At 44.5% G+C, this 109,676-nt stretch overlaps 2 protein-coding genes and 1 pseudogene across 2 annotated transcripts; all 3 read left to right on the forward strand.

The window, feature by feature from the left end:
• Positions 1-1,371: 1,371 nt before the first annotated feature.
• Positions 1,372-104,682, forward strand: RASSF8 (Ras association domain family member 8). Its single transcript, XM_033161440.1, has 5 exons — positions 1,372-1,456; positions 74,081-74,279; positions 100,190-101,076; positions 103,729-103,873; positions 104,414-104,682. Exons 2-5 carry the CDS (start codon positions 74,177-74,179, stop codon positions 104,533-104,535), a joined length of 1,257 nt encoding a protein of 418 aa, XP_033017331.1. The 5' UTR covers positions 1,372-1,456; positions 74,081-74,176; the 3' UTR covers positions 104,536-104,682.
• LOC117053584 lies at positions 56,944-57,842 on the forward strand (annotated as a pseudogene).
• Positions 69,463-70,394, forward strand: LOC117053585 (histone H2A-beta, sperm-like). Its single transcript, XM_033161441.1, has one exon. It carries the CDS (start codon positions 69,866-69,868, stop codon positions 70,307-70,309), a length of 444 nt encoding a protein of 147 aa, XP_033017332.1. The 5' UTR covers positions 69,463-69,865; the 3' UTR covers positions 70,310-70,394.
• Positions 104,683-109,676: the final 4,994 nt, after the last annotated feature.

Genomic DNA, 109,676 nt, shown 5'->3' on the forward strand with positions numbered 1-109,676 from the left:
TTGTTGTTTAGTCGTTTAGTCGTGTCCGACTCCGACTGTTCGTGACCCCATGGACCAGAGCATGCCAGGCACTCCTGTCTTCCACTATCTCCTGCAATTTGGTCAGACTCATGTTGGTAGCTTCGAGAACAATGTCCAACCATCTCGTCTTCTGTCGTCCCCTTCTCCTTGTGCCATCCATCCATCTTTCCCAACATCAGGATCTTTTCCAGGGAGTCTTCTCTTCTCATGAGGTCACCAAAGTATTGGAGCCTCAGCTTCAGGATCTGTCCTTCCAGTGAGCACTCAGGGCTTATTTCCTTCAGAATGGAAAGGTTTGATCTTCTTGCAATCCATGGGACTCTCAAGAGTCTCCCCCAGCACCATAATTCAAAAGCATCAATTCTTCGGCGATCAGCCTTCTTTATGGTCCAGCTCTCACTTCCGTACATTACTACTGGGAAAACCATAGCTTCAACTATACAGACCTTTGTCGGCAAGGTGATGTCTCTGCTTTTTAAGATGCTGTCTAGGTTTGTCATTGCTTTTCTCCCAAGAAGCAGGTGTCTTCTAAAATGCAAAAATATATATAAATTTTGGGGCCCCTCCATCCCTGCAAAGCTGCTGACAGTGCTGTAAAAAGGTGAAACCGGGGAGGCGGGGCACCGGAGGCGCCGGGTATCCTTAAGACGGCCCTGCTTACCCTGAAACCCCCGTCTATGAAGGCTAACGTCCGGTCTGGCTTTACTGTGGTGAGGATGCGTGCAGCCACGCGAGGAGAAAGGGAAGCCCTGGGTTTAGGCACGCAGGGGCCTCGAGATTCCGGAGCCGCAAGAAGTTCTGCCGGCGGCGCTCCTCCGATTTCCCCTGGGAGCTGAAGGGGGCGCCCCGCGAACCAGCCCGCTCTGCGTCACGTATCCATGGCACTTGCGAAACAGCCGCCGAACCGAACCGAGGCAAGGCGTCGTGCGGATCGGGCCCTCCCCGAGCTGCTGCTTTAAGGGCTCCCACAATGCTGTGCTCGCGCCCCAGTTCCGTTACGCGGCATCTCTCCCGGAGCAGGAGCGCGCAGAGAGCGAGGGGGCGGGCAGAGCAGCGGCGGCGGCGGCGGCGGCAGCAGCTCCCGTGAGCCGGAGGAGAGCCGCGGGCAGGAGGCTGCAGAGGCGCAGAGGGGGCCGCGGGAGGGAGGAGCTCCGCCCCCAGCCGGGGGGGGGGGAGAGAGAGAGGGGCGGGGAGGGGGCGCCTTTGGTCCGCCCCGCAGCTCGGCGGCGCCTCGGGCTGCCGAAGGAAGAAGACGCGAACTTGCGCGCCGCGGGAAGCGACGGGGGCTCCGTCCTCTGCGCGCCCCGGGTCGGGAGAGGAGGCGCTCGCTCTCGGCTGGGCTTCGCCGCTTGTTGCGGAGGAGGCGACTGCTGCAGTCTTCCCGAGGGGGCCGCCGGAGATCCCCGGCTGGGCTGGATTCTGCTGCAGAAAGGCTGTAAGTCGTAACTTCGGAGTTGGGCCACTTTCCTGGCGCCCTCGTCTTCGCCCTTCCCCTCCTCCTCCTCCTCCTCCTCCTCACACGTTCCTCCCTTTTGCGCCGGCCAGGCTGGGCTTTTTCCTCGTCTCCCTGGGCTGGCCGTCCGTCCTTCCTTCCTTCCCTTTCCACCCCCTTTCCCTGCAGCGTCTCCTCTCTCCCAGAACCCGACGCCTTTCCCTTCTTCCGTTTTGCGTCCTCTTCTCTCTCCCCACCCCTCATTCCCCCCTTCTAATGCCTCTTTTACATCGGCGCCTTCTCACGTTCCCTACCATTTAAATACTGTAAAAAAAAAAAAATTGAAATGGGCAGCCCGCTTCTGTTCAAGTTAAGTGCCACGGAGTTCAGTGGGACGTACTCCCATGTACGTGCGCATGGGGTTGGACTCGTGATGCGTCGAAACGTCAGGCTGATCTCTCGGTACTGGTGCGTAAAGAGGGTCGCTTCTCTGTAGGGTAAAAAATAAATCTCCCCTCAAGTATAAGAAAACTACACACATTCCCCTTTCCTCTCCTCTGCGAAGTGCACAGCTTGTTCATCTGCCCCTGTGCAGTGACAAAAGATTAGCCCAGGAAGCATCCCTAGGATCCCGCCGAGGGGAATAAATCAACTTTGCCGCTGCAGGAGTGGCTCAGGGTTGGTTTGTTTTTTAATAGGAAGGTTTGAATAAGTCTAGTTTAGTCTCACAGTAGAAAGGGTTGAACGGATGGGTTTTGGTTTGTTGGTCCATGCAGCAGCAAGTTCCTTTCTAAAGGTCTGTGGTGACTGTTCCTATGAGTCACTGATAATGGTACACAGTTGGGTTATGTGTGTTTCAAAACTCCTAATCCTGTGCTGTGCAGTTAAGCGTTTCCATGTCATTTTGATAACCTCAGCAGAGCTTTTGCTAAATTGCAAGTTACTAGTGCTTATGGGTTTGAGTAATGTTTATAAATGAAAATGCAATATTGGAAAAGGCACTTTTGAAAGATTTAACACCTGTCACACCCTGCATTGGATGGCAGAAGAGATAACATGCCTGTGCGAAAATGGGAGGGTTGAGGGCAGGAATGTTGAAGGAAAATAAATGAATGCATCCCAGACCAAACCATGCTGTCTGCCTGAGCTTCAGAGTTACAAAGTCTGACTTGTGGTTTTACCCAGTTCTGCATCACGCTTTGGCAGCATCACTGCTAGTTAGAATTGAATGCTTACTGGACTGTGAAGAGACAGTAAATAAATCTCTGTCCATTGAGTTGGGCACCAGAGTTTTCAGATGATTGCAATAGAATCCTTTTGCTCGTTCTATCAAGGGTTGAAGCTTTCTAATCAGGCCAATTTATGCCAGATCCCAATTTATGCAGAAAATGTGTATGTTTTTGGACTTGAATTGGGCTAGCAATGGAATAGCTTGCTCTCTTTCAGTATTTAATCTGCAAAAATCTGGTTTCGTTTTGGGTAGTGCTGCTGTCTGTTTTGCAGATTGATCTGAGGTTGCAGTTTTTGCCATTTACACCCACATTTGTAGGGCAAATGGATGTTTTCTGGAGTTCATTTAAATAAGATTGTGAAACTGAAAGTTTTTCTGGCCCATTTCCAGACTGAGGTAATATTTGTGCCCAATAATATCCACATGAGATATTGATTGGGTATGCACACTCCCATTTGTAGACTAGCCTACAAATGTTCATTTCGTTTATGCCACACAGTAGCGTACGTCTGACATCTTGTTTATCCTCACTCTTGAGTGGACATGGCAGCCATCGAGTGGGAGAGGGAGGGTGGTGCTTACAGTATTCTTTTAATGTTTTGAGAGATTCTCAAATTCTAGATATTAAAAGGAAGGTCTCCAAAATGCATTAACATTTACATAGTTAGTTTGCCATGGTAAATGTGGCACCCTAGAACCTTTCATGTAACAGGATTGTGAAGGCTCAGCTGTACAGGCAGTCCTGCAAAAAATGTCATCTTGCGAATGGAGTGTTCATAAGCATGCTGCTGGAGAGGTACTGCTAAAAAATAATGAATTAGGTTGCGATCCCAATCCCATTTGCCTGGCAGCAAGTCCTTTTGAATTCAGTAGGATCTATTTCTATGTAGAAATGGTTAGGATTGTGCTGTTAGGTCTGTTCTTCCTAGAATTTTGATATAATAATAGACATGTTTAACTGTGACTGCAGTTGCTGAAGTGGCAACATAATATATTGTGTTAAGAGTATATATATATACTGGTATTTATAAATATTATATTTTCAACTGACTTCTAATTGGCCACTACTGCTGAGGCTGAGCCCCATTTATGTTTGTAATGTACATTAACAATTGCCAATTCCAGGCCTGTCTTAGAGGGATCAGCCGCCCTGGCGCAGCGATCCCTCGGCGCCCCCAGCCTGCCGCCTCTCCACCCGCCTCCCTCCCGCACTGGCCGCCCCTCGGGAGGGGGGGTGGGCGAGCGGGGATGAGAGGCGTGGCGTTGGAGCGGGCGCCCGCGCTCCGGCGGGCGGAGGATGAGGGGCGGGCGGGCGGGCGCTCGCGCACCGGCGGGAGGGCGGGCGGGCTGCAAGCCGGCCGCCCTTGCCTCCCAGAGCCCCAGCTGGAGTGCTGGAAGGTCGCGCAAAGCCCGTGCCGCTTCAGCGCTCCAGCTGGGGCTCCGGGAGGCGAGGGCGGGCGGCTTACAGCCCGCCCGCCCGCCGGCGCGCGAGTGCCCGCCTGCCCGTGGGGGCGGGGGCGGGTTGGGGAGGGGGAGCCCAGTATGCCGGTGGGCTCGCGGGGGCGCCCCTGGGGTGCCCTGCGCCCTGGCGCGCCGCGCCACCGGCCTCTATGGATGAGACGGCTCTGGCCAATTCCCTCGCAGCAGCACGAGACGCCAAGCTGCTGCTGAGGGCACGGAGCAGAAATTCCTCCCCGCCCGACTCCAAAGTTGCTGCCTTCCAACGCTTAAGTGCTGTTTTGTCCCGTCCCCCCCGCCATGAGATTGCTGCTAGATTGCTGGCTGCTGCCTTCTGTGTGCCGCTTTGCCTCCCCTCCCTACCCGAAACATGTAACTTCAAATCTAGCACAATACATTCGTAACATATATGGTATACCAACACACTCACACCCTGGTATTTGTAAATATTAATTATTCAAATGACTTATGGTTTTGGCTGATATTGCAGGGGCAGAGCCCCATTTATGTTTGTGGCGTCCAATTAAGAATTACTATTAAAAATGTGATATTAACAATGTGTCACTGATGTGAATTAAGAATGACTTCCTGCGTTTCAGAAAAAAAGAAATAGAAAGTGCCGCTGAACTGGGGGTGGGGGGTGCGAAATGGCGACTAGCCATTATGTTTTTGCGCCCATAACCTACGTTCCAGGAGCCATGTGGCAAATGACTTTTCTATCCAGTTTCTAACACTGGTTAGATGGCCTTAGGAAACCCTCTGTTCTTTTAGTCTCAGCAATCCTCCCCCCCTTCCCCGATTGCAATATGAGGGTGCATCATGCAGACCTTCATTATTATATGGCCTGGTAAAGACTGCTGATATGAAGGACTCTGAACACTTATGCACTAAAAATGTTTGTCTGTAGGGCCTAAACCTTGAGAACCATAGTGTGGAATGGATTGGTGTATTAAACAAGGTACTTAGTAATTCTAATCTTAACATAGTTTTCAAAATTAGTTTTCCTGTTTACTCCAATAAGGTACTCAAAAACAGGATTGGCTTCAACAAAAGAAACTGTAATGCTTTCTATAATCTGGGATTACTGAACAAAGCACCATGCTGTGCAATATTGTCGTTGTATTCAGAGTTGTATGATAGCACGTGTTCTTCAGCTGTTGATTTTTCAGTAGTATGGACTTCAAAGGAAGACACTGTGGCAAGAGAAAAAGAGGTTTTAGTTTCATTGATCTGTGCCATCCAGCTGTTGAAGTACTTTGCCTGAACAGCACCTGATAGTTCAGGCATCCAGATAAGGCTAAAAAGCCCTATCTGGAGATGGATCATTGGTTTGAGGACCACCTAAGTTCGTTTTACTTTCTGGTGAGAGCTGTTGTGAAGTAAATGAGAGAAATTATATTTTGCTAAGAGTTCATTCTGCATCCTGGGATGTTATGATTCATCTAACTCAGGGGTCGGCAAACTAAGGCCTGTGGGCTGGGTCAGGCCCAATTGCCCTCTGGATCCAGCCCGCGGACGATTCTGGAGTCACTGCTTGGATCAGTGCAATTGCCATTAAAAAAAAAAATCCAGGTGCCATCCCCCCCCCCATGATTTTCCCCCTCCCTCCCTCCCTCCCTCACACACACACGGCGGTGGCACCTCCTCCCTCCCTCTTCTTGGCTTCTCCCCACCCTGCGGAGGAAGGGGGCTGGGCTTTAATAGGAAGCCTCACCTCCCACCCGGGGAAAGCTGGCACGGAAAGGAGAGGCGGCGCCACCGCAGGCAGAGCAGCGGAGAAGGTGGGGAGGGGGAGGGGAGGGCTGAGGCAGAGAGGGGGAGAGAGAGAAGCCCCTTCCACCATGTGCGCGCACACGCAGTCTGGCCCGCCAAAAGGACTGGGGGTGGTGGTGGTGGTGAACTAACTCAAGCCTGCATGTAGCTGCTTCTTCTGCTTCTTTAAAAAAGGAAAGTGTGTTTTGGTTCCAAGGGCCATATCCTTATCAGGGTCAGCATTATGGGCCAAATTTGACAGGTGGGCATCAAATTCCTGGCAAAGGAGAAAAAGACAGCCCCCCTCCCAGAGGAAGGAAAAGGAGAAAAAGCTTTTCTAAGTCACCCCCTTCCTCTATAATATTCCCTGATATCAGGAATTTGAGGGGGAAACTTAATGGGGAATTAGGGAAACTTGAAAAGGGGTTTAAGATAGCTTTTTGCAAGAGCCTCTGTGCAAGGTGCTTCAAAGTGTGCTTCTCCCCATGCTCAGCTGATGAGCAGGGATTGAATCCTGCTGCCTTGGCCACACAATCTTGTTGCCTCCTGGGAACAGGATCAAGCAGCCAGTGCCAAATTAGTAGTGTCAACTGATAGGCAAGAGAACATGGTTTGGGGGAAACTGCCTTGCAGGCCAAATTGGGACTCCTGCTTGGCCATGATTGGCCAGCAAGGCAGAGGTTCCGCACCCTAAGAAGAAGAGTTTGGATTTGATATCCCGCTTTTCACTACCCGAAGGAGTCTCAAAGCGGCTAACATTCTCCTTTCCCTTCCTCCCCCACAACAAACACTCTGTGGGGTGAGTGGGGCTGAGAGACTTCAGAGAAGTGTGACTAGCCCAAGGTCACCCAGCAGCTGCATGTGGAGGAGTGGAGACACGAACCCGGTTCCCCAGATAACGAGTCTACCGCTCTTAACCACTACACCACACTGGCTCTCACACCACACTGGCTCTCAGATTTAGCCTGTATGCTGCACTTAGTCTCTTGAGGAATAGTGCAAAAATACTTTGTTTAATGTTGGAACTCTCCACCTGTGTCATAGTTGGCTTTTGTTTTGAACATAACCCGCTTCTGCTTATATTCAGTGGAAGTATTTTCTTTTTGCTAAAAATGTTGCCTGGCTTTTTATGAATTTGCAGCTTTCTTTAGGTACTGTAGGATTGCCACATTGGGCTTGACATGAATTCCGGGGGGGGGGGGGGTGAACAAATGATGAGAAGTGACATGCCTGCTTCACATGTTACACTAAGCCAGGGTTTGTTTTACTAAACATAGGTTTTGGCAACATGCTAAGCAAGGCCATGGTTTAGCTCAACATGATGCAGAAGAAAAACTACTGGGGCAAAGTGAAGCAGTTGCAATCTCCTCCCTGAGAGTGCATGCATTTGCTTGAAGCCATGGTCTGCCTTCGTTCTAAACAGGCTACTACAGTAGGAGGATTGTCAGTTGAGGACTGTTAGAATCTACCTTCAGATCATCATGTTGAGCATGCAAAGATGGAAGAGGAGCCAGTGTGTACAGGAGTATTGGGGTTGAGTGTTTGCTGCTGCCTCTTTCTCTATTTAGAGTCCAAACACACCTAATTCAATAAGGCAAATTAAAGATACAGGTCGAAACAAAATAGAAAATTCTTTCCAGTAGCACCTTAGAGACCAACTGAGTTTGTTCTTGGTATGAACTTTCGTGTGCATGCACACTTCTTCAGATACACTGAAACAGAAGTCACCAGATAGTGAGGGAGTGGGGAGGGGTATTACTTAGAAGGGTGGTGGGAATGGGTGATCAGCTGATAGGTGTGGAAAACCTGTTGACGACTCTTAACGGCTGCAATTAGTTTTGCAGGGAAAGGCAAGGGGTGAGATGGCTAAAGATAGCTTTGTTATGTATAATGAGATAAGAATCCAATGTCTTTGTTCAGACCAGGTTTCTCCATGGTTTTAAGTTTGGTGATTAGTTGCAATTCAGCCACTTCTCTTTCCAGTCTATTTCTGAAATTTCTTTGTATTAAGACAGCTACTTTGAGATCTTTTATAGAATGTCCTGGGAGATTGAAGTGTTCTCCTACTGGTTTCTCTGTCTTGTGATTCCTGATATCAGATGTACCGGTATGTCCATTTATCCTTTGGCGTAGGGTTTGGCCTGTTTGTCCAATATAGAGAGCTGAAGGGCACTGTTGGCATTTGATTGCATACACAATGTTGGAAGATGAACAATTAAATAGTCCTGAGATGGTATGTTTGATGTTGTTGGGACCAGTAATGGTGTTGTCCGGGTTTATGTGTCAGCAAAGTTGGCATCTGGGTTTATTGCAGGCTCTGGTACCAGTGTCCATGTTGAGTCCTGTTGTTGTATTATTGTGGGTGAGGAGCTGTTTGAGATTGGGTGGCTGTCTGTAGGCGATGAAGGGTCTTCCTCCCAGAGCTTGAGAAAGAGAACTGTCATTGTCTAGGAGAGGTTGTAGATCTCTGATGATGCGTTGTACTGTTTTAATTTGGGAGTTGTATGTGATTACTAGTGGTGTTCTGTTATTTTCTTTTTTGGGTCTGTCTTGCAGCAAGTTCTCTCTGGGTATCAGTCTGGCTCTGTTCATCTGTTGTTTAACTTCACCAGGTGGATATTTTAGTTCTAAAAAGGTTTGCTGAAAATCTCTTAGGTGAGAGTCTCTGTCTGTAGAGTTGGAACAGATGCAGCTGTAACGTAGGGCCTGGCTATATACAATGGATTGTTTGGTATGTTTGGGATGGTAGCTAGAAGCATGTAGATATGTTTGTCGGTCAGTTGGTTTACGGTATAAGGTGGTGTCTATGTGTCCATCCTGTATTTTTATAGTAGTGTCCAAAAAGTGTATTTCTTGCATAAATTGTTTCATTGTTAGGTTGATGGTGGGACCACTGAACAACAGACCAGTTCTTTTTTTATGTAGCCCAGGTAAGACGCTTCTGACATTGTTTCTTGTTCAGGAGTGGCTTGACAAGAGGAATACGACATCTGAAGCCCCTCTCCAGGATCCATCTGTGTGTGGCGGCTCTGGATGCACTAACTCCAGCCTCAGTCCACTCCTTGTGAAAGTCCCCAACACCTTTGAATGGTCCTTTCCTGACAATCCTCTCCAGGCTGCGGTCATCCCTGCTGCTTGTGCCCCTTTTTCTTCCACATTTTCTCCTTCCACATAACGTCCCATTAATGTGCTTTGATACAGCACTTTGGGAACATCCAACTTCTTCCGCAATTACCTTTTGAGGCTTTTCCTCCTTATGGAGGGTTTCAGTGATGGTTTTCTGCACAGCTGTCAGGTCAGCAGCCATCCCCATGATTGTGATTCCTACTGACCCAGACTGGGAGACCATTTAAAGGCTCAGGAACCCTTTGCAGGTGTTATGGATTGAGTAGCTACTGCACCTTTTCACAATATTCTAATTTTCTGAGATTGTGAATTTGGGGTTTTCATCAGCTGTACGTCACAATCATCACAGTTATAAAGGCTTGACATCTCTTGCTGTGCATGTCATGAGCAGGGGCGTCGCAGAGGGGTGGAGGGGGCGGGGGGCCCTGGGCAGCGCCCCTGCTGGGGGTGACACATCGGGGGCGGCCCCGCCCACTGGGCTTTTAAAAAAACTTTTTTTAAAAATTATTTTTAGGCTATTTTCGGCACTGCCGGGGTGGAGCCGCAGGGGCCGCCAGCGAGTCGGGGTGTCACCCCCCTCGCTGGCCGCCCCTGCGGCTCTGCCCCGGCAGTGCCGGAAATAGCCCCCGCCCTCCAGCGGCTTTCCGCGCCGCTGGCTGGCTTGCGGAGCCGGGGCAAGGAGAGGGGTGGGCCAGCGAAGCTTCGGGACTCTTTGCAGCCCGCAGAGGCCCCCAAAGCCCCCGCCCGGCATCCCCCGGGGGCGGGGCGTCGCCGTGTGTGCGTGCGTCATGACGCACACACTGCGATGCTCCGCCCCTGGGGATGCCGGGCTGCCACTTCGGGAGTCTCTGCGGGCTGCAGATAGTCCCAAAGCCCCCGCCCGGCATCCCCCGGGGCGCCCAGGGCGTCGCAGCGTGTACGTGCGTCATGACGTCATGATGCACGCACGCGCCGCGATGCCCCCGCCCCCAGGGGTGCCTCTTGGCTTCCCGCCCCGGGCAGCCAAGGGGCTAGGAACGCCCCTGGTCATGAGTCTATCTCATATGTTAGTTTCACCTTTTAAGTTGAATTCCTGAAATAAATGAACTTTTCCACGATATTCTAATTTTTTGAGTATCACCTGTATGCACTTACTGAGTTTGCTCTGAGCACAGTTGAAACTGCTGACATTAGCCTATAAAACCCTAACTGGCATGGGGCCTTCATCCATTTAGATCCACCTGTTTGCTGAGGTTTTCATTGGAAGCCCTACTCAGGATGTTTCAACCATTGGAGGAGGGTTGCTGTATTTACTCAAGTCCAATGCGCCATCAAATCTAATGTGCACCTCAATTTTTAGAACCTTGAAACAAAACAAAACAAAAAGTATTTGCTGCTTAGTGTAATGTGCATTGGCAAAAAGTGCACTCTTTACAAAAATGAGTTAAAGGTGAGAGGTAAATTTGTACATGCCCGTTTTTGAAGCTGATACTCAGCCAGCTCTTCAGCTGGTTAACCTTTAGACTTGCTGTGACATTATCCTCGTGTTTGCATTTTCAAATAGTCAGTTGCATGGTGGGGTGAGTGGGGTTGCACACATATCACAGAAGCATGTGCTTAGGGAAGGGAGTTTTGCTGCTGAGTCTGTGAGGGGTAAGTATATATATATTATTTGGTCCATTCAGATGTACTCAGCAGTATGAAAATGCTACATCTAAAATTTGCTACACATTGTATCACATTTATCAAAGATGATGAAGAAAACTATTAAGGAAAATAAATCCACATTGGAGGAAGGAAGGAATACAAGTGTGGGTGTGTTAAAAATTTGTGTATGGCAAGATTTAGAAATGTACAGGTCTAGATCAGGAGGGGGAACCTCTGGCTTGTGTGTCAAACATGAGTTCAAATTTGGCTCATGAGATGCTAGGTAAGATTCTGCTTACGAAGTTCAAACTTAAGGGCTGTCACTAATCTTGAGAAACCCTGAGAATGTATTTTTAAAAATTATACACTACCCCAACACATTATACGTTTGAAAAGGAAATATGAAATTGCACATAGAACTGTGTGTGTTACTTTATCTATGCTGGGGGAAAAATAGTGTTACATTTGATTCATGGAAAACTTGAGTAGCAAATACCTTTCATTTGATAATCCCTGTGCCATTCTCCCAAGCTTTTGTGTTTTCTAGCAAACTGCTAATGCTTTTATTCTCTGGCCCTCCTCAGACTGGTAGTATACCTTGGCATCTTTATTATTATTATTATTAACATGATGGCAGCTCTCTTGCCTTTCCTTCCCCACACAATCCTCACATCAGCCATTTATTTAAAATTGCTTTCAGGTAAGTACCAGTGAGCCCCCCCCCATCTCATTTAAAAACCATAAAGGTATTTAAAGTGAAGGGTTGGGGAGAGTACATTAAGTAGCTAAATGAAAGTAAAAGGTAATCTGGTATGTAATGTAAAAGCTTTGAAATTCAAAGTAAAAATTTGGGATGCATGAGCCACTGTTTGTTGAGTGACCTACAGGTGTTCTAAAATTAAGAGAGTAGAGTTTCAATGATTTGGAAATGCATGTGCTATCTGTGCCATCTCTAGCGGCTCTCTTGTTGCTCTGACAGAACCTGATGGTGATTGTTGTTGTTCACTCATGTCCGACTCTTCATGACCCCATGGACCAGAGCACGCCAGGCACGCCTATCCTTCACTGCCTCCCGCAGTTTGGTCAGACTCATGCTGGTAGCTTTGAGAACACTGTCCAACCATCTTGTCCTCTGTCGTCCCCTTCTCCTTGTGCCCTCAATCTTTCCCAACATCAGGGTCTTTTCCAGGGAGTCTTCTCTTCTCATGAGGTGGCCAAAGTATTGGAGCCTCAGCTTCAGGATCTGTTCTTCCAGTGAGCACTCAGGCCTGGTTTCCTTAAGAATGGATAGGTTTGATCTTCTTGCAGTCCATGGGACTCTCAAGAGTCTCCTCCAGCACCAGAATTCAAAAGCATCAATTCTTCGGCGATCAGCCTTCTTGATGGTCCAGCTCTCACTTCCGTACATTACTACTGGGAAAACCATAGCTTTAACTATACTTCTCCCAACTTTTGAGCAAGCATGAAATATTTACCTTAGAAGTGCATAAGGGAGTGATGACGATGACTGGATTTTATTTTTGGTGCCCATGTTATGAATACTTAAATATGTATGATGAAAAAGTACTTAGTTAGCATGGGCAATGCTTATTCAATTTTCTCAATGGGGTTTTCCCAGCCATGGCAGATTTAAATATGTTCTTCAGGCCACATACTCAATACAGTCCTCTTGAAGTCAGTGAAGGTTAATAGCAATAAATGGTTTTTGAGTTTTATTTATTTGTTTTACCCAGATATACTTTTCCTCCGTACAATTCTGTACATAATTATACCATCAAGGGCTGAACCGGAGTTGAAATTTACAACCAGTGGTATAGCGTGGGCGGGGCAGGGGGTCTGTGGCCCTGGGCACAAAATTTGGGTGTGTGTGTGTGTGGGTATGTGCAACCTGGCACCCCCATGCGGGCACCGGCTTTCTTGGGGTTCCCCGCCCCAGCGAAGGCAGCAAAGCAGCCCAGGCCTACAGTGAGCAGGCACAGACGGAGGCAGGTGGGCAAGGGGCGACCCGAGTGCAGCCCAGCCTGGTGCTCTTCTCCATGGGCCTCAGCAACAGAGGGAGTGGGGGGCACTGGGTGCCACACCATGGGGGGTGGCACTTTGCGCGGGGCCTGCAGTGCACCCGAGCCACACATCTCTCCCGGGAGTGATACAGTGGCTCAGGCACCTGCAGGCTCTGCACTGCCTAAAATGGCAGCATGGGGCTGGCGTCTGCCCGCTGCCTCCCCCTCAAGCTCCCACCCTACGCAGCATGGCCCCGCTGGGCTCCGGTGGGGGTGCACTCCGGCAGTACCAGCGGCTTGCCCACACCAGGTGCCAGCAACTCACACTACCCTGTTGCTTACAACCAGTCCAGGGTGGGGATGGGGTAGCTCTGGTTCTAAGCTTCCTCATCCTCAGTGTCTACTGTATGTTCTCTTTGCAGAATTCAGGAAGGAGGAGAATGTGGCAAAACCAGGACTAGTTGGTTCCACCTGCAGCTGAATCTGCTTTCACCTGTTGCCTTCTGTCCCAATGGGCGCTAGTCTTGGCTGCTCTTGTGAGTCTAGACTCAATTCTGGGTCAAAACAAAACAAAACAAAATAAAAATTCCTTCCAGTAGCACCTTAGAGACCAACTATGTTTGTTCTTGGTATGAGCTTTCGTGTGCATGCACACTTCTTCAGATACACTGAAATGGAAGTCACCAGACCCTTAAATATAGTGAGGGAGTGGGGAGGGGTATTACTCAGAAGGGTGGTGGGAATGGGAGATTGGCTGATAGGTGTGGAAGACACTGTCAATTCTGGGTGACAGTGTTGATCTACATTTTATTATTCTTGTAGGATGGCTGCTCTTTCTTTCTTTTTTAAGATTGCTTAAGACAGCAATGAGTCACTAATGAATTATTTTGCTTTTATGACAAAACTAGTGTCTGGTGCAGTGTTTCCTAGCTGCAAATGTACCATAAACTTCAGTGTACTTAGCCACCCCACTCCTCCTCCTGGGTGTGTTCACCTAATATCCAGCCTGAAGAACAAATAGCTTTACTCAGCTTGAAAGCTTGCTCAGAATTTTGACTATTTTGACTATTTAGCTGGTTGTATGATAAAGGCTACTATTTATGTTTGATTCCGCCCCCCCCCCCGGTCCAAGATAGACAGTTGTGTATATGAACAAGCATCTTACCAATGACTGAATAGTCCTGGGTGCTGGTTAATTTCATCTTGCGAGGCACCACTGTAATCTGTGTACTTGGTAGTTGGCAGAAGGGATTTGTAAGGTCCGTTGGGTGGTTGCTCATGAGTAAACAGCCAAAACTCTGTCCTGTCTTTTAGCAGTTTTATTGTGCATACTATTTACAGTGCAGAGCTACAAGTTCATGTCTGTATCAGTCACTCGCAAAATCCGGGAGAGGCCCCTTCCGGCTGTGACCCCAACATAAGAGTTTTGGTATACGAAATCTCCGCCTCCCCTCCTTACGTTTCACTCCTCTGCGCACTTGGGGCGATGGAAATGGCGTGTCTCCACCCAGGGGCGTTCTTAGCCCCTTGGCTGCGGGGGACGGGAAGCCAAGAGACACCCCTGGGGGCGGGGCATCGCGGGGCGTGCATGCGTCATGACGTCATGATGCACGCGACGCCCCGCCCCCGGGGGTGCCGGGTGGCGGATTTGGGAGACTCCCGGAGCCACTGCCCCGCGGCGGCACCCCTTCGTGCCATGGTTGCTCGTGCCTGTGTGAGCAGCCGCTGCACGAAGGGGTGCTGGGCGGCGGATTCAGGAGTCTTTGTGGGCTGCAAAGGCTCCCGAATCCGCCGCCCAGGCTCCCTTGGCGGAGTGCAAATCGGGCAGGGAGAGGGACGGGCCAGCAAAGAGGGGTGTCCCTCCTCGCTGGCCCACCCCTCTCCATGCCCTGGCTCCGCAAGCCAGCCAGCAGCGGAGCTCGGCAAAGAAGCAAGGGGCGGGCCAGCGAGGAGGGGGTGGCACCCCACCTCGCTGGCCCGCCCCTTGCCTCCATGCCGAGCTCCGCCGCTGGAAGGGTGGGGGCTATTTTCGGCGCTGCCAGGGCGGAGCCGCAGGGGCGGCCAGCGAGGGGGGGGTGACACCCCTCCTCGCCGGCCGCCCCTGCGGCTCCACCCCGGCAGTGCCGAAAATAGCCTAAAAAGATTTTTTTTTAAAAAAATTTTAAGTAAAAAAAAGCCCAGGGGCGGGGCCGCCCCCCGATGTGTTACCCCCAGCAGAGGCGCTGCCCGGGGACCCCTCTGCCCCCCTTGCTACGCCCCTGTCTCCACCATCCCCAGAGCCTCTGCTCTCCAGCCTCTGAGCCGCCTGTCCCTCCCCACTGGAGACATTGCTGCTTCCTCTACTGGAGGAGGAGGTGCTGCTGTTCAGGTGGGGTCGGGGCTCTCTGTAACATCCCGAAAGCCCTTCCACCACCCTGCGCTGAGCCGGGGACAGTTTCCTGACAGGATTGTACAGAGGCAGCTCACCTGTGTAAACCAACCCTGATTTTCCTAATGAGAAAATCCTTTAAAGCATTGAGGCAAATGCACAATAATAAAGAAATTCTCAATTCCTGTTAGTTTTGGAGGATGGAAGTTCATGTTGTGAAGGTGGGATGCCATATCATTTATATAAAAATTGAATAAGAATGGTGCCAATATGTACCTTGCTTGACACCTTTCTGTTTCAGTTGCATTGGATAGATGACCCCGAGGGGTACATCTCACTTTAAGCGAGGTCCCTTCATGTAGCGAGCATATTAAGTATAACAGACGCCTGTCAAGTGTGGAGGTCTCCAATTTTCCCCATGGCTTTATTTTGGATATTGGGTCAAAGGCTGCTCTGAAGTCAGTGAAGGCCGCATAGAGAGGAAAATATTACTAGATGAGTACTTCTCTGTTAGATGTTGAAGAACTAAGCTTTGGTCAATGATCGAGTGGCCTTCTCTGAATTCCACTTGTTCCTCTGGAAGTATATTTTCTAGTTCCAGCCAATCTTGGAATTTCAGTTGCAGGTGTCTTGCATACAGTTTGCTTACTATGTTAAGGAGATTGATTGGTCTATACCGTGTTTCTCCTAAAATAAGACACCGTCTTATATTTTTTTTCGCCCAACAAAACACAGTATGGCTTATTTTCAGGGGATGTCTTATTTTAACTGCGTCACATCGGTACGCTGCATAGCCACACCTCTCCAGGCTGTTTTAATGGGAGGTACCACGTCACTATGGCTTATTTTCGGGGTATGGCTTATTTTTGGGGAACGGCTTATATTTCGCAAATGCATAGAAATCCTGCTATGGCTTATTTTATGGTTGTGTCTTATTTTAGGAGAAACAGGGTAGTTGGTGGGATCATCTTTCTTACCTTTTTTGTATATCAGGACAATGATTGAGAGTCCCCAGTCTTTGGGAATAAATCCATAGGTATCAATACATGTGAAAAGTGATACCAAGGTAGGGGCCCAAAAATCCAGGTTGTTTTGGATGGCCTCTGTGGGTATTAAGTCTTCTCCTGGGGCTTTCCTCTATTTCAATTGAGCTACCAAGCTCTCGATCTCAGGCCCACCTTGGGATATTTTGAGGGATCTGAGCAATATTTTGAGGGATTTGGCCTCTCTCACCATGACTGTCCTTGTAAAGGTCCTGAAAATATGTCTTCCAGATTGGCAGGATATGACATTGGTGGTCTGTTAGTTTGGGGGGGGGGGTCTTACGTTATTCCAAAAGAGAGTGGGATTAGTGGATTTGCCTGCCTGGATAACCCCTGTCCAGTCATTTCTTGCTGCTTCCTTTTTCTTTTAAGCCAACAATTGCTTTTAGTCAAAACAAAATAAAAAATTAAAAAAATTCCTTCCAGTAGCACCTTAGAGACCAACTAAGTTTGTTCTTGGTGTGAGCTTTCATACCAAGAACAAACTTAGTTGGTCTCTAAGGTGCCACTGGAAGGAATTTTTTTATTTTTTATTTTGTTTTGACTATGGCAGACCAACACGGCTACCTACCTGTAATTGCTTTTAGTGCCTTTTGTGATTGAGGAGGGTCTAATGGAGCAGTTGGAGTTGCACTGGAGTCAAATACTTGATTTGAGTTTATGAGATCTTTTTTTTTTTTTTTAGCACTGATGCAGTCCTTGTTGAACCATGGTTTGGAGTGGTGCTGATGGTGTTATTATTAGGCCTATTGTCAGGTCCTTGTAGGCCAACAAAAGGGCTTCTGGGGATTATGCTTGTCATATGTTTGTCATATTATATGCAGGTTTTCCTGCACAGATCTAGGGGGTGAAATATTGTGCAAGGTGACCATAACGTGAACTGTAGAGAGAAAATGTAGGAAAACAAAGAATCAGTCCCGTGTAGTTTTAAGACAAAATTGTGAAGTTGACTTGTTTAAGTTAAAGTGATTTATTGTGCCCTTTTCCCAAGAAAGTCTGGTTTGATTGCTGATAGTTAAATTATTGTGTCTGACAGACAACTACCAGTAAATTTGCATAGTGACCTAATGGCATGTTTCTCTGAACCAGATTACATGATTAAAAGTATTTATTAAGACAGGCTATATAATTACTGTTGCTATAAATACTGGCTGATCTTTGATTGCTCCTTCCTCTTCAAACTGAGAATCAATGTTTTCAGGCTCTTAAGTATTTTGAAGTTTTTTATTGCATTTCTTGTACCTCATGCTATCTTTCCTTCATGTGTAATTTTTGTAATCTAAAATGTGTATCTCTCCCTTTACAGTGGCAGTTGCATTAAAACGGTGGTACAGGTTGTATTATTTTTTGAAATCTTCTTAAAACTGAAGCTAGATTAACATCTTTAAATCTTTCCCACAGCTGTTCCATTGGGATTTTTGTAGGACAAGAAAAAGCCCCATCAAACGTCTGTGCCATCTTGAGTCTTATAGATTTTTGTTTATATGGATGTTTCTTTTGCTAGGTCGTTTCCATCTCCATGAACTGACTTTTTAAAAAGTAAGCAACGGGCAAGGAAACCATTATTTTCTCCTCATTGTGCTTATCAGATAAAATTAAACTGCTGTTAAAACCTTACATTTCTTTTCTCTGCTCATTGAGAATGTTTTATATGAAAAGAAAATACTTTGCATGGGGAGGGTTTTTATTCATCTTAGTCTGGCTTTCTAATGTTGTTGAACAGATGGTTAATTCATAAAGGTATTAAAGCACTGTAACAAAGTCTGATCATCTGAAGATGGGGCCATAAGAACACTCTGCTGCACTGGGGAATCTTGCTGAGTTTGTTGTTCTCTCGCATTGTCATCAATCTTAGAGTAATACATAACTTGCATGTGGTTCAGCATTCTTCTTCATGGTATTTGTTTCCTTGATATCATAACTTGTTCTAAGTTTCAACTTTGGCAAGTATTTGTAAAACGGTTTTTGTGACGTATCTGTTCCTACTCAGCAGTTGAAACTCTGTTGATACCTCTGTCTTCCAGGGCACAGAGTGAACTTACTTTTCCTTGGGGTCAAAAATTTTGACCAGAGGCAAGGCGGAGTTGTATCAAACCAGACAACAAGCATTTTAAATGGAGTGGCCAATGACATACACAAGTACATGTCTCTAACTGCTCAAACAAAAATAGCTTGCCTCAAGTCAGGAACGCCTAGGTTGACATGGTGGGGAATGGGGCAGAATTGAATATCCCTAGAGCAGTGGTTTCCCAACCATTTTGGTATGGTGACCCACAAGCCCAAATTTATCTGGTATGGTGACCCATTGATTTATTGTCACCTTAATTTTGGACCGTAGGTCTTCAATCCTGCCATCCTCAGAGAGCAGTTCTTGAGTATTAAAATGTAGGACTGGAGCCTTTCTGACATTTAGTTACAAGTGTTAACGCAGCATTATAGTATGCCAACAAAACAAAATGTTGTAAGAGGATCATGCCAGTTAAGGATCTCAAGCAATAATTATTTGGGATTTGCTTATAAAGGTCCTGACCTACTTGCACAGGTTTTACAACCCACTTGTCCATAAACCACAGGTTCGAAAACACTGCTTTAGAGTTAGAGCTCAGGTAGATGGGGGGGGGGCACCTAAAAGCTAGTGTCCCAAACCCCATTCATTTTGAAATTTGAGTTGGCTAGCAGTGGCACCACTTAGAATGCATGTAGTCCTTGAAATGGAAGGTATGTGTTGATAAACACTTGAGCTGTGCTTTTCAAAAAGAGAAGAGTAGCCCTGATGGAAGTGCAGATAGGAAGGAAGCATGATTTCAGGTGAGTGCACAACTCTTATGTCTCTTGAACAAATGAGTGATGCTGGAATTAGTGAGGCAATCATGTCAGGTTTTTCTTGCATGATCCTAATATTGCAGCAGTGCCATGTGATGCCCCAAAACATGTTCTGAGCAGGATAAGCACTGAATACAACTAAATATGATAGGTGTGAGTATATGCATTAATATGTTGACATTATTTCCAAAAGGATGAAAATATGGTGCTTTCAGCTGCATGCATTTTGGAAAAGACCCTTACATTGCTGATGAATAATTGCTCATATAATGGAGAGTAATAAGAGACTTTTGCCAATGGCTGCCAGAATTAAATTGACGGTTGCTACCGGTAACCATATTTGTTACTCAGTGGTTGGATTGCATGGCATATTTATTTTAAAAGTAGACTTCACTTTCAAAGCCCATTTCAATGAAATAAGTTTTTGAAACCTTTTTGCTTTGGGGCTTGAGCTGCCAGTGCTATCAAGGTCAAAGATGTATGGGGGTGGTGGAGGGAACAGTCATTTTTATTGAATGCAATATTTAGCATGTATTGCTTGTACTCTCAGGTCATGGGTCACAAATGGCTACACCATAACTTGAAGCCTCACCTCCCATCCTAAATAGTTACGTCCCTAGGTTCTGAGACACTGAAAAGCCTGGAGCCCGAGAAAACTGCCTCAGGTGTTATTAGTAGCAGCTGGGTGGTGCCCTTGCAGTGGCTCCTTGCCCGGAACAGGACAGCTGGATTTGTACCTTTAGCTGTGAGATTTTACAGGTTGCAACTTTCTCCTTGCAGTTGACAGAAGTATTTGGAGGCTGTCGGAAAGTAACTATCACACTTTCCTAAGTAAATGTTTTTAGGATTGAGGTTGTTAAACACAACTGCATTCTGATGTGCAGTTAATAGCAGAAATAAACTTACTCATGCTTACTTAAAGAGCAAAGAAAAGAGGCCATAATAAAGTATCTTCTGCAGGGAGTGACCATGGAATGACTATGGCCATGCAAACATGATTGCTAACGTAGCAAGGAAATATGTAGCAGGGCTTGTTGTTGTGACCTTGACTTTGATGCAGTGTTTGAAACTCCCATTGTTCTAGGCGCATTTTGCGACAGGGAGTTTCATTAGCGTGAGCAGTTTCCGAGCTCTGGGTACAGTACTGCGCCTAAGATTTCAGATTAAAACTGCAGAGTGGAAGGAAAGGAGGACCTTTTTCTGCCTCCCCACTTCCAGCTATTCTCTGAAGACTGGAGAAGACCCTCTTAAGAATATTAGGGGGGGGGTGGGCTGGGGAAGGACCAGACCATGTAAAAAAATGAACATAATATTTTAGTTGCAGTTCATTCAGTTTCAGCTTTGTATTCTTGTTATAGAAAGCACACCTAGACATTCCGTTGTTGTGCCCATAACCGAGGTTTAAGGTGCCATTTAGCTCCTAGCTTTCATATCTCAATTTCTAACACTGCTTTAATGATTAAACCTTTCTGTGCATGAGAGGCATTAAGTGTAGAAACTTGGCAGAACTTTGGTTTATGGGTGAATGAGTCTGTGTTGCGAGGCAGCTATTATAATCTCTCTCTAAAGGCTCATGGTTGTCATATGACAGGTTGCAGCAGTTCAGGAGGAGGAGGAGAGTTCTTGTCCTTCCCTGTTTACTAAAGTAATTAATGCTATAACACACAGATTGTGCATGTGGATAAATTACATTATATAGCACTTACACTGACCTCCTAGTACTTGAGATGTACTGTCCAAACTCTAAGGCTGTTGTGGGAGCTTGTGCAAGACGTGTCTAATTTGGACAAAATTGAGAGTGCCAGAGTAGGAAGCAGGCAGATTTGATCTGTCTGACACAATCTGCTGGAAAATTCTCCTACACAAACCCTGTGGAAACTGTACCAGTCATTGCTTACAGCTTTGATATTTCTTGAAGGCGCTTGGTTTTTTTCCCGTAGAATCAAGCAAGTGGTCTCAGGCATGTATTTAAAAGATTTTGGATTAGAATACTGTCCATCAGCCATGACTTACTTAAAAATCCTATTTCTATTTATCTTGCACTTGTGTGCTTAAAACTATGGACTTGCATTGTGATCTTGTGTTGAAAAGCAATGTTTTAAAGTTCGCTCTGTAGTGTGTTGAGCATTTTAAAAATAAATAAATAAATCTTCTTTCACAGGGCATCTCTATATCCATGAGCATAGGCAGTTGTTAGGGACTGCATGTTGGTCTCTTCTTTCCAGTGTGTCAGAATCCATTCTGCTATATTGTAGACTTCCAAAATCCTAAAGTTACAGAAATTCAATGCACTGCTGGCTCAGAGTGAGCTGTCCTAAATTGTCTTCTGTGATACGGAATGATGGGAGCAATTGAGTAGGCACAGTTACGAATTTGAATAACTTGAGTTGACACTTGTACTGTATTCAGATCGGCATGCTAGAACAATGTAGGGATAATGTGTTTTGGAAGAAGAAGCTTTGCTTGGCAATTCAGCACTTGGGTCAAGGAATCTCCTTGTTCTACCAATATGATGGCCACATACGTGTGTTTTGTGTAATAATCTTTTGTGTTTTGTGTAATAGTCTTATAGTAAATACTCACTGACACTGGGAAGAGTTGGTTGTACGCATTTCTATTTCTTTCACTAACATCTTTTAACATTTCTTCCTAACTTCTGGCCAAAGCTATGCTTACCTGATTTCCAATCACCCAGTTTTCACTTTGCAATTAAACTTACAGATTCTGCAAGATTATGGAGTACAATAAAGTGGAATGTTTCCCTTCATGTTAGTGGCTCTTCTCTGTGACAGTAGTGAAGTTTTTCTTGGGAGGGGGATAGGCTGCAATTCTACATGTTTTGAATATTACAGTGATACCTTAGTTTTCGAACATCTCAAAAGTCGAACATTTCAGTTTTCGAATGCCAAAAACCCGGAAGTAAATGCTTCTGTTTTTGAACGTGCCTCAGAAGTCGAAAGGCTTCCGCTGAGTTTTTCCCCCCAATTTTTTCTATTGAATTTGCAGACTGCCCTTTGCGCCTTGGTTTTCGAACGTTTCGGAAGTTGAACGATCTTCTGGAACAAATTACGTTTGAAAACCAAGGTACCACTGTATTTGCTATGGATAATGGTGTGTATTTGCTATGGATAATGGTGTGTTCAACCAAAGTTGTTCCTCTGCTCATGTAAGAGTAATGTATGTTGACATTATTTCCAAAAAAGTAGAACCTATTCCAATGCATGAGATTGTTTAGACACTTGAAAATAGTAATTCCTATTAAATAATCAGTTTACTAAATCCCCTTATAAATTGAGTTTTTCAATTAATTCATAGTTTCATTTTGTGTCTTTTGCTTAGACACTGGTGAACCTGGGACTGGACATACTTTCAGAGCCCATGCTGATTTACACCACTTATATGTAAATGTTTATATATACGGTAGTATTAACATGCATGCATGCACATACTACAACCATCACCTCTAGGTTTTCTGGGAGAAATTTACCGTAATTTACAAGACGCAATTTTTTCAAATGTCAACTAGAATGTTGTGAATGAAGATAGTACTAAAAACATTGTTTTTAAAGCAGAAGTTGTGACATACAGGGTTAGCAAATGTGAAATGCAGTAGCGTTGATTTGCTGGTGTTTCCTAACCACTTTATAATAAGTATTAAGATAACCGTATCTCGAGAGTGATTTTTTTGCAGTAAACCTGTTCTGTAGCAGCTACATACGATCTAGGCTTGTAGCAAGCTAGCCTTTCAGGCAGCTGGTGTAGGAAAGGGCCTACACCACCTTTATGGCTGTTGGAACTCTCCTCAGCTTTCAGTGCCAGCAGACCCAATGGCCAGGGATGATGGAAGTTCCAACATCATCTAAAAGGCACCAGGCGGGTCGGCTGGTCTGCAGTATCACAGAATCAGACTTGAGTCTTTGAAGTAAAGACAGAAATAAAAACTTACTTTTTATTGCTGGGAATAGATGAATGAGACCATATCACTAAATTTCTCTATTCCTAGAACTTTAAAATTACTGTGATTAAATTTAAGCTGTTCGTTTTAAACTTTTATTTGAGCTTTTTGTTGGATTCCTACTACAAGGGGCTTCAAACTTTGCAGAATGGGAGGCCAACATATATTTGCCTGTGTGTGTGTGTGTGCTTGCTTGCTACCTCTCTGGGACTAGTAGACCACCTGCAAAGGTAAAGGTAAAGGACCCCTGACAGTTAAGTCCAGTCGCAGACAACTCTGGGGTTGTGGCACTCATCTCGCTTTACTGGCTGAGGGAGCCGGCGTTTGTCCGCAGACAGCTTCCACGTCATGTGGCCAGCATGACTAAGCTGCTTCTTTTGAACCAGAGCAGCGCACGGAAATGCCGTTTGCCTTCCTGCCAGAGCGGTACCTATTTATCTACTTGCACTTTTTGAAGTGCATTTGAGCTGCTAGGTGGGCAGGAGCTGGGACCAAACAACGGGAGCTCACCCTATCGCGGGGATTCAAACCTCTGACCTTCTGATCAGCAAGCCGTGGGCTCTGTGGTTTAGACCACAGCGCCACCCGCATCCCCAGTAGACCACGTAGCAGACCATAATAATGTGTTGATGGGCTATAGGTTGTGCAGGCCTACTTGGGAGTAACCAGGTAGCTTTATTTGCCCAACTTTTTACAAATGGCTTAAAAAAACAGCCTTGCTGTTTCAAGCTTGTCTAAGGAGGGGATATCAATTCAGGATAACAACTTCTGTTATTTCTGATAACAAGCCAGCTCTATACTGCACTTACTACACAGTTCAAATTTCTGGTCGTATTAGGCTTGATAATGACTATCTTTTAACAAAGAGATGAATAATCTTCAGTTTAAGCAAAGCAAGGTGCTTATGTGGGCTTGTTCCCACTCATAATCTTGCAGATGGACTGCAGCAGGGCAAAGAGAAGGCTGGTGGAACGGAGAAGTGGCCTTTTGCAGGCTTTCTCTCTTTTAATCCCCCCTCTCCAGGGTTTGGGGGAAAGCACTTCCTGCTGCCAGTTCAGAGAGAGAGAGAATTACTGTTCTGTGGGGGCCCTGGCTGCTCTAGTCTGGGTTTTGGACAATGTGATCTCTCAGTTTATTCAGAGGCCCATGGTGAATATATGAAACACTTCCTTTTCATGTAAACGTAGCCAGACTCCAGGGTGACTGAGCAATCTGAATCCTTTTGTTAGCAATGTCTGATTGAAACTGGGACAGGGCATCTGGCTTGTGCCCAGACTTTGATCTGGGGAAAAGCCAGTGTAGTCTCCCTCCTTCCCCTACCCTTCTTCACCTTCTAGCATCTTAAGGATGGCATAGTGTTTAGCCTCTGCCTTGTGGGTCAGCAAAGGATAAAACAATTATCTCTCTACTACTTGCTCTTGCTGATGACTTCTTCAATAGGATTCTGAATGCTCTGTACCAGGGGTTGGCAAACTATGGCCTGGGTGCCGGATGCGGCCTGAAAGGGTCACGGATCTGGTCCGCACAACCATTTGAAAACTCGCCAAGTGTCTGAGGCCAAAAGGCCGCGTCTGCGTTTACCTCAACGTAGCGTGGGGCGGCAAACATCTCCAACGTGGCTTTTCAGCGACACGGGGACTGATTGGTCAGTCCCTGCGCCGCGCTGAGGTAAACTCTGATGTGGCCTTTCATTTGTAGAGCCACCGCTGCCACACAGCTGCCCATGGCTCCCACAGCAGTGGGGGGCTGAGCAGAGAGGAACGTGGGAGGGGGCTGGTGGATTTGGCGAGCTCATGGGGCTGGTGCTGGGGATGCAGCTGAAGCTGGGCTTCCTCTTTTGCGCGGTGCTGCTGCCGGGCTCCTTCCTGGGGCGGCTGGAGTGAAGTCTCAGACAGTTGGATTGCATCTTGTAGGCCTCACATCAGCAAGGCCAAGAGGGGGGCAGGGTCTTGACATCTGGGCAGCCCAGGACCTCAAGACACACTGTCCTGGTGAGGTCACTTCGGCACTGCTAATGCAGTGGTTTAATTTCACCCCCAGAAGCACACTCCATTGTCTTGAGACAGCCAGACAACAGCAACATTTCTACTTCCGCCACTGCTTCAGTCTAGTCTTCACTGTGAACCAGAACTCCAAGAAGTACAGGACGTATTTTTTGCCATCTAGTATTCTGCAGCTTGAACTGCAGATGGTTGTAAATTTTATCTGGAATTCCCAGAAATATTCATATATCTTCATAGAAGTTCTGCCTGACCAGTTAGTCTCTTAGCAGCTACTAGATAAATTTTTTGTCCATAAGAGGTATGATTTAAGCAGTGCTAGAACACAATACAGATTGAAATAATGTTTTGTTATGTAGAAAGGTTTTTCCTGAAAGAGTTAGCAGGTGGACTTGTCTTTAGAAAAAGTTAGTACGGTAATCCAGAAGATGGTTCTGAGGGATTGTCTTCTATAAAGAGCCCCCCCGTATTGGGCAAGTGAGACGGCATAATATGCTTCCTCTTTTTACTTTTACTTTTTAAATGTTATAGTATTTTATACTAAAGTATGTTTCAGAAAACTAGTGCATAAATGCCAAGGTACTACTTGAGGAGAATGGTGACTTATTTTGTCCCTTTCTGTGGAATGAAGAATACTCAAGCACTGCAGCTGAATTTCTTATTTCATTTGTAGCCTCCAGCTAATATGCCATAAAAAGCTATAAGCTTCATGCTCTTATTACTCTGTGGGGCTTAATAAAATTTTCATTACTGTTGAGGTATTCTGACTTTATTTAGGTAAAGGATTGTAGCTGAAATATGACCACTTCCCATGAGTAAAATAGCAACAGCCAGTAAACACTTCTATGTCTGTTGCAGTTCCTAGTTAGTTAATGCAGTGTGAGGTTATGTAACTGTTTGGAGGTGGACAACGTTTTTTTTAAAAAAATTGGAGAATATGCATGTATTACTATTTTTGGCTAATGTAGTTTTACTTAACAGCAGTACAGAGTGAATTACATTTACTTTGTACCTTCTCCACTGGAAGATCTACTTTACTCCACTTTTTGTAGTTTGGTGCTATTGTATGTATTTTGTTGATTACTTGTGGGGGGAAATGTTTCTGCAAAAAATGTGTGTGTGTAAGTGTGTAAAGAGAGAGATTGTGTATTAGGTTTGTTGCATTTAATTTTATTTATATCCCATCCCTTCCTCCCAAAGAAGCCCAGGACTTTAAAACTTCAGAAACAGTTTTGAAAATGAATCTTCAGTTGCATTCTAATGCCTTAACATTTTCCCTTGGATAATATCCCTAAAGTAAAAATGCTTTATGAATGAGGTTGGATTGGAAATGAGGTAAAAAAGTGGGTTCATTCATGTCATTAATTTGAAATAGGTTCTTACTCTGCTAAAGATAGTCTGGCATTGCTTTCATAAACCTAACCAAGATGGGGAAAGATTCTGAAGAATTTTCCTCAAATTTTGAAGAAATAAACTGTTAATAAAATATGATTTAGATGTTTTGGTATGCACTGAAATCTTCAATAATCTGAGGTCTGTGAAAGGTGGATTTTTGCACATTAATTAATTCTTAATGGGAAAATATATATACTGTACACTGTTTTTCAAATGAGGAGCTACAGGCTTGCTCTATTATATATATATTCTTAATGTTTATTTTCAGTCTGGGGCCAGCTCAAACATGCGTACTCAAATGTGCGCTACTCGTGTTCGGGGCGGCGAGCGAGGCGCTGCAGCGTGGAGCCGGCTTCTGAGGCAGCGGGCTCCAGGCGCTGGCGCATCATGCCCCCCCCCCGCCGCCGCCGCCGCCGCCGCCAGCCAATCCAAGAGGAGGCGGAGAAGCCGCGGCGGGAAGGTGGGCGGAGGAGGAGGAGTGCGTGAGGGGAGCGTTGCCCTGAGGGGAAGCAGCGCCGGGGCGCGAGGGGAGAAGAAGCCACGTCCCTGGGGGGGTGGGGGGGGGTGAAGGGCAAGTTTCTCCCAGGAGAAGCGGCGGGGAGTGGGGAGCGCTGCGCAGAGGAGAAAGAGGCAGCGGCGGCCGAGCGGGACGTTTCAGGGGGGTCGTTTCCTTGTTCGGCCGCCCCGCCGCCGGGCCACTTTCACGGGTGGTAACGCCGCTGCTGCCCTCCTCCCACCTCCTCTGAGAGAGCAATGGCAGGGTATCGGGGCTCCGTGAGGTGGCTGGAAGGCAGCAGCAACAGCGCTTCTTTAAAAGGGCTGTTGGTTTATTATTCCCCGCCTCTTTTCCCTGACAAGGCCTCAGCTGACCGCTTACCCACCACCTCCAAGCAGCTGCTTTTAAATTTTGTTGTTGTTATTTCATTAATTTATACACTGCCTTTTTTCCCCTGACCACGTGTCCTCCCGACCTGTCCAAGTGGTGTGTGTGTGTGTGTGTGTGTGGTTGGAGATGCCTGGAAAGGAGCACCGATTTTAGAGGAATTAATTATTATTACATTAATATTTATTTGTACTCTGTCTTATTCGCTGTCAGGGATGTAGTTGACCACTTCTCTGCTGCATGTGTGTGTATGTGGAGGTGGCTGGAAGGGAGCTGCTGCTGCTGCTATTTTTTTAATGACAAAATTTATTTATTTGTTTGTTTAATGAAATTCATGTACCACTTGATTTTAGGGGGGGGGACCCTTAATACTACAGTATTAAGCACATGCTAAAAACTAGAACAAAGGCAAACCAAACCAAGTCAGCAACCCCCTTCTCCCTTATTTGTGAAACAAGCCTGTTCATTGCTTATCCAACTAAAAAAAAATGGCACTGAAGGTTTTTAAGATCAATGCAAGCTGAAAAGCATTGCAGGGGGTTGGGCTAGATGACCCACAGGGTCCTTTCCTACGTTTTTCTGAAAAACACATACGCACTATGGTCCCTCTGCAGTCCTTGCCCCAAGCAACTGTGTGTGAGATTTGCTCCCCAGAAAGTGTGCCTTGTCTTGCTACCTGTGGTTTTTGGTCGCTAGTCAGCCCCCTCCCCCCAATCTATTCATATTCCTTTCTCCCTAATCTCCAATGTTACATTTTCCTCTGGTTGAGACTTAAAACAGAAAGCCCTAATTCCCAAATGTGTTTCTTGCTGCAGTCCTACTGTCTACTCAGAAGTAAGGTCCTATTAGATTCAGCAGGGTTTACTCTCAGGTAAGTGCAGTTAGGGCTGCAGCCTTTGTGATCCAAGTTTTGGGTCCTTTTTTAGGTTCAGGATGTCACTGCTTTATACCCCCACCCCCCACAATGTTTGAAAACGTCAGCTTTGTACTTAACACAAATTGGCTGGGAACCTCTTTGTGTCTTATTTAAAGAACAACAAACTGGTGATTGCTTTAACTTTTTGATATGTGGTGATTTGAATCATAAGGATGAATTAGAAGAACTTCTGAGTATTGAATGAGTCTTGCTTTGGAATTGAGGACTTCGTTAGATTTTCTTCTGCCATTTCATTTTATTTTGTTCTAAGGGCTTGTTAGAGATAATGTGTAAGCATGGTGTCAGTGCCCTAAAAAAAAGATCGACAACTCTGGGAAATGGGGGGACGGGGCCCACCGTAGGGATATGCTTCAGACGGCCCTGGTACTTGTGATGGTGGAAAGTCTTTGATACAGAAAATGCAACCCCTAGAAAAAGTATTTGATGATTGTGTCAAAAGTATGCTTCTTCCCCCAAATAGAAACTTGCTAGTTACCCTCTTGCCTCATGTACATCACAGCCTGAGGTTCTGTGTCCAGACAATTTACGTAGATTCTGAATTCTGCAGCCACACAGATAATGCTGATTGGCACAATTTTCTGCAATATTTTGTTATTTCTATCACTATGAATATAGGAGTGATGTAGGAACGGGGGGGGGGGGAGGCTTCCTGTGATATTTTTACTGGCCTTGCCAAATATTCTAGCATTAGTCACATGTAGGTTTGCCAGGGGCGTCGCTGGGGAGGGGCGGTGGGGGCGGTACGCCCCCATTGACAGGGTGAGCAGCGGCGCGTGGGGGCGACCCCTGCCGCCACTCCCACGCGCCGCTGCGCCCTCCGTCACCCCGGGAGCAGCAGCACACGGATGGGGTGCCGCCGCCGCTTTTTTCGGCGGGGGGGGGTCGACCAGCGAGGAGGGGTTGTCACGCTTGTCACCCCCTCCTCGCTGGTCACCCCCCCGCCGAAAAAACCGCGGGGGGGGGCGGGGAAAGCCTGGAAAGGAAGCAGAACAGGCGCGTTTAAGCGCCGCTCTGCTTCTTTTCCAGGCTTTCCGCCCGCTTTTTTTTGGCGGGGGGGGCCCGACCAGCGAGGGGGGGTCACGCTTGTCACCCCCTCCTTGCTGGTCACCACCCCCCGCCGGAAAAAAACCGCGGGGGGGGCGGGGAAAGCCTGGAAAGGAAGCAGAGCAGGCGCGTTTAAGCGCCGCTCTGCTTCTTTTCCAGGCTTTCCGCCCGCTTTTTTTCGGCGGGGGGGGGGCCGACCAGCGAGGGGGGGGTCACGCTTGTCACCCCCTCCTCGCTGGTCACCCCCCCTCGAAAAAAAACCGCGGGGGGGGCGGGGAAAGCCTGGAAAGGAAGCAGAGCAGGCGCGTTTAAGCGCCGCTCTGCTTCTTTTCCAGGCTTTCCGCCCGCTTTTTTTCGGCGGGGGGGGGGGGCCGACCAGCGAGGGGGGGCACTCTTGTCACCCCCTCCTCGCTGGTCACCACCCCCTGCTGAAAAAAAGCTTCGGAAAGGGGGGAATCCCCCCTTTCTGCATACACGTGCGTCGTGACGTCATGATGACGTCACGACGCACGCGTCGTGCCCCTCCCCCAGGGGGGTGCCTCTGCGCTGCCGCCGCCCCCAGCAGCGCAGAGGCTAGCGACGCCACTGAGGTTTGCCATATGTTTGAAATTTCCCGAACATATACGGAATAATGCACCCTCAAGGGCGGAAATTGATTATGTCTGGGGAAATGCATACATATGGCAGCCTATGTCGACAGTGTTGTCCAACAACTTTTCTGTCTGGATTTTCACTTTTTGAAATATGGCAGCCCTTGTCACATCTTGTGGTAAGTCATCCCACCCCTGTGGGGAGGGCAGTAAGTGTCCCAAGTGCCCTTAAACAGCGGTGCCCAGGTGAGTCTCCTCAGCCACCCCCCCCCCCCGGTTCTGGTGTAGGAAAAAAGAGCAGGTCTTTTTCCTGGTTTGACCCAACGCCCAGCCTTCCTCCCAGCTTCAGAGCTGGAGATGGAGCAGGAACGGCAGCTCAACTTACTGATACAATGTCTGCCTATTTCCTTAGTTTCAAAATAGAACATAAGACTAGTCACTCATCACATTTGCCAGAGGGTGCCACCACACTTGCCACAGCGAGTGGAATACAGTGGTACCCCGCAAGACGAATGCCTCGCTAGACGAAAAACTCGCAAAACGAAAGGGTTTTGCGAGTTTTTAGTTGACTCGCGAGACGAATTCGTCTATGCCTGTTTTTCGCAAGACGAATTCGTCTGGCGAGGTACCACTGTAAGCTGGCTTACCTTTTCGCTCCGGTCGGGAGGGGTGTTGTCCGCGTCCGCCATTTTGGATCGACTGTGCATGTCTGCGCATGTCCAGACATGCGCAGTCGATCCAAAATGGCAGACGCGGACAACATCCCTCCCGACCGCAGCGAAAAGGTAAGCCCTCCTGGAGCCGCGCGGCGCCGCGTTGCCAGTCGGGAGGGGGCCGTGGGATCGCGCCCGATGGCGGGCATGATCCCATGGCCCCCTCCCGGAGCCGCGCCGCTGCGTTTTAAGACTGCAATGATTGTTGCAGTCTTAAAACGCGGCGGCGCGGAGCTCCGATGACGGTCGGGAGGGGGCCGCGGGATCGTGCCCGATGGCGGGCATGATCCCACGGCCCCCTCCCTCCCTCCCGGAGCCACGGCGCCGTGTTTTAAGACTGAAGCGAGCGAACAGCAGCGCAGCTGTTCGCTCACTGCAGTCTTAAAACGTGGCTTGGCTTGGCTCCGGTGCCGGTCGGGAAGGGCCCCCGGACTTTCCCCCCATAGGAACGCATTAATTAAATTTTAATGCATTCCTATGGGAAAAGGTGCCTCGCAAGACGAAATTTCCGCAAGACGCAGAGTCTTGCGGAACGAATTAATTTCGTCTTGCGAGGCACCACTGTACTTGATTCCCATGAAGCGCTGTGACCTGTGGAGAACTTACTCTGCCACCTCTCTAGCACCTGAGGTTTTGAAAGGCCTTGTCTATGCACTCTCACTTGTGGGTCCATCACAATAATTCATGGAAACTTTATATAATAAAAACCAGATCTTTTCTTGGAAAGTCTGTGCTCTTGGAACCGCAGCGCACATATCTGCTCGGTATCCTCAGGATACTGGCATGAAGGGTGAAGCTCCTCCCTTCAGTTCTTCATTCTGCTTGGGTTTCCTGCCTATTGTCCAGCCATACTGTCCTTGTATATGGTACATAACTTTATGTAAACAGCTTTCTGTTTGCGGGGTTCATCTGGTAACCAGTGTTAGAAACTTAGATATATAATCTAATTGCCAAATGGCACCTTAAACCTAGGCTGTGGTTGCCACAATAGAATATCTGAGCACTGTTCCTCTCCCCCCCCCATGGGATTTTTGTTTTTATATTCCATTTCTGTTTTTATACAGCTTTATATTTTAAAGAACAAACCTCATAGTGTTTTGCAACACATTAGGACATCAAATAAAAAAAAAATTCAGAATAAAAGTAATTCATGCTTCAGTGAAAATATTTCAGATCATCTTGCTTTCCCCAGTTGCCAACCAGGCACGCAGAGATCTCCATGTGGTCGCAGTTGGACCCTGCATCAGTCGCAAAATGGGCCTGACACTTGTATGATTTTGAACACTGCTGGTAATGGTCTTTAACAGCTGTAATCCTAAGGGGTTGATATTTCTGAATAGAGAATCTTCTTAACCTTAAAGTAAGAGGATGGTCCCAACACCTTGCGCGACCAGATATTTGAGTGATCTAATTGCTGACTTTCTGTAGTTTCCACCTAGCTGGTTAGCAGTCCAGACACCTTTATGTTTGTTTGACTGGAAATAGAAGATTATTTGTGTACATTAACAAACACAATCCAGGGCTGTTTGTCTCCCCAAGGAAAGGTTAATATAAACTTTTTTTCAAGAGTTGCTGGCTCCCCCCTCTTTTCTCTTTTCAGTGAGAACAGGGGGTTGAACTAGATTACCCTTGGGGTCCCTTAAAATTCTATGATGCTATGAATGTCTCTTCCTATATTAAATATCCATGGTTTCGGTAGAAGACCAAAGAGGAGCCAATAGAAGGCCAGAAGGTTCAGTCTTTTTCATACGAAACAGATGGGAATTTAGAAGGGGATAGTTTATGGGGCCATTAATGATGGCAGTAATGTTGAAAATGCCTGTCAGCATATTGGAGCAGGAAACAGATTATCACTGCATGTTGGTGCCCATTGAAGAGTGCAATAGTTTTTTTTTCTTTGTCTTTGTTCATTGCTGCTAAGAAAAAATAAAAATGCATTTTACAGTATGCTTCAAATTGTCTTACTCATTGTCCAGCCACTTCTACAAGAAATGTGCTACTGTATGTGAGTGGTTTTGATAAGCAGAGACTTCTCTGGTACAAGTTATAATGACTCCTACTGTTCTGTGGAGGAGTGAAGGCAGGGCCACAATTTGGAAGGAAGGGGCAGTGTTGAACATAAGGACTGATCCACATGTGTGGCAGAACCAGGTAAGTTTTTTCTTGGGTTGTACAACAATTCATGATTCCGTGCGCTGCTCTGGTTCACCAGAAGCGGCTTAGTCATGCTGGCCACGTGACCTGGAAGCTGTACGCCAGCTCCTTCGGCCAGTAACACAAGATGAGCGCCGCAACCTCGGAGTCAGCCACGACTGGACCTAATGGTCAGGGGTCCCTTTACCTTTACCACAATAGGATTTCATGGTGGTGGTTTTTGTGCCAATTTATTTTTATTGATTTTCCAAATTTTAACCCAGTTATACAGATTACTTCTAAATTAATACAATTTTGTTTAAGTGGTTTCCTGTGCACCATTCTTGACACGTCCTTGTCATCTGATTTCATATTCTTATTTACTTCTAGTTATATTCCATTTTACAAAATTATCACTTAGTCAACAGCTGCACTCTTAATGATTTCGTATTATTATATTTAACCTTTCATAAAATGTCAAATGAAGAACAATAATTCTTTTCTTTTCAGACTGTGTTCTGATAAATCCAGTTGGTTTTTTAAAAAAATTATTAAAGATTTCTTTGTTTACAAAAATACGTGCATTGTCTCCTTTTTCAAATTGTGTTTTCTACACATCAGTTTCATTTGTTGTGAGACATTAGTGTTGCATACAGTATAAGGTTGGGAAGAAAAGGGAATTGTAAATGCTTCAATTTTTCTACTCAGTGTATGTGTGGGGTTTTGTGTCAGCGTATTTGCTTGTTATATTTCCTTGGTGGTGAGAGAGGTTGGGTGTGGTTGGTTGTCTTTGGTTGGGTGTAGTGAGATCTGTTTATGTGTGTGAGGGGGGGAGTTTTGGGGTCAGGTTAGCCATATTGATTTGCATGCATTCAGTGGATTCTTGTTGTTTTCTTGTTAGGCTATATATGTGATAAAGGGGAGCCATACCGGCGTGAAGGCGTCTTCTTTTCTTTGTCCCCGTGTCAGTTTCAGTTTATTGGTTAGCTTTTCTAGTGAGGCTTTTTTTTCATACTATTTGATACCATTGGTCCATGTTTACTCCTGGCAGGTCTCTCCAGTGTCTGGCTATGATGCTTCTGGCTGCTTGAGAGTAGGTGGGTTATGAGCTTTTTATAATGTGAGTGGGCATTACTAACTTGGAAGATGTTGAGTAGGACCCAGAAGTCATCTGGGATGACTTCTAATACTTATTTAGTTATTTTGCCTATTTCTTGTATGACTGATGTCCAGAAGAGTTGGATTTTGGGACATTCTTGTTGGCATATTTAAGCTGAGCAACTGCGCAACAAAAAGCTTGAGGAGACTGTAAAGCATAACTAGGAGTTGATTTAATTAAAGGAAAAATAACAGAAACTACATTAGCTATAAGAACATTACAGAAACATGACCCATTCAGTGACCCACCACCTAGGGTGCTGAGAGAGGTACGCAGACCTCCTTATATACTATATCTGATTGCTGATACGCCTTAAATCAATACAAACTTAACACCACCTGTTGTACTGCCCCACAGCTGCAAAACTAGGTCAGTTCATTTCCTTCTTTGTTTTAAAGAGATATTTCTGTGGAACAGTAATGAACCTTAAACTGTAACATTCAACAATTCTCACCACATGTGGAGGTATGTGCCTGTGGAGGTGCATCCTCCCCAGCATTTTGGTAAGGCTCCTGGGCATGTCGGCACTAGTTTCCGTTGTGTTAGGTACCATCTGTAAGTGAGTTTCAGAGTGAGTTCTTTTCTTTAAGCTGAGATGGATTCGAAGGGAGGTTTAGACCACATTCTAGTCCATTGGGTGGGGTTTATTTCATAGCCTATGTCATCCTCCCATTGTTTTTTATTATGTCTAGGAGGTTTGTGGGGTTTTGGAGCAGTATTTTGTATATTGTGGATGCCACCCCCTTGCTGTGTCCCTCTGTGGTTAGGAGGAGGTTTCTGAAGGTTGTCAAGGGCCTAGTTGCTGTTGGTTTTACTGCTGGATTGTTTAAGAAGGCATGTAATTGGCGGTGTGTTAGCCAGGGCATTTGGGTGTCCCCTTGTTCGTCTTGTATTTCATGTGTCAATGTGGGTTTGTTATTTTTGTAGAAGTCTGCTAGGTGGGATAAGCCTTTGGCTTGCCAGGTTTTTATCTGGAAGTTTTGTGCTGCGTGGTGGAATAGTGGGTGGTGAGCCAGGGGGTTAAGTGGGGATGGGGTTGGGGACAGTTTGCCTGCTTCTTTCTTCCATTCTTTAAGCTGTGTTAACCTGTTTAGTGTTGTGGGGATTTTCCTTAGTTTGTTTGGGAGGAATGGGTATGCCGTGGTGGGGGTATTTTCAATTGTGTCTCTCTCCCAAGTGTGCCTATTGTTTTGTCTCATCTTCTAGAACGGGGGTCAGCAACCTGCGGCTCCGGAGCCGCATGCGGCTCTTTTACACGGCTGCCGCAGCTCCGGGACGGATACGCCCGCCCACTTCTCCAGCTGGCAGCGACCGCCCTCCAGCTGGCCGGCGGCCCGCCCTCCAGAGGCTGAGGGCGCTGCTCAGGGATGTACCCAGGATCACCTGGCCTTGAACAGTGGGGCAGCGGGGCTTGGAGGCGGTGGGGACGCAGTAGAGGTGGCGCAGCTCAGCCGAGGGCTCTGGCGGGGAGCGCGCCTGAGGCGCGCACGCTCCTTCGGGAAGAGATGGAGCTGGGCGAGCGGGAGGGGGAACTTTGAAGACCCCGCCTCCGCCTCCGAAGCAGGCGCCCATGGGAGAGGCCGCCCCCCGAGCCTGCCTGGCGGGACCAACCCTGCCCAGCTCCGGGAGTCTTCCTAGCGTGGGAGGTGGCCTTGGGGCGGACAGGGGAGCTCCGGGGTCGGCAGGTATGTGGGACCCCGCGGCATCCAGAGGCAGCTGGGAGGCGGGACGGGATGGGGGCAGGAAGGGGGCCTTCAGACGCGTCCCTGCATGGGCACTGGAGGCCAGGACTCCTCGGCTGGGTCGTGGGACCGCGGGGGAGGGCTGGCCGCGGTTCCTCTCGGAAGGCTGCTGGCTGCTGCGTCGAGGCGACGACGAGGTAGGCAGCTGCGGGCTGGGCCAGGGGCGGCGGGTGGCGGGCGAGGGGGAAAGCCCTCTTTTTAAAAATGGTCGAGGAAGCGGCGCCTGTTTTCCTGCCGCTGCCTCCTTCGCTCCTGGTTCCGCTCGCAGCCTCAGACCGCGCTCTCGTGGGCGCGCATCTCTCTCCGCCCCGGAGCAAGGCCGGGACGTTTTGCAGTTTTTCCTCTGTCCTGAGTGTGTGTTAGGGGAGCCTTGACAAAGTACCTGTTGGCGTGGAAGAGAGGAGTCCTAACTTGGATCTGTGTTCATGTGCAAAATCTATCGCCATTGTCATTAAGGGGGCAGGGAACTCCCCTAAAAAGGTTTGAACACTACGAACTACTACAGCCACCTGTATGCAAGTCAGCACAAACATCACAGGCTTCTCTGGTGCAATTCTGTGCTTTATTTAGCAAGAGAGGAGGTTGGAAGAGGTGAACATAGCCTCTGGTCTGGAATATTAAGGGTAAAAGACACTAAGATTATTGTAAAAGCCAGCAGTCTTCAATAAGACATGGGACAAACATTTAACACAAGTGTGCAGTTGAGGACTCATTTTTTTTAAAAACCAACAACAAATCAAATATTTGTATGCTGTTGCAACCCACCTTGGATCAGGCTGTGACCTGGTAGTGGTCCCCAGGGTGGATAAAAATGAATGATTTTTTTAAAATTTAAATCGGATTTTTTTTTATTTAAATCAGATTTTTTTAAATTTAAATCGGATTTTTAAAAATAAAATGCAGTGTTATATTTGTTTTAAATGTCGCAATGGTTTTGCGGCTCCCAGATTTTTTTCCCCCCTTCGGAAACGGGTCCAAGTGGCTCTTTTGGTCTTAAAGGTTGCAGACCCCTGTTCTAGAACATATGGGATTATGTGGCGCACTTGGTTGGTGATATTGGGGATTCTGAGGAGGGGGGGTGTAGTTATTTGGGACTTATTCTTGGTTTTTTGTGTGAGAAGATAAACAAGTGTAATTTTTTCTGCCCTTTGCATAGTTGGGTGAGGGAATCCATATTGGGAGGGTTTGGAATAGGTAGGTTAATTTTGGGTGGGTTATCATTTTGATCATAGCTATTTTGTCTGAGAGTGTGAAGTTGGTGTTGTTCCATATCCTCAAGTCTTTGTTGATTTGTCACCACAAGGGGTTGTAATTGTGGAGGTATAGTTTGATGAGGTTTGTGGTTATTTGTACCCATAGGTATCTGAACTTGGTGTGAATAAATCCAATTGTTTACTTCTTTGGCCTTATATATCTGCCACTGATTTTTTTTTCCTATGGCGACATTGGGCTACATTCTTGTCACAATGTTGTTCCAGTGTGCTTTGGGGCAGAACAGAAGTCTCAAGGTTAACTCCCTCCTCAGCTCAGCTCATCCCTTTCATCCTATAATACTCAGGACATTCCAGATAAACAACATTTCTCCCCTTTCCTTTGGTTGACTAGATCAACAAGTTTCAAAGATTCACCATTTTCTTCCTCGGTCTGGGAAGGAAAGGTATTTCTCTCCAAGCATAGCCACTGACAGTTGGAGACTGCCTTCCCTTCCAGATTCATCCAAAGCATCACCACAGATCTTGTGCCACTTTCCCCAAACCATTATGAAATGCCTCTTGCCTCCATGGCAGCATTTTACTTTTTGGCATCTCCAAGTACATACTCTCTCTTTGGGGGGGGGGGTCTCCAGCAACATCCATCAAAATAGCAAAACAAAACATCATTCTTATATTTGGAGAGGTTTGCCGAATCATAAACGTAGGGACTTGCATAATATAAAATATAGCAGAGCGCCCCCCTCTCCTCCATCCACCACTACCAGCACAGAATAAAATCTTCTACTGATTTCAAACCTCACTTCCATGCAGCTGAATAGTCCTCCTCCGGCAGGAACCTTTTCTCAATGCCAATTGCGATTGAATTGTTAGAACATCTGCTTTCAATGGTGGTCCAGGGGGGTTGCATCATGGCAAAGGTGCTTGGGACTTAGCAGCTCTGTGTGCCCCCGTGCTGATCCGCACAGGAGCGAGCCCTTGAGGCAACTGCGGGTCAGCCTACACTCCTGTACCCTGAGAGGTTTAAAGGGATGACTTAACCCCCTTTCATTCTCTTCCCCATTGCCTCTCTCCAATGTTGAGAGAGCCGCCATCGCTCAGGGCAGGAACCAGAAGCTAGGATTTCTTTTTTTAGTGGCAGAGGAAGCTGCCACAACAGTAAGCCAACATTGTCTACACTGACTGGTAGCAGCTTTCCTGGCCCCAAAGGTTTTCTCAGTCCCACCAGGAGATGCCAGGGATTGAACCTGGGACCTCTTGCATGCAAACCATGTGCTCTACTAATGAGTTATGGCCTTCCTATAATTTAAATCCTCCCACATCAGAAAGGCTTCATCACTGAACTTAGGGAACCTAGTATGTCAAGATAGAGATCCAGGCTAGCCATCTCCCCAATACAGTATGCTAGTTTGCTGTATGAATGAAGAATTTTTCTCTCATAAGAATGAGGAGCATTCAAACCTACTTCATACCTACATGCAAGCTGATTACGTATATTTCACAAAGATCTCTGTGTATGGTTCTGTTAACTAGGTATGTGGAAGCAACAGGTAGTGAGATGAATGAAAGGGGGGAATTAAGATTAATAGAGAAAGAGAGGTAGGTGTGTGTGTGTGTGTGTTTATAGATTTCCCCTCATCTAGTTAAATTGACAGTGGTTTCATTCAGGGTGGATTTGATTTAAATCACTAGTCAATAAAGCTTGATTTAAATCACAGTTTTCTACATAAAGAATAATTTTTGCTGGTATAACTTGAATATGCAAGTGGATGAAGATTTTTAGAATAACAACTTTTCATATTTTTTAATCCCCAGTTTAATAGGTTAATCATTCATATTTGGACAACTTTTCTGTTGTACTTAGGAAGGAGAAAAATAATCATTACCTTAATAACAATTTAAATAGATTTATTAGATCCATTCCACTCCAAACAATCAGAAAAATATTGTTTCTATTCTGTTCACTGAACTTCTTGAAACTTAACACTGAAGGGGTTGATTCTGTATTCATAGGTTTGTAGAACAATAGGATTAAGGTCTTTTTCTCAACTCTGTTCATGTTATAACATTTTTGCTGTGAAGAAGAGGCATGTGATCTCTGCTGAGTCAAATTCAGTTTTGAGAACTGCAAAAGTAAACCAAGCATCTGTGATAATATCTTGTAGGCAGAGAAACTGCCCAATAATCTTACAAAAACCTCTGGAAGAGCATAAATGACATTGTGAATAATAGATTTATCTGATATTACAAATTCCAATCCAAGTCTTTTATTTATCCAGAGTCTTGCAACATATGTCTCCTGTGTATATTATATCTAAATTCTGTTTTTGTATCATGTGTTCTATCTTATTTCTTTTTACCTTTTTGTTAAGGCCATTTACATTCCAGGTTAATATTCTTAAGTTCATCATTCTAATTTAATTTTAATTTTTTTTATTTCTAATTAGTTACCGGTAATTATGAGTCTTATTGCTTTTCTACTTCTTTCTTGTCTTTCAGCTATATCCTCAGTTGTTCCCTCCCCTTCATTCTTCCTTGAATTCTGAACATTTAATCTGTGTTTTTAAAACTTGAGTGACTGTTCAAGTTGCTATTTCTTTAAAATATTTTATGGATAAGCCCTCTTCAGACTTCCAGAGTTGGCTCTGTTGTCAGCTGATTGTTCACATGCTGGTGCATATAAAGGATTGAAGCTTAAATATTTTAAACACTGAGGTGCATTGGCTGGAGAGTGATGGTCCTGAACCACTCACTTTTATTTAAATTATTGTGTTCCAGGGACTCATTATTAATGTCTCAGTATTGGTGGGCGCATACAGGAAGCTAAATGAGCACTCATTGGGGTCTGTTGCTGTTCCTAAAGCATTGTTTTCAATGGGAACATAGTGTTTTAAAAATGTGACTTTAGAGTCAAGAGCAGCGTTTGAAATTACCCATTCATCAGGCGCATTCCACACCTGGGAACTGCTCAGACGGGACCAAGCCAAGATTTCCGGTCGCTTGCTTTGTGCCTGAGCCAGTCTTTGAGAAGTGGAGGAACTTCCTTCTTTTCCTGAACTCAGCGCCGCCTGAGCCCTGCCTTGATTGCTTTGGAAAGACTGCTTGGGTGTTGAGCAAGAAGAAAGGGGGGAGGGTGTGGAACTCCAAGCAGAGGCGCCTCCCACCCCCCACCCCACCCCACCCATCCACCCAACAGAGCTGCATGGTCTTTGGGAGCTGCCTGGTGGGAGCTAGGGCTGTGCGATAAATCACCATATCAATACTGGTATTGAAATAACAAAGTGATAAATGTTTCAACAAGGCAACATACAGTGAGCAAAAGGTGGAGACATGACAGCTTCCCAGGGGGTAGCTCAGCTGCACTGATAATTTGCAGGCAGGTGTCTCCAGCTTTGTTTGCTCTCTTCCTCCTCCCTCATAACCAATAAGAAATGATAAGCCATCACACAAACCAACAAACTCTTTCAGCTTCACCAGTATATTTCCACTTAGAGCTCAGCTAATTATGCAGAGCCTGCTGACAATCCAGGAGGAACTCCCAGGAATAAACAATCAAAGATCCAGAAGCAAAGTAAACAAAGACTGTAAACAAAGGGACCCCCCCCCCCTGAAAAGAGGGGGAAGAGTTTTTGTTCTTGTTTTCTGGTGGTGTTTATGTTGTTGGTTTCCCCTAAATTGCTTTTCTCCATATCAAAAAGGAAACTTTTTTTAAAATGAAATTATCTTTTTGTTTGCCCTCGCTCCCTCCCTTTGATAAAAAGGGGGAGATTGGTGGAATGAAGGTTTTGAGGGGGGCTTCTGTGGGGGGGGGGAATGGAGGAGAGATTTGCTGGCTGCCTTCTGCTGAAATGGGAGGTTGGATACTGTGTGAAAACGATGGGGCGGGTGTTTTTCAATAAGTGCAAGCAAATGTGTGTCTACTCACAAGTAAGCCCTACTGAATTCAATGAGGTTTACTCTCAGGAAAGTAGCAGTAAGTTTAGTTGGGCTTATGCATGCACAGATTCCACGTAGACCTCCAAGTGGCGAAGCAGATGCAACTTGAATAGTAAAGCACTTAAACTACAGACATGTGGGAGGTGCTGCAAGGCCCTCTGCTGCTGCAGATATATATCGTGATATTGAAAACCAGATGTTGCCCAGCCCTAGTGGGAGCGAAGAGTTGCTGCAGCGTTTATGATTATTAGGGCGGGGAAGAGCAAGCCCCAGCTCTGGCTGTGAGGGCGGTGCTTCCATGCAGGGCTAGGAATGCAGCCACCTTTTCCCTCCCTGTCTCCCCTCGCTCTGTCCCTTTGGCTTGGTGGGTCTCGCCTCACTCACATCCACTGAGAGGGGTAGACTGTGGGGAAACGCTTTCCTCCAGAGTTGTGAAACTGCCCCCACCCCTGCCCTCCTCCCCACAGCCTGTCTTCACGGAACCTGCCAGAGGAACGGGCAACAGCTGCACGTCTGCTTTGCAGAGGTGTCAAGTGTCCCGTTTTCCCCAGGATTATCACGTTTTTAATTGCTTTTCACGCCTTTATCCCGTTTGTTTGATAATCCCGTTTAATCCCATATTTAAAAGCAAGTTCTGAATGCTTTTTTTTCTGCCCGGCTCACAAGTCACGGGCAATGAAGGGTTAAAGGCTGCAGCGAAGAAATCCCGCCTCCTGCCTTTAGGGATTGGATGCTGCAAGGCAGGGGAGCTGAGCCTTCATTGGCCGCCTCGGCTGCCACTTGCTGGTCCCTCCTAGAGCTCCTAGTTTTGAAGCCGTGTGGAGCTTTGAATCTGCTCCAGAGCTTCTACGAAGAGGACATCCCTGGACTTCGTCGTCAATGGACAGAGTAGGCCTGGGGCCTTTGGCCTTAAACCCCCCCCCCCCCGCCAACATGGGGGAGGAATGCTTCGGGATCCTTTCCTTTTAAGAGAGGGACCCCTTTAAGAGATGGTGTTGTGAACCCAGGCAGGCCTGTCTGCTCCTGGGGAGATGGCGGGGGGGAGGGGGGGCCTGCAGAACCTTTCCTTTTAAAAGAGGCCTGGGGCCTTTTATTTAAAATGCATCTCTGGGTTATTTGTGGAGCATAGAAATTTTGAAATGTCTTTATAAGAGCATGACAGCCTGCTTTGTTCTGGGTCTCCCCCCCCCCCCCCACTGAAAATCACAGCTGTTGCAACAGCTTCAATAAAGATCAATGCTTTGCTTCTCAATCTTCTCTGGTTGGCCTCCTGTTTTTTACTCCTACCAATGGAGAACCTGCAAAGGACTTTGCAAGGGCTCTTGTGTACCCCATAAGGGAATAAGGGCAGATTTTTTCTTATTACAGCCGCCTTGTGCAGCCTGGCTCCTTTCGCAGGGGGGGAGGCTTATTCAGCTGCTGGCAGAGAATAAGCAGCCTCCCCCCCCCCAAAGAAAAAGCACCCACCACACTCTTGGTAAAATAAAAATCTGGTCTGGATCACTGAGCAGCATTGGATGCCAAGGGTCATCTAGTCCAACCCTCTGCAATGCCGGAATCTCAAATTAGTTCATACATCCATGACACCCAACATCTGTGTAAAAATCTCCCAATGAAGGAGAATCCTTAACCATTTTTATTTTGCATGTGTGGCTGATGTGCTCCGCCCACTTTTGCTTCAGGCTCCGCCCACCACTGCCATGTGACTGTCATAGGTGAGGCTGCTGATCCCTTATTTTCAAATCCGAAAGTTGACAGCTATGCTGCTTTGCTTGTTGTGTTTGTGAGGGAGAGCAGTGGCCAGTAGCAGCAGCAGCGCCTGCCTGTTTGGTTTTGCATTTTGAACCCTCGCCCTGACTGGCAGGCATTTGCATCTTATTTACCCATTCTTTCCTGGGGCTGGGGGGAATAAATTATATATCCATAAGTATAAAGTCTCAATCAAGTGAAAATTAAAAGGCTGCCAAATAAGAACACTCAACAAATCTTCACAAAAGCAATTTGGGTACATTGGGGGGAAATAGTTGTTTCCAATCCTCATCTGGATGCTGTCTTTTACTTGGAAGTAAATCCCAACAGTTCAGTAGGGTTTTGGTTTGCCATATTTTGAAGAGCGAAAAAGAGGATACATAGACAACTTCTACTTTTAACTATGGATCGCTATGACGAGAGAGAGAATGAATGCAAGGATGAAATGGCACTTCCTTGCTTTTGTTATAAAAGTACTTTTTAAAGCAAGTTCAAATGTAGCACAATACTTTACATAACACATATAATTTGTGTATCACACACACACACATGCTGGTATTTGTAAATATTAATAACTGGGCTGCTATTGCAGGGGCTGAGCCCCATTTATTTTTGTGGTGTCCAATTAAGAATTACTATTTAAAAAGTGATATTAATAATGTGTCACTGATATGAATTGCATTTTAGTTCATGCTTTTTGAAAAAATAAAAAGTGCTGCATTTATTTATTTATTTATTTGGGGGGGGGGGGTTGGCGACTAGCCATTCTGTTTTTGCAGCTGTAACCCAGGTTCCAGGAGCCATTTTGCTCCCAGCTTTTATATCTCAGTTAAGAGGGTGTGGGCCACAGGGATGCCTGCAATGCTATTGGGTTTACATTGGTACCTTAGTTTAAGAACAGCTTAGTTTATGAACTACTTGGATTAAGAACGCTGCAAACTTGGAAGCAGAACATGTTTCGCTTCCTGTTGAATCTGTTCCGTTTGTAAATTGAGTCCCCCACTGCTATGGGAAAGCATGCCTTGGTTTAGAATCACAGAGTCCTAGAGTTGGAAGAGACCACAAGGGCCATCCAGTGCCAAGCAGGAAACACCATCAAAGCATTCCTGACAGATGGTTGTCAAGCCTCTGCTTAAAGACCTCCAAAGAAGGAGACTCCCACCACGCCCCTTGGCAGCAAATTCCACTGTCCAACAGCTCTTATTGTCAGGAAGTTCTTCCTAATGTTTAGGTGGAATCTTCTTTGTAGTTTGAATCCATTGCCCCGTGTCCGCTTCTCTGGAGCAGCAGAAAACAACCTTTCACCCTCCTCTATATGACATCCTTTTATATATTTGAACATGGCTATCATATCACTCCTTAACCTTCTCTTCTCCAGGCTAAACATACCCAGCTCCCTAAACCGTTCCTCCTAAGGCATCGTTTCCAGGCCTTTGACCATTTTGGTTGCCCTCCTCTGGACACATTCCAGCAAAGCGTTTAAGAACGCTTTGGTTTAAGAATGGACTTCTGGAACGGATTAAGTTCGTAAACCAAGGTACCACTGTACCTGCTTCTAGAACAGATTTCAGCCAAGGGAGTAAGGTAGTAAGCAACAGGAAGGGAAGAGTGAAAGTGAGCACTTTGGGGAGAGGCTAGATTGGCACTAGTGCCCTGCTTGTCCTTATCTATGGGCATTCCCTTCCTACATGCATGCTACCATTTACAGGGTTCCTAGCTGCATAGAGAAGCGCCTACATTTGTGCACATGGCAGACATGTGGAGTGAAACAACCCACCTGAGGGGTTATGCAAACATTAACTGGATGTGTGGAAGAGATGTGTGGAAGGATATGTGTGGAAGGATGGCTGTTCAGTATTTTTGTTGTTAATTACTGTATACCACTTTTGGCTTGGTAACACTTAAAAGGCAGTATAGAAAACTGAAATACTTATTTTAAAAATCCTGTTGTCTCTACATCCAGTTCTAAAAGAACTTGTCCTTCATATCTTTTATAATTTTCTGCTGTGTTTCTGAATTGCTTCCACTTCTCTTCAGCAGTGGTGTGTCCTGCTGCCCCTTCACATTCTCCCAACAGTTGCTTAAATGTATGCCACTTTTCCCTATTCCAACCTGCCTTGACCAACTTCACAGTCCTTATTTTTCATCTGCTTTGGTGAAAAGCCTGCTACTCCTTTTTGTTCCTTCAACACAGTGAGCATTTCTTCCATTTCAGTATTTGTGGCTGGAAGTTTGAGTGAAGGATACAGTAGCTGTGTGTCTCTAGTATGGATATAGCCAGTGTGGTATTCTCCCTGCTAGGGTGGCTAGTGGCCAAAGAATCAAAGAATTGGAAGGGACCCAAAGGGTCATCTAGTCCAAACCCCTGCAATGCAGGAATCACAGCTAAAGATCCCTGGGACCACAGATGACTGTCCAACATGTTTGAAAATCTCTAATGAAGGAGAGTCCATTACCTTCTGAGGTAGTCCATTCCACTGTCAAACCACTCTTAACGTTCCAAAGTTCTTCCTAATGGGTTAGTAGGAATCTCCTTTCTTGTCATTTATTCCATTGGTTTGGGTCCTCCCCTCCAGAGCAGCAGAAAACAAGCTTCCTCCATCATCCATATGACAGCTTCTTTAAATTTTTGAAGATGGCTAACATATCCAGCTCATTCAATCGTTCCTCATAAGGCTTGGTTTCCGGACCCTTGAGCATCTTGGTTGTCCTCCTCTGCACACATTCCAGTTTGTCAATATCCTTCTTAAACTGTGTTGCCCAAAACTGGACGTAGTACTCAAGGTGGAGTTTGACCAAAGCAGAATAGAACAATATTATCACTTCCTGGAGCTGGACACGACACTTCTGTTGATGCAACTTAGAATTTCATTAGCTTTTTTTGCTGCTGCATCACCCTGTTGACTCATGTTAAGCTTGTGCTCTACTAAGATTATGTTCACATGTCCAGCTGTCAAGCCAAGTGTCACCCACCCTTTAATTGTGCATCTGATGATTCCTGCCTTACATTTGTTCTTATTAAAATTCATTCACTATGGTTGTCTTTGCTATAATACATAGAGAAACAGTAGGTGCACCTGGTCAGGCCTCCAGGTCCTACAGCTGGTTGGGGTCTAGTCCCCATGGCAGGTGAGAGAGAGCAGGTTTCTTGGGTAGCAGGCAGGATGGAAGTCCAGAGGGATGGCCTGGTCATTGGCACAAGTTTTTTTCTATAGCATCACTTGATTGCCAATAGGAGACTCCTGTATTGCCTGGCATTCCCTGCATTTCTTAGTATGGAAAGTATTGTTCTGATGTGTAGAGATCTTTCCTATTCTGATTTGTTCAAGAGGGCTATATCTTCTCTTTGTGAAAGGTTTCTTTCTATGCGCAATAAACAGGAAGAAAGTTCTTGATTTTGGGGTTATTTCTCTGGGAAGCTGAGTACAGCTGGTTTAAACTGTTTCTGTTATGTTTCTGTCAAGGTTGTACTGACTATAATAGTAAGGCTAGGAGGAGCCTGGATTTCACTCACTTTTTGTTACTATCTCTTTGTTCTAGTTTTCTGTATGCTATAGTGTTATGGTTTAGACTTAGTATAAGTTTTGTAAGTTTCATTGCAAGTGCTGCAACATGGTTTTTAGGACTGTGCCAATCCTAAATGTATTGCATTTGTGACCATTATGCTCATTTGCCTTCAGCACCAGTAAAGCTCTGCTGGATGAAGTACAATTGCCTCTGGTCTATTTTTTTGGAAACTCTGCTACGTGTTTAAGTTTTTCCCTCCTTCAGCGCTGGTGCGACATTCCCGTCTCCAACAAGTGGCTCGTTGCATTATTACACAAAGCATTAACATCCAGAGGTGAAGATTGTGTGTCTCTAAAATGTGCCGTTTCCAACAGTTGTTGCCACATAAGTCTTCACCAATTTCTTACAGGTCACTTGGTCTGCATGGGTCAGAAATCTTCCCATTGGAAATGCTCTGGGTAACCTTGACATTTCAGAGGTTGTACTTGGGCAAACCAGGCATAGGTTTTCATAGAACATGGAAATATCATGAGGCCCAATGAAGGCCCATATTGTAGCTTGCAATATGTAGGCTACTGGGTCTTTTGCTGTTTTACTTGTAAACTTAATGGACTGTTGGGAGTACAAATGGTGCTTTCTTCTTGGACACGGCTGGCCATTAAGTGATGGGGCAAGAATACTGTAGACACAACACGGTGTCTATGGCAACATAGTCAGGCTTTCAAGCACATAAAAATTAAATAATTTTACCTTTCTAAACTAATGTCAAAGATTTTAAATAGCAGTCATCTTACATGTTGGACCCTTTCTGCAGACTGATGAGTTGGACCTCAGCTCCACCAGATAGACATTTTATTGCTGGGAAAAGTTAAATTTGTTGTTGTTGTTGTTCAGTCGTGTCCGACTCTTCGTGACCCCATGGACCAGAGCACGCCAGGCACGCCTATCCTTCACTGCCTCCCGCAGTTTGGCCAAACTCATGCTAGTAGCTTCGAGAATACTGTCCAACCATCTCATCCTCTGTCGCCCCCTTCTCCTTGTGCCCTCCATCTTTCCCAACATCAGGGTCTTTTCCAGGGAGTCTTCTCTTCTCATGAGGTGGCCAAAGTACTGGAGCCTCAACTTCAGGATCTGTCCTTCTAGTGAGCACTCAGGGCCGATTTCCTTGAGAATGGATAAGTTTGATCTTCTTGCAGTCCATGGGACTCTCAAGAGTCTCCTCCAGCACCATAATTCAAGAGCATCAATTCTTCGGCGATCAGCCTTCTTGATGGTCCAGCTCTCACTTCCGTACATTACTACTGGGAAAACCATAGCTTTAACTATACGGACCTTTGTCGGCAAGGTGATGTCTTTGCTTTTTAAGATGCTGTCTAGGTTTGTCATTGCTTTTCTCCCAAGAAGCAGGCGTCTTCTAATTTCGTGACTGCTGTCACCATCTGCAGTGATCATGGAACCCAAGAAAGTGAAATCTCTCACTGCCTCCATTTCTTCCCCTTCTATTTGTTAAATTAGAGGTCATTATTACGGAAAGCCATCCAGTGCTGAAGAAGCATAGCTCCATACTGTGCTGTTGTTGGGACCTGGTGAACAAAATTTATTCCAATATTTGTGTGTTGCTTGTGTGTGAAACAGCTAAAATTAGAATATTTCATTTTTTTTAAATGTGTTTTGCTTTCCCTGCAAATGCTTTTTATTTATGTTTTTGTATAAATATAACTATAGCAGATATTTATACTGTATCCACATTAAACAACTCAGGCTTCCAACTATTATACATTTTGTATACAACAGCTAACAAAGAGTCAATTACCGGAAAGTGTAGGGTCAGGGAGGAGGAAGAGAAGAACAAAAGGGGAGAAGAATTTATGTGGTAAAAAAGTCTGAAAAGCATTGCAGGCCCCCCTGCTCCTAGATTTTACTACCTTGCTTTTAAAGGCAAATGACTGGCCTGGCTAGTGAAGATTCATTATCACTGAAAAACCTGCAGCTGACCTTGTTTCTCCCTGAATTTCGGTTCTTTCGTTTCTTCCTGGCCTGTATAATTCAGCGCATTGTTCAAGGGCAGGGGCTAATCTTTTAATACACAGCGGCTGTTACCTGTTACAATCCCATTAGGTTTAGGTGAACTGTAAATCTTGAGTAAATGCTTACGTTATAAAAGCTGCATTGAACCTAAATAATTCTTTTCTATTTTGTTGTTGTTGTTCAGTCGTGTCTGACTCTTCGTGACCCCATGGACCAGAGCACGCCAGGCACGCCTATCCTTCACTGCCTCCCGCAGTTTGGCCAAACTCATGCTAGTAGCTTCGAGAATACTGTCCAACCATCTCATCCTCTGTCGTCCCCTCCTCCTTGTGCCCTCCATCTTTCCCAACATCAGGGTCTTTTCTAGGGAGTCTTCTCTTCTCATGAGGTGGCCAAAGTACTGGAGCCTCAGCTTCAGGATCTGTCCTTCCAGTGAGCACTCAGGGCTGATTTCTTTGCTTTCATAGGTTTTGGGTTGCATTTGAATCACTCTTCCTCCAAAAATTAGATAGTGTGTTGCAACAAGTAGGGCTGGGCAATATTTGGTTTCCAATATCATGATATATCACCAGCTAAACATTGCAATATAGCAAGATATCACAATGTCTGAAACATGGAACTATGTAGGGTTTGTGTGAAGATCGGGTGACGGAGCAGCCGTGGAGATCTGTGGGTGGGGGAGATGGGGTGAGTGGGTGAAGGAGCAGGGGCGGCCAGTGTGAGAATGGGAGCTCTGAGGAGGAGGAAGCAGCCTGTCAAGCAAGGAAAGGGGGGCTGGCAGAGGAAAAGGAGGCGCTGGGCATTTCTGTGCCTGACAACTGGCTGAGGTGAACTGCGACAAAGCAGCCAGAGTGCAGAGAGGAAACACAGCAGTTATGGCGAAGTGCCGAGCCTGGAACTGTTCTGCCATCGGCTGACAGGAACCCCGAGGAAGGCACAGCAGGGACACTAGTCTGCCATCAATGGGAGTAGGGAGGGGAAAGGGAAGGCAGGCAGCCAGCCAGAGGGAACCAGCTCCAACGGAGCCCAGTTGGTCTGGCTCCTGCTGCTCTCCTCACCTTCCTGCCCCTTGGAAGGCAGCAGCCAGCAATCGCCATATACAGGGACAGGACCACTCAAATTGCCCACAATTATACGGCCCCCTGGAATTTTGAACGCAGTTCGCAATATGTTGCCAGGTCAAACTAAATGAAATGCTTACCACAATGCAGACTTCATACTGGTACAGTGGTACCTCTGGTTGCGAACGGCATCCGTTCCAGAGCCCCATTCTCGACCTGAAAGGTCCACAACCTGAAGTGCCACATGTGCACGATTCGGCGCATGTGTGTGACGTCATTTTGTGCATCTGCGCATGCGCGAATTGCCGAACCCGGAAGTAACCCGTTCCGGCACGTTCGTATCCCATGAGGAATGCAATCTGAAGCAATCGTAACCAGAGGTACGACTGTATTCAACCATGTAGCAATACATCGCACAGGCCGAGTAGCAAACGTGTTTCATGTAAGTGAAGCTGAGATAGAGCAACTTGCCAAAGGCCCCATCCCATGTGCTTCCTAGCCAAAGAGAGTTTTAAACTGGAGTCTTCCATGTTTCTGTTAAAGCCTAATATCCCAGGTGCTGCACCATGCAAGAAAAGTAAAAACTTAGGTGCAGGATTCATGTAGGGTTGTGTAAAATAGTAGCATATTCAGATGATATTTTCAAGGAACTGTCACCAATTGGTGAGAACTATTATCCCATGCAAACATCTTAATTTGCCTTCATCTGTAGTTCTCAATGTAGTCACTAATGTTTCTCAGCTCCAGCTTTCCCGAAGGACCCCCAGTCACAGCAAAGAGGTAACAACATTTCTAGATATCCTGACAGAGCAACCCAATCTCTGTTACACTACACTGAGTACATTGGATTGAGTGGAGTTGTCCCTCTGCCCCCAGCTGAGCCAGCCTTCCACTGGTGCTCCTTGACATTTGCTGGGTGAAATGGGGACTGCCACGGTGAGTGATGCATCACACAGTCTGGCACCCCCCTCCCACCCAGCAAATGGGGGGGGGGTGGCCCACCAGCAGGAGACCTCCAGCAGCTTGTTCCAATTTTATTTTAGTTTTTAGTTTTTATTTATACTTTTCAAGTTCATACATTCCAGCAGATTTACAATAAGTTTAACACTTCAAAGTTTGACTTCCTTCCCCCTCTTTCTGCGGTTCCTTAAATTAATTTTTATTATCTTCTGCATATCCAATTTCATTTTTTGCTCATTTAATTATCTACTTTAAATATATACTCTTATGAAACTGCAGGTTATTACAATAATCCCGCCAATGTTTTTATCAGTTTGCAATTCATCTGTAAATATTCAATAAACCATTTCCATTCTTTTATAAAAGGTTGTTACCTTGATTTCTTATTCTTCCAGTAAGTTTTGCCATTTCTGCATATTCCATAAGTTTTTGTATTCATTCTTCCTTTGCTGGGACTTCTGCTTCTTTCCACTTTGGAGCAAACTCTGGTTTCTCTTCATATCATATACAGTCGTACTTTGGTTCTCAAACAGAATCTGTTCCAGAAGTCTGTTTGACTTCTGAAAACGTTCGAAAACCAAGGCGTGGCTTCTGATTGGCTGCAGGAGCTTCCTGCACTCAATCAGAAGCCGCGTCGGACTTTCGGCTTCCCCAAAAAAAGTTTGCAAACCGGAACACTTTCGGGTTTGTTAGATAATGGCATAAAATATGAAGTCTTAAAATGTCAGATATAATGTTTTAAGCAAGTACCTAAAAGATAATATAGCGGGGAGGGTGCTCCACAGTGAGGCCAGTTAGAAACTCAGGATATTGGGTGTCCAGAATTCTATTTTTTTTAAAATAATAATAATAATAATAATAATAATAATAATAATAATAGGGACGGCATTCCTTGATAGTCTGTGAAAAGAGTGTTGGCATAGTAATGCTGAATCGTCAACTTCTTCAATGTGCTAAAAAATGGGAAAATCCAGTACCTGTTTTTTTGGTTTTAAAAATACTATTAGCCCCAAGGGTACTCTGGGTTAAATAATGCTTGGGGAATTTTGATAGGCTTCGCTGACTCTACTTGCTCTCTGCAATATAATTGCAGTTTTACCCAATGAATGTTGTTTTGTGGTAGTTTTAAGGTTCAGGTCTCTATTTGGATGTTAAGCTTAAAGCAATTGTGTTGATTGAAAAATAACACAAAGGATTTTTGAGTGATTATGCTAGAACTTTGCTACTTTAGACTCCCCATTTATGTTAGGAATAGGAGAATGCTTGTCTATTGTCACTGGAAGAATCTAGAGATGTTTTGTTCAATTCCTTTTGGGCATGTTTCTGAGTTCCAGGAAACAACACTAATTATATCCACTTCTCAGAAAATCAGGACAATAGAATATCCTGGAAACTAGCCCACAATCATTACTGAATTTGTAAATGGACAAACTGTTTCTTGGACCCTTTCTCTATGGGATCATTTGGGGTATACTTTGCCCTTCAACTTAAAATTTATCTATCCCAATGTGTATATACTATTTTTCTTCAGTGGAATGAATACTACGTTCACACATAATTTTCACTTTTATGTGTTTAGCTAGCACATCACCACTGTTATCATAAGCTTGACACTAAGGCTGCAGAGTCTTCACATTTTGTGAGCGAAAGAAGCCCTGTGTGTGCACAGATGTTGCATGCATTTGATATTTCATGTGCTGCAGTTCCACTTTCCACTAATCCAATTAAGGAGCAATAAAACACTTGCATTGCCATAGACTCCATAGACCTCAACAAATCATCAGCATAGCTGGACCACCTTTCTGGGGAAAACCTGGATGAACTATTATTGTTAGTCCATATTACTTTTTTTTTTTAGAAGAATTTATTAGCGTTTTTATAATACAACACAAACCCAGACCCACACCTACAAATACAAAACAATTACAAATACACATAATGCCAGGATTCTTCTTCTTGTTTATATGCCTAGCAAAAAAAAAATTTCTATTTCCGAATCTTGACGTTTGACTTCCCCTGCCTCTTCACCTTCGGTTTTAAATCCATATTTTACTTTCTTAACACCTTTTCTCAATAAAAAAGCATTTAACTTAGATTAAAGATAACACAATTATCTTCATCATCCTATTATATCGTAAATCTTGACAAAATATTCTTATAAAAACTAAACTTATTTCTTCTGTCCATTATCATGCTGCTTTAACTTAAAGTCCAATATCCCCTTACTTATTCAAAATAAACTTATAATTAACAAGCTTCACTCTCCGATTTCAGATACCATAGCAGACCAGTTGCATTTTACATTTAGTACTTCATCCCACCCCCCCTCTATCCATTGTCTTTCTCTGTCTTTCGCCGGGACCAATCCTTGAGATGTCTTCTTTTACCAATTGTCCACAGATCCAGGCAGTATTCACAACAGACCTTGCATCAAGTTTCAGGGTACACATCACACCATTTCTAGGCTCCTCCGTTTCTTTGTACCATACTTCTTCTTCATGTATATATCTTAATTCCATGTCCCATGCCCCCGAGCTCCCACCTCGGGGTCTGGATATTATAAATTTTCCCGTTCCGGGGCTGCCACCCCCAGAAAACGGTTCCTTTTCCCGGAGTCGCCCAGCCATTTCAGACCATCCTTCAAGTACCCCTCCTAACTCTCTGCCAAGGTTTTCTTCCATTGTGTAAAACTTTTGAAAAGCCTCCTCTGTGGAGAGTAAGTTCTTTTTATTTATAATTCCACTCAAAACTTGCAATTTCCGATTAATCAGTTCCAGCCTCAAGACAGCAAACATTTCTTCCTCCTTTAGACCAGAGTTCAAAACAAGTCCAAACACAAAGTCCAGCATTCTGGAGGAGAGGGTGGGTATCAAATTTCAATTCCTGTCTCTTCCTTCCTTTGTTTCAATTGTTTCCCACGTTTCCCACGTCAGTCCAAATTTCCCATCGCCATTTTTTCTGAAGCCAGAGTGTAAAGATCAAAACTTTAAAAGGAGATATTTTCTGCCCACTTAATCCCCAACGGGAAATCTCAGCAGTCTCAGTTTTCAAATTCCAAACACTTTGTATCCATTGTTGTAGCAGCAGTCACTTAAACTGGTTATTTTCTTTCTCTCCCGAAGGGAGGGGGGCAGGCTCCTTTTCCTCTTCCCCCCGGATCGTTCCAAAAATATAAAAGTCAATCAAAGTCAATCAAATACTCACAACCACCGGGTTCTTTCAATTCACAAAAGACAGGTAGAACTTAGACGCTCATCACAGGCTTTGCCGCCGCATTTACATCCCGGTTGGGGCATGTCCCCTATAGCCCGGCTCCGGCGTCCCTTCACCCCCACTCCCCCTTTACAGGGGGAGCGAGGGAAGGGTTCGGAGCCACAACGGGCACAGCCGGGGAGCCCAGGGTGCGGGACGCTCTTCCCGCACCCCACCGGAGCCCCGCTTTGCGGTAGCGGGGCTCCAAACCCCCGGGATGGACTGGGCGCTTCGCAGCCGAAGCAGCCCACGACCACCCGCAATGGCGTCGCCGCCGGAAGTCCTGTTAGTCCATATTACGTCTGTTTTATCAGTGCCGGTGGCTTGCAATTTTGGGGGGCCCAATTGAAAGTGCTGGCTTAAACCTTTTAAAGGCTTGTGACCAGACTACCAAAAGACAATCCTATCTCACGAGTAGCAACTCAAGCCTTAACACCCTCTTTGAAGGTCCTGCTCTGGGTGCCCTTGCCAGATAGTCACTCTCAAGTACCACGAGAAGGATTTTTCAGTAGTGGCATTCAAGGAGGCTCACTTGCTGCTATCTTTGTGGACTTTCCAGCTCCAGGTAAAGACCTTTCTGTTCACCCAGGCCTTTTAAGTAACTTGAGTAAATGTCGGTCTATGTGTCTTTTAAAAATCTTTTTTAGATTTTTTGGGTGTGTGTATAGAGTTCTTTCATTGTGTCTATCTAGTCCCCCTCTTTAATCGTTGTTTATGTTACTTTGTTTTTATTATTTTCAGTCAGTCAGAGAACGTTGTTTATGAGGCAGTGTGCATAGAAAAAAGGTAAAGGAGTGGGGGAGGCGCTGTGGTCTAAACCACTGAGCCTCTGGGGCTTGCCAATTGGAAGTCAGCAGTTTGAATCTGCGTGACGGGGTGAGCTCCCATTGCTCTGTCCCAGGTTCTGCCAACCTAGCAGTTTGAAAACATGCTAGTGCAAGTAGATAAATAGGTACCGCTGCGGCGGGAAGGTAAACGGCATTTCTGTGCGCTCTGGTTTCCGTCACAGTGTCCTGTTGCACCAGAAGCAGTTTAGTCATGCTGGCCACATGACCCGGAAAAGCTTTCTGCAGACAAACGCCAGTACCCTCGGTCTGAAGCGAGATGAGTGTCATACCCCATAATCTCCTTTGACTGGACCTAACCATCCAGGGGTTCTTTACGTTTTACCTTTTATGCGTAGATCATAAAATCTCCAGTATATGTCTCATCGGGAAAAGTAGGTAATTGGCTTTCCGCCTTGATTCCTAGCCCATGATTCACTAATTTGCAGCTGCTGCAGTTATTTGACATTGGGGCTTTGTTGTTGTTAGCAAAAACCTTGAGTAGATCCCACATAGTTCATATTGGACACTGACCAGGCCATTGGGCTTCACTTTTTAAGGTCTCACTAACTGAATGTGCAACCTGGAATATAGGTACCTTAACACTGTCTCCTGCAACTGCACACAATACAGGGAAATACTGGCAGTGGTGGACAATCTGTTGTTCGGAGAAGCTATTCACTGTTTCCGATATTCACCTTGAGAAACTGCAGAGAACCTTCTGAGCTGCACAATATGATTCTCTGGAAGACAGTTTTCTCCAGCTAGTCAGTAGCTTAATATACAGCAGTGCACTCTGTGGTGGAGAGAAGCATCATGTTTGGTACTGTCTCAGCATGATAGCAGCCTTCTGTTGAATCACCAATACTTCCTGCAGTCGCTGCATTTGGATGGGAGAACCAGGTCCTGTCCTACTTAAGTGGTTGGAAAGCTGACAAGATCACAGTCCAGGAAATTGGATATTAAGTTACCTCAGGGGCTAAAGAAAGAATGGGGAATTAGAATTATGGGATTAATGACACATTTTTTGCACTCAGTTTTGGCACCAGCAGTTGGCTTTTACCCTTCACTGTCAGTAAGCAGAGAGAATGTAGTTGAAGAGAAGAGTTTGGATTTGATATCCCGCTTTTCACTACCCGAAGGAGTCTCAAAGCGGCTCACATTCTCCTTTCCCTTCCTCCCCCACAACAAACACTCTGTGAGGTGAGTGGGGCTGAGAGACTTCAGAGAAGTGTGACTAGCCCAAGGTCACCCAGCAGCTGCATGTGGAGGAGCGGGGAAGTGAACCTGGTTCCCCAGATTACGAGTCTACCACTCTTAACCACTACACCACACTGGCTCTCTGGTTTAACAATTTTCATGTGTGATCTTTCTTACTATCACGAGGTTGCTTGTCTATGTTAAAACAATACTTTGAAAGCTCTATGTGCAGTTTTCAGCCATCAGATCAGTTATTCTTCGTGTTTCTTTTTGGAACTGTTACTATCTGTCCAGTTTGACTTGGAGCTGAGCTGCAAACTAAGTAAAATCAGGTAGTAGAGTGATTCTTGGTCTGTACTACTTTATAAAATGTTAGTGTTTTTGTATTTGAAGGTTCCTTAATGTAAAAAAAAAAAACCCACGAACTTCAAGTCTGCCTGGCGTATTTAAAAAAGCTCAAGTGTATGTATAAAAGCATAAGGACGTGGGTGGTGCTGTAGTCTAAGCCACTGAGCCTCTTGGGCTTGCCAATCATAAGGTCAGCGGTTCGAATCCCCGTGACGGGGTGAGCTCCTGTTGCTCTGTCCCAGCTCCTGACAACCTAGCAGTTCGAAAGCACACCAGTGCAAGTAGATAAATAGGTACTGCTGCAACAGGAAGGTAAACAGCGTTTCTATGCACTCTGGCTTCCGTCATGGTATTCCGTTGCGCCAGAAGCGGTTTAGTCCTGCTGGCCACATGACCTGGAAAGCTGTCTGGACAAACACTGGCTCCCTTGGCCTGAAAAGTGAGACGAGCACATCACCTCATAGTTGAATTTGACTGGACTTAACTGCCCAGGGATCCTTTACCTTTAAAAACCATTCAAATTTCACATGTACATTGTTTTCCTTTTAAATCTCCTAATACAGAAGAAAAATGGATGGTGTTATCTTGGGAAGTGAACTTTTGCTATGTTCTTCAGGAATGTGAGCTTGTGATCTCCCTTTACTCTCTCCCTGGTTTTTAAAAGTTTATCGTGAAACAATATGGTGCTTGTTCCTGCGCAATCTGTGCTGTAGCTTTTATAATGACCTTGCATTTGTTCAGTCCAGTGAGACAAAGCATAGTTTATAGATTTAAAGTGATTATGTTTAAAGCTTCTGTTTCAAACTCTGTTTTCCAGACTAATAGCCTTGTTAACACCTGCATTTATAGTTGATTATTGCATTCTTTTGCAATGCTCTTTTTCCACTTCTTTATAAAATGGTAGAACTTTGGGACTGTGGCTGCTCAAATGCAGCTGAGGGTTTGGACTGGTATGAAAAATGGAATCAATGAGGATTCTCCCATAATAGGGTAGGTGCTTCTCCAGTGGCTTCAAGGAACATTCTGTACAGTGAGAATAACTATTCTCACCAGTACTAAGTTTCGCAAACTTTTTTGTCTTCCCCTCAGAATAAGTATAATCTGTGAGAGTCTACACAACATACAAAAGAAAACTCTAAATCAGTGTTTTTCAACCACTGTTTCGCGGCACACTAGTGTGCCGCGAGATGTTGCCTGGTGTGCCGTGGGAAAAATTATTTTATATATAGTCAATATAGGCACAGAGGACCGGCGTTGCCACCGCCGCCGCCGCTTCTCCCTCAGGAAAGCTCTTTCTTTCGCTCCCCACCACAGTATCCCCCTTCCCACGCCTGAATCTACCAGGCGCGGCGGCGGCGAGCTGAGGGGAAGGAAGGCAAGAGCCACGACGGCACCGGCAGCTTCTCCGCCTCCTCCTCCGCCTCAGCCGCGAGGGAAGGAAGAGGCGGCGGTTCCCTCCCCCCTCCCGAGGGGCCCCGCGGTCCTCCGCCTCCGCGCCCCCATCCGGGGCGAACCGAGGGAGATGCCCGTGAAGAAGAAGCGCAAATCCTCGGGGCAGGCGGGGGACGAGACGGGCCTCAAGAAGTGCAAAATCAGCAGCTACTGCAGGTCTCAAGCTTCTAGTAAAGTGATAAGCGGTGAGGAGCATTTTTCAAGCAAGAAGTGCCTGGCTTGGTTTTATGAATATGCAGGTGATGATGAAGTGGTAGGGCCAGAAGGAATGGAGAAATTCTGTGAGGACATTGGCGTTGAACCTGAAAATATTATTATGCTAGTTTTAGCCTGGAAACTGGAGGCTGAAAACATGGGATTTTTTTACAAAGGAAGATTGGTTAAAGGGGATGACTTCATTACAATGTGACTGCACAGAAAAGCTGCAGAGTAAATTTGATTTTTTGAGCTCGCAACTGAATGATATTTCAACATTTAAGAATATCTACAGATATGCCTTCGATTTTGCAAGGGATAAAGACCAGAGAAGTCTGGATATTGACACTGCAAAATCTATGTTAGCTCTTCTGCTTGGAAGAACGTGGCCTCTGTTTTCAGTATTTTACCAATACTTGGAGCAGTCAAAATACAGAGTAATTAACAAAGATCAGTGGTACAATGTGTTAGAATTCAGCAGAACTGTCCATGCAGATCTTAGCAACTATGATGAAGATGGGGCATGGCCTGTTCTTCTTGATGAATTTGTGGAGTGGCAAAAGGTTCGCCAAGCATCATAGCAAGAGCAGCTTTGAAGAAGGTGCTGGATCTTGTGATGTTGCAAAAACTGAGTCAAAACCAAGGGTTGCGTTCACATCCTTATGAACTTTAGTCATTTTTTTCCCTTTTATTTTTAAAGGAAGCCTTGTTATATGTGAAATGGGCATTGAACCACACCTCTTCTGAGACTGAAAATTGGAGGGTTTCGTCTTAAGTTTCTAGCATTTCAGAACAATAAAGATTCAGATTTGTAACAGTCTTAATATATATATATATATATATATATATATATATATATATATATATATATAGGCACAGAGTTAATTTTTTTAACATTTTCTAATGGTGGTGTGCCTCGTGATTTTTTTCATGAAACAAGTGTGCCTTTGCCCAAAAAAGGTTGAAAAACACTGCTCTAAATGGTACTTTTATTGTACTAATGAGTTTTCAACCATATAAAGAAATGCTAAATAACGTTAAAGTCACACTAAAATATCCACTTCAACAAATGGTCTTTTTCAAATTCGTACAAATGAATAGCTTCTACATCTTGGGGTGGTGGTGGGGAGTTTCTTATCAAATTGCCGCTTGAATGATGAAGTGCACTTGTTTTTCTAGGACTGTTCTGTGTTACATTAAGTTGTCTATGGGGTTCTTCAATTCCCAGAATATCTTTATTGAAAATGCAAGTACAAATTAAAGCAGGAGGACGATTTGGTATTCCAAATTTGGAACTATATTACCATGCTTATTTATTATCAAATGCTAAATACTTAGCCCGTTCTTAAACCAAGGCATGCTTTCCCTAATGAGGCCTCCCGCCACCGGCGCCCTTCCACCTTTCGGCTTCTTTTCTTAGACCTAGGTGAAGTTCACAAACCAGGACACTACTTCCGGTTTTGCGGAGTTCGTAAACCGAATCGTTCGTAAACAGGGCTGTTCTTAAACCGAGGTACCACTGTACAGTATTGGAAATCTAAAACCAGTGTAAATTTTCTGACCTGGGCAGTTTTAGACCATGCATATGCAGCTCCTTCAGTTGGGTGGACAGCAATAGGATCAAAATATGTTAGAACCAAAACATACTGGGAGCCAATGTAGGTCTTTCAGGACCGGTGTTGTCACTGGGCACTAGGATTGGGCACGAGAGAGTCCTGGAAAATGCAACAAGTTTAGAAGGGGAGCTCAGGTCAAAAGGGTCTGAGAACAATGCCTTAAAACGCAAAAGGAAATTACCTTCACCCTTACCATAGTTCCCACAAAGCCCGTCATTAACCATAAAAGTAAAGATTCCAAAAGCACAATTTGCTTTTTTGACACAAACTAGCCAGTCACCAGACATGAAAACTTCCAAGACTTGATGGTGAAATCATTGTGTGGAAACCTAAACAAAGCCTGCCAGTTTTGAAGAATTTACTGTCAGCATACTGTTTTCCCATTCTCTGAAATCTGTCAAGTAAGCATAACCTTCCTCTTACCTAATGAGAGAAAATTAATCAAACCAGGCTTAATGATATATAAGCAGTTAAGGCCAAGTGGGGGACGCAGTTCTTACAATCTGTACAAATCCTTTAATGGAATGACAAAACCAACATAATGAAAACCAAACAAAGACTGAAAAAAGTAAACAACACAAATGCTTAAACTCTCCTGGTAGTTAGAAAGAGCTTCTCCAAGCATATATCACTTGTAATAAAGACATAAAACACTGTGGAACTAGTAAACGAATGGCTAAATGAAATGCCTCTTCCCAACAGTGGGTGAAAGGGCGGGACAGGCTTTTTAAAATAACAACTATATTTTCCATAATAAAATTTTATTTCTAGCACATGTTATTTAATTGCAACTGTTTTAAATAAAATATTCATACTTTAAGATGGCTGGACACTGGGACCCTAGTTGTAATATTTGGTGTATCAAAATCTGTACAGAAAATTTGGGACTTTAAGCATACCCTGATTCTGAAGTGATCACGCACTGCAGCAAGACCACAAGAAGAGGCTGCTGGACCAGGACAATGGCTCATTTGGACCAGCATCCAGTTCCCACAGTGGCCAATGGGTTGCCTGTAGAAAGCCAGCAAGCAGGATTTGAGCCCAAGAGCCCTCTCCCCTCCTGCGGTTTCCAGCAGCTGGCATTCAGTGGCATCGCTGCCTCCAACTGTGGAGGGAGAACAAAGTCATCAGGTTTAGTTGCCATTGATAGCCTTCTCCTCCTCCTCCTCCTCCATGAATTTGTCCTATCCTCTTTTAAAGCCATCTTGCTTGGTGGCCATCACTGCTTTCTGTGGGAGCCAATTCCATAGTTTAACAAAGTGCTGTGTGAAGAAATAACTTTATCTGTCCTGAATCCATTCAGCTTCATTGGATGTCCATGAGTGTTATGAATGGGGGGGGGGATTATTTCCATTCACTTTCTCCATGCCACACATCATTTTATAAGCTTTTATAAGGCTGCTTGGACGAGTGAAACCAACCACCTGTCTCCTTGATCCTTGTCCATTCTGGCTTATAAAAGCTAGCTGGGAAGGGCTGGGCGATGGGCTTCGCGGGGTGGTGAATGCTTCTCTCTGCAAGGGAGCCTTCCCAGCCCCGCTGAAAGAGGCGGTTATTAAACCGCTTCTTAAAAAAACATCTTTAGATGCGGCCAATATGGCCAACTATCGCCCAGTCTCAAATCTCCCATTCTTGGGCAAGGTGATTGAGCGAGTGGTTGCAGAACAATTCCAGGCACGCCTGGAAGAAGCGGACCATTTGGATCCCTTCCAGTCAGGATTCAGGCCTCATTATGGGACTGAAACTGCCTTGGTCGCACTGGTTGATGATCTCCGGCGGGCTAGGGACAAAAGTGAGAGCTGTTTCCTAGTTCTGCTGGATCTCTCAGCGGCCTTTGACACTATCGACCATAACATCCTTCTGGACCAGCTAGAGGTGTTGGGGGCTGGGGGCACTGTTATACAGTGGTTCTGCTCTTTCCTTCTGGGCCGTGTTCAGAAAGTGTGGTGGGAGACGAGTGTTCAGACCCTGGGCTCTCACTTGTGGGGTGCCTCAGGGTTCTGTCCTCTCTCCCATGCTTTTCAACATCCATATGCAGCCGCTGGGAGAGATCATCAGGGGGTTTGGGCTGGGGGTTCATCAGCATGCAGATGATACCCAGCTCTACCTCTCTTTTAAATCAGAACCAGTGAAAGCAGTGAAGGTCCTGTGTGAGTGCCTGGAGGCGGTTGGAGGATGGATGGCAGCTAACAGATTGAGGTTGAATCCTGACAAGACAGAAGTACTGTTCTTGGGGGACAGGAGGTGGGCAGGTATGGAGGACTCCCTGGTCCTGAACGGAGTAACTGTGCCCCCTGAAGGACCAGGTGCGCAGCCTGGGAGTCATTTTGGACTCACAGCTGTCCATGGAGGCGCAGGTTAATTCTGTGTCCAGGGCGGCTGTCTACCAGTTCCATCTGGTACGCAGGCTGAGACCCTACCTGCCCGCGGACTGTCTCACCAGAGTGGTGCATGCTATAGTTATCTCTCGCTTGGATTACTGCAATGTGCTCTATGTGGGGCTACCTTTGAAGATGACCCGGAAACTACAACTAATTCAGAATGCGGCAGCTAGACTGGTGACTGGGAGCAGCCGCCGAAAACACATAACACCGGTCTTGAAAGACCTACATTGGTTCCCAGTATGTTTCGGAGCACAATTCAAAGTGTTGGTGCTGACCTTTAAAGCCCTAAACGGCCTCGGTCCTGTATACCTGAAGGAGCGTCTCCACCCCCATTGTTCTGCCCGGACACTGAGATCCAGCGCCGAGGGCCTTCTGGTGGTTCCCTCGCTACGAGAAGCCAAGTTACAGGGAACCAGGCAGAGGGCGTTCTTGGTGGTGGCGCCCGCCCTGTGGAATGCCCTCCCATCAGAGGTCAAAGAGATAAGCAACTAGCCGACTTTTAGAAGACATCTGAAGGCAGCCCTGTTTAGGGAATTTTTTAATGTTTGATGTTTTATCGTGTTTTTAATATTCTATTGGGAGCCGCCCAGAGTGGCTGGGGAAACCTAGCCAGATAGGCAGGGTATAAATAAATTATTATTATTTATTAGTCCTTTGCATACATTCTGCTGCTGTTCAAAAATATATGTGGATTGGGTGGACGGATATTTTGGGTAGGATTCAACTAACAAGTCCCTTCAGTAGAACCTCTGGCACAATGACTTTTGGCTTCCCCTCTTCTACCTTCCTGTGCCCTCCCCCAAATTGCCTCTGCGAGGGTCAGGAGCAACCCACCCACCCCATAGAACAACTGCCTTAGTGTGAATTCAATTCCTCTAATTAAGATTATTTTAACAGAACTACATCTATTTTTTTCTCCTTGCCCTCTTTCCTTCCACAGAGGGGAGAGAGCTATTGCTAGTCCTCTTATCAGCAGTAGGTCACTGCCAGGGTTTATTCCACTGTTTGAGAAGCTAAAGAGAGGAAAGCAAAGCTTGGAAGACAAAGCTAGTAAAAAGTGGAAGTTGACAGAAGGCTGGAACCCTGGCAAATTAAATAAAGGTAGTTGGCAAAATGAAGTTAGCATGCAAAATTGAAAGGCAATTTGAGCTTGAGCATGTTTTTGTGGAGAAAATGCTTCAGTTCACAGAGTGGGCTGACTGGATTTCTCTGGATTGGACCTGCCCCAGTCACAAATAGAGATGTAAAATTTCCAGAAATTTTGAAGCTTGGAAAAAACCCTGTTTTTTTCGGGGGGGGGGACGGAAATTTTCAGAAAAATTGAAAAAATGCTACATTAGCACTTTTTACTTTTCCGGATTGAAAGTCATTCTGTTACTTTAGAAACATAAAACATAACTATGGACAATTTTAATGGGCATAAAATTATCACAACTAGCATATTAAAAATATAGTGTATCCCAACAATTATTACAAACTGAATTTACTTTTAAAATAATATTTATTTGTATTTGTAACAAATGGAGCAACAATCTTCTGAACTGTTTACTAGTTTATGTGGAACAAAAAAAAAACTCCACAAAACAATTTTTAAAAATCCAGAAGTAACAATTATTCATATTTCCTCTCCACAGTACTGGTATTTTAAAAAAAACATTCTCATAAAAAGAAGTGAAGAAGGAAGTGGGACTGAGTTTCAATGTATGAGCATGAAATTTAATCAGAAACATTTTCTGAGCTGTAATTAAATATATACTTTCAGACCCTTTTTGTTGCTCTATATTTTCTTCCAGTGCTTTGAGGCCTAGTGAAGAGGAACAGAACCAATGCATACCACACGGATGCAAAAACAAAACTGAAACCTTTTTCTTTTCTGGTGATGAACAGCACCTCCTATAGGAAGAAATGTATCTTGTTCTTGCATTGGAGAGTTCAGTTTGTAACCCAGGACTTGCTTGTCCCCACAGAAATTAGAATAATCTGATATACCATACATATTTTTTAGAAATGATTTATAAAATATTTGAACCCCTTATCTTAAAATATTTTATTCATCATGTTAAAATAACATAATCTATTTTTTATTTTTCCTATTTTTCAGAAAAAAAACAAAAAAGGCTTCAAGAAAAAAACTGTTTTTTTCCCGGGCCTTCACATCTCTAGTCACAAAACGCACCTGGCTAATTTTGAACACTGGCAGGAAGGTATATTTGTCTTAGCACCCCTGATACCCAGTGGGGAGAGGCATGAGATTGCAGTGGGGAATATACTGCTATAATTACTTTATGGAACTACAATTTTAATTCAATTTCTAGTTAATTACATAATAGCAATGCCTTAGCAGCAATGAGGACAGTCCAAGAGTGGTTGCGGATTGGTTTTTGGCAAGCATGATTTCAGCTTTCTGTAGTTTTGGCAATCTGATACTCGGTGTACTTTGAAATCTGATACTCAGTGGTGGAATTGGCAATTGTTGACTTTAAAAGCAGCAATCCCCCCCCCCCCATTGGGAGGTGGACTTTAACTAAAAAGGTGGCTGCTAGTACCTCTCATTCTGTGTCCCTGTTCCCTGTGTATGCTTCATCATTTATTTCTTTTTAAATGAACCAGGGGTGCCAATTGTACCATTATGGGGGAAGGACTTGAAAGTGAACAATATGGATTTTTTTTTAATTTCCCAGCCCCCATTGGCTTTATATTTTTGGAAAGGGCGTGGTTATTTTTTTGTATTGGGTCTGGGGAGGTGTTCCTGAAAGGTTCTTCTTCTTCTGTATGTTGATTGTAGTAGCTGTACTTTGCGTATCAAAGCTTATTAAAATGGGAAAATTCAGCAGAGCAATGAATCCTGCCCAAAGTGCACAGCATAACATTTCTCTGTTTTCAGTACAAACCTGGGTTCAAAATGGGTGGGGAACATAGTGTTTCTGTATGGTACTAGGAATGTAAAAGTTTGATAAAACAGTGTTGCTTTATCTGTATTCCAGGTCTGGGCAAAAACACCATGTGGCATATCCTGTCCTTTGCTGACAACTAGCAATCTAATACTAGACTTTTCAATCCCAAACAAACAGTATCATAATCTTCTGTTGGCCGCACAATACCAGCGGTACTCTGTCAAAACATGCTTTCAAAGATTAACATTAGAAAGGAAACTTGCAGAACAAAGAGCAGGATTGTAGTCAAGCTATAGTGCTAACTTTTTGCCTTTCTCTTGGTAAAGTAGCACATTGGTATACTTTAGTGCAGTTAATAATACCGATGTGAAAAGCTTTGCAAGGCATCACTCATGCAAAAAATATTGTACATAATATTCTATATTTTTCCTCATTTACACAACAAGAGGTTTTAAGTCCTGTGGTGTTTTCTATTTCTGAGCCAAATAGTTCTCGACACCAAACAGCAATGCTTCAGGCAAACTGCCAAGAATGAGTAGTGTTTCAAAAGCCACAAAAAAGTACTCTTTAAGAAGTGTTCCAAAGCACATACTTCACCCATATGAAGCCACAAGTTTCCATCATTGGCATCTATACATGAAAAAGATGTTCTGGAGAGCCATAGCCAATGCAAACAGAAATGCTGAGTAAGATGAACCACTGATATGACTCTGCACAGACCTGATTTTAAAATGACAATATGCAAGAAGAACTTACCTGTGTGAACTGCCATGTAGCCGGTTTCAGCCAGCTATGCATGCTTGACCTTCTGGTGTCAGCCATTGATTTGTAGCATGATCAAGCTGCATGCTCATGTTGTTACTTAATGGCAGCTGATGTAGAACACAACATAGCTAAGGTTTTTTTTGGGGGGGGGGGCATTAATAGCATTTAACTGAAAAATATGTACCAGGAGTGAACTGTAGGTTAGGATAATGTGTGCACCCTCCCTTTTCATGTTCTGTTTAATTAAACATTTGAAACTATAGCCTGGAAAGCATAACGTACAGATTAGTGTAAAAATAAAATTATAATAGCAGGAAATCTTACGATGCTTGAGAAACAAAAAAATTAGCCCCCCTTCCAGTTTAGTAGTTGAGGATTAATAGTGTTACTAAAGTTAGGTTAAATCTATCCAAATGTATCTAAATGATACAAAGTATCACATGTATGCAATTTCCTCTTTATTCTGTAAAAATGATTGCAGCTCTTAAGATAAATTTCCTTCTGTATAGAAATAAGGTACCTATACTAAAGCTAATCTGTAACATGTACCTGTATGCATGATTGCCATTTTAAAACCTTATTACTGTGTGTACTTCATCAGGTGTAGTTTTAAAAGCTTGACAATAAATCACAATAAGAGTATTTCCAAGGTATGTGCAGCAAATGTTATACCACATCTGAGCATAACTATCAATCAGATTCTTGTATTCTACAACTCATAATAAAATAAATATTAATTAATTATGTTTGACTCTTTCCCTCCCCTTTCATTGGAAGTGCATCGGCTTCATTGTTTGCCCTGCAGCATATATATTTTTATACCGAGAATAATAACTAAGTGCATAACTTTTTTGTTTGGATGTGGGTTGTTTTTTTAAAAGAACTTCTTTAAATCTCATCGCATTTCCATAGGCCAGGCTTTAAAGTGGTTGAACTGGTTTGTAACACAAGAGTATCCTGGCTTTCAAGTTCCACAGAGATGTTTATCAGGCAGCACGTGTTCTGAGCTTTGCACTGTAAAGTTTGAAGGAAAATATTGGTGAAGGAGGCTGCTGTAGCCTAGACAAGATGAGGAAGCACTTTTTGAGGATCATCTAAACAGCTCCTTATGGAAGTTACATAGCAGAATTTTGCTGAATTTCTTTAAATAAAATGAAAAGCTGAGTCGAGGATTTCTGGTCTGTAAACCACACTTGTTTCATTGTTGCACACTGCATATTTTCTCACTAAGGCTGCATGTGCAAAGCTTGTAATCCACCGTGTTAAATTGGCTTTACATTTTGAAGTCACCTCCCTAATACTTTAAAAACATGCATTGAATTTATTACTTTTTCCTGTATTGATTAACCTGAAATAACATGGCTTATGTTAGGGTCTACTTCTTTTATTCTTTATCTACTGCTCCCAAAGGTTTTGGATATATTTTGTGTAGAAATATATTTTGTTAAGGAGAATTGGGGTTAGGCGGGGTATCCTTTGATTAAAATCTTTGGTTTCTTTGATTAAAATCTTTTTTGTGCAAAACAAAATGTTGTTTTCAACCTTGCTGGCTTGTTTGGGGATTAGACATATTATTTACACATCTGATTATTACACCTTACTTTTCATAATTATATGCAGATGGTTTCTGAGCTATTTGTTACTTGGAAAAAGGAAAAAAAGGGGTGGAAGGGGGGAAAGAAAAAGAAGAAAAGGAGAAAAGAAACAGACTTCCTCACTTCCTTCTTCTGTTATTTTTGTTGTTGTTGTTCAGTCGTTCAGTCGTGTCCGACTCTTCATGACCCCATGGACCAGAGCACGCCAGGCACTCCTGTCTTCCACTTCCTCCCACAGTTTGGCCAGACTCATGTTAGTAGCTTAGAGAATACTGTCCAACCATCTCATCCTCTGTCGTCCCCTCCTCCTTGTGCCCTCCATCTTTCCCAACATCAGGGTCTTTTCTAGGGAGTCTTCTCTTCTCATGAGGTGGCCAAAGTACTGGAGCCTCAACTTCAGGATCTATCCTTCCAGTGAGCACTCAGGGCTGATTTCTTTAAGAATGGATCGGTTTGATCTTCTTGCAGTCCATGGGACTCTCAAGAGTCTTTGCGCAGGTTGAACCTTCCTTATTCAATTTATAATTTTACAAATGCTATTCCAATAGTTACAATCCTCTAGATAGCCATTTCCATATTTTCACCATTATGTCTTTCATAAAATATCCATGTACTCAATTTATATCTGATATCTATACATTGTATTGCCTTATTATTTCCTTTATATTTTCCCAATAAAAATATTATCATTTCGTAATTATCACTTTTCTCCATGATCTCTTACATATAGTGTCGATATATTTTAATTGTATCTATCAACCATACATTGTATTTTTCTTTCATTGTTCATTCCCAATAGAGAAATTAAAAGTTTAGTTATGAGTTTCAGTTCAGCCTGCTGATATTCTCATATTCCATACATCTTGTCCATATACATCAGGAATTTCCCCCATTCTCTTTGAAAGGGAGTAAGTTAGTTACCGGTAGTTAGTTTTGGCAGGCGGTAACTTTTTTCCTTTTAGCTTTTGAACTCAAAACTGTAATATAATTTGGCAGATTTCCTGAATGAGAAAGCAAAGATAAATGTTGGCTTCAGAGAAAGAAGAGTTAAATTGTTTGTTGCTGAAGCAAAGCAGATCCATTCATTAGTGTTTCAGACAGTCCAGAATATCTTCAATCAAGTTGCTGCCTAAAGTTTTACGCATTTTTACATGGGGGGGGGGGTTATGAACACTATGAATAAAATAACATTACCTGACATTTCTAGATAATTTGTAAACCCAGCTAAGAAAACACCATTGTTTTCATAAAGTTCTTGGCTAGAAATGATTTTTATATATAGATGCAGAGAATAGATATTGAGCATAAGGTGAACAGTTTTTGATGCAAATAATCTTGTGTTTTGGAAAGTCTGGTTTTTGCGTGTGCTAATGTTCACTCCTCTGCAAAATATTACATATCTTGGGGATGTACAAAAAGTATGTAGATCAGTTTGTGGCTTTTCTATAGAAGAAAAGCAGGTTGTCCCCATGAGGCTGCCCTATGCCGTTTTGTAAAAGGAAGGTATGATGTCAACAGTGTGAGGGCCAAGTGATGAGGAAAGAGATAAGTCAGCTTAATGCACCTCAGCAGATGATGCCTAAAGGGTACACTCTGTCCCTGGCCACATCCACCACAGATATGCTCTCACTCAGGGAACAGGCTGTTTTCACCAGTTGAAGGTGAAAACCTTCTTGCTTGAAGGGCCTGGTTAGTCCAGTGGGGTGGGGTGGGGGGTGAGGGGAGGAGAGGATGTGTCAGGCACCATTGGGCAAGATGAGAGGAAGAGCTGCCAATCCTTTAATCCTTTCTTGTATTCTTCTAGTGGCCAATCCCTTAGTCATAAATTACTAATAAGCAGAGCTACAGTATCTCTCCTGAATCATAATACACAGAGAACTCTCCAGACTGGATTTCAAAACTTTGCTTGGTCTCTTGTTCCATTGACCCAGCCATGTTTGCTAACCATATTGTTGACCTTTAATCTTCCAGTGAAGCAAGTCTACCAGTCCAGACGTCACAGCAAACTGTAGATGGCTTGCAAACCATGGTTTGCAGACTGCCGTCAAATCTGTGATGTGTCAGTTCAGATGTTACCCCCAAGTCATTTAGCTAGTATAAATAGGTAAAGGTAAAGGTATCCCTGACTGTTAGGTCCAGTCGCGGACGACTCTGGGGTTGCGCGCTCATCTCTATAGGCCGAGGGAGCCAGCGTTTGTCCGCAGACAGCTTCCAGGTCATGTGGCCAGCATGACAAGGCCGCTTCTGGCGAACCAGAGCAGCACATGTGCTTTCAAACTGCTAGGTTGGCAGGAGCAGGGACTGAGCAACAGGAGCTCACCCCGTCGTGGGGATTCAAACCGCCCATCTTCTGATCGGCAAGCCCTAGGCTCTGGTTTAGACCACAGCGCCACCCGCATCCCAATAGCTAGTAAATACTTGGTTGCTATTCTCTTTAAAGCATTGCTGCACATCCTCCAAACTGCTTGTGTTTCCATTTGATCTTCTCTTTTAGTATCACAAGATTAACTCTCTTTTAGAAGGGAATTAGCTGCAGCTGACACAGAATTCTGTAGCGCATGTTGCTCCAGTTCTGGCTCACCTGGATTGGTATTTCCTTTCAGACCCAATTCAAGATTATGGCTGTTACCTTTAAAGGGTTCTCTTAGAACTGTTCCAGTATGTTTTCTTGCTGGTTCTTGTTCTGCAAACTTGATTTAGTAACCAAATTTTTCTTCTTAAATTTGCATACTGCACTTCATCCATAGATCTCAGAGCAGTTCACAATATAGTAATTACAATATAAAAACTTGAAATACATAATAAAAAATGAGCAAAAACAAATCAATAATCCCTCCCTCCCACAACATTGGATGTCAACTGGCCAAAGACCTGGTTAAAGAGGAACATTTTCACCTGGCACCTAAAGGTGTACAGTGAAGGCGCCAGCTGAACCTCCTCAGGAGGAGCATTGCACAAACGGAGCCACTACAGAAAAGACTGGTTCTTATGTTGCCACCCTCTGGACCTCTCGTAGGGGAGGCACATGAAGAAAGGCAACAGAGGTTTTCAGGGAGGGAAGTGTGATGAACAGGGTGACATTTCAGCTCAAACATTGGGATAATAGAAATGATTTAACAATGCACACAGCATCCTATTGGCCAGCACCCCAGCCTATCAGGAGCCAAATTTAGCACTCACTATCTTCACTGCAAAGAGGCTATGGAAAACTCTGCACACAGTATTTTTTTAATTGTGGCAGCCTTTCAGATGATAGCTTAACCAGCAAGGCCAGGAAGAAATCCAAAAAGGGCAGGGTAGGAAAACTGAAGCAAGCAAAGCAGAACAGCCACAAAAAAAAACCTGCTCCAAAACAGCAAAAATCCAACAAGGTAAGAATTGCCAGAGCAAGGCAAGCACCTTGAAGAGTTGGACCAGATCAACAAGTGTTGGCGGCTGTGGCAAGCTGGACTGCGACATGTCTGATGATCCGTGTGATACAGAAAGCTTGGATGAACCTGAGCCATCCTGCCATGCGAGGAAGCAAAAAACATCTCGTTCTTGCCGGGCTGGGCTGGTATTCCCTGTAAGCCGCATTGAAAGATTCCTCCGGAAGGGAGACTTCGCAGAGCGCATTGGATCAGGATCGTCTGTGTACATGGCCGCAGTGCTTCAGTACCTGACCTATGACATTATGGATATAGCTGGGAACATTGCTAAAAATGACCACAAGCGCCGAATTGCCCCCCGGCACTTGCAGAGAGCCATCAGTGATGATGCTGAACTCCACTCTCTGCTTGGAGGTATCGCCTTCCCCCAGGGGAGCACCCTTCCCGGGAATAAATCCACCGCATCAACCAGGAGGGGGAAGGGCAAGAAATCTGGCAAGGCTGCAAGCGCTCAAAATGTTGTTACTGCATAAGCAAGGTTAATGCCGTTTTTCTGGACTTGAGATTGAGTCTTTAGTATTCAGCAACATGGTCTAATAAAAGCTGATCTGACCATTCCTTTTGCTGTGTGAATGTTTTTCTTTCCATGTGACTTATCTAGGCAATTATTGAACTGGCTATTATTTTGATAGGGCTTCAAGGGCTTCATGTTTTGTACAACAAAAGCATGTTACTTAAACCTAAAATGTATAGGTGCTGGGTACAGCCTAGTGTGAAGCAAGAGTCCAGCATCTGGTTGCTTTTCAATGCCGACACTTGTGGCTTCATTGTGAGGTTCACACTTTTTCATTGCTTTTTATAGTTCCATTTCAGAACTGTAAATAAAAAAGGTATGGAAGCCTCTTCAGACACCAGAGCCAAAATTCTTCCTAAATACAATTTGGAACCTCCCCACAATCACACCACATAGGAAGAAAGTAGTATCTGATCAGTATCCTGCTTGTGTGAATCTGGTGGTTTCCTGAAACTGAAGTAGAAAACGTTAATTCTTCCCAATACTCTTGAAAAAATAGAGTTGGATCATGCAGCGGCGGAGGAAGCCTCTTTGCTGCCCAGGGTGGCGACATGGAGGCACCCCCCCCTGGGGGCGGGGCACGGCGCATGTGGATGTGGATGTGGCATGGAGGTGAGGGGTGGGACAGCGAGGAGGGGGTGTCATGCCAGCAACAAGCGTGACGCCCCCCCCCTCGCTGGCCCACCCCTCGCACGGAAAAAGCCACGGAAAGGGGGAAAAGGGGAAGCAAAGCCGGCGCTTAAACGCGCCTGTTCTGCTTCCCTCCCCCCCTTTCAGCGGCTCTTTTTCGGCTTGAGGGACGTGCCAGCGAGGAGGCGGCGTCACGCTTGTTGCTGGCATGACACCCCCTCCTCGCTGGCCTGGCCCTCACGCTGAAAAAGAGCTTCTGAAAGGGGGGAAAGGCGGTATGCGAGGAGGAGGCGGGGGCGAGGCCGCTCCGCCCCGCAGTATGTTCGGGGCCCGCCCGGTGAGGTTGGGTAGGGTGGGGCCGGCCAAAGTGTCGCCCCCCCTCCCCTGGAACACGGGGCAGGCCACCCCACCCCCCTTTGCTCTGCCCCTGGGATAATGGATGTCAAGCAGACACTTCACTTAAAATCAGATGATGTTAAGAACATGTGTTACTCTCACCTACCATATTTCCATAATGAGGTGACAGGGTAGATGCTCAAGATTCCTCTCTAGTAATATCTGGGCCATGATAATGTATGTTGAAACCAAAGTCCCACTTGCCTTGAGTGCTGCTGCCTATAGGTGAGTCCAGTTATGGCCAGAACATTCTTCCCTTTGTGCCAGAGTTCTACAGAGTGTGGTTGATCAGTTAGGCTTTTACAATTGCATCTTGGCTTCAGAGGGAACATTTAACCCTAAACTTCACATTTTTCCTGGATTAAGCTGGTAGGCACTGGACATTCTGTGCTAAGACTTTAAGCCTAAGAGTGGCATTTTAAAAAATTGAATTAAATGAGCCATCTGCTCCATTAGTTTGCCGTCTGGGGTTTCTTTTTCCTTTTCTTCTGAATTGTGATGATTTAGGGTGTGCTGAGGTACCGACCAGTGTGATGGGCCAAACAGCTTTTGAAATGCTCCAGGATGGGTTGAAAGGAATAGATGTTCTGAAAGTAGGAAAGATTGTGAGGATCCTTTTTGGATGCTTTGGCAATACTTGCTTTGGCAATACCTCTTTGTTAATACTCCTCAGGATGGGAAAGTGCTGGACCTTGAACTGGTGCCAAACCAAGTGCTCTAGCCAGTAAGTATGGATGGATCAGTGAATTTCTGTTCTGAGTCAATTTCACCTGTGCTGAATCATAAGTTCATTTTGTTCCATTAAAACACACACACACACACTGCATTTCACTTGTATGCATATGTATTTCCCCCCCAAAATGCACATTTTTCATGTGGCCCAATCCATCTTCCCGAAAATGAGATTTACCGTATATTTGTGCAATTTTAAAAACTGAAACGGCACCACAGAATTCAAAAGTGTGTAATCCAATTTATAGCTGTGTTCCAAACTGCATATATGTCTAGGGCCAGCAAATTGGAACACTTCACTTCAGATTGTGGAATGAATGGGTTTGCTCACCTCTACCAGCCAGCTATTCATGAGGGAAGAAATCAAGGGATTGACTACCGTTGCTGCTAGAAAGAAAATAAAATAAGACATGTTGTTTAGGCCTCTGGGCTACTGATGAAGATGAGGAAAGCATAGGAGTGATAAGGTCCATGCAGATCTGTTGTACCCCTGGTTCTGCAACTGGTCACCCTGCTCTTCCGTACTATCAGCACTCACTATGGGCCAGTGTCCTTGGTGGTTTTTCCTGGGTTTTTGCGGTGATTTTTGAGGTTTAAGGTCCTTAATATTGAACAAGTTACTTGTCGTGTTGTTTCCGGCTAGAGCGAGTTCCTGTGCCAAGCTCATAGAATAGCTTATGCTTTCATGTTCAGTTTGTAGGTCTTTGCATTGGATTGACCAATCCAGTGCTGAGGGGGTGACTTTCAGCAGGTCTGGGAATGCTCCCTCACAGTGGGAAGCATTCACCACCCCGCAGAGCCCATCGCCCAGCCCTTCCCGGCTTGCTTTTATTAGCCAGGATGGGCAAGGATCAAGGAGACAGGTGGTCGGTTTCATGCATCCAAGCAGCCTGTCCACATCCTCGGAGGTAACAGATTGAAATTGATCCCATGCAACTTGACCAGACAGGGCTCTGGCACTCTCCCGCCCCGGCCCTGCTCCCACGGTGGAGTCTACCTCTTTCCGAATCTGAGCGACTTTATCTGCAAAAAACTTTGCAAACGCATTGCAGGAGATCTTGGGGTCCGTACCAGGCCCCGATGGCGCATGTGGTTCCTGTAGGACTTTGGTTTAAAAGCCGCGTTTGTTTCCATGGGCATCCCAGGCAAATGAGGTACAAACAAAAAAGTCAAGATGCAAATGTAATAAATCAATAAATGGATAGGGGTACATTTCACCCAGTGATATGCAGATGGATTGTTCTGGGTAGTTCTGTATTATAATAAGTGTGTCCTATTTTATAAACATGGGAAAACCTAAGGTAGCATAGCTGCTTAATTGGTCCTGAATTTGCCTTTCTTGCAAGCAGAAGACTGTTGTGGTAGACGCTGTACGTCATTCATAGTGCTTGAAAGTTCTGCAAAATCAACCTGAATTACACTATCTCAGGAAGGATCCGAGACATGTTAAAGGTGGCCCCTGTCTATCCATGCTCATAAGAAGCCTAATAAATAACTGAACAAGTGCTGACAATGGCTATGTTGTACAAATAATGGAACTAATTTCTAGTCATATTTTTTGTTGAGATAACAAAATGAAATTTGGCCTTTTTAGAAGCAAATTGTAAATGGAGGTTAATTTTAAAAACTGTATAAATACAGAGAAATCTTGCTTTTTTAAATTATGCAATAGCATGTCCTGCTTTTAAGCCTTATATGTTGCTTCATTTTTAGTAATAGGAATGTGTACCCAATCAAATAATAAAATGAGTTAATTACCTTTTCTGTTGTTTGGAAGGGCATTGGGAGGAGGATAGAAAGTGCTGCCTTCAAAAGATAAACTTTGTTGAATAATGGAAGTTTTACTACTTACATTTCATTTTTTTTCTTTTACTACTTACATTTCATTTTAAATATAAACTGCTTAACCTAGGGGAGAAGTCCTTTTGTCTCTCTAGGCCACCATAAGCTAAGTTTTTGTTTTATTTTCCAGATAATTCCCACCAGTATGTTGACACTATCTGGCATAGCTGTAAACGTGACTTGTCATCTCAATTGCATCCATGGCTGTTGGGTGACCTGGTAAATCATGGAGCTGAAAGTATGGGTGGATGGAGTCCAGAGGATCGTTTGTGGTGTCACGGAAATTACAACTTGCCAGGAAGTTGTTATAGCTCTTGCTCAGGCAATAGGTAAGTGAAATAATCTCCTTGTGCTCCATATGCATAGATCAGTGTGTGTTGTGAGGGTGGGGGCACTTTTTCTGTCGAAGATAGCTATTCAGGTATGCTTGCACTTCAATGGCGTCTGTATTTTCTTACCACATGGCTATTGAGGAAAGCTTGAAAAGGTCCCTGCCCATTTCCTTCTTCTCCATGGAACTGGATTCTGTTGACTTGACTTGATTGAACAGATGAACATTCTTGGAAGTTTTCCGATGTGGTCACTTTTGCTAAAAAACCATTTGTTTGACTCTTCAATAATGCAAGCAACTTGTTGCTTCAGTATATACTTGAAGCACCAAAACCAGACTTTCCCTTTATTATCATCCCTCCAATGGGGTACATGGAAGTTGAGCAGAGGCCACTGGAGTGTGCATTGCAAGGTTTTGAAGGGTATACGTTAATCTACTGTAGGGGTGGGGAACCTTTGGTCCTCCAGATGTCAGACCTAGCCAGCATCACCAATGGTCAGGGTGATGGGAGTTGCAGTCCAGCAACATCTGGAGGGCCACAGATACCCCACTTGATACATTAGCTTTCATAAAGCAACATGTTCTGTTCTCATTGGCCTCCACTACCAAGAGAAAGGTTGATTACCCTATAAGAGGATTTCTTCTATGGGGCTTCTTACTGTAGACTTGCACTTGGATTGCAATGGATAAGAAGCTTCCTAAAATTTAAGATTCAGTCACCAATGAGTTCTGACCATTTTGAATGGATGACTGAATGACTCTTTATTTGCATCAGCCATCGCCCATAGCAATAAAACAACAATACGATATACAAAGAATAGAAATAAAAAGTCAATTATACATTTTAGGGTTTTGAATCAATAGTCAAATAGTGAACCTTATTCTGATTGCCCCAGCTAAAAACCTTGCAACCTTTGCTATCAACTGCTCATCTTGATTTGCCAAGAGAAAGGACACTGTGGCAGTGGCCACTTTGCTTACACTTATTGAAAACTGAATAACCTCCTTCTTCTTTCAGATGTACTTTTCCAATCCTCTCCCTTTTGGTCGTGAACAGGACTTTGATTTATTTTACTTTAAAAGAATCCTAGTTTTGCATTTTGTTCAAATGAGGAAGCCTGGTTTGGGTTAAACTCTAGATAGTTTAGTAAACCATATTCCTAGCCTACTGTTTGAAGATGGGTTGTTAATGAAACTTAGAAAGTTCATTTTAAATCAGAATCCTTGGTTCAAATAAACACTAAGCCAGGATGATTCTTTCACGTTCTCTTCCTGGCCATGTGGAAGGAAGAAAAGGGAAGGGGAAGAGGGGGCCTGGTGCTTTGCTCTGGTTTATTCAGGTTCTAACCCCTTTTAACCAACTGTGAATGTGATCTGTGTTAGCTAAAACAGTTCAGATCTCCAAGAAGAAAATGTAGGTGTACTGCATTGTTGCTTGTTTAGCAGCCCACACAAACTCAGAGTAAGTGGCTTAGCACTGCTTAACAACTCTATATTCTGTGTGCTGCAGATTATGATCCTTGAAGCTCTATTTACCTATTAATATTCCCACACTGACAAATGAGACTTTCGATTCCTTTGCTCTTGTGAACCTATAACCACTGATACACTAATTGGCTGAAAGTAGCTGTTTAATTTTGCAATTTCTTTTTCTTTTATAAATCTTTTTAAGAAGATATTTGGGTGAAGGGATTTAAATCTAGAATTCAATTTCATTAATATATCTTCCTCCAGGGAGAATGAGTGCTATCAGGTTATGCATCCTGAACAATTTAATTTTCGTATCTATTCTGACATAAATTGGATATGTATTTGTGTACCTTTTCTACCTACTGAAGTCTTTGCAGCATTCAAGCTGCTGTATCCATAATGTGTTTTAAAATATGTCAGGATCTCTGTTTTAATGGGAAATTGTGTTTAAAATCCTGTTTCATGCTGTGCAGATTCAGACTAAATTCAAATAGCTATTCTGATAATTGAAATAGCTATTCTGTGTATCCTTACCAAACTGCTATTTCAAACCGTGTGACTGAGAGAGAACTGCAGCCTTTTAAGCAACAGCAGCAACTTGACTGACCAAAATGAAATGAAAAGAAGAAATGGAACAAAGTTCCAAATATGCTCAAAGTACATTTGGTCATGGTAGACATTCATAGGAGGAAGAATCCAGAAGACCTGTAAATGCAAACCCTTATGAGAAGAAAAGCATCCTCATCCTTGTGTTGTCATATAATTTTACCTTCAGGTAGGTAGCCGTGTTTGTCTGACCAGGGCCATCTTAAGCATATGCAGTGCCGGAGTGCAAAGATCCGCCCGGCACCCCTAGGTTGCCCAGAGTTGTCAACCTTTTTTAGGAAATAGTTGTTTACCTTTAGAATGCTTGTGGGACGCAGGGACTCACAGCACCAACCAAGAGGGGTGTCAGCATACGAAGGTGGATGCAGGTTCCATGCTTGGGGGGACGGACAAAATGTTGGGCAGCACAGTTGCTGCACTGTCTGCCTGCTGCCCCCCCCCCGTGCTGCATGGCAGCTAACTGTTTCGGCTGCGTGCGCAGTGCCTGTAGCGACGTGTAATGTGGGTGCTGTGTGAGGCATCCTGTTGCATGCGCTGAGCTGTGGGTTCCTTTGCTGGCTTTTCCGCTGTTGGCGCACGCTCCCGGCGTCGCCCAATGGGGGTGCCAGGACAGAAAACGACAGGGAATGCAAGCGGCAGCGGAGGAAAAATCTCTGACGGGATCCACACGATCCTATTCGTCGGGTTTTGTTGCTGCTGTCGGTGTGCGGCAGATCCCGTACGGAGATGTTTCCTCCACTACTGCTTGCATTCCCGGTCATGCGGCGCTGGCACCCCACGTTGGGCGGTGCTGGGAGCGTGCGCTGGGAGCATGCGCCGACAGCGCAAAAGCCAGCAAAGTAACCCACAGCTCAGCGCATGCAACAGGATGCGTTGCGCAGCACCCACAATGTTACACGGCGCTCCAGGCACAGCGCTGAAACAGTTAGCCACCATGCAGCTGGGGCAAGAGCCGACATCCAAGCAGAGCAGAGCCCGTTGGAGCGCCGCAGGCTCTTCTGCTGCAGGCGGCTCGGTGCGAGTTCGGGGGCGAGCGTTGGGGTCTGGGGAAGAACCACCTGCAGCCGAAGAGCCTGTGGCGCTCCAACGGGCTCTGCTCCACTCAGATGTCGGCGGCTCTTCCCCAGACTCCCAACACTTGGCCCCGGACTCCCGGCCTGGCACCTCTGAGAGCCTGGCACACAGGTGCCATGCATCCCTAGCGCCAACAGTTAAGACGGCCCTGGGTCTGACGCAGTCAAAATAAATAAAAAAATTGTCCAGTGGCACCTTAGAGACCAACTAAGTTTGTTCTGGGTATAAGCTTTTGTGTGCAAACTTAGTTGGTCTCTAAGGTGCCACTGGACATTTTTTTTATAATTTTACCTCTTAGCATCCCACATGTTAATACATTTTGATGTGTACTTGAACTAGAGAGGAAGCTACTTCTGTTCTTTGCACTACAAATTGGCCTTAATGGCTTCATGCCTGTCTATTTAAAGCGCTTTTAAGAGCAGACACATTCCTCTGCTGCTAAATTGCTACTAAGTGGAGATCGCTGGGTGCAAGGTGGCAACTGGGGAAAGAAAATGTCCCTTACAGAAGGGATCTGATTTTTTTTCTTGAATCTTGAATTACTTTTATTCTGGATTGTTTTATTTGATTTTTTAATCTGTTGTAAAACACTTTGAGATTTGTTCTTCAAAATATAAAGCAGTATAGAAATGGAATGAAGAATAAAATGCCATGGGGGGTGGGGGGGGTGGAATAACGCATCGGCATTCCATTGTGGCGACTGCAGCCTAGGTTTAAGGTGCTGTTTGGTGATTAGATTAAATATTTGAGTGTCTTAACATTGCTTGCCACAGATTCAGATTGCAATCTATGTGGCCATGTGGGGTATATATCTGACTAGTAGCATTGGTTGTAGCATAACATTGGTATGACACTTATCCACGTTCTTTACACAGTATCACTTCGTTGAAGGATTTCAGCAGAAGGTATTTCTTAAATCCTAGTCTAAAATGCCTGTCAGTCATATACCTGCTTGATAGTGGCCTCCTTCGCCTCCAATCCATGGCTTACCAGCACTGTTTGGACTCCCAGAAGTTAGCTCTTGCTGTAGGTGGTTGACCATCTATAAATGTGTGAAGCCACGTACATCTTCCCAACAGTTTCTGGTTCCTAAATCTTATACTGAATGCCCCAAACGTGGGCTTTCAACTAATGCACTTTGATTGTTTCCTCCATGAATTTTGGGAAGCTGTCTAGAAATTGCAGACTAGAATGATTTGCCTTTGCATGTCGAGGTCCCCAATCCACCCCTCAGGTAAAACACACTTCACACCAGATATAAGTTTAAGGTTTTTGGCATTAATTTTGACCACAACTTTATTGAATACAAAATAAGTGAGTGGTTGCTTAGGCATTGGTTAAGACTATCTGTCCCGCTGGGGACAGAACTGACATCCACCCGCCTGTGGAGTCAGTATAGGGGGAAACACTTTGGGGAGAGAATGTGCGCCCGTTCTCCCCAAATGCTCCCAGGGGCTCTTGCGTGGGCCCTGTCCCCCGACCGGGGGAAACGGACAAGCATGGTGAGCCCCTGGATTCCTTTAACGGAATTCCCCTCGCTGCCGCAGCCTTGAAGCAGCAACCACAGCCAACCTGCCCCTTCGCAGCATAGGAGGGGCAACCACAGCCAACTCTGCCCCTCCTAAACCAATTTATAACCAATGCCTAACCGCCAACCTTACATGTTGTGACTAATTGCTACGCAGTAGGCGAAAACGAAATGGCACCAGCCAATCAGCCAAGTGGAAAAATTCCTACCAGGCCCCTGCTCAACGCAGACGACCCCATGACAGGCATAGCAAGGTCAACGCAGAGGCCTAATAACAGGGCGGGAGGGCGGGCGATCCGATGCACAAAGCCAGGAGGGCTCCGACGCTGAGTGCAGGGTCATTTAAAGGCTCTGGACTGTCCATCAACAAGTTGCAACATAGAAATCTCCCCAACGACAGCCAGAGCCCAATCGCAATAGTGGCCATCCATACAAACCCGCCCAGCAGCAGAGGGGTGACTTGCTAGCCCCAACCGCAACACGTGCTCTCCATGAAGGAGAACACGCTTTCTGAAATCACATTAGTCTTAAAGCTCAGAGCAATAATGTCCCTTCTTTTTTTATATATAAAGAATTTATTGGTATTTTCCATAACAAAGAATACCATCACCCACCCACATTTATACAAAACAAAAACAAACATAACCACAATTCTTCTTCTTTTTTACACATACGATGAAAAAATTCTAGTTTCAGATCTTTACAGTTGACTTCCCCTGCCTTCTCTCCTTCGGTTCCAAATCCAGATTCTACTTTAATAACTTCATCTCTCAAAAAAAATTAAATTCAAATCTAAACAATCATCTTAATCCATAATAGTTGGTAACATAGCTTTATATCTTAACAGATTAATCTTATATCAAATCTAAACTATTCTTCTTTCCCTTAAACTGCTGCTAATAACATAGAAATTTAAAATATCCCTTTTCTTATTAAAAAAAATAAAATAAAACTCAATGTCTCATCCCTCCGATTTCAGATTACCATAGCAAACCATTTATATTCTGCACTTAACACACTTCACCCTATCCCCCCTCTGTCCTTCTCCATCTTGCACCGGAACCACTCCTCAAATTGTCCTCTTTTCTTGAACATCCACAGAACCAGACACAGTCCTCAACAGACCTTGCATCGAACATCAGGGTGCACTGCTCATCTTCTTTCGGCTTCTCCCATTCAATGCTGCATTCTTCTTCTATTTGTAAATATCTTAATTTCTTGCCTTTCGCTCCCGAGCTCTCACCTCGGGGGCTGGATATAACATTCCTCGCCGTCTCCGGGCTGCCACCACCAAAGGACGTTTCTTTTTCCGGGAGTCGCCAAGCCATCTCTCTCAGTTTTTCAATCTCCCTTCATCCACTAGCTAACTACAATGAATACTTCAGAAATTCTGTCATGGAAGGCCCCATCTGTATCAAATTGGCAAGCATCTATATTTCCTGAATATTTCTTGAATACAGGTTCTTGTTGGGACATCTTAAAAAGCTGTAGCTTCTTGTGGATGTTTTGGTCAAATTGCCTAGCCTATATTGAAAGTGGATATAGGCCAATCTCGATTAGCTTGGTTGACTCTGCTCTTAAATAGTTCAACTCTCAGGAGGCTGTGTCCCGGACAACTCCCACTGACTCATAACAAACTAATAATTTTCTGCCTCATTGGTTGCTGTAGGCTTTTTTTTTTTTTGCAGAGCTTTGCAGTTTTTCTGTGTCCATTAAAAAAAAATCCACCTGTGACTGAAACGGAACAATTGTGTTCACATTCTAGAGATTCTAATATAGCTATCCCAGCATTATTTCTGGGCATCTTACAGACTTGGGTAGAAGCCAATATTCCATTGGGGCCTTGCATGAAAATTAGGCTGAATGATTTACACCTTCAGGCAAACCTATAAGCCTTAATAGTACTATATGTGCCTTGCTGGCAGCTAGTTTTACAAAGGTGCTGCGACTTCGCAAGAGGGAGAATTGAAGGTGGTAAGCCAGGACTGCCATGTGTAACATGTTCTCCAGCTGCCGGCCAAGAACTAATACCTGTGTAACCAGATTTAAGTCTGGCACATTGCTCAGCCCAGACACTGAGGTCCTCCAAGGGTCTTCTGCTGGTTCCCTCACTATGAGAAGCGAAGCTACAGGGAACCAGGCAAAGGGACTTCTCGGTAGTGCCCTCCTTGTTGAACATGTCATGTTGAACATTCTTCAGATGTCAAGGAGATTAAGAACTACACAACTTTTAGAATACGTCTGAAGGTCGCCCTGTATCAGGAAGTTTTTTATGTTTGATGTCTTAACTATGTTTTTATATGTGCTGTTAGCCTGCCAGAGTGGCTGGGGAAACCCAGACAGATGGGCAGGGTATAAATAATAAAATTAGCATAGAATCATAGAACTGGAAGGGGCCCAAGGGTCATTAGTCCAAGCACCCACAATGCAGGAATCTCCGCTAAAGCATCCCTGACAGATGGCCACCCAACCTCTGCTTAAAACCTCCAAGGAAGGAGAGTCCACCCCCTTCTAAGGGAGTCATTTCCACTGTTAAACAGCTCTTACTGTCAGAAAGTTTTTCTGAATGTTTAGTTGGAATCTCCTTGTAACTTGAAGCCCTTGGTTCGAGTCCTACCCTCTAGAGCCGGAGAAAAGAAGCATGTTCCCTCTTCCATGTGACAGCCCTTCAAAAATTTGAAGGTGGCTCTCATGTCTCCTCTTTTCCAGGCTAAACATAAGCAGCTCCCTCAACAGTTCTTCATGTGGCTTAGTTTCCAGAACCTTGATCACTTTGGTGGTCCTCCTCTGCACAGGTTCCAGCTTGTCAACATCCATCTTAAATTGGACACAGGATTCCAGGTGTGGTCTGACCAAGGCAGAATAGAGTGGTGGTACTACTACTACTACTGCTACTATTTCTTGTGTAAGACATTTGTAGTTGATGTTGCATCACCTGTCCATTGTTTTATCTTAGAGTAACAAAATCCGTGCTAGCTGCTGATATTAAACAGGATGCTAAATGGAAGTTGCTGTGCTGTATTCTTATTTATTCTTATTAGATTTATACACCACCCTTCATCATAAGAGTGAAGATGTGGTTCACAGAATAAAATACAGGAGAAAAATAAGTAAAACAAAACAGCAAAGCAATAACCTTCCCCCATACATATTTAAAAGGCTGTAGAATATTAATCAGCCCACGTCCTGGTTGAAGAGCAATGTTTTACCCTGGTGCTAGGCAAACCTCCCTGGGGAGAGCATTCCCACTACAGAAAAGGCCCATTCTTGTGTTGCCGCCCTCCGGACCTCTTGGGGTGGAGGCACATGAAAAAGGGCCTCTTGATGAATGCAGAGTCCAGGACAGGCAGTCCTTGAGGTATTGCAGTCCTGAGCCATTTAAGGGTTTGTATGTCAAAACCAGCACTTTGAATTGAGCCCTGAAGCTAATTGGCAATGAGTGTAGTTAGGCCAGGATCGGTGTAGTACGCTCAACTTGTCTTGTCCCAGTGAGCAACCTGGCTGCTGAATTCTGCACCAGCTGAAGCCGCTGAACCATCCTCAGAGGCAGCCCTACTTATAACACCCCCAGTCATCTTGTCTGAGGAACCACCCACTAACAGTGTCTCAGTCTTGAGCTTCAGTTCATTGGCTCTCATCCAGTCTATTACCAAGGCAAGACATTGGTCCAGCATATCCACTGCCTCACCTGAAGATGTAAAGGAGAAGTGGAGTTGTGTATCGTCAACGTATTGCTGACAACATACTCCAGATGACCCCACTCAGTGGTTTCATGTAGATGTTAAATAGCATAGGCAATAAAATTGAGCCCTGAGGAACACTCCACGCTGAAGGCTCCATGGGGCTGGAAAGCTCTCCCCCAGCACCACACTCTAGGAGCAACCATTCAAGTAGGACTGGAACCACTGCAAAGCCCCTCCAGAAGGATATCGTAGTCAATGGTATCCAAAGCCACTAAGAAGTTGAGGAGAATTAACAAGGGCATGTTTCCCCTGTCACTCTCGACAAAGGTCATCATACAGGGTGACCAAAACAGTTCCTGTGCCAAAACCAGGCCTAAACTCCAATTGAAATTGATCTAGAAAATCAGTTTTCTCCAAGGGTGCCTGGATCTGCTCTGCAACCACCTGCTCCAGGACCTCACTCAGGAAAGGGGAATTAGCACCTGGCCAGTAGTGTCGTAGTCTCATTGCTGAGCAACCAAGTGCAGAGCTCAGTTGAGTGGGAGGCCAGCCAAGAGTCTCTGGGGTGTAATTGCCTAGAGGCAGAGGCAGGATGCAAAGTTGGGTCCAGTTCTAGGGTTGGGCAAACAGCAATCTCCATGGTCAGACGGTCCAGGGCCGCATGGAATCCGATGATCTTGGGAGCAAGGGTGAAGACGAGCAGAAAGCAGCAAGGTTGGGCCAAGAACTACAAGCGTTGTTACCAGCATCTGATGGAAGCTCTACTTAAGAAGGCTGAAGCCAGCTGGTTCTCAACAGCGCCTTCCTTGAAGGCTGATCAGCTGCAGGTAGAATAACTCTGCCTTCTCTCCCTTCAGGCTGCTGTTCAGGCAAAGCTAACTCCTGACCCGTGACAGGTAGGTAGATTTTCCATGTCCAGGGAAGGTTTCTTAAGTAGTGGTTTTACCACTGCCTCTTTCAAGGAGGCAGGGACCATTCCCTGGCCCAGCCAGCTGTCATCGTCCCCCATCCCCCCACTAGCATTTATCAGCCACAAGGGGCATGTGGTTGTCCTGACTGATCCAAGCACCTTGTCCACATCCCCAAGCCTTACCAACTGAAATTCATCCAACACAACAGGACTAGACAGTGCTCTGCACACCCCATGAAATTCACCTGCTGTAACAGTGGATGCAAGTTCCCAATGGATGCAAGTGAATTTTTCCTCAAAATCTTTTGCAAACAAGCCACAGCAAGCTGCTGTTGGTTCTTCCACCTCCTTCGGACCAGATTTTAACATGCCCTGCACTACCCGGTAAAGCTCTGCTGGACGGCACAATCAGGATGCAATGGAAGCACCAAAGTAGTCCTTTGTAGTCTTCTCTGCCACTAGGTAGGCTCAATGATGAGCCCTTACCAGTGTTGATCTTCTCTTCATAAACCAGATGGGTGAGGTATAAATAATAAATTGTTGTTGTAGGACTTGGGATTGTGTGGGGAAGGACATGATAAATCTATGGTGAATGTCACTTATAGACCAGCTTTAATTAGAAGTCTGTATATTTTAATTCTGCAAAGTAGAACACAAGTTTCTTATGAAAACTCAAAGCTCTCAAACTATAATCCCAGTCATGAACAGCTGCTTATTTGTTCTGCACTTTACTTAATATCTTTATTCTTTTGCAAATGTTGGTGTTACCCCTTGTTTTTCTTCAGTGAAAGCCAGTGTGGTGTAGTGGTTAAGAGCAGTAGACTCGTTATCTGGGGAACCGGGTTCGCGTCTCCGCTCCTCCACATGCAGCTGCTGGGTGACCTTGGGCTAGTCACACTTCTCTGAAGTCTCTCAGCCCCACCCACCTCACAGAGTGTTTGTTGTGGGGGAGGAAGGGAAAGGAGAATGTTAGCCGCTTTGAGACACCTTCGGGTAGTGAAAAGCGGGATATCAAATCCAAACTCTTCTTCTCCTTCATTTTTTGGTTTTAGCATTGTAATAGTTTTTAACAACAAACCAACCTGAAATTGCAGACTACGCTAAGCAGTTGGCTTGATTTGAAACACAGCTCACAGTTAAATCTCTCTGGTTGGCACAAGAAGTCTTTAATAGCATTATTAAATAGTCGAAAAGCTCTGAACCTTAATTAACGGAGAGTGTTGGATCATAGTTTTTTCCTCCGAACATCACCAACGCCGCTTTATTGTTTCCCTCCTTAATTTTTAAAGAGATGCTTAAATTGCCAGGATAGGCTGCTTTTTACCACAAGTCAGGGGCATAGTAAGGGGGCGGGGGCGGGGGCCCTGCTAGGGGTGACACTTTGGGCGGTGGCCCCGCCCCTGGGGGTTTTTTAAGGCTATTTTTGGTGCTTCCGGGGTGGAGCCGCAGGGGCCGCCAGCGAGGCGGTGTGTCACCCCCCTCGCTGGCCGCCCCTGCAGCTCTGCCCTGGCAGCGCCGAAAATAGCCCCTGCCCTCCAGCGGCTTTTCGCACCGCTGGCTGGCTTGCGGAGCCGGGGCAAGGAGAGGGGCGGGCCAGCAAGGAGGGGTGACCCCCCTCTTTGCTGACCCGCCCCTCTCCCTGCCCCACTTGCGCTCCCCCGAGGGGGCCCGGGCGGCGGCTTCAGGAGTCTCTGTGGGCTGCAGATAGTCCCGAAGCCGCAGCCTGGCACCCCTTTGTGCTACAGCAGCGGCTTCGGGACTCTCTGCAGCCCGCAGAGGCTCCCAAAGCCCCTGCCCGGCATCCCCCGTGGGCGGGGCGTCGCAGCGTGTGCGTGCGTCATGACACACGCCGCGATGCCCCACCCCCCAGGGGTGCCTCTTGGCTTCCCGCCCCGGGCAGCCAAGGGGCTAGGAACGCCCCTGCCACAAGTACATTGTTCATTGCAACCCACAAATAGATGTTTTGGCTTCCCAAAGTATATGCTGATTCCCGTCTACATCTTGGCTATGCATGTGACTCAATAATTTCAGTTAGGTTTATTGTCAATATTATTAATATTAACAAATAATATATAGGTTGCAATTGTTCTCTGGTAAGAACAAACAAGCAATACATAATGATGTATGGCACCCTACATCATAGTAACCATTAGCAGCCAGTATTTTGCAGCTCCAATAAATATTAAAACAGAATTCAGTGTCGGCCTCATAAAGTGTTATTGTGAGCATATACAGGGCCGTCTCATCCATAGGGGCTAATGGCGCGCCGCACCAGGGAGCCAGCCCCCCAGGGGTGCCCCTGCGAGCCCGCCAGCATACCAGGCGCCCCCCTCCCCAACCCACCCCCACGGGCGGGCTGTCGGCCGGGTGCTCGTGCACCAGCGGTGCAGCCGCTGCCGCCCATGCCGGTCCTGGGCTTTGGCTGTGAGCCGGCCGCCCTCGCTTCCCGTCCCGGGAGCACTGGAAGGGCGCGCAGAGCCCCACGCCACTCCAGCACCACGCCCCTCATCCCCCGCTCGCCCACCCCCCTCCCGAGGGGCGGCAAGCACGGGAGGGAGGCGGTGGAGAGGCGGCACGTGGGGGGCGCCGGAGGGATCGCCGCACCACGGCGGCCAATCTCCCTAAGACAGCCCTGAGCATATGTACTCTAGACTTAAGCTTGTTTAGCAGTTTCCCCCCTTCCTTTTAAACATTAACTTTTTATTGAATATATTTGATATTTCAACATGTATGGATATACACTGACTGCAAAATACGATACAGTATGATTTGTTACTGAAACAGTGTGGTCACAACCCTCTTAGCATGAATCTTGAGGGATTGTCTGATTCCAATCTGCCCTCTTGGTTGTGCTTTAAATAGCTAACAAATGATGTACATTTTCACTTACTGAAATGTTTTGTGCTTTCTATACATTAGACATGTAGTACAATTATGATGTGTCTATTATTTTTATTTGTCTTTCTTTTCCCTTTATATTTATTAATTCCCCTGATGGTTTGGTTTTTTTGTGTGTTCAGTTTGGGGTATACGTTTCCCTCTTACTAGCGAGGGGGTGAGCACTAGTCAGTCCTTGTGTGGTTTAACAATCAATTGCTCTTCCAAGGGAGCTCTAGAAATTGTACCTCTGAGGGAACCAGGGGTCTCCTAAGCAAGTTCAGCCAACTACAATTCCCAAGATGCCTTGGGGGAAGCCATGGTTGTTCAAAGTGATATGGTACTGCTTTGAATGTATACAGTGAGGGGGGGAAGTATTTGATCCCTTGCTAAATTTGCCTGTTTGCCCTCTGACGAAGAAATGACCAGTCCATAATTTTAATGGTAGGTTTATTGTAGCTGTGAGAGACAGAATAACAACAGGAAAACCTCCAGAAACCCAGAAGACAAAAGTCAGAGATTGATGTGCATTATAATGAGTGAAATAAATTTGTGATCCCTTTGCAAAAGATGACTTAGTACATGGTGGCAAAACCCTTGTTGGCAATTACAGAGGTCAGACGTTTCTTGTAGGTGGCCACCAGGTTTGCACACATCTCAGGAGATATTTTGTCCCACTCCTCTTTGCAGATCTTTTCCAAGTCATTTCTTCATCAGAGGGCAAATGGGCAAATTTAGCAGGGGATCAAATACTCACTGTAGGTGCAGATGGAGCCTCAGTGAGGACTCTTCAGCTATAACACGGGGATGGTAATATCTGCCCGAGTTGTTTGTAAAGATTTCTGAGGTGGTAATTGAAGTTTTTTCTACATTTGAGGAAAATGCTATATAGAATAAATAGTATTGGTACTACTAATTCAGAGCAGACCTATCTTTGAGTGTTAGCAGTCTTAGCTTTATATCTTTCTAATTTTATCATAAATTTAAGAGCCAAGAAGAAAAACACTTCAGTACAAAGCACAATCTCACTGTCAAATCAAATCTCAATTATTATTTATTTACATTGCTCTGTTTCATAGATAATACAGTTTTCCATTCCAGCATATGTTTACATAATGTTCTATGTTCTGCTTTTCCCAGTTCAAATAGGTTAATATAATCACATAATATTTCATAACCTGAAACTAAATAACTCAATTGTTTCTGATTATCCGAGAGCCTTTTAAGTTGGATATTACTAGCAATGTTCATAAGTTTCAGGGTATAAACATTAGACAGAAAATTCAGTGTTGGGTTCAGCCATCTCTCTGACTTGTATCAGGAAGGCTTTTCTTCTTCTCCATTGGGACAAGTCAGAGAAATCATTGGGTAAGACTTATCCAAGAAAGGCCATCTCCAGCATCTTAAAATTCTTTTGAAAACACTTTTGAAATGTATGTTGTGTCGTGGGTTCTGGTAGCAATAAGTCCAGCAACACTTCTTAGTGAACAGCTCTTTATTGTAAGGATAGGACAAGACTGGGGAATAGGGGGTAGGGAAAGCTCTATTTATAGACACATTGTGATTGTACTCTTTAAATTGACCAATGACAGTACTCTACCCGGCTGACAGAATATCTTATTTAATACACAACACTCCCCCGCACCCAGTTGATATTATGCACGTAATCTTTCAAGTGTTGCGGAGGTCTTCGAATCCTACCGGATCGCCTAACCCCCGGTGTGTCACTCCTTGGACTATCCGTGGTCAGACTTCTCTCCCCAATAACATCGGGTACCTCAACTGGAACTGTGTCACTAGCTGACTCCCTAGGCTGACTAGTTGTCACCAGGTTAGGTTCATCAGTGGTGATCTCAGCTTCCTGACTCTCTGAGCCCACAGCTTCCAGACTCTCTGAGCCCTCCACCACCTGTGGCCCGGAGCCTTCCTGGCCAGACTGCTGCGATTCACTGAACGCCGGCAGAGTTGTGCGCGGCTCCTCCCCACTCGTGCTTACCCTGCTTGGTCAATGTGGCGGCGCATTACTCTGCCATCCTCTAATGTCACAAAATACGACACTGGCCCACTGGGTCGGGTAACCACCCCCGGTACCCATGCTGGCCCCCTTGCATAGTTCCGGACCCAAACCAAATCCTCAGTTGTCAGGTATCGGGTTCTATCATTCTCGGCAGCCGGCGGTTCTCTAGCATAGCGGCCTGGCACCTTGTCTGGATGGACGAAGTCTAGAATTGTGGCTAACCTCCTCCCCATTAATAACTCTGCAGGGGACTTGCCTGTAGACGCACACGGTGTTGTGTGCTGCAGGAACAACATCCTTGCAATGCGAGCAGACCAATCCCCTTCCAGCAGGCGTGCTATTGAACCCTTGGCCGTGCGCACCATCCGTTCGGCTTGTCCGTTCGAGGATGGGTAAAAGGGAGCCGAAGTTACCCCTCTAATGAAGTTATCGGCCAGGAATGCCCTGAACTCTTGGGACACAAAAGCCGCCCCGTTGTCTGACACAATGGTCTCGGGTAACCCATGCGTTGCAAACAAAATGCGAAGGGCCCTGATTACAGCAGCTGAGGACATGTTAGGAACAATCGAGACCTCCAGCCACTTCGAGTAGGCGTTTACTACGATTAAGAACACCTTTCCCTGATACGGCCCTGCAAAATCTACATGGAGCCGGCTCCACGGGTTCTTGGCCCGCTCCCACCAATGCACTGGGGCCCTGGGCATTTCTGGGTGCACCTCCTGGCACGCTCGACAGGTGCGCACCCATTGTTCAATGTCCTTGTCCATGCCTGGCCACCACACATAGCACCTGGCTAAGGATTTCATCCTAACCATGCCGGGATGACCCATGTGTAATGTGTCTAATACCTCATTCTGTAGAGAACTTGGAATAACCACCCTGTCACCCCACAATATGCAACCCTTATGGAGGGACAGCTCATTTTGTCTTGCCATGAAAGGTCTAAATTTCTCTTCCTGAGTCCCTCTTGGCCATCCCCTCCCCACCCACACAAGGACACGGGCGAGGACGGGGTCCCTTTTTGTTCTCGCAGCAATTTCGACGGCTGTCACGGGTGGTCCAGGAAGTGTCTCCATCATCATGACGTGCTCGGCCGGGGCAGGGTCATCGTCAGCTGCTCCAGGTAGTGGTAGACGACTCAGTGCATCCGCATGGCACAACAGCTTACCCTTCACATGACACAGTTCGTATTGGAATCCATTCAAAAAGATGGACCAGCGGAGCATGCGTGGAGACAAAATTTGAGGCGTTTGTTTTTTTTTTTTTTTTTTGTATTTCTTCTTTTTTTTTTTTTTTTTTTAAAGAACTATTTATTCAGAAGATATAAATACCTCTTAACAAAAATCTGCAGCTGATTTACAAAAAAAAGAATCATCGTACAATAAGATATGCACAAAGTTCAGAATACAATTAATACATTTCGAATGCGTCATTTAAAACAGCCACTAAACAAGGTAGCACTCTCAAGCATCTCCAATAGACCTTTTCTTTTTCTTTTTCTTTTTCTTTCCCCCCCTCCCCCTCCCCTCCCACCCTCCCCTCTGGACAGACCTTCGTTCTTCAGATCTTTATCCATGTACACAGTCTGTTCATTCGAGCTTGTATATTTGGGTTGGCTTCCCCCCTTTCTATCCAATTCCTATAAAATGCCCATTTATTTGTAATTCTTTGGCATTTATTTTCCCAACTATCCTCTGCCGCTATCTGTGCAAATATTTCAGATTGTACGTATTCAAAAACATAATCATTCCATTTTCCCATTTCCCATTTAGCCTTTTCTTTCCATCCCAGTGCAATAACTGCCATTCCAGCTAGAATCATAATCTTATACAGCTCTTGCATATTACTTTTCACTTTGTTATTTCCCAGTATTCCCGAAAATAGTAAATCCCTATTCACTTCTATATTTATTTGAAATAATCCAGAAATTACCTTTGTAATCTTTTGCCAATATTCCTTAACCAGACTGCATTCCCACCACATGTGGGAATAAAATCCTTTTTCCTGACCGCAATGCCAACATTTGGGACTAAACCCTTTCACTATATACGCCATTTGTGCCGGAGTTCTATACCATTTTAATAAAAATTTTCTACTTAATTCTTTAAACTTTTCTATTTTAATATTATTTATATTCTTCATTAATTCTTGGACTACACTTTGATGAATAACACCCTCGTGCTCCCATTTACTCTGTATTATTCTTATCATTCTTTCTTTATCCCTCACCATGAATCCATACAACATCCCCGCTATCCCCTTCTCTGTTGTTTGTCTTCTGTTCAACACCAAATCCACTTTCATCTCCGTCCTCCTCATCTCCTCCGCTCTTTCTGTTTTTATCAAATCATAAAGTCCTTCCACTTTCAACCAATATTGTTTTCCTATTTTTTCCAAAAAAACATTTTTTTTAATTAAACTCCCTTCATCATCATACATATTCCCCAATATAACAAATCCCCGATCCTCCAATCTCCTCCACCAGCCCGGTTCCCCCTGACTCTCCAGCAAGTATTTTAACGGCATCCATCTTGAGAGAGTTGGCATCCATTTCGTATTCCATTTCTTCCAGATTCCTAGCGCAGATTTTCTTGGTCCTATTGTCTTCTTACAAGCCAAGTTAATATCTCTAATAAATATCCCCTCTCTTCCTATTCCTTCATTTATTTCATTTTCCAGCCTAATCCATTTAGTCCTATCCTTATATCCAATGTCTATTAAATTTTTTAGTTGAAATGTTTCGTAATAAAATTCTAAGTTTGGTATTCCCCATCCCATCTCTTCTTGCGGTGAGTAATTTACTATGTCTGGGGTTCTAACTCTTTTGCTTCCAAAAATCCAATTTTTAAATACCTTATTCCATATTTTGAACCATATTTTCCTAATGGGTAGTGCAATTACTTGAAATAAATATAATAATTTCGGTACCAGAAACATTTTAACTGCTCTAATCCTACCTAGAATAGATAAATTCTTATTTTTCCATGATTTTATATCCTTCTTGATCTTCCTCCATGCTTCTTTGTAATTTACATCTGGAATCCTAGCAATATTTTTTATGATATTTACCCCCAAATATTTAATTTTTTTCTTATTAATATCCATCCTTGTCATTTTTGCAATTTCCTTCTTCTCCTCTTTATTTACGTCCCAGAACAGAATTTCGGACTTTTCCAAATTTACTCCCAATCCTGACTCCTCTTTAAAGTCCTTCAGGATTATCATAAGTTCTCTTACGCCCTCAAGGGGGTTTGTAAATAATAATAGGATATCATCTGCATACATGTTCAACTTGATTTCCTCCTTTCCTTTCTTATATCCTTTTATCCTTACTGAATTTCGTATCCTGTCTGCCAAGTACTCCATACCCAACACAAATAGTAGTGGTGAGAGTGGGCATCCTTGTTTAACTCCTCTTTGTATATTGAATTGATCTGAAACCCCCTCATTCACTCTGACCACAGCCTTCCCTTCTCTATACACTTCTCGGATTGCTTCCACAAAGTTTTCTCCTAATCCTACCTCCCGCATGATGTTCCATAAGAACTTATGTCTAATCGTGTCAAAGGCCTTATACACATCCAATTTTAAAACCGCCAGTTTACCTTTTACCCTGCTTGTTAGTACGTTTAATACGTTTCTTATAGGGTGTCCTATGTATCTTCCCTTAACAAATCCATATTGATCTTCCTTAATTATTTTGGGTAGTACCTTTTCCAATCGTCTTGCCAGGATCTTTGTAAATATCTTATAGTCTTGATTTAATAAACTGATTGGTCTGTATGACCCCACCTCTGTAGGGTCCTTTTGTGGTTTTTCAATCACTACTATTTCCGCTAGTTTCCAGGTATCTGGGGCTTTCCCCCCTTCTAGGATATTATTAAATACTTTTTTTAGTTCTGCACCCAGGATATGAATTGTTTCTTTATAAAAGTCTGCAGTAATTCCATCTAATCCTGGTGATTTCTTACTCTTAAATGATTTAACTACATTCTCTATTTCTTCCAGAGAGATTTCCTCCTTCAGTCTCAATCTATCACTTTCTTCAATTTTAAACCCTAAGCTTTCCCTACTGATATTTTTATTTTCTTCTGTATATAGAGATTGATAGAATTCTGCAAATTCTTTCCTTATTTCTTTAGAGCTTTGTGTGAGTGTTTTCCTTGTGGTCTTAATGGCCTTCACCCTCTGTTTGTCCCTTCTTTTCTTTAAATAGTTTGCAAGTCTCTTATATGATCCTATTGAGGTTCTCTGAAAATCGTTTTTGATCATATTATCTCTCTTCCACACCGCAACTATATCCAACTCATCCAGTTCCTGTTTTAACTTTCTTAACTGCTCCTTCCTACTCCTTAGATATTTTACCTGTTGCTGTTGTTGCAAGAATTCAATCTCTTTAATTTTTTCCTGTCTCCCCGAGTACCACTTCTTTTTAATAGCATTCTCTTTCAATATACAATGTCCTCTTATAACAGCTTTGAAAGCGTCCCACACTACCGGGATCTCGGCTGAGCCATTATTCTCTTTAAAGTACCAGTCAATTTGATTTCTGATATATTCCCTATCAATCTCTTTTGCCATTATTAGATTATTATACCGCCATCTCCTACTTTTCCCATCTTCTTCCAGCCCCAGCTCCACAAATAGTGGAGCATGGTCTGATATCCATATTCCCATAGTATTTGCCGTTTTAACGCTAATTTCATTCCCCTCTTTAATTAACACATAATCGATATAAGAAAAACTCTTGTGTCTGTTGGAAAAAAAAGTAGGTTTAGTGCTGGGATTACCCATCTCAAACACATCCTTTAATCCCCATTTAGATAATCTTAATGTGTTATCGTTTTTTATATTCCAGTTAAAATCTGCTGTAACGATAACTTCCCCTTCAGCGTAAAGCTGCAGTTTATTCAAAATTTTCTTTATAAATTTTTTCTGTCTTGTGTTTGGACTATATATATTAGCTATTGTAAAGATTTTTTGTGACACTTTGATTTTTAAGAATATAAATCTACCATCATTATCTTTTTTCCGGCTCAGAACCTCTGGCCTGAGATTTGCATTACATAGTATAGCGACCCCTCTAGCCTTGTTCGTCGCTTTTGATTCTTCTATTAAGCCCCATTGCTGAGAGCATAACAAAGGTCTATTATTTGCTTTAGCTCTATGTGTCTCCTGAAGGCATAATATATCCGCTTTCATCTTCTTTGCCAATGTCAGTACCCTATATCTTTTAACATTTGAGGCCAACCCGTTAACATTAAGTGATAAAACCTTTAAGGATCTATCCATTGTCCCGACTACCATTTATTTTTTGAACCCTTCTGTGTACATATTTTGTATTTCCAATTCTGTCCCATTCAATCCCCCTCTCCCTTCCCCCCTGAGACTCAGATAGGGATCTCCATGATCCCTGTCTCATGGTTTCTTAGAGGACTGTACTCCTCTCCCTTCACTCCTGGAAAGTTTATGTCCTTAAATGTATTTACCAAAGCCCGTTTTAAATTGTCTCTAGTATTTATTATTTCTTGCTGTCCTTTCATCTCCCGACTGCCGTCTTCTTTTACTCTCTTGTCTCTGCACTGGAGATTCACTGGGTTCACTAGGTTCTCCCTGTAGTTCTTCCGAACTTGAGAGTTCTTGCTCTATCCGTCCTAGTATTCCAACTTCTAGGTCAGTTAGCATTTTTTTTGCTTCGTCAGGGTTCTTAGCCGAGTATTTCCTGCCATCTTTATAGACCACCAGTGTAGCAGGGTAGGCCCAGGAAAAGAGGATTTTATGTTTGTATAGAGCTTGTGCGTACTGCTGCATTTGTTTCCTTTCTTGCAGCGTTTCTGGAGAGAAGTCTTGTCTTACTATGACCTTTCGCTGTTTAAACTGCAGGTCTGCTTTCTGTCGAAGAGATTTATAGATTTGATCTCTTAACTTCTCCCTTGTAAATGCCATTATTACATCCCTGGGAGTTCCGGCGCCTCCTCGTGGTGTAAACAAGCGATGCACTCTCTCGATTTCATATTGCTCAATTACAATTCCTTGTTCTTTGAGCCATTCAAACATCCCCTTTTCCAGGTCCTTATTTCCAATGTCCTCAGAAATGCCAGAGAACTTCAAATTCCTTCTACGCTGTCTATCATTCATTTGCGAAATTCTTTTTGTCAAGGTTTCTATTTTATTTGCATTTCCTTCTGCTACCTCTTTTGCATGCTCTGCTATTTTTGTGACTTTTTCTAATGTAGCAGTCATTCTTCTCATTTCTGCTTTCAGTTCTTGCATATCAGCACGGACATTTATCTCCGAACGCTGGATCATCTCCCCCAGCTCCTTAATAGACTTGGCCATCTTGTTAAGGCCTTCTCAAGTCTTTGCCGAATAGGTAAATTTACGACCGTTTTTAAACTCTGACTCACCCCAGTCCAGGACTTAGACGTAAACACAGTTCTCGGTGAGTTGTCTCTGCTATCAGTTTGCCATAAATTATTTGTTTTTCAGGCTTTTAATTCAGTGAGTTCCAGGAGCGATACGGGTGAGCGTCTACCCACGCCGACGCATGCGCAGTCCCCCGAGGCGTTTGTTTATGCGGGCTGAACAGACCCAACAAAGGCTTGTGGTCCGTTTGAATTGTGAAAGGGCGGCCGTACACGTAGTCATGGAACTTCTTGATTCCTGTGACTATAGCCAGTGCCTCCTTATCAATCTGGGCGTAGTTCCGCTCTGTGGGGTTCAAGGTTCTGGAATAGAATGAGATTGGACGCTCCGACCCGTCCGCCTCCCTGTGACTCAAGACAGCCCCCACGCCATATTGTGAGGCATCACACGCCAGCACCAATGGTTTAGCAGCATCGTAGTGGGCAAGTGTACTTTCCTTTGACAGCACGCCCCGCAGCGTTTCAAAAGCTCTCTGTTGCGGTTGCCCCCAACGCCATGCACACTTCTTTTGTAGTAGCCGATGCAATGGTTCGGCTATCGATGCCTTGTGTGGCACAAAGGCGTGGTAGAAATTGACGAGGCCCAAGAAGGACTGCAGCTCAGCCTTGTTACTAGGTGTCGGTGCTGCGGCAATAGCCTTAACCTTGTCTTCCATGGGGTGGATGCCAGCAGCATCAATTCTGTACCCTAAGAAGTTCACAGCTGCTACCCCAAAACTACATTTCTCTTTTTTTAGTTTTAACCCCGCATCCCTGAATTTGCAAAGGACTGTCTGGATGCATCCCAGTAGCTCTTGAGCATCCTTGCCCGATTAACACATCATCAAAATACGGAAGGACGCCTGGCAGGCCCCGTAACAGGCGCTCCATAAGACTTTGAAATATGCCAGGTGCCACGCAGACTCCAAACTGTAGCCTATTCACCTTAAAGGCGCCCTTGTGCGTCACAATTGTCTGGATTTCTGCGGATGCTGGAGTCACTGGAAGCTGCTGGTATGCCTGTGCCAAGTCAATCTTTGCAAACACCTTACCCCCAGCCAGCTTCGCTAATAGTTGGGACACCACTGGAATTGGATAAGAGTTGCCCCTGATAGCCTTATTAATCGTACATTTGTAATCCGCACAAATTCGTATTTCCCCATTAGCCTTCAGGGGTGTGACAATGGGTGTTTCCCATTTAGCAGAGTCCACTAGTGAAAGCACCCCTTGCTGTATTAGCTTCTCCAATTCAGTCTTTATTTTAGGCTGTAGAGCAAATGGCACCCGCCTGGGTTTGAGGCGGATTGGCGCAACCCCCGGGTCCAGTTCTAAGTCAATTGGAGGCCCTTTATAACATCTTAACTCTCCATTAAATAGCTCCCCAAATTCCGTGTACAGGGTGTCAAATGTCTCAGAAGCTATCTGGACCGTGTTGAGCCCTGAGATTCCCAACCCTAAGGCCGGGAACCAGTCCGTACCCAGCAGGCTAGTGCGCTTCCCTTTTGCGATCACAAGCTTTAATACAGCCTCCCTCTCGCGGAACTGTACGTTAACTGCGCACATACCCATAATGTCTATGCGGCCAGCGGAATAGGATTGTAGAGTAGCCGGGAAGGGCTCCAATCTAGGAAGCTTACCTCTAGGGAATAGCGATCTGGCCGTGTCCTCCGAGACTATGGAGAATCCGGATCCGGAATCCACCTCCATGTTACACGGCTTCCCTTCAATTAGGACCCGCACAGCTGGTTTTCCTTGGGCTGGAAATGGCACAGTTTTGCCCTCGATTTGCGTGAGGTAGTTGCAATCGTCGAGTTGGTGAGTCGCTATGAACGTCCTTTGACCCCTTGGTTTCGTGGACCCCGACGTGCCACTCGACCTGCAGACCCTTGCTATGTGCCCCGTTTTTCCACAAGCATGACACGTTGCTTCTCGGAACCGGCACTTTCTTCTCTCATGTGATCCGCCACTGCCAGGGCATACCCCCCGACGGTCTTTCCTAGCTGTGCTGTCCTGCCGCACCATCTCTATTCCCCGCACCGGGCTTTGGTTAGGGCTGACTTCCTGGTCGTCCACGGTGTGGGTTGTCTCTCCAGCTCTCTTTTCGGCTCGCTGGCCCGGGTTTTGCTCCTCTCTCTCAGCACTTTCTGTTGCAATGGCCTCTCGGAGCGCTGTCGTGAGATCCATGTCTTGTTTTGCTGCAATCCGCCTGCGGCCCTTGCTGCTGCGAAGACCGCACACAAACCGATCCAGCAGGGCCTCTTCCAAGTTGGCGAACTTGCAGTGTCTCGCCAGCTTTCTTAATTCGGTGAGGAAAACTGCTACCGTCTCTCCAGGTCGTTGTTGTCTCTTATGGAATTCGATGCGCCATGTCATCTTAGATGCTGTAGGATTAAGGTGTTTCGAGAGGTGTTCCGTAATACTCGCGAACGACGCCTCCCGCAGTGTTGTGGGGGCCAGAATTGCCCGAGCCAACTCAAAGGTCTCTGCCCCGCAGCAACTCAGGAACAACGCCTTCTTCTTATCCTCGTCAGTGACCCCTTTTGCAGCCACGCTGAATTCAAAACGCTCGAGGTAAGCATCCCACGCCTCAGTTGCTCCGGGATGAAATGGTTCCATGAACCGTGACGCTGCCATCTTAGTGGACTGATCTGTCCTGTCAGTCACAGGGAGTCTTGTCGCCAGAATCAGGTCGCTAGGGTTGACAACCCTCAGACGGCCTAATTCAATCCCACCTTCGTCGCCAGTATGTTGTGTCGTGGGTTCTGGTAGCAATAAGTCCAGCAACACTTCTTAGTGAACAGCTCTTTATTATAAGGGAAAAGACAAGACTGGGGACTAGGGGGTAGGGAAAGCTCTATTTATAGACACATTGGGACAGAGGGAAAAGATACATTTTAGCGGGAACCAATAATATTCAAACTTTCCGGCGGGACCCAATCAGGCTGTGGATTGTGATTGTACACTTCAAATTGACCAATGACAGTACTCTACCCGGCTGACAGAATATCTTATTTAATACACAACAATGTACTTGTGCTTATTACAGCTATGGTGGTTGTTTTTTGCATGTGTTCTATATTTTCATGTCATATCTTGTTATATAAATATTTTTGATACTTGGAAATAATTTTATTTTTATAAAATCCTCTCACATAACTTGATTATCTTCAGTGTTAGTACAACACCTACCAAGACAGACAGGAAATAACAGTTGCGCGTTCTTTATGAGTAATCTTGCACATTCTAGTTAACACAGCAGCTTAGAGTTTGCTTAGCTATTGGAGTGTGAGAATTTAACTGTAAGAAGCACACTGCTACAATGAGAGCGAGATGAGTGCATATAATGCTGAACCATAAAAAACAGGCTGATATCAATAAAATATTGAATATACAATAGAGTATTTTCCTAATAGTAATCTTACTACTAGTAGTAACAGTAGTTACCTCCACATTTGCTGGTATTCTACAGATTGTTTTTGTATGTGAAACAGAGATCCCCGTTTCCCAGGGACAGGCCCCAGATTTACAAATCAGTCCCCTGACAAAATCCCTTGAAGTTTAAAAGTGTCCCCGGATTCACTGAAAAAAATCTGCTAACCTTATCTTAGCACTGCCATAAAAAAAAATGTATTTCTTTGCACCTGCACCCGTGCACTTTTTCTTTAGTGATTACATGTATTCCTCTTGCTATGTTTGTTTCATATACATTTCAGCTGCTAGCCATGACAGTTGGCTGTACTGTCAGGCTGAGAGGAGTTCAAACGTAAATGGAAGGGGCCACTAGAAAGCAATGAAGAGCACTGCCCCACTACAAGTAACCCACAGTATTTTTGGTCCCAAATTCATGCTTTGTTCATTATTAAGCTTACATTTTCATGAGGAAGAACAAACAAGACTTCCAACCCCCTTCAATTTCTATGAAGATTGCCATAGCTCAAGAGGGGGGGGGGGTCAGTTTAAAAAGTAAATACAGTGGCACCTTGGTTCTCAAACTTAATCCATTCTGGAAGTCCGTTCCAAAACCAAAGCATTCCAAAACCAAGACGCGCTTTCCCACAGAAAGTAATACAAAACAGATTAATCTGTTCCAGACTTTTAAAAACAACCCCTAAAATTTAACATGAATTTTACTATCTAACAAGACCATTGACCCATAAAATGAAAGCAATAATCAATGCACTGTACTATTAAATAAATAAGACAGTATTGTAGATGATTTAAAAAAAAAAAAAAAATCTTACCTGCACTGATGATAGCCATTGTTTGGATGGGGGGCTTTTATCCATTTCCGCAGTCACACAGTCAATCAATCAGTAGCTGAACTGGATTCCACACAGTCACAAAAACAAATTAACCGAAAGAGCCTCAAAAACAAAATCCGCAAAAAAAGCAAAAACAAAAGCACCAAACTTAATCCATTCTGGAAATCCGTTTGACTTCCGAAATGTTTGAAAACGATGGCGCAGCTTCTGATTGGTGCAGGTGCCCTGGAAACAATAGCCGACAGCCACATCGGACATTCGGCTTCTGAAAAACGTTTGAAAACTGGAACATTTACTTCCAGGTTTTGGGCATTTGAGAACCAAGGTACCACTGTAATGGAACAATATGCTAAAAAGCTCACCGTACTTGTGACCCAATAAGCCAGCTGCAGTGCATCCATTAAAGATGGTGTCTTCCTCAGCTTCCATAAATAGGTGGCTATGGGCGTTCAGCCTACATTGATAATATGGTTTGACTCAGTCCTTTTTTCAGGGGGTACTCAGGGGTATGCACCTCTTTTTGTTGTTAAAAAGTGTGGCACTTACCGTAAAAACTTCATGGCGTGTAAAAGGTAAAGGTAAAAGGACCCCTGACCGTTAGGTCCAATCGTGGACGACTCTGGGGTAGCAGCGCTCATCTCGCTTTACTGGCCGAGGGAGGCGGCGTACAGCTTCCGGGTCGTGTGGCCAGCATGACTCAGCCGCTTCTGGCAAACTAGAGCAGCGCACGGAAATGCCGTTTACCTTCCCGCCGGAGCGGTACTTATTTATCTACTTGCGCTTTGATGTGCTTTCGAACTGCTAGGTGGGCAGGAGCTGGGACCGAGCAACGGGAGCTCACCCTGTCGTGCGGATTTGAACCACCGACCTTTTGATCGGCAAGCCCTAGGCTCTGTGGTTTAACCCACAGCGCCACCTGCATCCCAAATAGGTCCGAGTACCAGCACCTATTTTTCTAGAAAAAAGCACTGGTTTGACTGGCTGCCCTATGTCTCTCATTGTGCAATGGCACCCTCTACTGGACTGTTCTAGATATTTTACCCAAAGTTTCAGACATTACTGTATTTTCTTTTCTAGGCCGTACAGGAAGGTATACCTTGATAGAAAAATGGAGAGACACAGAGAGACACCTGGCTCCTCATGAGAATCCTATCATTTCCTTGAACAAATGGGGACAATATGCAAGTGATGTGCAGTTAGTATTGCGGCGTACTGGGCCATCTCTCAGTGAGAGGCCAACTTCAGACAGTGTTGCTCGGATACCAGAAAGAACTTTGTACCGTCAGAGCTTACCTCCGCTGGCTAAGTTAAGGCCTCAGAATGATAAGCTGATAAAAAGGAGGGAGCCAAAAAGGAAATCGTTGACTTTCACAGGAGGGGCAAAAGGATTAATGGACATTTTTGGCAAAGGCAAAGAGTCTGAGTTCAAGCAGAAAGTTCTCAACTGCAAGGCAACAGTTGATGAGCTGAAGAAGCTGATTCATTTCCAGACAGAGAAGCTACAGTCCATTGAGAAACAGCTGGATTCAAATGATGCTGAAGTCAAGTACTGGGAGCACAAGTTTAATTACAGCCTAGAAGATGAAATTGTCAAACTGGAGCAGAAAATTAAAAGGAATGAGGTAGAGATTGAAGAGGAGGAATTCTGGGAAAATGAGCTCCAGATCGAGCAAGAAAATGAGAAGCAACTGAAGGAGCAGCTCCAGGAGATCAGGCACAGGATTTTGGACTGCGAAAGCAAGCTGAAGGAATATGTGGCCCAGATCCATAGCATGGAAAGTGGCCTTGAGGCGGAAAAGTTGCACCGGGAAGTGCAGGAGTTAAAAGTAAACGAGGAAGAAGTCAAAGAGAAGATTGAAAAAGTGAAGGGTGAAATCGATATTCAGGGACAGCAAAGTCTCAGGCTGGAAAATGGCATTAAAGCTGTTGAAAGGTCTCTGGGCCAAGCCACCAAGCGGTTACAGGTGAGTGGGTCCATCTCACGTGGACCAGGTTTAATTCTTCATGTCGGCTAAATTATTCAATGTGACATGATTTCAACCATGTCATATATGGAATAGTAGACTGTGTCTAATGTTTGAGTAAAGGTGAACGGTATATTACAAACTATCTAGGTCAGCTGTGGGGAACCAGTGTCCCAGCAGATGTTACTGGAGGGTGGTCGGAGTTGATGGTGGGCCAGACACATTTGGAGGGCCTCGCGCTCCTCACCCCAAGGTTCCCTCTGAAGCAGGCATGAGATATCACTCATTTTTTCTACATAACTTTGTACTTCCTTGCTTCAGTTCCTCTCCTTGTGGGGACAGAAAAATGTAAAAGTGGTAATAGTTTAAGCTCTGGTAATTGTAATGTAATGTCACCTCCTACACACTCAAGAGCTCTTGCATATAATTTTAAAATGGCATAGAAAAACAAATGGGGAGGGGACAAGCAAGCCATTGGTCCTAGATGTATGTGGGGAGGTCATCATAGTCTGTGCACATTCTTGAGGGAGAACTACTTAGTTGCTTGAGTTTTTACCTTTACCACCAAGCAAACAACTCTTGGGGGGCCATAAAATTAAACCTAGTGATACTTTTCCTGCCGATAAAAAATGATTTAGAAATATTTGTATGGATTTGGCAGCCATATCTCATACCTTTCATAAATACTGCATTCTTACATGGAAACAGAATTGCTGAAAATGTCAAAATGCTAGAACAAAAATATCCACCATTTCTTATATGACATGAAAGATCTCTTGTGTATGTTCTAGGCTTTGCTAAAATCCTGAGAATTCAATTTAATTCTGTTTTATGTTTCAAGGTCTCATCATTCTAGAGACAAGATTTTAAAATGTTGGTGGAAAGAATTACCGGCATAGTCTGGATCAAATACATGAGTAAAAATCCTGCAGATGTTCTAAGTGTGTGTGTGGGGGGGGGGTGACGTTGTATCCCAGCTTTTGATAGCAGCAAAGAAAGAGAAAATAAAAGTAGACCTGAGCTGGGGTGCCCACCCCAGTGATCAGCTGAGGAGATAGTGGGTGTATTGTTTGAAATTAGCCGGGCGCATTTTGCACCTGTCTACTGGCCACTTGCAACCACGTGAAGATGCCTGGGTGGCAGGATGGTGCCTGGCATCTCCACCATCTGGAGCTACATGCCTGGGGATCTTGGGACCTTTACTGGTTTCACACATGAATGCCCCATCCTGTAGGAGTCTATCAGTTATATTTAATCTGCACAATTGGAATGAATTTCAGGAACCAAAATGCTTTTTCTGTGCAGCCTGAGCAGGAGCAGGGAACAACATTATAGTTAATTATTGCAGCTTCTCTTCACATACCCCACCCTGCTGCCCTGCTCACAGTTGTGAAGAATATCCCTACATTATAAATGGTCTGTGTCACCATTAAGAAAGAAGTAGAAATAGGTCAATATATATGTGGACCATCCCTGGATCAAGTGACTTTTCTTTTTTAAGATCCCAAGTTCTTAACCTAGCTCAAGGTTGTCCTCTGAACCAGCCAGATGTTTAACTGAGAATCAATCACAGTCAGTCCATCATTTGAAAAATAAGACTTTAGAACCGTCTGACCCCCCAAATAGCAACTAGGTATTCTATCTTTGCAACTGTGACCTTGGTTTAAGGAGGCATTTGGCACCTCGCTTAAATATATCTGAGTTTCTAACACTCTGTGTGTGTGCCAGTGCCAGCCAAGAGTGTGTGAGAATGTGACCTGCAGCTCCCTGAGGCTTGTGCCAGGGTGAACGAGTGAGTCCCTCCAATTAACTACGCCTGTCACCGAGGATGGATAAATCATAGTAGCTTTCAAAAAGAAACAGAAAAAGATGAAGCTCTGTTTATCAGCAATAATACCTCTGACTACCAGATGCTGGAAATCAACTGAGTGTGGGCTTCCAAGTTGGCCAGGGACTGTTTGAGGCTCGACTGGTAGGATCTGGCAAGGCACAATCTCAGTCTTCATAGTGCTATAGGTAGCATTATCCCTGGAGAAGGAAGCTTCTGCCCCTATTGCAACACAGATACTATAACCTTAAAAGTCGTCAGCACATCAGCTTTAGAACCATTTTCACTATGTACATTTTCTCAATTTCTTCAGTTTTCCCACAATCTTTTCAGGTGATGGAATTTGACTGCTTTGATAGATTTGGGTTAAATCTGAGGCAATATGATGAACCAAATTCTACTTCCCCTCTTGATGCATAATGTGCTCCCTTCTGTTAATGAGCTGCACATTCCCTTCAGTCCCTCTCTGTGTGTGCAAGCTCACAGATGTGGGATCATAAAAATACCTCCATGTGGCTTCCAGGCTTCCAGTAAGGGCAGAATGTCAGTGCATGAGTTTCTGAAAGAACCATGTGATATCACTGAAGATGAATTCAGGGTCCCTGAGTGCTGGGCTGTGGTGAAGTAGGTGCATGTACAGTATAAAGTTCATCATAATATAATCGTCTTGTGAGGAAATGGCAAATTCCGAATAATGATCTTGAACACAGATATTGCAAATCTTTCTTGAACACCCCCCATGTTTTTTTCTGTTTTAAAGTGAAGCCATTCCCTCCTGGTTTCTGGGTATGTGTGAATAAGCTTGTTTGCATCTCTTTTTTTAGGAAAGAGAACAAGAACTAGAGCAGCTGACAAAGGAGCTACGGCAGGTCAACCTCCAGCAGTTTATCCAGCAGACGGGGACAAAGGTCACTGTGCTACCTGCAGAACCGACTGAATTGGAGGCTTCCCAAACAGAGCTTGAGAGGGGTATGTTGTAGGAATTGCAAAATAAGCCTATCTCTTCCTCTTTTCCCCAATCTCTAGTTTGGAATGGGTGACAGCCTTCCCAGCTTGCCTTGCACAAATGCATTCTGTCAAATGCACAAAAAAACTGGGTTTTTCACACATTTGATGGAGACAGTAAAAAACATAAAGCAGTGAAGCATCCTGCCCCTTGCCCTGACAGTTCCCACTTTCCCTTCCCAAGCAAAAAGAAAAGAAATAAGAATCCCCCAAACACACCACCTTTCCCCCTTCATGGGGGGGGGGGCAGGGAGAATAGAAACCACTTTTTTCTGCACACGTGTGTGTACATTTTTAGGGCAACCCAGTCAGATGGGCAGAGTACAAATAATAAAATTATCATCATCATGAATGTGTCTGCATTGGAGGATAATTCTTAATGCAGGTGAAGAGGGATTCTAGTCCATGGAAAGTTAGGCAAGATCACAATGGACTTGGGAGAGCAGCTGATGCAGACATCTTTCATCTGTCCTTTGTGCTAACCGATATCTTCTTCTCTCACAGAAACAACTTTTCAGACTGGATCCCTGAAGCGCCCCGGTTCATCTAGACAGCTTCCTAGCAATCTTCGGATCCTGCAGAATCCACTGTCCTCTGGTTTTAACCCAGAGGGCATTTATGTATAACAGTACATATCCCTGCTGGAAAGGACCTAGGCAGGGACTGTGGGCCATAGGCACTTCCCTCTTGCATCCGTTCTCCCAGAGATGTGTGGGGAGAGAAAAACTTCCTTTCAGAAGCTGCCAAGCATTGTTGTGAGTGTTTTTTTGTTTGTTTGTTTTTACAAAACCAGATCTACAATAAACTTGGAATCCTGCCCCATGCACTGATGACAATGAAGAACAAAAGGGACTGTGGAGGAGGAGCACTTCAGCAATGGTGCAAAATTGTTATAGTGCAAATACCTATCTTTTTTAATTGCTATTTTGGAAGCATTTAGAGAAGTATTATTTCTTAGCAGCGTAAATGGCTGGTCGTAGTGCAAGAAACGGGGGTTTAATTTATTTCATTTGATCAGTGGGTGTGAGGATGTTGCCATGACATAGGAACACTTCCTGCCTAAGAAAGCAGGACTGCACATGAAGCCCAACCCAGGACTGCTGCCTTCAACAGCACTCCATATTCATGACTCCCCACCTCCACTCATGCTTGTGGAATCACTTGTGTCATTCCCTGATGTCACCATGTTCTGAATTTACCCCCCTGTCTACACATCCATTCCTGCATTCAGTTCAATGTCACAACCTGGAATAAGGAATCTTGCACATTACAGGGGAGGGGGGAGAATGCAACACAGGGGTGCCGTTTTCGGTGGAAGCCCTGTGCCAAGCTTAATTTGTAATTCCATTCTCAAAGGGTGTTTGCAGCCTGAAAGGGTGTTTATGTGTAGAAGAGGGAGAGAATTTGCACGTGCATGAGTTTAGAATGAGAACAGACTACAGTGATTCACAGTGACAGAATGTTGTTAGGGGAGAAAGATGCAGCCTTTAAAATAGCCTCTGATATTCTTGCTCTGTTGCAAGTTATGTTATGTTGGAATCATTGCAGGATTTTTACAATGACTTATTCCATTGGACTTAATCCTCACTTCATAAGGAGGCGTTCAGTATGTGAAGATCTTCTAGGTAGATTTTATTATTAAATTTATATTTGAAATATTTTGCCACAATAAATACACTTAAGTACAAAACACTATGAGACATCTTCAGTCTTGCCAAAGGAGTCTATCACTGTTTTGGTTTTTTTGTTTAGCATTTTTTCCACTATAGTATTTCCCCCCTACTACAGCTTTCTTGTATCGTCGTAGGCCTTGCTCATCCAGAAAGACACAATAACTCAGTACAATGCTGTCATGTGCTACTCACTGAGCCAGGCAGGTGTTTGAAAACCCTCCTGTTAAATAACCGAACAGTGTTCCTTTTTTAAGTTCTGTTTTTTCTATTAAAAAAAAAACCAAACCTTTCTGGTCCTTGTGTTACAATGCAAAAAAAGACTCCAATGAAACTGCCCCCTTTTAAAATGGGAAGTCATTCATTTATGAAACCGAGAGCAATAGAGGTAGGTGTAGAGAAGAAAAGTGCATGCGCAAGTGAAACAGGAATAAGTGCATACAAATCCTTGTGCATGGCAAGTTTTATTTTGATAACTGGATCTATGGTTATTTGACTCGTGTATTGAAGCAGAACTGTAAGATCATAATTATTTCTGGGTATTTCAAGAGATTACAAGGTACATACTAGAATCCAGACCTCACCTATTTTTCAGTTTGTGTGAACAACTACCGGTAGTATCATCAGAATCATGAAGGGCCCTTTGACTTTCTTGGCAACATTCTAGGATTTGCTCCTGCAGACAATTTGGCACTCATTACCCATAAGTTCAGGAATCATTTTTAAGACAAATGCTAGCCTTAAAAGTGTCCAGAAATTGGAATCTGTCTCATTGAAATGGGACTTTAGCATACAATTAAATGCTTAAATCTCATTCATTTCATTGGGATTTTAATGGGACTGTTTATATGGAGCATGCCCCTAGGTCACCACAGTCTATTCAGACCCTTCATTGCAGGACAGGAATGTCCAGAAGTCAGTGTATGGTATGCAGACACCTATTTATTCACAAAGCAGAACATTTAAGGGGTATATCTCTAAAGTCCTTTAAAAATAAAATAGTTTATAGAAACCCCTAGCTTGATTAATTTACTAAGCAGACCAAAATTTAAATCAAGATTCCATTTCCATTTAAGAATGCTCCTCATTCATTGCTATATTCTAAAAATAAATAAGATGCAGTTTAAACTGAAACAAATCTATGAAAATACGCAGAAATGTGTTTGATTTTCATGATTATCACTAGAAACGTTACTCTTCAAATAAATCTCTGAAAATATAAAAGATCTTTCTTAAAATAAAAAGTCTGTAGAAGAGACTATTTTTCCTTCCCCCCCATCAACAAATGAGACAATAGACTGCATCAATCTACTGTTTCACTAGTCAGAACAACTAAGCCCTGGGTGGTTCAGATTTGGAGTCCTCAAATTGGCATTAACATGGAAGGAGAAAAATAGTTAAGCCTGAGACGCAAAATCAACTGAGTTGTGTGGTAGCCAATTTTTCTTGAGCATATATGCATTTCTTGTCAAGTCCTATACAAAAGCAAACTTAATTTTTTGAGTTTAAGTCAGTATTTGTGGCAGCATTAGGAGTGGAGGACTCCTTGGAAAAGGGAATGAGTGCCAGGTCCATAACCTGTGTGTGTAGGAAGCCCCACCTGGAAAGTGACCACTGGCAAAGTCCCTTTGGGGCAACTGGTGTCCTCCTTTTGCCAACGGAGGAGCCTGTGTTTGGCCCAGGGGTGCAAATAGACTTGGTCCAGGCTCACCCCCCAACTTAAAAAACAAAGAAGCAGCACCCTTACCTTGAAATTAGCCACAAACATTTCCAAGGGTGTTAGGGACATAATTGAGCAGCTGGTCTTATTGATCTCAGGGTAATTGCAAAGGGCCTCTGGGAAGATTCACATTACCTCAGTCAGTATTATGTTTGTTAAAGTGTGCCCTCAAATAGACATTTTGCTTTGTGAATAAGAGCACACAGGTTTTCAGAGAAGAAATATTTATATTTCTAAAGAGATGGTGGCACTGGTATGAGGCACTCGTGTCTGAGAATATTTGCAAATATAAAGCTTGAGATTATGGGTGATACTGTTAGCTGTATTTTGAGTTAGACCCATTGAAATAAAAGCAGATGACTGAAGTCCATTGATTTCAGTGGGCCGGCTCAAAGTGTGACCATTGCCCTACACATGTATGAGACTTGAAGACAAATGTTCATCGTTCATGGGTCTGCTCGTTCACACGAATCCTAAGAACAGCAGCTTTCAAAAGAACCTTTGTGTCTCTAATATGTAATATGAGAAGGTTTAGGTTGGTCACATGGTTTGTACCTTGTAGCTGCAATATTGTACTTTTAGGGGGTGGTAAAATGAATAAATACCTTCTCACCACCACCCTTACTCCAACTCTCAAATTTACATTAATTCCCAATGTGCTTTGCCATATGTTAATTGGGCCTTAATTATCCATGTAAATAGGGGGGAAACTGTATTCAGATTTATTTTAGTTCTGTGCTGTATTTTTATGTCAAAAATGTTACTTTTTATATCCTAGCCTTTTTCAGACCATTGGTTTATTCTATTCATTACAATATTTTAATGTTTTGTATGAAGGCTGTCATTATATGGAGATGACAAAACAAACCATTCTGTCAATTTATTTATTCAGTATTTTTGCTGCTTTACTTTTTGAAATAAAGTTTTCATTGCCAATACAGTAGCAAATTGAAAAACAACTCCATTTAATTGTGTATTTAAACAGGTATCAAAATACAACTGACGTTTTCAATTAAAACCAGCATTAATGCTGCACAGCAATAGAACTGTGCACGATTTTGCTTTGAACTTTGAAGTAAAGTTGATTCCTCTACAGCAAAGTCCTCACAGGCACGCTCAAACTGAGCAGGCTCTATCCCGCACGGCTGCAGAAAAGGTTACAGACAAATCACAAGGCTGTGTGTTGTGTGGCGATGCCATTTCACCTTGTGTCATTTCCCTGATGGTGAGTGCGTCCTGTGCATTCGACACTTGGGGCTTTGTTGTTGAGAATAAAGTTAAGAAAAGGAGGTAGAAGAAGACAGCTGTTCTTTTTTGGGAGCACCATGTGGAAGTGAAATTAACATGTGGAGAGGTTTCCCTCCACCCTTTCTAAGAGAGAACACAGCTGGAGGGGGGTTATTGATTTGTGGTGTTGTTACTAGGTAGTTTGTGGTTTTTTATCTTGTATTTTTATGTTGTGAACTGCCCTGAGATTTATGGATATACAAATTTAATTAATAATAATAATAATAATAATAATAATAATAATAATAATAATTAATAATAAAAGTGACAGAACTGAAGTTGAAAAGGAAGCCTCATAGGCAACTGAAGGGGGAACAAAACAGAAATACAGTATCTTGAGAAAGCAAATGGTGTATGTGTTTGTGTCCATGCAGCCTTGACACCTCTCAAACCAGGAAGCTGTGCTTTGTGAATGGCTGCCTGACCTATCTAGGGGAGTATAATAGTCTTTCGACATGGAAGGCGAAACATCTGAGAGGATAATAATAATAATAATAATAATAATAATAATAATAATAATAATAATAATAATAATAATAATAAGTTATTTATACCCCGTCCATCTGGCTGGGTTTCCCCAGCCACTCTGGACAGGCTCCAACAAAATGTTAAAATACAATAGTCCGTCAAACATTAAAAGCTTCCCTAAACAGGGCTGCCTTCAGATGTCTTCTAAAAGTCTGGTAGTTGTTTTTCTCTTTGACATCTGGTGGGAGTATCATATCAGTCCTAAATTTAGAAATGGGCAATAGGTGGTAGCAAACATTTAAAACAAATAAACCTGGCAATTTCCTGTACTTAATTTTTAGCACAAGTGTGAATGTAAATAGAGGACATCTACCCTAGCTTTTTTTACCCATTACTACAAAGGTGTAGGAAGCCGCTCGGGCACCCGGAGCAGCAAACACAATGTGCACCCGGGGCTGTCATGTCGCTACGTAGCGTGCATGCACAGCGTCGCTACATATGACGCATGCGCCGCTATGCAGCAACTCTGCACATGCGTGCTACGTAGCGGGTTGCTGGCAGTGGCAGCGGCAAACCACAAGCAAGCCACAGAGCGAGGCTTTTTACTGGGAGGCTTGGGATG

This window comes from Lacerta agilis, chromosome 10, assembly GCF_009819535.1.
Source record: "Lacerta agilis isolate rLacAgi1 chromosome 10, rLacAgi1.pri, whole genome shotgun sequence".
In the NCBI taxonomy this organism is placed as follows: domain Eukaryota; kingdom Metazoa; phylum Chordata; class Lepidosauria; order Squamata; family Lacertidae; genus Lacerta; species Lacerta agilis.

Excerpts from the sequence above, each read along its gene's own strand:
- LOC117053585 (XM_033161441.1), top strand. The coding sequence starts at position 69,866 with ATGTCTGATGATCCGTGTGATACAGAAAGCTTGGATGAACCTGAGCCA.
- RASSF8 (XM_033161440.1), top strand. The coding sequence starts at position 74,177 with ATGGAGCTGAAAGTATGGGTGGATGGAGTCCAGAGGATCGTTTGTGGT. Across the intron at positions 74,280-100,189 it reads AGCTCTTGCTCAGGCAATAG|GCCGTACAGGAAGGTATACC; the intron begins GTAAGTGAAATA and ends TTTCTTTTCTAG. Across the intron at positions 101,077-103,728 it reads AAGCCACCAAGCGGTTACAG|GAAAGAGAACAAGAACTAGA; the intron begins GTGAGTGGGTCC and ends CTCTTTTTTTAG.